Source organism: Gymnodraco acuticeps, unplaced genomic scaffold (assembly GCF_902827175.1).
Source record: "Gymnodraco acuticeps unplaced genomic scaffold, fGymAcu1.1, whole genome shotgun sequence".
NCBI classification, from domain to species: Eukaryota; Metazoa; Chordata; class Actinopteri; order Perciformes; family Bathydraconidae; genus Gymnodraco; species Gymnodraco acuticeps.
The window spans coordinates 37025-180645 of NW_022989816.1; the positions used below are offsets into that span (position 1 = coordinate 37025).

The 143621-nt window shown below is 40.9% G+C and overlaps 8 protein-coding genes across 16 annotated transcripts in view; 6 read left to right on the forward strand and 2 right to left on the reverse strand.

The window, feature by feature from the left end:
* Positions 1-7236: 7236 nt before the first annotated feature.
* On the forward strand, positions 7237-19880 carry LOC117556818 (sine oculis-binding protein homolog). Of its 4 annotated transcripts, none has more exons than XM_034232362.1 (7): positions 7237-7537; positions 10149-10278; positions 10600-10794; positions 11848-11999; positions 13159-13254; positions 13460-15370; positions 17613-19880. In XM_034232362.1, the coding sequence occupies exons 1-6, from the start codon at positions 7439-7441 to the stop codon at positions 15359-15361; spliced, it is 2574 nt and encodes an 857-aa protein (XP_034088253.1). In that variant the 5' UTR covers positions 7237-7438; the 3' UTR covers positions 15362-15370; positions 17613-19880. The 4 variants fall into 4 exon arrangements, with proteins under 4 accessions (XP_034088253.1, XP_034088270.1, XP_034088261.1 ...); XM_034232379.1 differs by having other exon boundaries at positions 13481-15370; XM_034232370.1 differs by having other exon boundaries at positions 7237-7531.
* A 1092-nt stretch (positions 19881-20972) lies between these two features.
* On the forward strand, positions 20973-56405 carry LOC117556533 (rho-associated protein kinase 2-like). 6 transcript variants are annotated; one of them, XR_004570592.1, is made up of 35 exons: positions 20973-21397; positions 27302-27383; positions 28196-28296; positions 28955-29092; positions 30787-31047; positions 32828-32972; positions 33085-33223; positions 34940-35031; positions 37114-37273; positions 38470-38566; positions 38666-38745; positions 39225-39273; positions 39362-39497; positions 39882-39973; positions 40200-40446; positions 41955-42061; positions 42297-42456; positions 42817-42977; positions 43754-43938; positions 44156-44225; positions 44401-44504; positions 45210-45396; positions 48956-49049; positions 49353-49447; positions 49737-49925; positions 50490-50658; positions 50901-51122; positions 51747-51814; positions 51937-52025; positions 52156-52234; positions 52338-52605; positions 53402-53681; positions 54608-54683; positions 54899-55006; positions 55798-56405. XR_004570592.1 is itself a non-coding variant. In XM_034231880.1 (34 exons), the coding sequence occupies exons 1-33, from the start codon at positions 21302-21304 to the stop codon at positions 54639-54641; spliced, it is 4476 nt and encodes a 1491-aa protein (XP_034087771.1). In that variant the 5' UTR covers positions 20973-21301; the 3' UTR covers positions 54642-54683; positions 55798-56405. The 6 variants fall into 6 exon arrangements, 4 of the variants coding, with proteins under 4 accessions (XP_034087771.1, XP_034087765.1, XP_034087781.1 ...); XR_004570591.1 differs by lacking the exon at positions 54608-54683 and having other exon boundaries at positions 54899-55141; XM_034231880.1 differs by lacking the exon at positions 54899-55006.
* A 1897-nt stretch (positions 56406-58302) lies between these two features.
* On the forward strand, positions 58303-59908 carry LOC117556549 (leucine-rich alpha-2-glycoprotein-like). Its single transcript, XM_034231912.1, has 2 exons — positions 58303-58601; positions 58862-59908. The coding sequence occupies exon 2, from the start codon at positions 58864-58866 to the stop codon at positions 59860-59862; it is 999 nt and encodes a 332-aa protein (XP_034087803.1). The 5' UTR covers positions 58303-58601; positions 58862-58863; the 3' UTR covers positions 59863-59908.
* Positions 59909-61210: 1302 nt separating this feature from the next.
* On the forward strand, positions 61211-62598 carry LOC117556554 (leucine-rich alpha-2-glycoprotein-like). The gene is made up of 2 exons (XM_034231924.1): positions 61211-61364; positions 61499-62598. Exon 2 carries the CDS (start codon positions 61499-61501, stop codon positions 62492-62494), a length of 996 nt encoding a protein of 331 aa, XP_034087815.1. The 5' UTR covers positions 61211-61364; the 3' UTR covers positions 62495-62598.
* Positions 62599-78421: 15823 nt separating this feature from the next.
* On the reverse strand, positions 78422-80400 carry LOC117556560 (potassium voltage-gated channel subfamily F member 1-like). The gene has a single exon (XM_034231933.1). The coding sequence runs from the start codon at positions 80197-80199 to the stop codon at positions 78700-78702; it is 1500 nt and encodes a 499-aa protein (XP_034087824.1). The 5' UTR covers positions 80200-80400; the 3' UTR covers positions 78422-78699.
* A 1994-nt stretch (positions 80401-82394) lies between these two features.
* On the forward strand, positions 82395-90522 carry pdia6 (protein disulfide isomerase family A, member 6). The gene is made up of 13 exons (XM_034231948.1): positions 82395-82588; positions 82898-83039; positions 83686-83743; positions 85172-85298; positions 85895-85998; positions 86117-86250; positions 86660-86774; positions 87412-87552; positions 87929-88013; positions 88583-88655; positions 88737-88895; positions 88981-89077; positions 89841-90522. The coding sequence occupies exons 1-13, from the start codon at positions 82570-82572 to the stop codon at positions 89916-89918; spliced, it is 1332 nt and encodes a 443-aa protein (XP_034087839.1). The 5' UTR covers positions 82395-82569; the 3' UTR covers positions 89919-90522.
* Positions 90445-101333, reverse strand: hpcal1 (hippocalcin-like 1). Its single transcript, XM_034231957.1, has 4 exons — positions 100762-101333; positions 94205-94693; positions 92532-92637; positions 90445-91103 (listed from the first exon to the last, which is right to left on the reverse strand). The coding sequence occupies exons 2-4, from the start codon at positions 94580-94582 to the stop codon at positions 91006-91008; spliced, it is 582 nt and encodes a 193-aa protein (XP_034087848.1). The 5' UTR covers positions 94583-94693; positions 100762-101333; the 3' UTR covers positions 90445-91005.
* A 27352-nt stretch (positions 101334-128685) lies between these two features.
* LOC117556581 (apolipoprotein B-100-like) overlaps positions 128686-143621 on the forward strand; it is a 16900-nt gene continuing 1964 nt past the window's right edge. The window contains exons 1-26 of the mRNA XM_034231969.1: positions 128686-128704; positions 129633-129845; positions 130692-130724; positions 130847-130959; positions 131067-131212; positions 131322-131469; positions 131598-131750; positions 131904-132028; positions 132144-132229; positions 132339-132783; positions 132915-133029; positions 133112-133258; positions 133347-133558; positions 133688-133883; positions 133977-134156; positions 134274-134477; positions 134578-134745; positions 134844-135049; positions 135300-135482; positions 135574-135704; positions 135813-136023; positions 136112-136284; positions 136550-136710; positions 136797-136906; positions 136992-137365; positions 137600-143621. The exon at positions 137600-143621 is cut by the window's right edge and continues 2 nt beyond it. Of these exons, the coding sequence (XP_034087860.1) occupies positions 129791-129845; positions 130692-130724; positions 130847-130959; positions 131067-131212; positions 131322-131469; positions 131598-131750; positions 131904-132028; positions 132144-132229; positions 132339-132783; positions 132915-133029; positions 133112-133258; positions 133347-133558; positions 133688-133883; positions 133977-134156; positions 134274-134477; positions 134578-134745; positions 134844-135049; positions 135300-135482; positions 135574-135704; positions 135813-136023; positions 136112-136284; positions 136550-136710; positions 136797-136906; positions 136992-137365; positions 137600-143621 (10097 nt within the window). The 5' untranslated portion in view covers positions 128686-128704; positions 129633-129790. The remainder of the gene's footprint in view (positions 128705-129632; positions 129846-130691; positions 130725-130846; positions 130960-131066; positions 131213-131321; positions 131470-131597; positions 131751-131903; positions 132029-132143; positions 132230-132338; positions 132784-132914; positions 133030-133111; positions 133259-133346; positions 133559-133687; positions 133884-133976; positions 134157-134273; positions 134478-134577; positions 134746-134843; positions 135050-135299; positions 135483-135573; positions 135705-135812; positions 136024-136111; positions 136285-136549; positions 136711-136796; positions 136907-136991; positions 137366-137599) is intronic.

Genomic DNA, 143621 nt, shown 5'->3' on the forward strand with positions numbered 1-143621 from the left:
TATCTGGGACTATCCAAACATCTGATAAAGCAAATTATAAGATGAATGCTTAATAATGTTGCATGGGCTTTTTGAATTGGTGATGATGAATGTTTCAGTTAGTATTCTTTTTGTCATCTCTTCTCAAACTTAAAATCAAGTAAATTATTATCATATAGAAGTGAAATACTTCCACTTTAGCAAAACTCTTCTTCAACAGCGTTTAGGAGAAGAAAAGCCTTAGTCATTTTTGAGAGCCCACGTCTATAGGGTCCCTGCAGACCAGACTGGTGGACAGTAAATGGATAGATCCGGAAAGAGGATGTTAAAAGGGAGCGGAGATGAGGGAACAGCGTTGTGCGGGTAGAGGTTAATAGTGCAGAGAGGATTGAGAGACAATAGGATGAGTTAATGAGACATGAGGCTGGCTTTACTGGTGCTGATGCATTTCCGAGCTGCACGCTACTCACTCTGCCATCACTGTGATCAGCCACACATGCATACAGTAGTGCTTTTGTAGTTTTGCTTCCCATTGGTCGGGTTTTAATACTTGCAATTGACAGCTTGCCAGAAAATAACCAAAAAAAGAAAGCATATCAATGCACCGTGAAGGTAGGAAATGGAAGAGGTTTGTCTCAAAACACTACATATTTTATTGCAGTACTGCACAATACGCATTCCTCTTTATTACTCTACCTATACAAATGTGCCTTTTTAATAACATATTCTACTTTAATGCTGGCAAATTACTATATAAAATGATTTGTTCCCAAGAGCATGACTTCCTATTAAGCTAAACTCTTTCATTTGTGTGTATTTAAAATAAATATGTACGTATTCATCTCTTTACTATTAGTTTTTGTCTATACACTGTATATATGTTTTCCTTGCTTTGAAGCTGTTAGAGAGTTGAACAAAGACAGTGTTAAGTAATAGCAACGAAGCTTTAGTTGTTCACCTCATCAAATATGTTATTGTTACCCCTCAGGGAATCTTAAGGATTCAATTTTTTCTTCCAGTTATTGAAAGATTTAAATAATGATATACTGAAATAACAGGTTCCTGCATGCTAACAGCTTACATCGCTTCTGTCTTAGAGACAGGGGAAGAATCGTTCTCTAAATGTTGTATGCAGGCTTGTTTAGACCTTGTAAATCACTAGAATACCATAGAGCCTGTACTGTTTCATATCCAGTTAGAGTCACTCTGACACTTATTCCGTGGAAATCAAAGGGGGATCAGAGAAAACCGAGTCCATCTTTGGCCTCAAGCTCAGGCAGTTGCCCATCTAGACATGCTGGCAGCTAAGAAATGATGAATACAACATCACCAAACCCTAAAGATCCAGTCAAAAGGAGAATATTGGCTTTAGTGCTGCTTTCCCTGAACAGATAAACCAATACAGATATCAAAGAAACAAGTAAAGTTGTCGTCATTTTTCATTATTTATTGTACATTGTCATTTCTTCCATTATCATATCCAAACTAATAAACAGTACAACATTTCCATGTATACAAAATATAAACTATAAGGGAGAAATATAAATCTAACATCAACCCTTCCCATATGGTTATACAGACAGTCATTTCCTGGGTCTAACCCATGGATGAAGGGGGTAAAGGTGTCAATCAAACCCTCATTGTAAAAGACCACGCATCTTTAAAAATCACAAGGCAGAACTGACACAAGTCTTGTGGCAACTTATTTGCTACATACATCTCTTTGACATTTCTAATAAAAAGACCCAAGAGCCAAATTATGAAAGAGCCCAACTAAAAATCCGACCCACCATTTTGTTTTTAATCGCCTATGTGCCAAACTTCACTAAACGAACACCTTTCTGATTGCGCGGTGGATTTAAAGCCACAGAAAGAACCTCTGTACACTCAAGTGGTCCGATTTTAATAAGACATGTGACATGACAACCACAGCCCTGAGCATCTCCATAATGTGATGGTGTGACTATGGAAACAAAAGCCAAAAGGGAAGCTGGGTGAACGGCCATTCATTTCAATTCCATGCAAGGGGCTGAGAGGGTGATGATCTCCAGGTTAAACCCCCTTTTATTGAAAGAAATGTCTTGAATTATACATAATATTATCATTACTTAAGGAGGACAAAGAAGGTTGTGGTGTGTCCATCCATGTTAGTCTTGTGGTGTCTGTGTAGTGCGGCGAAGGCGAGAAGAGGGAGGTTGGACTGGGAGGTGCAGAGGCAGAAAAGAGGGGGCTTTGGGGTTGGGGGTCCAGGGGCTTCAACAGTAGTGCTGCAGGAGAGAGGCTGCCATGGTGACGGGGATCAGAAAGGAGAAGGTGCCTGGGTGCAGCGAGATGCCTGCTCCGGTGGTGTCTGTGGTGTTGGCCAAACTGCTGTTGGTGTCTGTGGCCATGGTGGTGGCGTTAGGGTTGGAGTTGGTGGAGTTCATTGTTATTGGGTCTGTGTTGTTGTCTGCCGCCTGTTGTAATAAGAAGAAGAGGAGGGGTAGGGTTGAGGGTTTGAAACTTGACAAACTGTACTGCAACAAAGCCTCTTTTTCTGTGCTGAGCTGAGACGTCATACAATGGAATCCACTGATGATAAATATCTGATGCTTTACATAGAATGCAAATTGCCTGATACATTTGAACAGAAAGAAGACGAAAATGCTCTTATGATGAATGCTTTACATAGAATGCAAATTGCCTGATACATTTGAACAGAAAGAAGACGGAAATGCTCTTATGATGAATGCTTTACATAGATGGCAGATTCCCTGATACAGTTTACAGGAAATTAAATCCAAAAGTGTGTTCAATTAAAATGTCAATCAACCTTTACCAAGTTTCAAATTGTTTCCACAGTTGTTTTTGATTACTCATCGTACTGATAATAGGGTTTGTGCTTTACAACAAGAAAAACTAAAAAAAGGGACCTAAGTTACTGCTCGTGCGTATCAGGTTGCGTTTGGCACACACCGAAAAGAAACTTTATATTCTCACCCCGCCTTTGCACAGCAAGACAATACACTGCACCTGAATCATTAATTCACCCGAGTGTACTCTGAGGTAAAGACAGGCTAAATGTGAAAAACAGAATTATGGCAGAGAATAAAGTTTAATTAAAGACATAAACCAATTTAAAAATCGACTGATTCAGGGTCATGTTAATTTCCCAGGAGAATGTATACTGTCTAGCCTGATCACACCGACTATTAGCGTCTAAACTCCATCTAAAAACATCATTAAAGTCAAATAACCCATCGGCACACGGCCATTTCCATCCGTAAAAAATAAAGATCACATCCAAATGAATGTCAACCTTTTCCTATTAAATACAAATGTAATTGGAAGCGTATAAATACACAAAAGATATATCAGCATACCTGTGTTGATAAACATATGGCGAACACAATCACTCCAAGCTGAACGATCGTCATTTTGGACATTCTCTCGCCTTTTTTGTTTTGTTGTTGCAGTAATTTGACGAGATGGAGGAGACTGCCCACAGACGCTGCTTCTCTCTAATGTAGTCGCAGCATCAGACGGAGCTTTTTATATCAGCTACAGGTCTGTGACGTAGCCGATAGGACCCTTACACAATCCCGGACATGATTGAAGAAAGAGTTTACATTTAATATATGTAAATATATGCAAATAATAATGGTTTTGAACACAGGATTCTTAAGTGTGCACACGATGACACACGTCATGCTAATTGTATTCAGTAGTGGGATTTTATAAAACATTAAGGAAGTCAGCTGAGCGCGCATGCTCCATCCAAGCCCCAAACGGTCCTCTTTCTTTCAAAATGATAAAATGCCTTGCTCTGAGGAGAAAACCACTTTCACCAACGTAGTAGCCGGACGTACCATCTGTATTCACCTGCACACTGCTCCCACCGTTATGCTGCCATGGTGATACTGATTCAGACCGTTAGATTTCTGATGTCAATACCTATTTCCACTGATGTAACTCAGACTTATGTAACTTCTATTAAAAATAAAGGGACATAGATCCGAGGAAAAATAAAAAATCTCAAATGTAAAAGTTATCACTACCTGTTGAGCTCTCGTGCCAGGCCATAGCTATACATTCGGCCACAGCGACACCTAGTGTTCAGCACAGGGTTCAACTGTAACTTTGTAATCAGTTTGAAGTAGTCCTTGTTATTAATGTTATTTAATGTTTCTACAGAGTGCTTTAGTAGTCTATATCAGGTTGCACCGTTAAAATTGTTGAAATGTCTCTTTTTTTCTCTGTGAATGGACAGACATTCAGCATGCAAGAAAAGCAGTGGTGGCATTTACTCAAGTACTGTACTTAACAACAATTTTGAACTTTACTAAAGTATTTTCATAAAATGTTCCTTTAAACTTCTGTAAATCTACTTTTACTCCACTACATGTTTAGTTACATGTATAGCTACTTTTCAGAATGCAGCTCTAAATAATAAACTAGTGGACTTAATGTTGAAGGTAAAAAAAAGTACAATTATCCATCATACTGTTGAACAAAAAGTAAATCATGTTTTTGTATCAGAACTTATGAGTAAAATGCAACATGATACAACACTATTTAATAATGTCATATAATAATAAATCACACATGGAGGCATTTTTTTCTGCAGAATTACTGCTTTTACTTTTTATATTTTAAGTACATTTTGCTGATAGGCTAATACTTTTGTACTTTTTCTGAAGAAAGATTCTGAATGAAGGACTTTTACTTGAAATAAAGTATTTTGTCATTAATGTATTGGTACTTTAACTCAAAGTAAATAATCTGAATACTTCTTCCCTGCAAAAAAGTGAATGCCAATCAAATTTAGTGAAAAAGTAAAGCAATAACTTTAATTAAGAAAAAAGTGTATCTAAACATAATAAATTATTATAACACTCATGAAAAGTAAACAGCTTAACACCTTAATCAGGAGCTACAGAGGAACATCTTTATAAGCTGATTAACGAGCAACAACTTATTCCTTTGTATGATAAGAAGTGTGCGGGTTTGCTTATCTTTTTATCATAACAGGTAAAACAAAGTTAAATTAGTTGTAAATGCTACAGCTCAGTGTATTTTGTCGCTGATCCAGAAACACAGATGGCCTAATCAGGAATGTATTTGCATGTAATTTGATGCAGGGAAAACACCATGGCTATATTCATCTGCACAACTATTCAAAACTAGTAGGTGGACATCGCCCTCTACAGGAGGAAACACATTACTGTAAGCCAAAGTAGATCACACTATTTATCTTTATTCTGTGAAGACCAGTAGGCTATAACATTGTCAATCATCTTCTAAAATGGACAGTATAATCGTATAGTTATGTATTCATGGAAAATAATGCAAGTATTGATACTCAAAGCGACCACTTTTTATGACTCGGTCCAGATGTTGGGGAGTGTAACTTTGGACGTATAGTGTTCTCATTTGTGTGTTTCTTGAGGAACAGTGAGAAGGAACAGTGAGACGGTCTTATCCCTGCCTTCACCCCCCAGAGGAACCTAAAGGGACAGCGCTCCCTGCAGAGGCACCAGATGTGCGCTGTTATTGAGAGCCGGAGAGAGGGGCCTTTTGTAAGGCATCAGATAAGCCCTGTTCCCAAAGCTGGGCCCGGATCGGGTATCATCAGCGGGTGTACGAGGGGGCGAAAGCCAAGCCCTGCGCTGGATCGTGTTTCTGTTTACACGAGCCGTGGTCGCTCCTCCAACCAGAGAGGAGAGAGGCTCTGAAACAGGCCTCACGTCCCGCCTGTCTGTCTACCTGTCTGTCTCTCTGCATGGGGTTTAGCCACCAAGTGAAAGTTCTGCGAAGGAAAAACATTAAAGAATGCAGTACACATTGACTTTAATCAAATGTATTATGTCAACAGGCTACGCATAATTAAGTTGAACCTAATATCTTATCTAACATTAAAGTCACATTTCATTTTTTTCAGTGTGGTGTCATCATCTAAAGGCCATTTGCCTATTACTTGGCAATGTCATTACCAACTTTATGGCCTAATTCTTCATGAGTATGAAACCGATGCGAGTTCAAGTGGAGAAACTTCAATGAAAATGCAAAAAAAAAGATTATAAGATATTATTTATCTCCAACATGAAATAACATGTGGCTGAATGCAACTCGCCCCTCTCCATGTCTTCCTTACTGGACCTAGAAACACGATATTGTAAGCGTAATAAACTATCTGGCCCTAACCATTAGAATAATCATAAGCAATGTGCTCGTCCATGACTGTAAATCCAGCCTGTGGTAGTTTTCCAAAACCAAAGGTTACCCTGGAGCCAAACGTGCACATTACAGGTGGATTTTTTGTACACAAATACACAAACAATGTCATACAAGGAATCACTGATCAAACAGATCCCATTTGAGAAAATCCCCTTACATTCTGTCATGTATCGTTTAACTCACAGCGTTCTTTTCATCTCTTTATTTTAAGACGAGTTTACAGACAGTGTTTGTACTGTGTCCCCTCAGATAAAACACAGTCTTTGCATTCCTTTTGAAATGTATCTGTTGAGATTTGGGAGGGGTGGGCGCCAGGTGTTGGGTTACATCAAATCACAGGGCCCTCCCTTCCCTATCCGGAGAGGGCAGCGTCAAGTTTAACAGAGAGGGAGCAGGAGTTATACCGGAAGCTAGGTAACTTTGATTTCACAATAAAAGCCACAGATGCCTTCCGTCTAAGGATAACTTTATTAAGACAATACAAAAAACATATCTATAGCCTTTTATTTTTTAACATATATTTGCTCAAGGCAATATGTTAGACCTGATACAGAGAACAGAGACAATTAAGTCTAACATGAACAGTTTTATGGTTAACATGGTATTTTGTCAATGATTTGTTTGATTTTAATATGAGTTTGACTTGTGATGTTTAGTTTGATTAAACCAAGACGGAGAGCTTTCATTGTCAGGTTTGACTATGATTTGTGGCACACATGCTGTTAATATTCAAAATGACTTCAATTGGGATTATTATTTGAAATACAAAAGAAATGATCAGCATCAGCAACGTTTTACTTTCCTAAAGTTTATGTTTTTCATACATTTTGGTCATTAATCATTTTGGTAATTTTGAGTTTTCTTTTTATTCATACCGAGATCAACTGTTTAAAGTTAAATTATTGATCATAACCTTGGTTGTCCTTAGAAAACACATTATGTCAGGTTGAAGTTCACAATTTAGTTTGAAAGTCTCAACCGGAAGCCTTGTCTTTATTACCTGCAGGTGTTTGTCAGCGTTGCAGAAGAGAGAGTGCGGATTGTTCTGCTGCGGAGCCTCCAGCACGGAGCGCACGCATGTTCAGTCCACTCCAATGGTGTGAAGCCCAGATGAGGGACTCAGACGTCCGGGAATGACAGCCGCTGTCACCGGGAGTGACAGCTTTCACTATAAGCTTCTCCTCTGAAAACCTCCAGCTGACAACCAACACTGATCCGGTTCGGATCCTGCCAGACAAGGACTATGCCAGAGATGGAGAAAGGGAGACCACCGGAAAATAAACGCAGCAGGAAACCTGCGCACCCCGTGAAAAGGGAGATCAACCAGGAGATGAAGGTGGGAGTGAGTTTGTTTCCAACTTCTATATTTCTATCAACAGAGTCGTGTTGACCCAGCCAAAACGTTTGTACTAAGCGCAAAATCACTTTCCACTCAGAGAGGAGCATGAACGGGCAAAGCTCAATTCTGGAAAAAGTTAAACATTCTGTGTTTGTTTTCAGTGAATGCTCTCCTTGTGTCTTTTATGTAAGCATTATGAATACTTTTGTGGCACATTTAGAAAAACAACTTTAAATATGCTCCCCTTTGGAGGACAGAAACTTATTAAACTTTTCTTATAAATGTCAACTCGAAATGTGTAACACAGAGACACAGGAAGTTTTGATTATAGAGTTTCGCAGTCATTATGAGTGGACTGGTCTTGTGAGGCCATGTCAGGCCAGCTGTGGCCGGACGCGCTCACCGTAATGTCCAGCGGAGATCCAGATGTGCGTCACTTCTTCCCCGCTCTTTCAGTACGCACACTTGCTGTACCACAGAGGCTTGCCCTTGTGCTCACCAAAAGAGAGAGTGCATTTATTTCCTACAAATAGTCAATGTCATACACCGGAAAACACTTAAGCACTATAAAAAAGTTTTAAATTGTGTTAATTTCACACCAGAATAACTTGCCTATGCAGAGATCATGTTCATTGGGGCATGTCCTTTAAGAATGCCTCCTCTGTTACTTTCTTTAAAGGACAGTCACAGTTAAATCACAGTAACAGACTTTGATTCCCTCCCACCATTATGAGCCTATTACTGCATGGAAACTAATCCATGGATTGTCTGCTTTGTTTGGGTTTGGACACTGGGTATTTGAGAGTGTTGACGGTGGTTGTAAGTGATATCTGAAGCTCCTTCAAGCAAGAGCTCAGAAATAAAAAAAGACAAGCAACTCTTTTGGGGCGAAGGAAGGAGATTTTGGCCTTTTCGTGAGAGAGGAAATGTGCTCTTAATGTGTAAGTGGTTTGGATTGTAGCGTTTGATATCCAGGGGAGGTGTAGAGTTACAAATCAACTAATTTTAATCAAAACATGTGAAACGCTATCCCCTCTTGATGTGAGCCTGCTGGGCTGAATCTCAGGGTCGGCCCCAGTTTGTTGCCTTTGGCTGCAACTCTCTCTGTGGTTTGGGATATGGCTTGTCACTCTCACAAAGCAGATGTTTGTCTGAACTGCCAAAAAGAAACAAAAACAATATTGTGGGAAGTGGACTGGTGGGGGGGGGGGGGGGGGGGGGAACAAGAAAACAGAGAGACTAAATGAAACTGAGCTGTGTGAATAAAGAAGAGGATACCCAAATTAGATGTGATGGGACAAAGTAAAATCATAAAGATGTGCACCTTTTTAAAAAGAGTCAAAGGGGGAGGATAAGGGGGAGAGAAAGAGACAGACAGGAAGGCAGGCCCACTGATTTCTAGCTCAGCTGAGGTCCAGCCTTGTGTTGTCTCTGTAATACATCTGTTTCAACACCACATTCGGACCTACTCCCTCCACGTCAGACCCGAGCGCAGCACCAGACACCGGATACTTAACTTTAATCATCGTTAGGCATATTTAGCTGGATATGATACCACTGCTTGCACTCACCCACACACTCTCCCAGACACACACACACACACACACACACACACACACACACACACACACACACACACACACACACACACACACACACACACACACACACACACACACACACACACACACACACACACAGCAGAAAGTGAGCAAGCAAGGGAGAGATCCATTTCTTTGAGGCCCTAGAGCAGAGCAGAGGTCGGAGTGAGGAAAGCAGGGGAAAGAATGTGCAGTCAGTACTACAGCACGACAACACCACCACAGCAGACTGGCTGTGCTGGAAAAGGGTGAAACCTGAGAGGCAGAGCTGTGTCGGGTGTCAGGGCTGGAAGGTGCTGGAGTGGATGGTGAAGATGGGAGGTAAAGGGGGGGCAGAGGAGAGGCAAGGGGAGGGACATGGAAAGCAGAGGAATAGAGTGAGAGTGGTGGACACTGGAGAGAGGAGTGGGGCATTTCCGAGAACCGTGGGACCTCGCTGTGGTGTAGGGTGTCCCGCTCTGATTTCTGCCCGTTCCGGATCAGGTTTCTCCTCCAATCCGGTTCGCCCAAAGCCACAGAGAGAGGTGGGTGGATAAAGAGAGAGACCTTTGTGTTTTCTGTTTTTTCTTTTTCATCTGGACGTAATAAAAAAATAAAAAAGGGACCACACATCCCATCTGCGGGGAACAGTTTTCTTTTCTCCCTCTTTTTTCCAATTAAGAGAGATAAACAAAGGATGATTCATAGATTTCACACTGGTGTTAGGTTTTAAACCTTTCCGTCTCAGATTTAGCAAGAGTAAACAACTTGAATACATCATGGAAAAAGCGTCATACTGTACTCCACTGTGCCCATATTCATTTCCCCAACTGGGCTGGGGCTGAGAAAGAATCCCTTGCATTGATTCTGAGAAGGAAGGTCTGATTATGTTTAACATAGGATAAAAAGTTCCACTAACAACCCTAAGACGTACGGTCACAATTTCCCACTTGCAGGCAGACTATGGCTCAGTTACCGTATCCCTTTACATAGAGCATTAATCAGTGATTGATTTCCCTCTTTTTCTCATGCAGACGTTTGCAGAAAGCACCATGAACGAGCTCCTGGGATGGTACGGCTATGACAAGGTGGACCTCAGAGACTCGGAGGCCAACGAGATCAGAAACTACAGAGAGAGGCGTCAGCATGTGTCTGTGCTAAAAGGTGAGGGCAGGTGTCAAGAGTTCACTGTTCACTGAGTTCAAGAGTCTTCTTGAATTTACACTGACAGGTTCTGCAGGTTTCTGTGCAGACATTGAGTCACTGTTCAAATTAGCCAGACATACTCTGCTGTAGTTGCAACTTCTCAAGTTTCATTCACTCAGATGCATCTATTGTTTCTCAACACCACTGTTCTAGAAAGTCAGTGTAGGTCATTGTTATTTGCAAAGAAGACGTTACAGTTTCATGTTAGCCATACCGTGGATGTATGCTATTGTATTACATGAAAAATATACAGCTTTATATTGTGTTTTTGTCTTTCAGAGAACTCAGTGCCAAAATCCAAGAGCGTCGACACCACAGTCAGTCACTCGGTACTCGCCATGAAGAGTGGAGAGAGAGAGTCCTCCAGTGTCCCCTCCTCTTCATCCTCCTCTTCCTCAACATGCTCGTCCCTCACCACTTCCAACGAGCACAAGAGTGCCCCTGTCATTGTCCCCCTCATAAAGCCATCAGCAGGTAGTGCTACTCGACTACACATCAAGTGATGTAAATTAGCTCATGGCATGACTGTAGCTCTCAGAATTACACATGCATATACTGTATGATTGTCAATTTGAAGCAGGTCTATATTTGAAATTAAGAGTTTATGATGGGCAATGTGGATGGGGCATATATTGGTTTCAACATTTTTTCTCATGACATTCCTAAAAGATCTTCAGAGAAATTGTAATACTGTTTAATACAATATGTCCTTTTGTTCCAAGAATTTATTTTCTTCTAAAATACCCATCTGAGATCGATAGTTATTTTGCTTTTAAACTAAAAACTAGTTGCAGCTCATGAGGAATCGGCTTAGTTCATCTGAACAAGTTAAATCGGTGCAATATTATCATTTGATATGGACCTATGTGTCTGAAAAACATTACACTTTCTGATGTTTTGACAGCGTACACAAGCCTAGAGTCTAGAATTAAATAATGATAAAAATAGACATGTGTTGACTTCCAAATGCATCTGTGTTATCAGGGTGAACGGGGTCGTAATGGTAACCCAGTGATTGTCCTGCTGCTCTGTACATATCATTGAAGTTCTATAATAAGGGCTACAGTTCTTACATTGTACACTCAATGTTGAATCTTGAACCCATCATTGTTTAATTTAAAACATTTCAAACTGTGTCGGGGTTCGTACCCCTATGGACCTCATAAACTGGTGGTGCAGATATTGAGAAATAACAGGGGGTGCAGCCCTATCTCTGGCTTCCCTGAAATAATGTTTAAGTACTCCTTAAATTATTTAATTGTCGGAAATATCTCACTTGACGTTTTGGTGGTCCCCCAGCTGTGGGCCAGTGTACAATAATACTTTGACATACTGACATTAAGATAAAGACTTTTAATAGGGCCACAGTAAAAAATATCTTCAACAACAACAGTCTTACACTTGCATCCCTAACTCTGGCTTTACAACTGAAACAGAGATGAGGACTGTTTAAGCAAAGCGCAATAGTAAAACTTTTGCAAAATGCACTCATAAACTGACGTGACTTTATTTCCGTTTCCCCTGCAGTTGAAGATGTACAGAATGTGCAGATAGTGTGTGTTTGGTGCCAGAAGGAAGGAGTAAAGCGCTACTCTCTATGCATGGGTTCAGAGCTCAAAAGCTTCTGCAGTGAGAAGTGTTTTGCCGCCTGCAGGCGCGCTTACTTCAAACGCAATAAGGTCAGTAGCAAACCACAATGTATTCTTCACTAATAAGTTTCACTTTTAGGACAAGCTTCTTGTTGGTGAGATTTTGGAAATATTTGTATTTATGGCATGATTATCGGTAGATTTATGTTTAGACTTTTCAAATGATATGGTCCAAGTTTTTGCCAGCTATGTTACTCTATACACAGCAGACCCAGGTATCAAGTTTCTGGCAGGTTAAAACACCTTCCGAAACAGAAACTTCTGATCTTGTGAGGTCATTACTTTTAAAAGAGAGGATCTCTGAGAACACACTTTCTAGATGGACGACCATATAGGAATGGAGCGAGGGAGGTCAAAGTTTGTAGAGGACACTTAGTATCAGTTTCGTGTTAATGGAGGAGGGGCCAGCCATTAAGTGGCTCTGGACAGGAAAGTATGGAGAACCGCTCTGATGCACATTGCCATGATTTTTCACCTTCCATTACGACATGGATATACCCTCTTTAGAAGTGCGGTGTGACAAGCAGCTATATCGCCTTTCACCTTCACTGTTGGTTAAACTGTGATTTTTCACAGAGACAATAAGGAGGGATGAACAGACTATCTGTGAAACAAGCCCTCTAGTTTTTCGGAGGCCGGGAGGAAAACATTGCCGTTGGCTTGTCGCTGCTTGTCTAAGAGGAAGGCCAGGAGGCCTGGGGCGAGGTGTCCACTTTCAGTGCATACCTTACCTTCAGCTGCCTCATGTTTCGTAACTCAACACGACTCAATGGGTCACAGAAATGGGGGAGCACTCAGATCCACAGCAGATCAGCTTTCATGAATCAAGAGGAATTTCCTATATTAATACTGGCAAGGCCATTAATAATATGTCAATACATCACCTACATTATCTCCCTACTCATTTGTAGACTTGTATCTGTTTCACAACACAGTGGTTTCCCTTTGTTGTTTTGACCTTTAGGGTTGGGTGTCATGTATGAAGTTCAAACAGTTTTTAACCTTTTTTTCTGCATTAATGACCACAGAATGATTTCACTATAGCACTTTCAATTGAGGCAACCGCAGCTACTTCCTCATAAATTGGAGAATACATCCATCAAAAGAGGTGGTTTTTTACCTCAGGGTTGTCAAACTGCTTTACATTGGTTTATGTCATGAGTGTCATATTGTGGTTTTCCCCTGTCAGGCCAGAGATGAAGACCTCCACGGTGAAAGATCCCCTCAGCACCCCCATACAGAGGACTCGCCCAGACTGGTGTTGAAGATAAACAGCAATGTCAGAGTAAGAGGACACTATCAATGCAATCTTTTGTTTTACAATGTGAAGTGTTATTATGAGTAAATGGCTTTTTATGCTTGTATATTCCAGCTATTCTTTTCTTCTAATCTTAAGACATTGAGAGAAAGTCAGCCTACTATTACTGCGTATTTGTAAACATTTCTTAAAGTTTCCAGACTGAATTTATAACTTAATTGACCCTCCACAGTCTCTCTCCCCTGTACCGCAGGTATGCGATTGGTGCAAGCATGTTCGTCACACTAAAGAATACCTGGACTTCGGATCTGGAGAAGAACGACTCCAGTTCTGCAGCACTAAGTGTCTGAATCAGTACAAGATGGACGTTTTTTACCGAGAAGCCCGTGCAGCTCTCACCAGCTCCAGCCCAAACAGAACCAGCCAGGAGGGGAGGGCGGACACCATTGGGGCCGGGCAAAAACTACTCACTCCTGAGTCTTGGAGCAGCATCAGCAGCGCAGGGGATCCCCGTCATAGAAACCTTTCTCCCAGAGGGCCTACGACAATCCATGGATCAGCAGAATCCATGTCCCCCTCAGAAGCATCCTTTTCTAATTCAAAGATCCCTGTCTCTGGACTGAAGAACCTGGAGAGACCTATCCTGTCTGCTCCCCCTGCCGTGGATATGTCCCCCCGCCCTGCTCACCTTCATCCTGCACATCATCCTCGTCCTCCTTTGGAACACCAGCCTTTACCACAAATCCCTATGCCCTTCATCAGACCTCCTCTTCATGCCCAGGGCCTGAAAAGCCCCCTTGGCAACCCTTCCAGGCACCCAGGCCCACCTTCAAGCCCCATCTACAGACCTTCTCACTCTCCTCACATGCAGCCCCCGAACTCTTCCATGAATCCACCTATGATGCATCCCTTCCCAGGCGCCTACTTCCCTGGCTACTCCCCTCCTCTGAACATGATGCAAAGAGGTCCAGTCCCAATGCATCACATGATGAACTATGGTATTCCTTCCTTTAGCCCTCTTCTGCCCCACCCCACTATCCTGGTGCCTTATCCAATTATTGTCCCCCTACCTATCCCCATACCCATTCCTATCCCTTTTCCTTTCCCTACTAAGGCAAACGTAGAAACTCCAAGTCACAGTGGTGTTATTCAGCCTGTGCCAGACGGGGTAGACAGAGGTAAATCTAGGGCTACCAGGCCGCCATCTCCAGGGGTCCCTGAAGGGGAGAGCAGATTTGTAGCCAACAAATGGGGTGCGACTATGAGTCAAGGTCTCCCCTCACCAAGTCATCCCAACACGGATTGGGTTAAATCAGAGAGGCCATTCCCTTCTCCGACATCCACCCCTCACAGTGGAGCATCCTCCCCCCGAGCACAGTACAATGAATCCCCCTACTCAGCATCAGGGTCGGAGGGGCTGACAGACTTTAAGCAACAGCAGCAGTCGGAGCGACAGGTTATCCAAAGGGTTCTCCAAAGGACCCAGGTTAAGCCAAGTGCCAATGGAGTAGTGGACCTGTCGGGGCTGCGAGAGTCAGGAACTCTGCAGGGTCCCAGATCAGGGCTCCAAGAGGTCATCAGACCCACCCCTCCTCTTCCACAGTCCCCACCACATGACACTCTCTACCATCTCCAGGACTCCCACACACCTTTACACAACCCAACCAGCCCAACAGGGAGCGGCCATCTTTACGATGCCACATCCTCTGCTCTGAAATCTCAGGACCACAGTCCAAACGGGATGTCCTACTCATCCCCACCCGCCAGTCCAGACTCCCCCCTTCCCCTGAGAGTACCAGCACCACCCCCTGACCCTGCGCTCAGTGAGCTTGAGGCCATCAAGGAGAATAAGTGCTCTGTTATTGGCCCAGTGCGAGTTGAGGGGCCAGTCAGTCAGTCAGAAGAGCCTTTAGCAGTAGTCGGGGAGGTAGGAGATGACCCCCATGTTCCTGATGAGGACCATGCCTATGCCCTGCCCACAGCGCCAAAGACAGGTGGGACCACCACCCCTCTGCTCTTGCCCAAACTCAGGGACAAGGGTTGCCTGCGGAGCCCTGCTAATACGGCCAGTGCTGGAGACATGGAGCCAGCTCTGAAGAGGCGATGCCTACGAATCCGCGATCAGAATAAGTAGAGGATGGAGGTGAGAGAGATTCTATTACAAGGCAAAGTATAGATAGACTTGCTTTCACTTGCTGCTCCATCTAATATTACAGAGTCGTACATTGAAAAAAGGAGAACACTATTTTTCCTTGTTATCTAACTCGTACATCAACAACATAGTTGCCAAAAGCTGCCCATGAGTTGGATTCATTGCATTTCCGACATGTGATACAAGAGTATAGGAACTTGACCCTTACTGTATTTTCATACATTTCTTTAAATCCCATGGCTTTGTTGTGTGTGGCAAGACCCATCAATGTGATGTTCTAGTTTGGTTTAATTAAAAACGAGCAATTATTTATAAACGGCATTTGAAGAGGGATTGGAAAATGGGCGCATACACACATTCACACATACACAAGGCAAGCTTAATCACAGGTCTCACAGTATGCACATGATCACTAAACAGCATGGCGCCAATGAGAGAGAATCCTAGTAACCTGGCACTTGTTTAGGCTCTAAGGTTACAGCAGGGAAAGGAGGTGGAGGGCACAGGCAGAGAGAGTCACTTTGAAAGGCGATCACTTGAACACAAACTGACAGTCACAATGCTTTGTTTGCATGGCATCCTGTTTTGTAGTCTCAGTTTTGCAAAGATATGCGAGTATGTGTCTGTTTAAGAGGGAGGGAGACATTTCTCAATTTGTACCTTTTAGCTGATGCTTTTATCCGTAGTCGTTTGCAATGTATGAGAAGGTAGTAGGTGTAAGACAGATGGTTACTGATAAATCGAAACCGTGACCTTGAGGTTATGGGATGGTCTTACAAACCTGACACTGAGACAGAGGGACGGATCAAGTGAGGTTGATCAAGTGTGACCCCCAAGTCAAACTCTTGCTTCTTGCTGTATGAACGGTGAGGCACTGCAGACATGTTTCTGGGGTCACTGCAGAGACAGAGGTGATTGTCAGGCAGACTATAAGGCGCTGTGAATATGAAAGCTGGCCCTCATGTGATAAGGCTCTGGGGCTTCACTAGAAAACACAGGGGCAGAACCAGAGCGTTTCAATTACACATGTCATAATGACACCCTGTTCTGGCTTCGGCTCGTCTCTTTCCCATGTAGGAGTTAAGCACTCTCCTCTCTTCTCACATTTCAATCCCTTTCCTTCTCTTCACTCACCACCACTGTCCCCTGCCAACCAGATGTTGTTGTTAGAGTAGAGCAGCAAATTCTCCTTACTTTAAACCAATCAAAGAGCATCTTAATTTCACTCTCCTGATTGGTAAACGGCTGTAACACCACCCATCTTCCTCACCTGCTAGTATCTCAGCATAACAAGATCAGGTTACCATTTTACTCTACGTCATGAGATTAATCTGCTGATATTACAGGTTTGATTTCAACTGGCCTGGTTTTCTCTCTAAATGCCACGGGTTATATATCTGTTTTTAAAATGATGGCTGTTGATAGAGAAAGCACAACATAAACCTTTATACTTTACCCCAGATGTTTTGTGTCTAAGTTACAGGCTTCTCTTTCACTCAATGAGTTCCAACCTTTGTCATTTGTTGTGGGTCAGTGCGTCCCCTTAGTAACCAATACATATGAAATCACATCATGCTGCTTGTGTCGTGCAGACGGATTTATGGCCCTGCGTTGTGTGTAATGGGAGCTGGCTGCCGTATGCGTATTACTTTAGCTCGCCACCTCTGTGCTCTGAGTTGAACATTGCCGTCTTGTTCCATTGTCCCCACTGCTAAAAGTCTTTAAAACATCTCCCACTTTGACAGAATCTGCAGCCAAGTGAAGGATTTCACCTCAGGAAACAGCCCGTTTTTTCGTCTCAGTTTTCCCTGCCTTTATTTGGGATATTTTATAGCCCCGTGTAATCTGATCCCACCACATGGGTATTCGCTGAGCGTTTGAAACTAAAACGCAATGGGACAGAGGGAGTACAGAACCCTGGTTTGGCCCTTACATGACAGTGTGTGTGTTTACGTTTAATATGTGTGTGTTTGAATGAAGGTCTGTGTTAGTGTGTGTGAGACAGAAAGAGGCCAGATGTTCTTAGTTTGATTGTGCCCTGTGCGACAGTTATCTGAGTGTTGAAATGACTAAAAGCCTCATTCTTGGCGTTTATGTAGAATAGCTGGATTAGGAATAAGTGACCAGAGCAGAAGGGGTTGATATAAGATATCTTAGAAATTGAAATTAGAATCAGCCCAGAATCTATAACATCTAATTTCTCTTTCTCCCTCTCTCTCCATCTAATGAACAGACTCCCTGTTTAACACTGTATGGCAGTGCCAGATTCAGTGCCACGCCCTCTTGTGGACAACGCCAGTGTTCACACCCTCCAGCCTGTCCCTCAGCCTGTCAGCCCACCAGAGTGTTGCTCTGCCTGTAGACCAGCAGGGTGCCAACACAGGAAGCAGTCCAGATGGCCATATTATCACAAGTCAACGTGAGGGAAGAACACAACACAGTCACACGTTTTGTCTTGGACCAAAGAGTATTGCTGGAGTGTTATGTTGTGTTCAGTGAGCCCTTGAAATGGAGCATCTCAGATCTTCTCCCAGTCTGACATTGCCCTGAAGTGTGTCTGTGTGTGTGTTTGTGTGTGTTAGTGTGGCTGCCCAGATGCGCTCCTCCTCCTACTCCTACTCCTCTCCTTGCTCCATGCAGCAGACAGGGCTCTGATCAGCCTTGTGTGGTCTTCTCAGATGGAGCCTGAACATGATCTCTTTCCAGGGGAAACGGTTTGTTTTCCTTGCCCGGCTTGCACAAAGAGCCACATTGTTCCTCTCCCCATATCCCACGCTGACTCCCCACTCCAGGTTTTGGGTTACCTGGCCGACAGGGGCTCAGACTTCAGGAGCTTTTTTATTTTTTTGACCGACAGCCAGGAATATAGTATACCCTTTTCCCCTCCACCTCACCGCCCAACCTAAATATGGTACACAGTAACCCACTGGTTCTGAAGCTGATCCCTCACAACCGATTGTCTGTGATTACTCTGAGACCATTTCTGTTGAGATTAGGTCTTTATTGGGCAGTTTATATACTGCCGGGAGAGAGCCTGGCTCTAAAGGGAAAGGATTCTCCCTCTGCCACCTCTAAAACAAGGTGAAAACTTAATTGAACATATGAGTGGACACCTACTAGTTGAGAAGGTCTGTAAACAAAGATAACGCTGGTCCCTCAGCTTTCACATGATCTGCCAAAGATTTGATAGCAAATCAGAAATTGAGTATGTTTTAGCATCATGTCAGGCGCAAGACAGTTTACCTGATTCAGATTTGTTTGAATGTCCCTCGATCTGATCATAAAAGTCTTAAAATCAGACTGGTAGTACAAAAAAAGTAATATTACACTCAACCGTCAAATGCTGTAATACGCAGCAATCAGTATTAGTTTCCTTTGCTATACCGGATACCTGATGAGAGATGATCCTGATTAGATTACTTTGACACTTTTTCAACACTTGTCCCATTGTAAGATGTTCTTCTTGTACTCCACACAGATACTATATGATGTTATATTAATTTATGGATGATGCATCTGTAGATTTTCACAAAAAAGTGCTTTATTTCTTCCTTTGTTTTGTCTGTAATTATTGTACTTTGTGAGTGCGGAAGCTCTTAAAAGCCCCTTGTCTTTATGTTTATATACTGGATCCCCACTAGAGAGCAGTGTTTGCCTTTGTAACTTTGCACCTGCCCTTAGTTGAGAAAGCACCAGAAAGCCCATAGGCAGCCTGCTGAAACCCATATGAGTACACAGAATATAACACTGCTCTCAGTGCCAGCGGATATGCAATGCCAAGTCAATCGCTTTACGTCAACATCTCGCTGCCATTATTTTTTCCTTACATCAATTACAGCAGTGTCAAAAGGACCCAGGCTGCCCTTCAAGGCCTCTTTTTAATGAAGAGTTCATCTGCCCCTGGGATAAGTAGTCATCATTACCAACTCCTAGAATAACTCCAAATGTGACCCACCCCTGCCATCATTCCAAAACGAAATGCCTATCGGTTAATGTTTGTGTGTGTATGTGTGTGCGCGTGTGTGTGACACATCTCTCCCCACTCATTCCAGCCTACATCTTCATCACAGGTCATGCCATTATGTTAGTGTCATCCTCGGCTGGCCAGGGGACTTTGTCAGTGATGACATCACTCCATGCAAATAGCTGGGGTGTCAACAAGTAGTCCTCTGCTCTGACGCCAGAGGCCTAAAAATACATTGTTAAAGACTGCCATTGTTGGTTCTATTGCACATTTTAATCATTGCCATTTCTGACCTGATACAGTGTGTGTGTTAATCCAATGTTTGGACAAAAAAAATACTTTTGTGTCAGAAATGATATTGCTGTTGTTGCCTGAAATGCATTGGTACTTTCTGACCTCCCCTATCAAACATTTAGCCCACTGTCTGAATAGCTTATTCACAGATTGTTTGTATTTGAATATAGATTCAGTAACCAAGAGCTTTGGTGAAGACCTCTTTGTAAAGTAAAATAAATAAAAGTTATTCTAAGAGCAAAATAATGTGTTTTGTGTTCTTTAATTGTTTTCATTTATTTAAAAAAGAAACAAATGTCAATCTCAACCAATCATTGATCTTGTGTTGTGCTGTAACCTTCTACATTTAAATATTATCCTTAATAATGTATAGCCATAAAACAATTATTTTAGATGTTTAAATGTAGATAAGGACAACTAGCACACGGCAGTCCCTGTCATTTTCTATTTTTAGTGCCAGCGTGTCTGCAAGGCAGCGCATCAGCATTCCTGAAATACTGAAAGTTGGTCGAGGCCCTGTGACGGTAAAAGAGATGAATGAGATAAGAGATCAGGAATTCTCGGTGAGGGCTGGGGGGGGATCAGTGATTGGAGGCAGTTAGGGGACTGGTGGTGACCCGGCCAGGGGCAACTTTCCTGGGTAAGATATGGAGCAAAACTGCTGCACAGGAGAACTCTTATCGGTACTCACCTACACAGGGAAAGAAGAAACTGATATGGCATTCATATGTGTTTTGTTTTCAAGTAACCTACATTAAGGAAGAATAAGCCGGATACATGGGCTTGCCTTCAAAATAAAAGCATAAATCAATCTGACCAATGAGATTGTTTTATGGTAGTATTTTGTCATAATTTAATTATTTAGATTTGATGTATAAAATGCATGCATAACATGTATTCATTCAAAATACAATTGTGAGAAACAAGTTATATAAAACTTTATAATGAGTTTCATGCGGAATGGTGCTTTTTCGAAAATGTGTTTCTCAGCTGAAATCACACAAAAAGACACACGTTGAAATAATAGCTGAAAACAGACGGTAAATATGTTTAAATAAAACACATGTCTGTGCATAAACTAGCCATAATTCAGAACAGTTATATTACATTTAAATAAACATATTATTAAGGTTTTAGATGTCTTTTTAATGTGTTAATAATAATATGTACTATAAATGTTATTTATAATTCAGCCTAGCCTTATATTTACCATATTTGTTAACATTATAAACTGCAGCATTTTATTCTAAGGTGTAATGTTTAATTAGAGATTTATTTTGATAGTTCTAACCGGAAGTCATGCTGTCTGACTTCGCAGCAGTCTCTACAGGTTGGACACGTTGTGGTCGGATCAGATTTTGTTGTATCTACCTGGTAGCAGGTAGTGGAGCGCGCCTTCTCCTGGCTCTCAAATAAGTCCGCTTGGTTTACACTTTGTTGAGAGATTTTAATGAAAGAAGGAGGGTGAGCCGAACAGTGTACTTTGGCAGCGGATAAATAATTAACCTGGCAACTCAAGCAGTTTACAGAAGAGCTGACATGAGGAGCAGAGCCAAGCAGTAGCGGAGTGTGCGCCTGTGTCTCGAGACTGAAAACAGGCCTACAGGTGTTTTTGTATTTCTGCTGTTTAATGCCATTTGACCTGGATACACTGCACTGTAATCATGCTGGGAGCCGAGGGCAGACTGGAGAGCCGGCTGGAAAAGCTGGAGTCCCTCATGAGGGATCCACAGTCGGGACTAAACTTGGAAACACTACTGGTAAGTGTTATTTCTTACTACTCAAACTTATGAGACACACTCTTACACGTAGCCCACATAGCTGTGCTCCGAGTTGTTGGTCTGTCATGATCAAAGATCACCTGAAGGGAAGTGTCCCGTGTCTCAGAGGACAGCTGGAGTAAACAAATCAAAGACTAGACCAGTTACACAATCTAAAAAAACCACTTACTCATTGATGACCAAGAGTGAGTGATTACATCATATTTATATGATAACAGCTTGTGAAAAGTTTAGTTGCCATTTGTGAATCATTACTTTAGCTTTCAGTCAGGGATGCAGTAGAAGGGGAAACCCCACCTAAACTATGTGTTGCCTCCTTTTCCTGTGGTCAATACACTTTAATCCTCACTGTTACGGTTAAAAGGGAAATTAACAGGGGTTTATAATTATCCAATATTATGATACATTTCTAAAAGGGGCATTTAAGTGCATTTTTACTAACAGTGAGTGCATGCCCTGGATTCTAATTATTGTAGCCATTCATCTTACTTAGCCACTTCATCATTGTATGTTTGTGATTAGTCTCTTGGTGTGGCCTCTAATTTGACGTGCCCTCTCTCTAACCTGTCCGAAGAATGTACTGGGCCAACTTTGTTGAAACATACTGCCACTGTTCAGCTTATCTGCCTCAACTTCTGTCAACAATTATACACTTTTGAGCTGATATGGAGCAGCTTTTGTTTGCTAGGCCTCTGTCTTGACAGTATTTCCCACCAGGCCTCAGCTCAGAACTTTCTTTACTTTGTAAGTGTGCACAAAGCGCTCTGGAAGTGAAAACATGTTATAGTTTGCCTTCCAAACAATCCTGAGATACCCGAGGACATGTTTCTGACTGGATTAACATGCTTTTTTACACGATCGTCACGCTTGCTCTCAACAAATGGAATAATCAATGTAAAACATTTCTGAAAAATCACTTTACTGTGAAATGTGTTGAGCTGCTACTGGTTTTATATAGCAGGAAGCCACCAGCTGTGGTTGGCGGTCAGGTTATTCTTGGGAAATTTGGCACAAAGAAGAACACAGATTATCGTGGGATCATTATAAACACGTCAACCTATTGAATAGATGAGTCGGTTAAAGGGGATTTGATGTTGTGTATACTGGCTGTTTACACAGAACAGCCCTTCCAACTGGATATTTCCTGCTGGGGGACACCATGTCTATTCTCAGGGCTGATGAGTCACAGGTCTTGTGTAAAGCCAGAGCAATCTCATGTCATTCAACGACAACATATAACAATGTGAACTGATCCATTTTAGCCCACATCATCCCAAACTAACCAGTCATTATTCTCAGTCTTATTTCTAGTCATCTGCATGTTGTTTCAAGCAGCTTTGTAGTGGTCCTAACAATGGCTCCCCAACGCAGGGAGCTGCTACACAGGAAGCTGAGGTCACATCCTGGAATTGAGATGGAGTAAACCTTCCATGACCTCACATCACTATTTCCTGTTTGTCCACAATAATCTTTGTTGTGTTGGCACAAAATATGTTTTTTTTGGCATTTCGTTTATCTGTAGAGGAAAATGATTTGATTCTGAGTCGATTTAAGCTTTTGAGAAGATAAGCTGTCGGAACTTTTTCTGTATTGATTGTATTTCTTTTTGGATCAGCACGGCTTACAGTTCGATTTGAAGAAGCTCTCCATTGTTGCTGACTGTGCTCAGGCAGTATCAGCTCACAGAGGTGGGAGGTGTTGTCTGAGGAGGACACAACCAAACTCCAGGATCATGTTCAGATTTGTTTAGATGCCTGAAGAGAAAATCAAACCAGATAGATCTCATTATTTTATGCTCTAGCTGTTCTGAACCTAGCACTCTCGCTTAGATGACATGTGATGACTTACTTGACTTAATTGTTAATACGTAGTTGATGTTATCAGCAAATAAGTCACACCTATCACAACAAGAATAATGAATAAGATCTAATACCTCTTTTTATCAGTGTAATACATGTGTTCCTTGACATTAACCCCTTGGTATTCTGGCAATTCCTTCTTAATTATAGCAAGCTTCAGGTTATTCTTGGTCCAACATCCTTCCTCCAAGAAAAATTAGAAAGGGAACCCCCAGTCGTAGTTTGCTTAAATCACATGTGAGTTTTGATAAAAGCCCAAAGTATACAGTATGGTAAATTAAAAAAAATCCTATGTTTATCAATTGTTAAGGCTGGAACTTATAAATCAGGCTGTTTTGGGATTGTCTCACTTCGGTTAAATGGAATCCTTGCGTCCCTCACTTGCGTCGTTTCCCTGTGTTTAGTCCCTCCCACCAGGGAAGCATGGAGAGACGCAAGGAAACCACGAGAAGCAGGGAAATGAGTTTTAAGAGCAATGGGACGTCCTTTCTTCCGGAGCGTCACATGAAGCGGCGTCACATGAAGCGACGTCCGTTTGTGATGACGGCGCGCAGCTGATCGTCTGACAGCAGCCAGCTCTGTCCCCGTTATTTTCAACACCCCCGCCTCTGTTAGTAGGTTACACATTTACTGACACAAACATTTGTATCATCTGTTGTAGACCCAAATAAATAAAATAAAAGAAGAACTCGTTCTCAAAAAAGATAAATGCCATTCTTAAAATGTATGAACGAACAATAGTTTGATTAATATTGATTAGAGTGCACAATAGAAATAAAATAATTGAGAGAAGAAAAAGAGATATGTTATCTATCAAAACCCAGTTAGATTAACATTCATTGGATTGCACACTTTGTTTGTTTGTTTGGATATGTAGCAAATTAACATTTTAAATAGCACTTAATGACTGACTGAATGGAAATGACAATAAATGAAAATGTAAAACGAAAAAAGCGATCGTGAAAATGTTTCCCATAAATGAATACAATTATTTTTGACCACTTTGTTGTTCAGATCACATATTTGTAACTAAATGATCCATGAATTGAAACAAAACACAGGATAAACTGAGGAGTGAGTCCCGTATATTGTTTTTCACACATATTGCAGGGTGTAGTGCTATTGTATAGCGCACCTATGACTTGTGCATGCATGCACGGTTGTGGCACGACCACCAAAACCGAAACATATGGACATAGGCCACCATACAAAAAGTGTGCAAATGTATTTAGTATCCTATCCATGTGAACATGTTTTAGGTGGGGGTGGACCTAACCTCCTCTAGGGGGGTCCGGGGGCATGCTCCCCCGGGAAGATTATTTTTTAAATATTGAAGTTAAATGCATCAATCTGGTGCACTTTGAGAGCAACATGAAGAGATCTATGGATAGCCTACATCTCTCAGCATCCATATGAAACAGAACTGTACACAGATTTACTTTTTCTTTACTAATCACTCCCCTTTTAAACTGTATTCTTGTGTTACTGTCCTATAGTATTTCATACCCGTTTTTCCTTTATTCTCTTATTTTTTAATAACTATAATGATCATATAAAGGTATTCCTCGCAAATACTTGTTTACATGAGGTTCATGTGTTTTCTTCACTCCGCTGGGAAACTGAAGAGCCGGCTCTTTTAAGTGAACGACGGGAGCCGGCTCGCCCCCGCGAACAAGCCAAGTAATTTTTACTTTTGAATACTTCAGTACAAAGGATGTATTGAATAATTTAAGTTATATATGTGTACACATATAAATCATTAGTCAAAACAGGGCTACATTTGATTGAATTATAAAAGGTATATTTCGCAGATAAACCTATTAACCCCGCCCCCATAAAAAACAAATCTGCTCTTTTGAACGGCTCTCGCAAAGGAACGGAGCCATACGATCCGGCTCTCTTCAAAGAGCCATCATTCCCATCACTAGCTCTCATGTCAAGAAGCAACAGATCAGTGCATGCGCTGCATCGTCCAATCAGTGAGCGATACGCAGTAAGGGGGCGGGGCGAGTGCCTGAGGATTTCACCGGAGGATGGTCTGGTGATTCCTCGATTATCGCTCCTCGATCCTCGGTACTCCGGCACAAATAAGGCCACTGGGACGCTACTCAAGATGGCGCCGACAAATCAACTTCTGGTGATACCGAGGAGCGAGGAAATTAAAAATAAGACAAGTGAGATGCAGCCAGGGTTGGGTTCAGGAAGCTGGTCAAATAGGCAGATTTGATGAGCACATTTATAATATTTTTTTCATTAATAAAGAGAAATGTACAAAACTCACCTATTGAGTGTATCACTCGTAAAACATTTGCAAATCAAAATGTTGGAATTTGTAACTGTGCAATGTTAACATCCATGTTTACCTGGTAGTCTTCTTCCTGACTGCCTCTGTTCTTGCTTCGCTGCGTTCATTTTGCATCCCTGCCAACTGTTGATAGTGCAATAGTGTAAAACCGGTATCGTGTTGACGGCATCTTTGTGTGTGTGAAGGTATGTCCTTGTGACCCACTGTAGTTTCACCAGTGGAAAAAAAAAACATTTAGTTAAAAACTCCTCAGGGTTCCTTTTAGCTATCTGTCCAAACTTGTTTTAATGTGTTCGTTTGTGACAGATTTGACACGGAAGTAAAACGTTTTTGAAATTCATTATTAGATTTAATGCTGGATTTAGAGTTGGTACAGAGCTCCAGCATTGGTGGCAGACACATTTTAACTCTTTAAACATTTACATGTATACTCCTATTTTCTGTTCCAGGTGATTTAATAAAAAATGGGCGCGTTCAGCCTTAATGTTTCACAAACGGAAGCATGACAAGATGCAGCAGCCCAAAAAAAAGTAGCCCAAGGAACTCCAAAAGTTTAATTTGAATTTGCTATAATTAGGTATAATTTGCACATGTATATAGAGTTCAACATATCTCGCAGTCTGTTGAGTTCCCTTGCTACTGCAGTTACCATGGCAGTTATACACACACACACACGGTGTAAAATGATCACAGATCCTCGAGCGTTCAGCATGAATTCAGTATCATAAGCTGTTTGTCCCACAATAACTTCTGAGCCTTTTGGTCTATTTCTACCCGTCTGCAGTGGGGGAGATCTCTCCGCATCGCTGCTATTTAAAGGTGCAGAATTGTTCCACATGCCCCTGCCCACCCACCCACACGTCCCCTAACAAACAGACACCGCTGTGGCTCTACCACACACACACTGGATGTCTCTACTTGACCCTTGTTTCTGGGGAACTTAGGGTCATACCACCCCCCAATCCCACCCCCCCCACACCTGCCCTGCCAGCCTCATGCGTTTGAATCAAAGAGACATGGTGCCTCTAAGTGAAACTCTACACCGCTGATCTGAGCACTGATGACACTATTGAGGCTGCAGCTCTTAGTCTGCCGCTGCCCTGTGTTAAGCCGTCGGGAGGGGTTTGTGTGTGTTAGGATGGATCTGTGTTTGGGCAGGGGGCTGCAACAGCACCGTGTGACTAGTTATTGTTGTTCGACTTGTTATGTCTTTACAGCAAACCTCCATTGTCCTCCTTGTCCTTGTTTTGTTATTCGGCACATTAGCAGTCTCATTTTCTCTTCCCTTTTAATGTTGCATATTGGAGCATGCAGCCTATACGAATGTAATTCCTTCCTTCCTTCTTTCCTTCCTCCATTCATTCAGTTATCTTTTCATCAGCCAGCAGAAGGTCAGGATTGCCTTACAAGACTTGTCCTGACGGACTAAAGAAAGACTCGTAAAAACATATATTCCCTTCCCCAGAATAAACAAATCAGCTTGAAAACATGACTATACTTAGATGTTTCTCTTGTTGTTAGTTCAGCAAAACCCAAGCAATAATAAACTCACAACATATTGATTAAAATGGGAGGTATGAGAGTGACATTATTAGATAATGTGTTACTAGACCAAAGGTAGAGCTAGAAGTTAAATATATTTAAAAAAAATCCATACTGTGTTTCTGTTCATTTGTTTGTTTCAAGTTAACCCAATGTTTTGTCTTTTCTGTGTTTCAGGATTCCATGAACGCGCTGGCTCATGATCTGAATTATCCTGCCCTGAGGAAAAACAAAAACATAGAGGCGTTTCTGAGCCGATGTAAGAGCTACAGTGTGTTTGGTGAAGGTCAAGATTCTCGTGCTTAGCTTGAAAAATACCTATAAAGTTGGAAAGTACAAAACAGATCACTCTGGTCACGAGGAACGGAGTAGGTTTCTTGTTTGTCATTGCCCACAAACTAGTTTAAACGAGTTAAAACTTGCCACCTTGTATCAAAGTGTTGTATTTACAGTAGTTGGTGTTTCAGCTAAAGGTCACAGAAAAGATAAGAAACATGAATAAACACTTCTGTAGCATGATTTGGTATTCAAATCAACTGCTGTTCAGCCCTGATAGATTTTACAGCCAAAACATCGCTAAAAGTTAGATATGTGTCACTTTTGTACAGACTTTTTTGCTTAATCAATTTGTTGTGGAATCTGTTGCTCTTTACTCTGTTTGAACTTAAAACAAAGACATTACCATCATGGGTCAACCTGTGGCTAAAATGTGTCTTATGTAAGATAAGATAAATACATCGGCATGTCCTCCAACCCCAGTACTATTAACCTGTCTTTCTCTTCGAAAAATACTGTGGGTTTAAAGGGGCTCTATTATGCTTTTTAGGGTTTTAAAATGTAAAATAAAGCCAGTTTGGAACATTAAAGCATGTAAACTTGTCACAAAATAGGCACAAATAAAATGTGATCCTGAAAATTAGCATAATAGGGCAATTTTGACTGGTTACTTTACATTTTCACTTTGGTCAGTCGAGGAACATTTCTGTCCCTGTGCAACATTTTTACTCTGACGCTAAATTGTTGAAGCTTGACCTGTGTGTTGCCATAGTAACACATCTATCTTTCCTGCAGATGAAAAGGCAGCGAGTCAAGTCCGAGAGCTGCAGGTAAAGCTTGAAGACTTCGACAAAGTGAAGTTGATCGGAAAAGGAGCCTATGGAGAAGTGCGACTGGTGAGAAGTCTTTGTCAATAAATAAAGGGTGTTATTATTTTAATTACGCTGCAATGGTGCTGTGTGATATTAAGGGGAATTGAGCAGGAGCAGATACAGATCAATTCAGCCATTTTAGCACCAAAATACTAGAAATGTGAACCACTAGAGGGAGCAACAATCTTTCTAATCTACCAAAAATATGCAATATGTAACATCTGCAACTTGTTGTTGGTGTTCCAAGTATAATTGCCACCTTTCTCCTCATCATGGCCTTCATTATGTTTTAAAAAAAGTAATTAGGGCAAGCAGTAAGTCCTTGCAAAGCCCCAGTTTATCCAGATGTCTGTCTCTGGTGCTGGTGGAAGCTTGAATCTGGTCTCTGCTGAGCATCTTGTGGTAGAAACGAGTCTGGACAGGCTCAGTGTGTGGGAGGGGAGCGTGAAGTCTGCTGTGGGGGTTTGGAGGGGATGCTTCGTGTGTTTGTGTTTGAATTCTTGTGTAAGCATGTCTTTCTAAGGGCGTGTGCCTTCGATTATGGGTTCCCCTCTCTCCCTCTGTTCCATGTTATCTATGGTCATTAAGACACTCTTACCATCTTGTTCTGATTGTCTCGGCGCAGTTATTGCTGTTTACACGCCAACGTCCCCTCTCTTTTCTTTGTCCTCCTCGGCTGCAGGTTCGTCACAAGGCCTCTCGAAAGGTTTACGCCATGAAGCAGCTTAACAAGTTTGAGATGATAAAGCGGTCAGACTCTGCCTTCTTCTGGGAGGAGAGGCACATCATGGCCTATTCCAACAGTCCATGGGTCGTACAGGTGGGCTCCTTCACCGGCTTTTATTCTACTGAAATCACAAAGTATGAAACATAGTGTTAGGATGAAACATTTAACCATGACAGAAATAAGCCTGTGCTCTGTCACACGCCCTTCTTACAGTGAAGACCCTAAAGAGTGTTTTGATAATGGTTTGACCCCTTTGTAAATACACACAATACAATTTGTATCATGCTTAAGATTAAGGCTATTTTTATTTTATGTACAGCACTTTGGCTCGACCAAAAATCGTTTATAAATGTGCTATATAAATAAAACTTGATTTGATAAGATAGTTTACCAAATATAATTAGAATCGTTTAAATATTCAGTCTGGTCCCCCTGTCTGCTTAAGTTTTGTTATGATTTTTATTTAAAACTTCTTTATCCCCTGTCTTTACAAATGAGTTGCATAGTTCACTTCAAGAGAAAGAGAAGATTTTGCAAATATACCAAATTGGCTAAATATTAATTCTAGCCATCAAGCCATCGTGTTTTGTTTTTATTGTTATTCATTAAACCCATTCAAAGCATGTTATTGAGATAAGAATGTTTACTTTCTTACACAGTTGAAATATGTTGATTCTTCAAAGATTGGCATCAAGATTATATCTATTACATTTCCTGTTTGATTACTCTTTTTATATCATCAATATTTGCTTCATATGTCATTGGGGCAATGCAATTAGAAATCAATATATTATATTTTCCAAAAAACAAATGTTATCATTAAACATCACTATGCCTGAAATGAGTCCTTACCCCAAGTGAAGGAGTTCAAGTATCTCGTGGTCTTGTTCTCGAGTGAGGGAACAATGGAGCGTGAGATGGGCCGGAGAATCGGAGCAGCGGGAGCGGTACTGCAGTCGCTTTACCGCACCGTTGTGACGAAAAGGGAGCTGAGCCAGAAGGCAAAGCTCTCTGTCTACCGGGCCATTTTTGTTCCTACCCTCACCTATGGTCATGAAGGATGGGTCATGACCCAAAGAACGAGATCGCGGATACAAGCGGCCGAGATGGGTTTTCTCCGCAGGGTGGCTGGTGTCTCCCTTAGGGATAAGGTGAGAAGTTCGGTCATCAGGGAGGGACTCGGAGTTGAGCCGCTCCTCCTTCGCGTCGAAAGGAGCCAGTTGAGGTGGTTCGGGCACCTAGTTAGGATGCCACCTGGGCGCCTCCCTAGGGAGGTGTTCCAGGCACGTCCAGCTGGGAAGAGACCAAGGGGTAGACCTAGGACCAGGTGGAGGGATTATATCTCTTCGCTGGCCTGGGAGCGCCTTGGGATCCCCCAGTCAGAGCTGGTTGATGTCGCCAGGGAAAAGAAAGTTTGGGGCTCTCTGCTGGAACTGCTACCCCCGCGACCCGACCACGGATAAGTGGGAGAAGATGGATGGATGCCTGAAATGTGGCCATAGCAGTCTGTTAAAATAATATCATTATTATAATATATTCCTAATTTGATTTACTCTAGTAAAGTAATATACTATCTAATTATTTTTCACATGATTAATAACCTTGTGATGTGATGTTGACATCAAATTGGAGTTAGTAGTCCATAACAGTCTGTTTTATCTGAGTCACAAATCATCCAGAAATAACAAAGCCACTCCTTGTAGTGTAGTCTGTATCAAAGTAATGGCATGACATCTCAAGTTGGAATTTCAATCACATTAAGTGACTGTGTTTATCGTGCCCTGCAGCTGTTCTGCGCTTTCCAAGACGACCGCCACCTCTACATGGTGATGGAGTTCATGCCCGGAGGCGACCTGGTCACGCTCACCATGAACTACGACATACCTGAGAAGTGGGCTATCTTTTACACGGCTGAAGTAGTGCTGGCATTGGACGCTATCCACTCCATGGGCTTCATCCATCGAGATGTGAAACCTGACAACATGCTGCTCGACCAACACGGACACCTCAAACTGGCAGATTTCGGCACGTGCATGAAGATGGACTCGGTAGGTCACCGTGTTAAAGGTGTGGTGTTGTTTTCAAATGTCTGGGACCTGGATAAGGGATAAGGTTGTGGAAATATGCGCATTTTTGACTGTTTAGCTCTTTCATTTTGATGAAAACCGGGATTTGAATATAGATTGAATGTTCTTTTCTGTCTATAAATACTGGTGGCCTTTTTTTCATGCCCTAGTGCAGTGGTTCTCAAATGGGAGTACGCGGACCCCTAGGGGTACGTTGGAGTACTGCAGGGGGTACGTGAGATTTATTTTATGTCAATGAAAAAAACAACATAAGTAATGCATTTAAACAAACTACTAATAGTAGATGAACTACTTTATTCGAAAGTTTACAGCAATTCTGGATAATAAAATGGGAACAATAAACGGGGTGCTCTCTTTTCCTCTCCCTCTCCTGACAGCCCGTCAGTCTCGTGCAGCTCACTGAACCTGTAATAAGTGACCCGACAGTAAAGATAAGAATACACATATTTATAACTAGTATAGCTAGTTCCAGAGTAAATAAACTAGCTAAGTGTGTTAGGTCTAACTCTTAGTGCGGAGCTGTGATCATGCAGAGCTGCGTGTTCTCCGTCAGCAGCAGCTGATCTGATCTCTGATCTCTCTCGCGTCCGGTTATACTTCACTCGCGTTTATGTCCAAATCTATCAGATCTAGCTAGTTCTAGCTAATTATATGATTGCCTGCTTATCAAAGGACCTAAACGATAAGCGTTGCTTGGCAACGGCTTGTGGCTGCAAAGTATAGCGCAGCATTATGCATAAAATGCTCATATATTTTTTCTCTTCATTCCCCACGCCCCACAATAAATATATAAATATACCAATTTTAGGAAAAGTAACAAAGTTTGAGCAGTGTGGGTTTTACATTAACAGAGTTACACATATTTCAAAATGCAAAGTGTAATAACTACAGTTTGCCTCCCTGTCAGAATAACAAAGATCCTCAGTGAAGCACAAGCCCATGTTTCTCTACATTCTAACTACAACTTATTAAAAAGATCAGTTCAATGCAACTAATGTCGTCTTAGTGGTATTGCATGATGTTAAAATTGGTTTGCCATGAATTTAGTGATGGATTGTAAACATTTGAAATGTAGCATTTAAGTGTTTCTCAGTTACAATGTTGTTGTTTTAATAAATCAGACACTGATGGTGCAGCGCTGTACTGTACCACTTTATATAGGCTTTTTTCCTTAACAAATTGTTTTTGCGCTGATCAGGGGGTACTTGGCTGCATTTTTTTTTCAAAGGGGGTACATTATTGAAAAAAGTTTGAGAACCACTGCCCTAGTGCACCACCAAGTGTTCAGGTTGCAAAGTGAAGCTCAATCTGGCATTCTTGCATTTGGTTGTTTTAAAAAGGCCCCAGCAGTTATTGTGCGAAACATACATTCTAGAGAACAACAGATGTCCCGCCTCTGCTGTGAGTCAGGAGGTTTTGCTCCAGCTTTTTTGTTTTGACCACAGCAATTTCTATAGCAGGTTCAACAAGTGGCTGCACACATTTGAGCTCTCTGAAAGTCTTCCAGCAGGCAGACAGTGTCCCATAAACATTTGTCTCAGAATATCTGGAGCATTTGTTAAAATTTGAGATATTTTAAACCAGAAACATTTTGAGAGGTCATTAAAAAGAGTAACGTGTGTTGTGGTCATGGTTCCTGCATCATGTCTGTGGAAGTATGTTGCATTTATTCTGTCCTCTCACTGAAATCCAATTCTAGCTTTCTCCCTATAGTTAACTGTGTGTGTTTTTGTGTTTGCAGACAGGCATGGTGCACTGTGACACAGCTGTAGGCACGCCGGACTACATCTCCCCCGAGGTGCTTCAGTCTCAGGGCGGTCATGGTCACTACGGCCGTGAGTGTGACTGGTGGTCCGTAGGAATCGTTATCTATGAGTTGCTAGTCGGTAAGTGACTCGCCATATTCATCATCATCATCATTTTTATACTGTTTGGCAGTTAAAATCCTACACATTTCCATCCTAACAATCTATTTGTTGTGAACTCCTTCTCTCCCAGGTGATACTCCCTTCTATACTGAGTCCCTGATTGGAACATATGGGAAGATCATGAACCACAAGAACTCCCTCGTCTTCCCAGAGGACAAAGAGATGTCTCAAGGCGCCAGAGACCTCATCTGTGCCTTTCTTACTGACAGGTTCGCACATGGAAATCATATAAACTAACACTTTAACATCAATTCAGAGCATTTCATAACCTCAGGCTGCCTATGACTATGGAGTAATGCAGTGACATTGTTTGGACCATGGGAGTGAATATGACACTTCATCTCTGTTACCTACCACTGAATTCACACCGGGCTGTGGTCGCCCATTTGGGATGAGCAACGGCTTAAATAAACAGTGTTAGAATTGTGTTAGCTAAAACTGACAAAAATCACCTAGCACAACCCTTCGTTAGTACATGGTGTCATTAGACAGCTGGGCACTGTAGCTTTTAACACATGTGTAAAACAACAGTATGCAGTGTTCATTTTAATGAAGAGAAATGAAACCAGTGTAATGGTGTGGCTCACTGATGAATATTCTTTTAGAGGGAAATGGAGAGCTATGGTAGAGAGGAGTTACTCTAAGTCAAGATTTGATTAAACAATCAACTCTTGTTTGTAAGATTGATTCATGGTTATGTTTGTTTCTTTCCAATAGATTTGTTGACAAAACCCCCAAAATATAATATTGCCAGAAAAATACTTTAAATAAAACTAATACTAATCAGTTTGCGTAAAACCATATCAGCAACTTCAGTCTGGCTAGTGCTGATCCCAGCAACCATAGTGCCATTTTGACATGTGTCATCAAATATTATTATTAAAACGTGAGTGTGACGGTCATGTACCACTTCCTGTTTACATTAGTAGCCCCGCCCCCGAGTGGACTCAAACACAGGCCCATTCTGCTTCAATACAGAGCGTCCTTTCATTTTTCCTCACTCAGTGTATTTACCTTCTCACTCACCATTCTCTCACCACAGACAGAATCTCACATGTGAGGCTGCCCAGCAACACACACACACACACACACACACACACACACACACACACACACACACACACACACACACACACACACACACACACAGCTTGAACACTGAAACACTGACCGATACATTCACCACTTAACCAACATGCTCTGTCACTGTCCTGCTGAGTCACTCCTGTAAGCACACCTCCTTCCCTTCTTTTCCCATGTGTTTTTCATCACTCCTCATGTATAATTCTCTCTCTTCTACCTTCTCTTGGTGCCACTTTCTGTTTCTTCATCCTTGTCCTTCTCTGGCGTAGCTTTTCTCCTAAACACTCATGCAGTTTTCTGGGCATGAGACATGGCCTGTTTTTTTTGCGGAGGTTTAAAAGCATTCTCCCTCCCCGCCCCTGCCCTCTCTTCCTCTTGGCTGGGTCTGGAATGTCCCACACGTGGCAATCCCAAACTGCCGCACCCCTCCGGTCCTGTACCCAGCTCTGGAAGAGGGAGGAAAGGGGGGTGAGAAAGAGAGACTAAAAGTGTTTGTAGACTTTTACACACAGAGAGAGAGAGAGAGGAGAAGGAGGGAAGTCAGCACTAGCAGTCAGTGTTTGAGTCAGTGAGAGTTGTTGATGTTGGCTCCTGTGCTCTGATCCTGCTGTCTTCACTCCTCTCCTCTTGGATCTACATTATCTTGGGTTGGAGGAGGTTCCAGTGCCCACCAGCGGTCATACAGCAGTCCATACTGGTCAGTGTGGTCAGCGCCTAGTAGTCACTCTGCTTGCCTGTGTTTTCGGGATGACATGTTGATGGTGACGGTGGGTGGAGTGGACGAGCGAGGTGTGTTTTGTGTTCAGTCTCTGCTCACACTCCTGTCCTGTTGTTGTGTGCAGGGAGGTTCGTCTGGGTCGCACCGGAGTGGATGAGATAAAGTGCCACCCTTTCTTCAAGAACGACCAGTGGACCTTTGACAACATCCGAGAGAGTAAGTGTGTGCAAGTTTAGAATATTATGTTTTTTTGTATTCCCTACAATGCAGGTGCAGACTTTTCCATTTCTAGAAATGTACTTCCTTTTCCACCATTCATGGCCATTCCTCTATTGCTTTCTATTTTTGGTTGTACTTCTTATCATCTCTCGCCCATTCCTCTGCAGATATGCGTCTTTTCAGCCTGAGTTCATAGTTCATTTCCATCTCCTCAGCCATTAGGGCCTGCATATATGGTCTACATGCTCTCCATATCTTCATCTTTTAATGATATTGGTGAATGCTGTGCAGAGCAGCAGAAAACATGATGCACAAAACCTACAGGATAACCAGCTTCATACACTTCAGAAGAATAGCTAAGAGACAGCTGAGAGAATATCAAACCAAGCTGATTTTATTATCATTATTATTATTCTAGTACCCATATTAGCATACGCAGTGATAAAACTGAGATGCTCAATTAAAAGTCTCAAACAATGAAAAATACAGTAAATTCATTTATTTTAGATATAGAAAAACGATGAAAGACATTGACCAATCTGGGTCAATAAACAAATCACCTTAATCATTCATTATGACATCCATTGGTGGTTATGTTATTAAGCTCAAACCTTACTGTATTCTTTTAAATATTGAAGCTCATTTCCCCTTATGTAGTTGTATCAGAGTCAACATCACTGAAGAAGGAAGGAAGGAAATAAGGAAAGGGATATATATATATATTGGGAATATGAACAGGACCCTTGTGTATGTATATAATCACATACAGGCTCTTTCTCTTGCGCTTCACCTGGCTTTGATTAAGACAACAGACACAACTCCTGACTGAACTCCAGACTGGCTGGCACTGTGTAACACAAAACCACTGCTGTGCCACTGTCCAGTCACACACACACACACACACACACACACACACACACACACACACACACACACACACTCCTGCTCCCAGTCTGGCATCCCGCAGAGCTGCATTTACCTCCTAACCCTGTGTGTCTGATTTCTTTACTCCCTGCTGAGTGTGGCCATGTTTTCCATGTTTGGACTCTATTGAAGATTCCCCCAGTTGTCTTCATGTTTGTAGAGATGATTAAGCAGTGAGAGGGTGATGAAATGAAGCCGGATGGATGGATGGATGGATGGATGGATGGATGGATGGATGGATGGATGGATGGATGGATGGAGGCAGCACCCCTGTAGCGGCGGGTGGGGCAGGCAGTGTGGCCTGTGTGGACTGCTTTAATGAGAGGGGCGCCCCAGTTTGGAGTATTGCTCCCGCTCTCTCACTCTCACTGTGGCCACGGCTGCCTGTCATTAGCCGCCCGCTATCAGAGAGCATTCTGGGAAGCCGTGCCACAAGGGCCTCCATGTGTCTCTTTCTGTCTCACCACATTTTAGCATTTATTTTGTTCTGCGTCTTCTTTTTATTTACCCCTCATTTGTTTCATTCCTGTACTTGAGATCTCTCCCTGTACGTTCTCTCCACCATTTTTTAGTCACATTTGTCACCCTGAGGGTTAGGGTTAGGGTGACTTGACCTAACAGTAATGAGCTCTTTGCTCAGAGCCAGAATTGCACTGGTGTGAGGAATTTGATCCGTAATGGCAGCTTTTTTTTCTCAATAAGGAACTATTTATAGGTTAAAGGACTAGCTTAGTTTTATCTGATTGGCTCTTTTGACACATTCTTGTCTGCCTGTTGTGTTGTGCAGACTTTTGTGAGGCACGCCTGCTCTCTTCTCACCGGAGCTGGCTAGGTTTGTGAAAGGCACCGTGTGTGGGGCACAAAGCGAGCACTGTGTGGGAAAAGGAGTGGTGTCAGACTCATGCCAACCTGCAGAGAGCTTACTTTACTACAAGTAGAGCTATACATGGAATATTATTTACTCAGAAACACCTGAAAAATGTTTAGTCTGTTCAATATGTACTGTAAATTGAAATACCTGTCCCACCAGATTTTAATCTTTAAGTTTGTGTCAAAAACATTGTTATTTTAACCCCTTTTGGTTTGCACCTCCTCCTCTCCCTCTTTTCTCCATGACTCTCTCTCTCTCTTTTTCTCTCTCTTTCTGTCGTCCAGCTGTGGCTCCAGTTGTGCCTGAGCTGAGCGGCGACATCGACACCAGCAACTTTGACGAAGTAGAGGTTGATAAAAAGGATGTTGAGACCTTTCCTCCACCCAAAGCCTTTGTGGGCAACCAGCTGCCATTCATCGGCTTTACTTACTTCAAAGAGGACCAGTAAGTGTTTCAGGTTGTCGCTGTTGTTGTGCCTGGAAATTGTGTCTGGATTGCTGATATTTTTGATAGTACACTTTGGTAATTTAACAAAATCAAAATGTAGCTCTTTTTGTGTGGGAACTTTAATATGTACTAGTCTCAGAAAGCAGGTTTAAGGACAGCACTGTGCCTGTAATGCAAGAGAGAGAGAAGACAGCTTCACACCCTTACCTTTTAATACAGCCTTACAGCAGTCAGACACTGTATGCCTGTTCCTGCTCCACACTGCAGCCTTGTTCTGACAGCCCCTTTTTAAATACCTTTGCTTATGATGGAGTTTTTTAACCACTGCTCTCTTTTGGTTGCAGAAGTAGTCAAAAAAACGTAGCAGATTTATGATCCTATTGTGCTTTTTTCAGCATTTTTTTAAACCTCGAGTTATGTTTTTGTAAGGCTTTATTCATACAGCATTCAACTGATTGTGTGCAAGCAATTTATTATTTTACATGAATCTGACTAAATGGAAACGAGGGCAAACGATGACATTTAAGTCAGTAAATGACCATCAATCAAATGTATACGGCCGCTGGTAAAAATTACGAATACATTCTTAATAATACATGAATGATGAGCAAGCAATACAAAAAAAGGCTCAAGGTCAGCATTTCTTGGACGTAAGAAACATTTCTGTTGGCTGTATGTATGCATCCATTTCCATTTTTAGAATTATGAACACAGGCAAAATCTGTTGAAGCACAAATTGTCTTCTAAAGATTGTGCCAAAAAAATGGCTTTACTTTGTCATTATGAAGCCATGTGGCAGAGTCATGTAATGTTTCCCAGGGAGAGAGATAGTTGCCCACCATGACTAGTCCACCACCATGTTGGTAAACAGTTGGCAGTGTGGGTTTCTCCAAAGGTAAACTAATCCAGATGAGGAAGTTTAAAATATCCTCAGTCCTTCCTGCTTGTTCTTCACAGCACCACAGTGTTTTGCTTAATGCATGAATATAATAATGCAATACATTTGGCGAGAATATTGAGTTTCCCATGAGAGCCCAGTTGGCATAATGGTTCTGGTTTGGATCAAATGCGTCACTTGGTTGTAGAAATGTGGACATGTGGGTAGTCTTGGATGCTGTTGGGGCTGGAAAGGCTCCACAAGTGATCTCAGCTGAAGACATTAACGGTTCTCCACTTCCTTCTTTATCTGTCAGGCTGCTGAAGGTAAATAATAACTGCTCTGTGGAGGTTTCAGAGGAGAGTAAGGAAAACTCTGAGGAAAAGGATCATTGCTCGGACAGTAAGAAAGAGGTGGGCTTCTTGTCTTAATATTATGGTAAAAGAGGATAAAAACAAACATGGAAATTACTCTTATCTAATACCATTTTTATTTTCTATCTGTCTGAGCAGCTGCTGAAAAAGCTTCATGAGCTTGAGGAGCAGGTCTACCATGAGATGCAGGCCAAAGATGAGCTGGAGCACAAGTGCAAGTAAGACCGGACAAATAACAATACTGAACCCTTTTTTTTATGTAATACTTATTCCGAACTTATAAACTTGTTAATACAAGAGGAAATAATTTGCAAATGTTTCAAACCTTTTGCACTTAGCGGATATGATTTTTATAAATAATGACATAACCATCTAATTTAAACCAACATTTTAAAGTTTGTGCAGGTATAATTAAAGTGATCAATTCTAAATGTACATTTTATTATATAGTATAATTACTCAATTTGATTTCATGTTGTGTGCTATCCAGTGTTGAAAGCAGAAAATGTTCTTGAATGCTTAGTGACATCCCACAGAGATAGAGTTTTGAGACTTTCTCATAATGGACAATGTTGAAAGAAACAGAAAATAAAATCACTTTTAACCATAATTAAACAAATAGTACCATTGTTATAGTGCTCTTTATTGAATGATTCATGGGAAGAAGTCTGTAATAAAACTGTTATTTCTTTACCAGAAATGCCAACAACCGTTTAGACAAGCTTGTGGAAGAGTTAGACAAGGAGGTAAGGATGGATTGATCCTATTTAATCCATATACATGTGATAAAGTAGGTACTTCATTCCACTGACGCTCTGTGATTTCCCCCATTAGATGAGTAGCAGGCAGAAAGTGGAGGCCTCGCTGAGGCAGCTTGAGCGAGAGCAAGCGCTGCTGCAGCACCAGAGCGCTGAAAACCTGCGCAAGGTGGATATGGAAGCGGACAGGAAACGCAGCCTGGAGAACGAATGTGAGCACCTGGGGAATATTAAATCTGAACATTGAGGCATGAAACTCCCCAAAAGGATTAATAAATGCATTTCTTATTCTTAAATGCAATGGTATTTTATCATACGCAGAAATTATTGCTGTCAGAATCCATGTAGGTCTTAATTTGTTCTAATTTTCATATATTTAACTTGCAAAATAGGTCTCACATAGCAGTCTGACTCCTACAGTTGATCATTAAACATTTTAATTAACCACAAGGATATATGGGAGCTCCACATACCAGTGTTCCTTTCACAGTATATATGGTTTTATGTGCTGGCTATTAGTCGGTGGTGTATTCCGTATCTTCTGAATGTGTTATATCACATACTGCATTAACTCTTTTATGTGTCGGTATCTTCAGTGAACCTTCTGAGGGACCAGCTAGAGGATCTTAGGAAGAAGAACCAGAATTCCCAGATCTTCAATGAGAAGAACATCGAGCTGCAGAGACAAGTGAGGGGGAGCCTTTAACTCCAGCTAACTGTTTTAAATTGCTTCACTGTAGGATACATATTAATGTAAATCAAATATTCTAATGTTATAATCCGTGTTAAAGCAAGAAACGGTTTGCTTTATTCCTCTGCTTTTCCCTCATTTAAATCCCTTTTAATTTTGCTGCTGCGCTGACCCAGTTTAGCCTGCAGGGAAACGTTTCACCCTTCCTGTTTCTGGTCTGTAGCTCGAGGAGGCCAACGCCGTGCTGCTGGCTGAGCAGGAGGCGGCAGCGCGGCTGAAGAAGAGTCAGGCAGAGGCGCAGAAACAGGCTCAGTGCCTGGAGCTCAGCCTCAGGGAGATGCAGGAAAAGTGCAGACAGCTCGAAAACAGCAAGCAGGAGCTGGAGAAGCAGCTGAGGGGGCTGCAGGCCGAGCTGGAGGAGGAGAGGAGGGGCCGCAGCATCGGGACCGAAACTATTACTGACCTGCAGGGTGAGACTTGGCTTTTAAACTTCACCTAGGCTTAACGTTTAAGCTAACTACTAAACATTAAAATATATCTGTCTTTTGTTGCTACATTGACTGCTTTGTAACAAAAGTAACATTGTCTAAGTTAAATAGTCCATTGGAACTAGGACTGCCCAAAGTGGGGCCCATGGTCCAAAGTTGGCACACAGGTGGTTTGCCCTTTCCTGTAGTGAGTTATCTAGGTTTTTGTGCATGCCTCAAAGGCTGAAATCCCCTCCCAGTTTGAGTTTATATCACACACCCCCATTCCTTCATTGGACTACTTTGTTTACTTCGTTTACATTATGACATCACTATGTAACACCTGCGGTTCTATTGGCTAGCACTCCAATACATTGTATGGGTAAAGCTTAGGGTCGGGACATCCCTAGGCGGTTGACCAATCACAACAGAGCAGGACAGCTAACCAATCAGAGCAAACTGAGCTCTGGTTTCAGACAGAAGGTGACAAATCTAAAATAGGGGCCATTTATGAATATTTTTAAAATGTGTCGGGTTGCCAAATGATCTTGATATTTTTCATGATCTGAGCTTGGGGGGCAAAGGAAGTCAAAGGCATGAGGAAGACAATGGTGAGACAGTGGCACAGAGACAAATATATTACAATTAACTTTGGATCTAGGAAACATAGCATCCATTTTTATTTTAACAATGCAATAGAGTACAATAGTTATGTGCTTTTTGGCCTGTGGCCCACTATTAAGCTCCAGTTTTGGACCCCCCCTGACACCTCCACAAGGTCTGCCCACAGTCTTTATTTAGATGAGCAAATCAAAAACACTGTTGAAATGTGGTTACATTTGTCTTTAATAGTCATCCCCGAAGCATCCAGCCAACCATTACTTCCAAACTCTAATGCATTAATTAAAATGTTATGATGTTGGCAATATTAGTCAGAAAGGTTCATTCACTGCGATAACTGCAGGTAATCAAATTGTGATCTTTATTCAGTAAACATCTCCACAGTAGCAGGACAATTGGCGTTACACAACTTGGAGCTGGAGGCTTGGTATTATTAATCATTTTTGGACCGGGCCTTGGGAAATATCAGATCATAGGTGGAAACATCTAGTCAAAAGGCCGAGAGAGAAGCAAGAGGCTGTGAAAGCCAAACACGGAGCAGAGCCAGCACCTCTTGTGAGACGATGTTTGGAAACGTACACGTGCACACGTACAGAGAGTCCAGTCGATGAGGTTAGAGGGGACACAGTCAAACAAAAGTGTTGCCTGTTTGCTGCGATGCCTCATGCTTTTTTCCTCGTAACACTCTCCATGTGGGTGGAGTTAGTTGAAGGAAAATAAACATTAAGTGTTTTTGTTTTTCACACTTTGGAGGTGCTGGAGTATATCATATCTTACCTAGAATCATTTTTGTTTGAAACTGAGCAGTTCAGGTGCGTTTTCTTGTAGTGTTAACTCTCACTGGAATACATTTATTCCTTATTTAATTTCCTTATTTCAATCAACCTCAGGACGCATCTCTGGCCTTGAAGAAGAAGTAAAAGAGGTGAAGTCCTCTGTTTCTAAGGTCCAGACTGAAAAGAAGCAGCTACACGACAAGCTCAACGATCTTGAGAAGGTTGGTTGTTATTTCTTATTTCTAATTTCCAATTCCAGAATAGAGAATTAAGGTTAATCAAATAAATGTTCTCCTTGCAATCTTCATTTTGACGTTTCTATATAGCATTGACATTGTTGTCCAACTTTTTAAAAGTGTACCATTGCCTGTTCCCATGCAAGTTATTACAGCACAAATAAATCCTATGTATCGATAGCCATTAAAAGACTGTATAATAACCCATTGGAATCCATAGGAGAAGAGCAACCAAGAGATCGACCTGACGTTCAATCTGAAGTCGCTCCAGCAGAGTTTGGAGCAGGAGGAGGCCGAACACAAAGCCACCAAATCCAAGCTCGCAGATAAAGACAACATCTACGAGTCCATCGACGAGGCAAAGTCTGAGGCCTTAAAAGGTGAGCTAGTAGGAGGGGAAATAAGTGAAAAATGATGCATCAGCATGTGTTCAGGAGATTGTGTTTTACTTATCGTATGATAGATGAAAAGTGGCTGTAAAAGAAACAATACATCACATATAAAAGATTAATGAGTGATTGATTAAGTAAGTAAACATTGAGAAACTGCCTTTCCTAACAGAAACTAAAACATCCTGGCTTTCCAATACAATACACTGCCCTCTGATTGTCCTCCTGAACATTTATTTGGTGCTCCAAGCTGTTTTAAACAAAGACAAAAACAAATTGTTTTGTCAATACCGTGGTATTGAGTGCAGGGTGGATTATCCCCTGATGGATTTCATGGTTGTTTTGTTTCAGAGATGGAGTGCACTCTGCAGGAGGAGAGGAGCCTGAAGCTGCAGGTGGAGGCGAAGCTGCTGCAACAAGAGAAGGCCCACTCCATGCTGGACTGCGACTACAAGCAGGCGCAGCAGAAACTCAACGAGATGCAGGCGCAGAAGGATAAACTTTCTCAAGAGGTTAGTCCCAGTATTAATGAATTAATCACTTTATAGAAGGTACAACTTTTTTATTTTTTTTTTATATATTTATTGAATTTTCACAGGGTAACACAATCAAGATAAGAAGGTGCATGATACCAATATGTACCCCCTTTTTTCCACTTATCCCAAACACTGAACACATTCTCCACACATGCAATACAATAATAAAAAGTATAAATAAATAAATGCCGTCAAAGAGAAAAGAGAATTTTTTTTTAATAATAAATAAGTAAAGAAATCCCAAAAATAAACACATTACGGTATATAAAGAAAATTACAAAGACAGTACAACAGTAGAAGGAATATACAGATGTGTACACTGAGGGTGATAAGACACAACAATGACATAAAGTCTTGTTAGACATTGTAAACTATATGGAAATAAGCCTTGAAATCTCCTTCCATGCTATTGTAGTCCAGAAAAAAGTTCCATGAAAGAAGTTAAAGGGTTTGTGTAAAACCATTTTTGAATACTTAATTTCATAATTCTTATACAATAAACACGTTACTTTGTGGATAGTTGCAGCTTTCCCTAGCACATTTCTCCAAGTCCATTCAGATTATTGAACTAATGTTATGACATTTTGTACTCTTTTGCAATGGGCATTTATCCTTATTTTGAAACTTTTTTTAGACTAAGAATTTGATTATTACACAACTAATATAAACATTACTTGCAGCATCTGTTCTCCACATTTATCACATAACTGTCATTTAGTGCCAAAACTGAAAATGCTTGTGTGTGTGTGCAGGTGAAGAGTCTGAGCCTGCGTCTGGAGGAGGAGATCCACAAGCGCAGCATGACCCAGAGCGATCTGAAGATGCAGAACCAGCAGGTGTCGGTGCTCAGCTCCTCCGAAAAACAGCTCAAACAGGAGCTCAACCACCTGCTGGAAATGAAGCAAATCATGGAGAAACAGATCCAGGAGCTACGCAGGTCAAACACGCATACTGAGCATAATGCACATTGAGCACACACACACACACACACACACACACACACACACACACACACACACACACACACACACACAGAGCAGCTCAATGTGTTGTTGACAAATTGCTGTGGAGAATCTTATTCATCGTATCTGGTTTGAGGCAAATGTTTTTGGCTCTGGTGGATAGTGATTGACAGACTGTTGGTCCTCTTCTAGGGAGAGGCAGGAGGCCGGCGGCCAGCTGAAGGAGCTGAAGGACCAACTGGAGAGTGAGCAGTATTTCACAGTAAGTCTCACCATCAATTTGTCTTTTGTGCACATTTTCTACAAAGATATACTGCCAGAACTGCAAAAGAAGTTTCAATCGATCATCAATAGGGGATTGAATAGAAAGATATGCGACTTCATCCCAAATATGTCATGAGAAATACATTTAATCTCCAACTGTTTTCCCTCCGAAGACTCTTTACAAGACGCAGATTCGTGAGCTGAAGGACGAGTGTTCTGAGAGGAGTAAACTGTACAAAGAGTCGCAGCTACAACTGGGACAATATCAGGAGGAGAGGTAAGCAGTCACACTGTAACACCTGGTATTTCTATTATGGTCTACCAGCATACAATTGTACATTTATATGGGTTTAGTTTGTGAATATCCAACACCCTACACACATTTATTCTAAGGCTCATCTTATCTTTTCCAAAATATCAACTAAAACTAAGATTAAACATACAAACTAAAATACATATTTAATCCAAGCTAAACCATGCACATGCAAAAACAAACAATATGTTAATGTGGAGCAAAGTATAAAGTATATAACACAAACAAGGTGTTGTAAAAGGAATTAATGCATGATAAAAATAAAAATAAATTATTTAGGTTTAAGAGGTGAATGTTAGTGGTAGCAACGCATCCATAGGACAACAATACCAAGATAAGATGGATCTGTTTTTTAAATAATGTACCACACTTTCCAGATTAGTGTTATTTGCCCTGTGAATTCATCTCACAGCCAAAATGGGGGAGTTGATCTTTAGCAGAATGAGTGAATCAGATTAGCAGCCCCCGATGCCCTGCAGCCAAAGATAACTGTGGACAAGAAGTTCAAAATATGATCCAGTGTAGCGCTCGCTTGGCAAATCGTGCTTTGTGCAAAAAGGTCATTCAAAGAATAATGTTTGTCCAAACTATAGGCAGCCTGCTTCTGACTGTGATAATAACAGCTTCATAATATGGCAATAACATTTTGTCCCACTCTTTCCTCCACAGGAGCTCCATGTCAGCACAGCTGGAGTCCAGTCTGACAAAGGCGGACTCAGAGCAGCTGGCTCGCTCCTTCGCTGAGGAGCAGTACTCGGATCTGGAAAAGGAGAAGATCATGAAGGAGCTGGAGATCAAAGATATGATGGCGAGAAACAAACTGGACCTCGGAGACAAGGAGGCCACAATCAGCTCGGTAAGATCAATACATGTTTTTGTTAGATCCAGAACGTTTTAAACCACTTTCAAATATTTTTTTGTTTTATTATAAGATTCCAGCTAATGATCCTGTACTAGACATTTCTAAAGTATTTAACAAACCTGTATTGTTGATATATATATATGGCACATTTCTGACATCCTTGGCATATTTGCACTACAAACTGCTTTACTGGTGTACAGAAACTCCAAAGGGTGACATGAATAAGATCAGAGTTTTACTAACTGGGAGGCAGGCTCCCCCCGGGGGGGCTCCAAACTCCTTCAGAAGAAGTTCAGTGAGTAGAAATGGAAAAATATAACATAAGTTATCGAATGAAGATCACATAGAATAGCTTATTATGTGTGATATACACTGAACAAAAATATAAATGCAACACTTTTGTTTTTGCTCCCATTTTTCATGAGATGAACTCAAAGATCTAAAACATTTTCTATATACACAAAATAACCATTTCTCTCTGTGATAGTGAGCACTTCTCCTTTGCCGAGATAATCCATCCCACCTCACAGGTGTGGCATATCAAGATGCTGATTAGACAGCATGATTATTGCACAGGTGTGCCTTAGGCTGGCCACAATAAAAGGCCACTCTCTAAATGTTCAGTTTTATCACACAGCACAATGTCACAGATGTTGCAAGTTTTGAGGGCATGCTGACAGCAGGAATGTCCACCAGAGCTGTTGCCCGTGAATTGAATGTTAATTTCTCTACCATAAGCCGTCTCAGAGAATTTGGCAGTACATCCAACCGGCCTCACAACCGCAGACCACGTGTAACCACACCGGCCCAGGACCTCCACATCCAGCATGTTCACCTCCAAGATCGTCTGAGACCAGCCACTCGGACAGCTGCTGCAACAATCGGTTTGCATAACCAAAGAATTTCTGCACAAACTGTCAGAAACCGTCTCAGGGAAGCTCATCTGCATGCTCGTCGTCCTCATCGGGGTCTCGACCTGACTCCGGTTCGTCGTCGTAACCGATTTGAGTGGGCAAATGCTCACATTCGATGGCGTCTGGCACGTTGGAGAGGTGTTCTCTTCACGGATGAATCCCGGTTTTCACTGTTCAGGGCAGATGGCAGACAGCGTGTGCGGTGTCGTGTGGGTGAGCGGTTTTCTGATGTCAATGTTGTGAATCGAGTGGCCCATGGTGGTGGTGGGGTTATGGTATGGGCAGGCGTATGTTATGGACGACGAACACAGGTGCATTTTATTGATGGCATTGTGAATGCACAGAGATAACGTGACGAGATCCTGAGGCCCATTGTTGTGCCATTCATCCACGACCATCACCTCATGTTGCAGCATGATAATGCACGGCCCCATGTTGCAAGGATCTGTACACAATTCCTGGAGGCTGAAAACATCCCAGTTCTTGCATGGCCAGCATACTCACCGGACATGTCACCCATTGAGCATGTTTGGGATGCTCTGGATCGGCGTATACGACAGCGTGTTCCAGTTCCTGCCAATATCCAGCAACTTGGCACAGCCATTGAAGAGGAGTGGACCAACATTCCACAGGCCACAATCAACAACCTGATCCACTCTATGCGAAGGAGATGTGTTGCACTGCGTGAGGCAAATGGTGGTCACACCCAGGGTTGGGTTGTAACGGAATACATGTAACGGCGTTACGTAATCAGAATACAAAAATCAAGTAACTGTATTCAGCTCGCGTTACATTTGAAAAACGAGTAATCTGATTACAGTTACTTTCGTAAACCTGAAGTGAATACATTTTGGATTACTTATTGGAATTATTGATGGAAATATTTCCTCACAACATTTAATATTCATTATTAAAGGTAGGCTACAGCCGAATCATCACAGCGCACAAACACTTTTACCGCCGCAGATGGACCAAAAAAGGGAGCGAAAAAAAGGGGCGGGGCCGCTCAGTGAAACAATAACAACGAAACATGGAGGAACAAAAGTCTGCGTTTAAGTCGTGTGTGTGTAGAGGTGTGTGTGGTTAAAACACATCAGCCTGCGGTCGCTCTTTAGCCTTATGATTCTGAAGGTAAACACAGCGAAGGCGGTGCGTGAAAGGCACTGCACGCTCGTCTTCTGAGTTAACCCTCCCGCTGCCTCCTGGTGCTGCAGAGATTTCATGAAGTGAAGGAGGTGTTCCTTCTATAAAACAGCTGTGGGCAGCAGATGGGCTACTGTGAGTGTCACGGACATGAATTCATAGATCAAGGCAGACTGGTGCACTGTGCACAGAGTCTCCTGTTTTGCCGATCCGGTGCTTAAACAAATATAGCTCTACACCCCTGGCCGACATGTCCTTAAAATGAAGTCCGAGTTCGACATTTTAATTCATGTCCTGCCAACACTTGCAGGACAGAATGCGACACGCCCGTTCTAAGCCGTGTCCCTTACTCCTCACATCCCAAGCTGCATCCCCAAAAAGTGTATTAGCATATGTTGTTGCATCGTTTCAGATGTTATGTTTCAGTTGTTCTCTTGATAAGCCATTAAAACAGTAAAAACACGTTCAGTTTCCTTTTGCTTTTTGTGTCTCCTGTTCACCAAAACATACCCATCTGTTATGGAAAAAGAAAGTAATCCAAAAGTAATCTAAAAGTAATCTGATTACGTTACTTTTTTAAGACACGTAACTGTATTCGGATTACTTTCAGAGCCATGTATTCAGTAATCAGTAACTGATTACATTTACAAAGTAACCCTCCCAACCCTGGTCACACCAGATACTGACTGGTTTTCGGACCCCCCCCAGACCCCCCCAATAAAGCAAAACTGCACGTTTCAGAGTGGCCTTTTATTGTGGCCAGCCTAAGGCACACCTGTGCAATAATCATGCTGTCTAATCAGCATCTTGATATGCCACACCTGTGAGGTGGGATGGATTATCTCGGCAAAGGAGAAGTGCTCACTATCACAGATTTTTTCAGATTTGTGAACAATATTTGAGAGAAATGGTTATTTTGTGTATATAGAAAATGTTTTAGATCTTTGAGTTCATCTCATGAACAATGGGAGCAAAAACAAAAGTGTTGCATTTATATTTTTGTTCAGTGTAGTTAAAGGAGACAGTTCAGAGGTACATAAGTGAGTTTTTCTAACTTTCCCAGACTCAAAATTGAATAATGCCTCAAGACAAACATTCTTTATGTATTTGATGTAGTCATAAAATATGACAAACGGCAATATTAGTCTATCTTGGCTGAATTGTTGAGTGTCTGATGTGATCAAATAAACTAATAATGAGCTCACAGGCATCCAGAAATACAGCAAAATGTCAGGACAACTAAGAGAGGGTGAGGGGGCGTCATTTTCAGACCTTTGGCCCTGGAGGTACCCACTGTTTAAATAAGCTGATTATCAATAAGTGAACTGTCTCTAGCTAGTGGCCCAGATGTCAAATCAACCCTGGACGGATGGATTAGATTCGAACATTGACAACCACAAGAGTTGACATGATACAGTAAAACAAAAAATGGTATTGTTTTTAAATGTGCTATATCAATTAATTTATCTTGTTTGCCCCCCTGTCACCCCCTGTAGCTGGAAGAGTCCAATCGCACTCTGACGGTGGATGTGGCCAACCTGGCCAGCGAGAAAGAGGAGCTCAACAACCAGCTGAAAGACATGCAGCAACGTGAGTGTCATGTGAAGTTAATGAGAACCACATATAGAGAACAAATTTACAGGAATGACATTTCCCTCAGTACTGGAAAACGTGTTCAAAATCTGTCTTACCTATCCAGATGATTTATGGTGATAGGGTTGTTAAAATGTCATGAAAGAAGTCATTCATCTATTCAATCAGGAATCCTCTGTAGAACTGCTGTATATTGGTCTTCAAAGTTGCAGTATCATTTATTTATCTTATCTAAAAGTGATGTTAAGTGAGTAAAGTATATAAGCCCGGATTTAATATTCTTCTCTGCTGTTTATACAGAGCTCCAGAAAGCAATGGAGGAGGAGAAGCAGATGAACTCGCACAAACTGTCCTTTGAAAAGCTGCTGCAGAATGAAAGGACGCTCAAAATTCAGGTGTGTGTCTGGGTGCCTACGCAGGTCTGGAAAGCCTGGGATATTTCCATACATTTCTACTTTTACTGTCAGACTTTTTACAACTGTTATGTCACATCAATTGTTGTTAATAATACTGTTCAGCTGCAGGGCTAGTGTTGAACTCTGGGCAAAATCACTGAGATCTGAAACTAGTTTTAAAAAATCTATATCTCAGCCAGGATATCCCTGCAGGCTGCCCTGAGTATATACTGAATTCATATTAATCACATATGGATCCCTGAGAAGCTGCTGTGTTTTTTGCTCCCAGGCTATCAACAAGCTGACCGAGGTGATGAACAGGAGGGAGTCGGGGCGAGGAGGCCAGCGCACGATCGACACTGAGGTGCACAGGAAGGAGAAACTGAACAGGAAGCTGCAGCAGGAGCTGAGGACGGAGAAGGAGAAGCTCAACAGCACCATCATCAAGTACCAGAGAGAGATGACAGATATGCAGGCGGTCAGTATGCAGAAGCTACACTCCAGCACACCGACAAATCGCATGAATATATACTAAGGCTGCACAATTAACCAACATTGTATTGTTGGGCTGCCTACAAATAGACTTAACAAAACATATGTTTGGTACAGATTCTCTTAAAAAATGAAACCATGTCAATTTTGATATGTTTTTCAATGATAATGAGATTAATGTGGCAATTAAAAAAGAAAGATTCAACGGTTTTATTGTCATATGCACATACACAAGCTACATTGTAGAAATGGCAATGAAATTATTCTGACCTGAGCTCCTCTAACAATGCAACATATATAAAAAAATAAAAAATCGATATACATGTAAATAGAATATGATATGTACAAGAACAGAATATGGAATTAAATAATGTACATTAAGACAAAAAGGATCTATCCTAGTCGCAATATCAGTCAATAAAATCACAATTAATTATTTTTTCCAAATTGTCCAGCCCTAATATATATATACATTAATGTGTATTATAACAGCAAACAATAGGAAATACAATGAACTCCAATTAAACAATAGTTTGTGTCTTTTTCTCAGCTGATAGCAGAAGAGAACCAGGTGCGTCTGGAGCTTCAGATGACGTTGGACAGCAAAGACAGCGACATCGAGCAGCTCCGGTGTCAGATCACTTCCCTCAGCATTCACTCTCTGGACACCACCAGCATCAGCAGTGGCAACGACCTGGACATGGGTGACGGATACCCAGGTAGACAAAGTACACTTTACGCTCATCCTTCTTTAATTTGGCCTAGTCAAATTCTCAAAGCCTGCATGCACTTCCTTCCTTCCTCTTCCTGCAGTCTCTCTTCCTGAGTTCTCACTGTTTCCTTTGTTTTCACTTTGAGTCTCTTCCAGGCCCAATTGTTTTCTGACCTTTTCCTCTTTATGCTTTTTCCTTGTTCCCCGTCCTCACTTCACCTCAAATTCTCCTTTCCTGGTCCGGCACAGTGCGCATTTCTCACTCACAAACCTCAGAATCAATGTCCTTCACCTACCAGCGCACACACAAATCTGTCTGCATCGACACCCGGCCAAACCTTCGCTCTGCTCACAATCTCTTCGACTCTGACTCTGACTCTGAGGATGAGGAAGAATATGGCAGGAGGGCGGAGCAGGGCCCCCGTCCCCTGGCCCTCACCTACGAACAGCCCCCTGAGGCTGAACCTGCAGGTGACGCTGCATGGCAGTTCAAACCTGGGATGGGGATGCAATAACACTTTTAAAATTGACCTAATATCATTATTTATCCATTAAAATGTCCATGTTTTCAAATTGGACGTTAATAAAGATTTAAATTGAGAAAGAAATACTGCACCCTCAACCCTGGTTCAACCTTGCAAATGTTCTGCTAATCCATTTACTCTTGACTTGTCACTGTCTCTGCTGTGCTTTAATCCTTTTTAATGCTCACTGCACACGTACATTAAATACTCACAGCGTGATGCTGGCCCGTTTTGGTCTAATTTATTCCTCTGAAAAAAATGGAAGTTGGTGAAGTGTGTTGAGTGTGTTGAAACCTGCTCATTTTAGTTTGTTTTTCCTCACCAGACACCTGCCACGTTGTGTGCTGGAGAATTTCGTTTTTTTAATTAGAGATTTTATATTCCTTGGAGCTTTCTGCCACTTGCCCTTACGTTTTAGTGAGGAATCATTCCTTCTTTAAGTGATGAGGGTCTGTTTGAAGGAAATGCCACCATTTCAAAATGTCAAGGTGTTTTTTTTAAAGTGGTTCACATGATTAAAAGGCTGTTCTCTTTGTGTTAACATCTTCCTGTTTTGTTCTCCTCGAACTAGACTCCAGGTTGCAGGGCTGGATTTCCCTTCCTACCAAGAACACAAAGCGTTTTGGCTGGGACAAAAAAGTAACGTATCCTCCACCACTATATCTCATACCTACAGATTTGTTTTCCTAGTAATCACCATTTCCAATAGAGCAATTTCCCTGTCTAACCTTTTGACCCTTGTTTTTCCTTTTCCTTCAAAGTATGTAGTTGTGAGCAGCAAGAAGATCCTGTTCTACAACAGCGAACTGGATCGAGAGCAGGCTAATCCTTTCATGACCCTGGACATCGAGTGAGTTATATAAAGCATGGTTTGAACATGTAATACTAGAATACTTGATGCTGCTACACATTTATGTATTCCTATTGATTACACGTATTATCCTGGGTCCATATCAAGTGAATCTCTCTTCCTGCTATAGAAAACTTTTTCACGTCCGACCTGTCACTCATACGGATGTGTACCGTGCGGATGCCAAAGAAATTCCAATGATATTCCAGGTGAAAAGCTCCGACATACCCGTCTCTTTCCTTTCCCTCTGTTCAGACTCAATATAAATCCGTTGTTCTCAATTCAACTTTCTCCTTTCCTTTCTTTCCCCAGATCCTGTATGCCAATGAAGGCGAGATTAAACGTGATCAGGAGGTGGCAGTGGATCCGGGGACGTTTGTGGATCGCCCCTCCTTCATCCCTCACAAGGGCCATGAGTTCATACTCACTCTCTACCACTTCCCGTCCAGCTGTGAGGTCTGCACCCGGCCCCTGTGGAATGTTTTTAAACCCCCGCCGGCCCTCGAGTGCCGTCGCTGCCACACCAAGTGCCACAAAGATCACCTGGACAAGAAGGAGGAAGTTATTGTGCCTTGCAAGGGTCAGTATGCTCAATCATATAGAAGCGTTTCTCCAACATTAAAGGGGACCTATCATGCAAAATGCACTTTGTGATGTCTTTTATACATAAATGTGTCCCCGGTGCGTCGGGGAACTCACGCAGCATCAGAAAATAAAACCCTCTCTCTTTTCCTCCGTACCCAAATCTTTTAAAAAACGGGTGTACAACGAGCGGATACATATTTCCATCCGAACTGACGTGTCCATCCGAGGTGACGTCGGCGGACCCACAGAAAGTTGCTATCAGAAACAATGCCTGACGTGTTTTGGACGTAATCTCGTCTTTGTTTACATTAGCAAGCCTCGCTAACACTCAGAGCTAACCTGTACTGTAGAGCACATGTGTTTTAAAAAGCAGGAAATAAAAAAGGAACTCACCTTGTGATAAACCCGCAAGAGAAAAAGCATTTGAGCTCCATACTGTATCAGAAATAATCCTTGATGTGGTTTAGAACAGGATGGCGTTTTATCACAACCGAATGTAACTTTATCTCCGGTAGAATTCTGACCAGGCATTAGCTCCGCCTCCTCTTCTTCTTTTTTTTCAAGCTAAGGACCCAGTATCTGCGTTTCTCTAACAGGGCTTCAAAAGAGGGGTTTGAGCAGTATGAGCCATGGCTACAATAGGTGAACTGTTTGGTATTTTGAAAAAAAAACTTGTTTTGTATGTAGGTTTTTTTCAAATATAGCATGATAGGTCCACTTTAAGTGAACATCACAACCATTGTGCTTGTTTCCCGGAGATCATCTAACAAATATGTTTTTTTCTTCTGCAGTTAACTATGACATCTCCACTGCCAAAGAGCTGCTTCTGCTGACCAGCTCTCAGGAGGAGCAGCAGCGCTGGGTCGCCCACCTCCTCAAACGCATCCCGAGGAAACACCCGACCATTAGTCCTCCTGCCGCAACACAAAACAACCACCCTGACGCACCGCCACGCCTGTCTCCTCGAAACTCCCCGAGACCCTCACCCAAGGCCTCGCCTCGTCTGTCGGCCCATCGCGGAGCCATTAAGATCCAGCCCAGCAGACAGCAGCCGTCCTCAGGGAAGCCCAGGTGAGGACAAGGAACATTTTACTGCGTACAGATGTACTTATATTAAAACTCAGTTTGTTTTCAGTGTTAACATGGCTTGAATTACTGTTTTCCCACGATATGGTCATGTTAAACTCAATATGGAGGAAATGTAGCACTTGTTATTTTCAGGTTTAATAATTCTACCATTTTTTGAAATTCATTTTGCATTATTATAGCAGGTATGTTGGCAACAAGGGAAAAGCTATATAAAGAAAAAAGCCACCTACACAGTGAGATGTTCCCCAAAAACAGTTTTTATTAGGAGTCGCTTTGTCGTTTAATTCATGTGAAGACAAATTGGTGAAATACCGTAGCTGTACCCAATACAACCTTAAGTCATTTTTGTGATAGTAAAACTCCAGGAATTATTTTATTATTATTTTCTATGTTTTGATTGTTAAATGTCAGATACCAAAACATTAAATGTCATTATAAAGTTACCATTTACAATGCATTTACCTTTGGACAACTAATCTGCTAATCTCCTAATTTCCTTTTAATGTCACAAAATGCCTTTATTTATGGTCCTTTTGCATAGACAAACATTTCTTGTGTGTCCAAATATCAGGGTGAAAAGCTTTATATCTTTGCTTATTTTACAAAATATAATTGTATTTTTCTGAAAAAGCTGAATCAACAATCTTAACAAAAACCCTAATCTTGTTTTCTCTTTTGATGATTCTAAATCCTGTGCACTTTAAAGGGGCCTAAATCTGTGGCTCACCAATGTGTTGCTTTAAGATTCCTGATCCATTTACATAACGATGTAGCAGCTCAAACATGGCCTCTCACAACGTCAGTAACAACCTAATAGTAGTAGGAAACCATTTTAAGCGTTGCTAACTGCCACCATCTTGTAAAAGTTTGCTTTCTCCTCCACAACCTAACTGGCTCTCATCCCTCAGCGCTGGCCCCATGCTCCGTATCATCCTCCACTGACCTCTGACCCCACCTTTCTAACGTCTCTCATGCTGGGAGACTGTAAGTAACAGAGCTTGTCACGCCTGTCCGTCTCCATAACGATGTGCTGCCGTGGCCATTAACACTCACCCCGGTATAACAAGTCGACTCAATCAGTCGGTTAACTCCTCGCAGCTCTACACTGCCCCCTGCTGAACCGGGCATGTATTACCCTGGCAGTTTATGAAGCTCGATAGGCTTTTGACCCTTCGGTAAACCTCATACTTACTTTTCAGATTGCTTGAGTTCGGCCTCAGAGACTGGAGTTGGCCATTGGATGATGACGATGATGATGATGATGATGATATGTTCTTCTGAATGAAGTGAAAGAGGGGGGTCAGAGGGTAACTGGACCTCTGCATGTGTTTGCCGTGTGCAGGCAGCCTTACTGGAGACAGAGACATGCTTTGTTGTGATTTCTAAATTGACAGCTGAGTGGAAACATGAACTCTATGAATGGCATCATGTCTACAACAAAAGTAACAATTATTTCTGCACTAAGCTGACATTTTTGAGAATAATGATTTGAGGATTGGTCTGCATGTTTGAAGGAAGTCAAATATTAAAGAAATAGTTGGTAATTTGGGGAAATACACTTCACTTTCCTGCAAAAAGGTAAGTGATGGTACCAGACACATATATGTACATTCAATAAGAAGCTGCAGACAGTTAGCTTAACTTAGCATGAAGACTGTAAACAGCTTGTCTGGCCCGTCCACAGGTTACACATTTTGCCTACCAGCACTCTATCTCACTCAAGCAAAAAGTTATTTAAGAATAAAATAAGCCAGGCTAGTTGTTTCCAGTCTTTTTACTAAGCTATATGTCTGCTGGTTGTATCTTTACTTTACTACTGTGAGTGGTATCAATCTTCTCATTAAACTGTGAGCAAAAATCAATACGCATATATCACAAAATGCTTTAATATTTAACATCTTTCTAACATGCAGACTGAAGATGAATCCGTCTGCTCTTTTTGCATTTTACTCATGCATTGTGTTGCTACTGGAAAGCTTCCTGGTTTAATATGTGTGGATCTTGTGTGGGTGTGCCTTTTGAAGTCCAGCCATTCTGTTGGTAGCATCACCAGGTGTTCACATCATTTTCTTTCTCTCCATTTTCTCTCTCTTCACAGTTAACCCTGGCTCATCAAAGATGTGTATTTTCATCTTTATGGATAAACACCCGCAGTCTGGACTCAGTGCCTTCATGTGTTATTTCATCAGGGCAGTAGACTGAAAAGAACCCTGCTAATCATGGACAGAAACATTCACAGAGACTGGCTGTCGTCATGAGAACTGAGGCTGCCTTTGTCATTTTAACAAGATGAAAATGAGCAGTCATATTAGAGTGAGACTACATCCAAAGAAAAAGTTTTTAAAAAACGGATTAAAAGTGCTTTATTTATAACCATCATGAATTAACATGGGCGTTTTATTCTGTCAGATGCAGTGGATGACATGGATTTATGTTTGTTAGGCATGTGTGTGAACATTTGTATATAGGATCAAGAGGTCTGTGTATTGTAACACAGAAAGCGTAGCTCATAGAATATGATTATTTTTATGGATGTCAGTCAGCAGCACATTATACAGTATGCTTGCCTTATAAATGAATAAGGTTTTCATTACACAAAGTAGACTTGTATAACATACGACAGAATAATGTGAATTGAATAGAAACCATGTGTTCGTTTCTCGCCATTCATGACAATGACATTTAAATAAAGTTCTGTAACCCTAATAATGAGTAATTCATTTGTATGTATTGTTTGAAATCCAATGTAGAGGTTTGAGAGATTTGTCTTGATATAACAAAGCATGACTATGACCCTAAAGATGTAATCGGTGTATTCATGTCTTGTTTGAAACCTTTCAAGGTTTAATACAAAAACTCCTCCCTGCACTATAATCACATCAAAAGCAGCGGGAGTAAATGAAATGGCTACTGAATGAGTTTGTCTTGGGGTTTTTGACAGGAAGATTAAGGGAAAACCTTTTCCCCTGCTTCTCTGTATAGTAAGGTAGTGTCAGTTAATTCAGTTTCAGTTGTTTTCATTGTTCAAATAATAGTTTGACATATTGGGGAATACATTTATTCGCTTCATACCACTCAGCCGGTTAGCTTAGCAAGAATACTTGATATGTGAAACTTGTGACCAACAAGCCCCTTTAAAGCTCCCTAAACATATCATGATTGTTTAATATGCTAATTTCCAGGTTCATATTTGTATTTTGTGCCTTTATTGTGACATGCTTTAATGTTCAAAATGTGCTTTACTTTTCTCATGCAGCACCTCTTTTCCCCCACTGTCTGAAACCAGAGTCCATTCAACTTTGATTTGTTAGCTCTTTTATGATTGGTTAACCGAGGTTTCACCCCTTAGCCAACCCCGTATAATGTGTTGGATCGCTAGCCAAAATAAGAGTGAGTGTTATTTAGTGATGTCACTATGTCACAGAAGTAAACAAAGGAGTCAAATGGAGGCGTTTCAGGCAGGGGGGGGAGAGAAACTCCCTCTGGAGTGAACTTTGGGATTGTAGACTTTGCAAACCAGCGTGCAAAAAAACCTATAAAAACACACTACAGGAAATGGAAAGCCCAAAAAAGCATAATTCCTTTAACTCAATACATTCTACCTAAATTATTTGTGATGTATCAGTGAGATCTTGGTCATCTAAAGATATACTCATTAAAAACTAATCTGTATTTTAGACTGTACAATACTGAATGTTCAGGTCATAAAATGAAGAATACCAAAAAAGACAATGACATTATAAACACAGAATGTTATAGAAACACTGCGGTGATCCTTGGCAGGTGTTAGATCGGACTACTGTGTATTTTAGGAAACTATTTGAACTATACCAGAATAGGTCTGTCTATCTCGCAAGTGCACGTGGAGTGAGTGGGCTCGGCTGAAATAAATCTTTCAGAACAGCCTAAAGCCAACTGGCACTCATCATACATAATGTAATGGTTCGTCATGTTGCCCATCTGCTGAAATCATATTTCATACTGCAAGTCTGATCCATTCTGTCTATCAGCCGTGTGACTCTATGCTCTGCTTCAATACCCTGAAACCTGCTGTACCGACAGCGGTGACCTCATGTGGCACGCAGCCTTCACTCATCACTTTCTATATAGATTTGTATTTACATTTCGGAAAATAAAATGTATTTCTTTCAGGAGTGTCAAAACTGTTTTCAAGTATTAATTTGAGGTCAATTTCATGCTGCTACTCTACTTTATCTGGGAGGGAAATATTGTATGTTTTATTCTACTTCAGTAGTTTTACTTATTTACTCTTAACCTATGATTTTATATCCAACACATGAAGATAATACAAAATGATTCATTATAAATTAAGGAAACAATGAGCTAATTAAAACAGGATTTACTTCAATAGTACAATTATATTCTATTAAGGGGCTATTTTTCTGCCTTGTGTTTTCTGCATTATTAAAATGATAATTGCTGTATCTGAATACTACTAACATTTTGAGCAAATTAAATCGAATTGATCTCATTTTACATGGATGATTTTTACCTATGCCCTATTTCCTCCTTCCCATATAAAAATCCAAAGTGCAAAATAATGTAAACATGTATTTCACTCCGTGGCAAACTATTATAATCATAAACTTCATATGCTCACATTAAAGCACACACTTAAACATCATAGGCTACTTGACAATTATCAGAAATGTAAAATGTTATTCAATAAACCAACATAAACTAAGTGTCCAGGTTTTGTACTTTCCCTGCAGGTCTCACAATCTGTTGCAACTGCCTGTCCTTGACAAATGACTGTTTTGAGCGCGTCCTTGTTTACTTAATAAGTAATGATTACATCGGGAGATTCTTCTCCTCAAATGACTCAATCATTCGCAAGTGACTGCTGCTGAATCTGATATAAGGAGCGGTTGGAAAACCACAGTAAGTTTTATTTTGTTACTTAGGGAATCAAAATCTTGTATATGGACAAAACTTCTATTATTATTAACACAAGTCTTATTTTGTTACTCGTGTACATACATTTTACTCTAATGTACATACGTTTTATTTTTGTTGTTTATGTGCATTAACATCATACACTGGAAATAATTTGTATGTTTTGCAGTGCTGAAATACATCGAGATATTTGATCCATTTATGTTATTTTTCTTGATCATTAACTCTGTGTCCTCTTCTCCTAGAAATGAAGTCCTGGTGTGCCCTCGCTTTCCTCTGCTTTGCATATTCCTTCCATGGCGCTCTCTCCTGTCCGCCACTTTGCAAATGCTACCACAGAAGAGCTGAGGTGGTCTGTAATGCAGTTCCCCTGACAGAGTACCCCTCAGAGGGATTACCGAAGAACACCACCATTCTGACCATCCAGTTTACAAACATCACCTCGATCTCCGAGCAGCACCTAAACGCCACGCCTCGGCTGCGAGGGCTGCACCTGTACAGTAACCACCTGCAGAGCCTCACCCCTCATCTCCTCAGAGGCGTTCCTCTCCTCGACACGTTGGATCTTACAGGAAACAGACTGAGCGACCTGCCTGCAGGCGTCTTTAACCCCGCCCCGCTCAAGAACTTGGTGCTGAAGAATAATCGTATTGAGATGGCGGTGGCCGAGTGGCTCCCTGATAACTGCAGCATCACCTGGTTGGACTTATCTGGGAACAGTCTAACGAAGGTCCCGACTGCTCTGCTTCAGAAGCTGCCCCACCTGGAGACACTGGACATCGCCAACAACCGTCTGGAGAAGATTTTTGCAGATTCTCTGGTCCCACTGACCAAACTAGAGAGGCTGAACCTGCAAAACAACAAGCTCGAAACCCTGGATCCATCCGTACTCCATAGCACCCGTAACCTCATATATCTGTTCCTCTCTCGAAATAAACTCAACAAACTCCCCCAAAACGTATTTCAAGAGCTCACTCAGCTCAGACACCTGAGCCTGGATGACAACCAGCTGAGCCACATCCCTGCAGGTTTGCTGGAGCCCCTGAGTTCTCTGGACGAGGAGGGGCTGGACCTGACCAACAACCCCTGGCACTGTGACGGGAAGGTGGAGTACCTCTGGAGGTGGCTTCAGAAGAACAAGAAGAAGGTCTTCCTGCCAGAGACCATCACATGTTCCCGCCCACAGCCTCTGGCGGGGCGCTCACTAATGTTGCTGACATTAAGTGAACTAAATCTGTGGTCTTAAATGTTTCCATATGCTGGTTAAAATCTATTAAATGATATACTCAGTTCAGCTGTCTTATTTTACAATCACTGAAACATGTTCTTTTGTCAATATCCCTAAATGAATTATTGAATATGGTGCGAGTAAAGAAAGCTTCTAAGAATTGCTGTCGATCTGTTAATTGCGCTCAAAATGGGTTAAGCCAAATATGACGCAACAGCCACAAGACATTTCGCTTAGCTTAGCATTAATGCTGGAAACAGAGGGAAACTTGGCTATATTTGACGAATTCCCTTACAAACACCATGAGACTTCATCAAATCATCACCATTTTGTATGAGGTTAGCAAACCAGATATGTGTGAAGGGAATACTTTGCATACAATTTAAACCACTGTTGACTCGCACTGACAAGAAACGAGAAGTGTGAGACTGTTAAAGCCAGTGGCGTAACTATCGATGGTGCAGCCGGTGCAACGCACCGGGGCCCAGAGCCGGCAAGGGGCCCATGCAACAACAACAAAATTCCTTTTTTTTAAACTTTTTTTTTTTTTATATTCTTTTTTTATATATATATTTGTGGGGCCCCAATGGCATTGACCGGTTCACGCAGTCTTCAAAGTAACCAAGCAACCTAAATTAATTTGTAATTTTTCTGTCCAATGACCTTGCTCCCTTTCATGTCATGTCACCGTTTAATCAACCTGAACTGTACTGTAGCTAGCAGCAGCAAGTTCGGTAGCAGCAGGAAAAAAAGAAAATGTTCTTCCAAAAGTTCAAGAAAACATAGGGCGAGCAATTGTTATCCAAATGATCATTTTGTGGTTCAAGTATACCTTAAATAAATAAGCTTAAGAGGTGCTGGTATGCTTATTTCTGACAGAGCTGTTTCCCCTTGTTTCCAGTATTTAAGATAGGCAAGGCAAGTTTATTTATATAACACCTTTCAACACAAGGCAATTCAAAGTGCTTTACAAAAAACGAAAGACATTAAGAAAATTGCATTTAAAATCAGTCATTAGGATTAAGATAAGCTAATTAGCTAATGTCTGAAGCCTCACGATGAATTGACAGATTAGTTTAATTGATCTTCCCTATAACTCTCAGCAAGTAAGAAAATGGTCTAGTAATGTCGGCCTGTTAGTTGTGTATGCTCTTTAAAAGTGAAATGTAAACACCAACATTGTGTGATTATTAAAAAAGGATTGAAGGGTCAAATCAAATACCTCATTCATTCTGTTATTTTGCCCGCATCAAAGACACGCAATACTATATACTGTACTGCTGCATACAAATCAGGCAGGAGTGGGAAAAGAAAATATTGATTTGTGTGTGTGGTAACATCTTTACTTTTGGAAATAACAGAAAAAGTAACCACTCACTGGTTGATGAGCTGGTTTGTTTGCTTGGTTTTGTTTGCCTCTTGCAACATTTTGTTCTGACTCATTTCTGGGAACAAATTCACTCGGCTATAAAAACCCAGTCTGTGATCAACAATCGAAGGAATTCTCCCGTGCCCTTAAGGTAAGATTATGCATTTATGATTTGTTTTACAATGCAGTGATATTACTTGTGAGTCGTGACCCTTTGAGAATAATGTTTGCGTGATCCTGTGTGAATCTGCTTCTCACACTGAATGTTTACTCTGTGTTTTAAAGATGAACCTGTGGATGTTCCTTACCTTCTCTGCACTGGCTGGATGCGCCCACTCCTGCCCCGATCTCTGCTCCTGTTCCTTTCCACCTTCAGGTGCAGAGGTGCTATGCAGCCAGAGCTCCCTTATGAATTTCCCTGTAGCCGGTTTACCCTCCAACACCAGTCGAATATCAATCCAATCAACCAAACTCAGCAGTATCACAGCCAGCCATTTGAGCGCTGTGCCCCTTTTAAACAACCTCCAGCTGTATCACAACAACCTGACAAGCCTTCCTTCCGATCTACTGAAGAACGTTCCTCACTTGAACGAGTTGGATCTGACAGGAAATCAGCTGGTTAATCTTCCTCCAAATGTCTTCAGCCACGCTTCACTTCGGAGTCTTGTGCTGAAGAATAACCTGATTGAGGTTGCTGACGCTGAGTGGGTTTTTGGCAATAGTAGCCTGACCTGGCTGGACTTGTCTGGAAATCTTTTAACAAGTGTACCCGTCGCTCTGCTTCAGAAACTGGCCAACCTGAAGAATCTAGACCTGAGTGACAACAATCTGCAAGACCTACAACCTGGCGTCCTGAAGAACCTGCACCGCCTGGAGACACTGAACCTCGCTGGTAACAAATTAAGATCCTTGAAACCTACAACGTTCTCCCACAACGCCAAACTATCACAACTGTTCTTACAGGAGAATCGTCTCCAAGAGCTGCCGGAGACACTTCTCCACGGTCTTCAGCATCTTCAGCTTCTATTGCTCAATCGGAATCAGCTGCAGTATTTACCCCCGGGGCTGCTGGACAGAAACTCGTCTTTCCAGGTCATCCTAAGCGGAAACCCCTGGGTGTGCGATGAGAAGATGGAGTATCTGTGGAAGTGGCTCACTGTCTATCCTCAGAATGTCGTCTTTTTGGAAGAGGTGACATGTGCAGGACCTGAAGCTCTTAAAGACCGGAAAGTGGTCTCTTTAACTCGCAATGAGCTAGGACTACAAATTATTCAAAATTAGTGATGAAAAAGAATCAAAATTAATTCTGTTTACATTTTAATGAAAACTTATTTCAAATGATTTCTTTTTATGTTTGTATGTCAGAAATAAAACTTTGCAAATCATTATGTTATTCAGCATTATTTTTTTATATTTATTATACTTAATCTCTCCATTGGTGGGATATTGTCAGCCCACAGGGTGGCGTGAGACTCAACAACAAATAAATAAAAAAGTTGAATTAACTATTTAAGAAACAATTTACCTAAACGATCCCAGCAAAACAAATCTATCAAGTCAAACGATGATCGTTAATATATTCTGGTTATATTGATTTGTGATGCACATCATCTCAATGACTATAATTCAAACTATGGACAAACTAGGTTGTTAATCATACTTTCTTAATGGAAAGCATGGTCCAAAAAAAGCTGTGATCAAGACATGAAATGGGCATCAGTAGTGTTTAAGAATCGCAACAAATCAAAGCGTTCGGTTTTTTAGTTTCTTCCATTGAGTTCTTAATCCAACGAATGCGTCTCACTTGGAGTTGGTTGCATCACAGATTGCTGCATTGTTTCAGTCGTGCCCATTTGTTTTTAATGATGTTGTTCAGCACGTGGGAGTGTGTGGGCAGTGCAATCAATGATTCTTCTAGCTTACCTCTGCTGGGTGTGTTTAAATCTAAGTTTCTCTTTCTTTAAGTCTTTCTCTCATTCTGTGTTTGAATATACACACACACACACACACACACACACACACACACACACACACACACACACACACACACACACACACACACACACACACACACGTCCCCAAGCCTTGATCACAGTGAGTGCAACCTAAATGTAATTTATTACTGTAATAAAATATAACACATTGCCCTGTCTAGAGGCTGTTACTTGTGAAAATGAAATCGTGTTTATAAAAGCTCCCAAAATAGTGAAGGGTAAACTCATAGAGGTGTGATGTATGTCTTTAATTTCACCTCTCTGAATTGTATCCTGGAGGTTAAAGGGTTAGGAAGTGTGAGTAAGATAATTCCTTCTGGTTGGAAACATCTGCTTTGGGGAAAGTGAACCAGCAATAACTATTGCTGTTCTTTAGGGAGAGACATGTAATCTCCATCTTAGTTATGTGATGTGTTTTAAGTGTGTAATGGCACACAGGTTGTTCCTTGGATAAATGAGAATGATTAGTTTGGAATAATGGAGCCGCTCTGGCTCAGTACTGTCAGCTAATGATGACTGACTGACACTGAAATCTAAAAGGTCAGGCTAACACTTGGAAATGACTGTGGCCTTTCTGACTTGGTGTTATAATAATTGAGACATTATCCTCTTTGAGTGCTGCTCATTAGCACATCATATCAGTGCAATCATTTTTTGACAAATACGTTTGAAATACACCAAATTTTATTATATTCATTTTCTTCCCTTATCTCTCTGGACATCTACAACAAATGATTTCCATTTGACTTATGCTCTATTATATTTCATATGGATATGCTTGATTTTACATTAACAGCTTTAAATAGAAAGTCACTCTGACGGTGGGCTGCTGAGACAGGCTCTTGATATAAAAGTGAATATGAAATAGCAAGTAAGCCCGCAACCTATGAGCCCTTTTGATATGAGTTGAATTAGACATAAATGTGTTCCTAGTCTTTTTTTTGCATGCAACCTTTCCTGTCTGGAGGAAAAGGGTTGTTGACTCACTGCCAGCTCACAGGGAGCGAGCAAATCCTCAATATCCGCTCCTCAGGAGGATACCCTCTGTCCACTCAGACAGCACGGTCTTCGGTGTAAATGTCCGGGGTTGTCAGGTGTTGATATTGTTCGTGGTAGGAGACTGACGCCGTTTGTCTATCAAAATGTCTTGTTTCCTGCGCCTTCCTCGGAGCAGGATGCAGCTCTCAAAGTTAACCCAGGTGTTTCACACAGGTGTCACTAATGATGGCTAATGACCGAGTCAGCCAACGCCCCCCAACATCTTTTTCATGTATTTTCCATGTTAAGAAATTATAATATTTAATATATTTTGATAACAAACAGGAATATAATAGTTGTTGATCAAAATAATGTTAAATAATCATTTCAATTTCAATAACTATTATACAAATATAATATTTATAATCATAAAGTCATAATTCGTATTTATAATCATATTTTTTGTTTTCATTTATTTAAAATAGTAGCACTCACAAAAGGGCCATTGTGCAGTATACTACCTTTGGTCAAATCCACTTTTGCTAAGCTAACCGAATGCTGAGTTTAGCTTTATAAAGTAGCATTTTCCATGATTGGTATCATATTGTCATCTAATGGCGCGTTTCCACTGCAGCGGGTAGCCCCGTTTAAGCGTCCTTAACCGTCCTCAAGCGGCCAGGCCGGTTTTTGGTGGCGTTTCCATATAGCCTAGTACCGGCCAGCGGGTACTTTTTCCCTCTTTTTCCGGCCTCATAAAATCGTGGTTCCCTCAGACCAGGGCCAGGGCCAGGGCTGAACTAGTGACGTCAACACTCTCGACTGCTGATTGGTCAGAGAGAATCGTCACAAGATTGCGCGCGAGTTCATCCCTAGCGTCGCATATATATCTAGAAGCATGCTTGCAGCATTTTTATAAACAGCATTTTGTAAACGGATGAGCTACAAAAATGGCTACGTCTAATAAGAAAAGCACACCGTGGTCGACCGAGGAGGTGACGACGTTCCTACATCTCATTGGGGATGATCAAATCCAGCGGGAGCTCGACGGAACAACTCGAAATGTGAACAAAAACAAAGCCGATCGCCCCGCCTACACTGCGTTGCTACCCCAGGTCCTAAACTGTAATGGAAATGCGCCACGGCCTGGGCCGGCCAGCGAGGCAGCCCGAGGCCAGAGCGAGGACGCTTAGGGACGCTTAAACGGGGCTATCCCGCTGCAGTGGAAACGCGCCATAAGAACCATAGAACCACGATTTTATGGGGCCGGAAAAAGAGGGAAAAAGTACCCGCTAGCCGGTACTAGGCTATATGGAAAGGCCACCAAAAACTGGCCTGGCCGCTTGAGGACGGTTAAGGACGCTTAAACGGGGCTACCCGCTGCAGTGGAAATGCGCCATAACTCTCCACTAGTAAAGCAACTTGGTGAATTTACCTGAATGTCAAACTTTCCCTTTACAAGATGGATAATAGTTTTGTTCCTTTGGCTTGAGGATATGAATGTTTCTTTAGCTATTAGAAATGAGTCAGCCATCCAACATAACTCATCCGTTTTATGAAGAAGTGTCTCTACAGGGCAGTCGAGGTAACTTCAGTGGACTGAGGTAAAATTAATCACAGAGAAATAAATTCCAAAGGCAAAGTTTCCCCTCTAACGAGACACGTGTTCATTAACTTGTTCACTGCAGCGGTGCATCTCTGTTCTTACACCTTGAAACTTTGAAGCTCACCTTCTGATGTTATATGTGTTTATACTCGGGCTGATCTAAGAAAGAGGTTGCAGTCTCATTAAAAGCTTACCTGGAGGTGGGTGAGAGGAGTCACACTGTTGCTGCCTTCAGAAGCTTGAGGTCATTACCATGCAAGCACTTAACAGCAGTAAAACACTCCCACTGCCCTTTATACACCTCCACACGTTTTTTTACTTAGCATTGACAGCATTTTGTGTATGCCTACAAACTAACATCCCTCATCTAGCTTGTTTAATCAATGTTGCCATTAAGCGGCTGAAGGTAGCGAGTGTGGCAAAGTAGCAAGATCACATGCATCTTCATTTATCACAATACTAGATGCATTGTATTCATCCTGATCTGCTCATAAATAAACCCTGCACTTGACTACAAAAACACAGGGAAAGAAATGTGCTGTTATCTTGGTGCATTATCTCATTATTTGGGAAGAGAGGTGAGGAGATTGGTTGTTGTAAATGGCTGCACGCTCTCCAGGGAAATGGGAAATGGGCCATTAGAAAGCTCTTTCTAGATGGATGTTGCGTTGCGTTGCCACAAATCCAGCCGGCTTTATAGCGGGAACAAATGTGTTGATGGGGGGCCCTCTCTATATCCCCACACAGCAACCACACGGAGAACACATTAACCCTAAAAGAGATGTAGCAGCTGCTTATCCATCAATATCGGAGCTGGGAGAAAGTGTGAAGTACAAACCAAAAATATCCGCATGACAACAACACAACATTAATGGAGACACAAACAGCAGTGATGACGCATGTTAGGAGAGATGAAACAGCAATGTTATGGATGTTTTCTCAAGGGGCCTTTCACCAAAATATTCATATTTTCCCACTTAGTGTTTATCTGCATCCAGCCGTGCTGTTTATTATTTTTATTTTACCTACTCAATCTTAAGCAATTAAAGTAAAAGGAAATTGTTTTTGAATCAGACATAATTTAAAAGTTCCAATCAGAGAATTCATCAGCACCGTGTTTTTCCAAAAATAAAAGCCGGGGGCGGTTTTCTAAAGAAAATAGTCATGTTTATTCAAAAGCTGCACTTAATTATAATGTTTTTTACTTCAACTAGTGCATTTAACTTGAAAACTTTGCATTTTTTACTAGACTATTTTGTCATTGTAGTTGCAGATGAATAATACAATATTTAATCCAAAATGTAAAAGATGGCATTATTAAAGATTGAGATAAAAGTTAATAGAACCTTGGAAGAAATTCACAGGCTACACAGCTGCATAATTTAAGTATACAGTATTTTTGTTCATTAAGGGAAGTACACATTTTAAACCAAGTCTTTTGTTGGTAGCACTTTGACTGCAGTTTATATCTAAATTATGTCAGTGAACTGATTTATAGCAATATCTATCTACAGTATGCTCGCCTACAGCATGACAAATTACAATGACATTGCATGCTGTAGGCAATACGATGTTTTTTCGCTTGTACGAGGAAGAGTGTGTCATTTCTTGAAGATCTCCTTACAGATATGGAGGACCCCTTCTCTTTTTTGTCATTAGCCCACCCCAGGAAACACAACAGCTTTGATCTCATTGACATGCTCATAGCCTCTTCAAAAGAAAATCACTGACATCTCTTACTCCTCCCCGAACTTCAACCATTCTCATCTGACTGAACACCTCCACTCTCTCTAATTACTACGTAAATATTCCTCCGCAGTGATGCTCTGTGTACGGGCCTGCAGCTTTGATCCGAGGCTGCTGTGAGAGGTAAAATCTTTCGAGCTACTTTCGCCAGCACTATTCCTTTTGTGTCCTACTCTGTAATTTGTCTTCCTGGGGACAGCAGATTGATCCCCACACTGCAATCCATTGTAATCTCCCACAGTGACCCACGCATGGGACAATAGGGGGCGAGGGAGTTTAATTACCTCAGGGCCCAAAAGACAAGGACATGATATTCCTTCACTGTTTGATGTCTAAATCTCCTCGATGACTCCCCATATACTTTGCTATAAATCTTCTCACTGACATTATTTCCCACTGAGCTCATGGATTATCTTCAGGCTCCCTTTGTCCTATGCTCTTTCTGCAGTGCCAATATCAGACCTTTCACCTGTTGTTGGGGGGGTTGGCGTGGAGCATCGTAGAGCCTGCAGCTATCAAAACGTGTTCACAGCATGTAAAAACAAGTGCATGACTGTGAGTGAGAGTATGGGTCAATGATGAAGATCGAGAGGAGGTCAGGTCAACAGTGCGTGAGGGCAGGCTAGCATAAAGGTTTTTATTGAATAACTTATTGATTTGAGCATTTAAGAAGCTTCTGCAAACATTTCTGTTTCAGTAATCCATTTTTCAGGCTTGGCTTTGCATTGATTAAGGAGCTGGGAGCCAATTAGCCAAGCTTAGCACAAAGACTGGAAGCAGTGGGAAACAGCTAGCCTTGCTTATTGTGTTCAAACATATATTGAGCCTTCAACCAGCTCTAAGTCTTACTTAGTTACATATTGTACCCCATTTGTTTAAGCCACACACAAACGGAAATGTAAAAATTATTGTTTTAAGGTGAGTTACATGCTGTAATTATATTAATAAATATAATTTTTAGGCAAACAGTTTAACGGGCCCTATTAAGCTTTGCTTGTGCTTTTGCCTTTTTGAACATTAAAGCATGGAAACATGGCACAGTATAGAGGCAAACAATACTATTATGAAACCTGAAAATTTGATTAATAGGACCCCTTTAAGTATTGTTGCTTTTGATTTTATTTTTTGATTTTATTAATCTGTGTGAATCTTTGCTGTCCGGTTTTTCACACTTACCCTGTTGCTGCTTGTACAACTGAATTTCCCCACGGGGATTAATAAAGATCCATCTTATCTTATCTATGCTAAGTCCCTCACAGTTAGGAGTAAAAGTATACTTCTTGCTATTTAAAGTGGACCTATCATGCTATATTTGAAAAATATATTGTAGTGCCATACCTATATAAAACATGTCTGTGAAGTTTTTTTTTCAAAATACCAAACAGATCATGCATTTTAGCCATGCCTCATTTCGCTCTATTTTCTCTTTTCCAGCCCTGTTTTTTGCAAGGGCTGATTTTGTGACCTAGCTCTAATGCAAATGAGCTGCAGCTGACCACGCCCCCCTGCAGGAGAGGGGAGCGTGCTCTGATCAGCTGCTGGGCTCTCAGAAGAGGGGGAGGAAAAGAGAGGCTCCGTCCTCCGTGTTTTATTCTTATATTATTTATTATATAGAGTCGTTATTCACTTGTTTTAAAGCTCAATAAATAACAAAGAAGACCTTTGACCGGCACTTTTCTAATTTTGTCCAGAAGATTTAAACTTTAACGGACATGTTGACCGGCGGAAAAAAATCTAGTTCCTAAACATGTCCGTGGTAAAATATTTAGAACACACAGGCAGAAATCTGCCGGAGTCTTCTGCCACAGATTCTTGTCTTTTTCCAGGGATGGCATTGCATGCAGTCCTTTGTCCCGATTATTGCAGCCAACAACAGCACAACGTTTAACTCCCTTAGACATCCTGGCAAGAGCAGGCAAAAACACAGATGTGACTGGGGGAGATTTAGCTTTCCGACAGCCTATATGCGAATGAGAGGTTGGGCAATGGCCGTGGCCCAACCTCTCATCCCCCTGATAGGTGGAGAGTTGCCCATATAGGCGGAGCACCCCTTTTCTGACGTCAGAGAAATTCAAATCTGTATCAGCTCCGTTGCAGCCCCGTTTTTAGAGATTTGGGTATGGAGGAAAAGAGAGAGGGTTGTGTTTTCTGACACTTGGTGAGTTCCCTGACACACCGGGGACACATATCCATGTATAAAAGACGTACAAAAGTGCATTTTGCATGATAGGTCCCCTTTAACTAACTTTAAAAAACATGCATTTGACACGTTTCTCTTAATATCTCTGTAAATAGTTAAATGGAATACCTCGTATTGAAATTAGAAGCTCAGTTTAAAAAAGTATGTTTCTTGTACCTATATTAAAGTAGACATAAACACATCTGTTATGTTGCTGTTTTGAAAGCCAAAGCCTTGATATAGATCTCATTTCTCCAAAGGGAATTTCACTTTCATTGCAACGATCCATCTTTGAGCCTTGATCTTACATTTTTCATTAGAGAGATGTTTCATTTTTCCTCTGAAATGTCACTAGGAGTGTCACTTTAGCCCGAGGCAGGTACCCAAGGCTTAAATTACAATAATACAAGGCTGTCACAATTCGACATGTGTGAGTAATGTTGTGATAGAGACAAGTCATATGTCCCAGAGGAGCTATAACTCTAATGACACCCTCCTAAAAAATATAGTTTTTAGGACCCCACATCCCTGAATTAATTGCAATCATTGTCGCAAGCAACTGCGGGACAAGGATGTTCCACTCTATAAAACATCATTGTCTCGGGATGAGATAATCAGCAGGGGCAAGTGTATCAAGAGCTGGTCAGATCAATCACTACGGCAACAGTCCCTCGAGGCCAATTTCCTTAAATAGATGTCCATACATTTATCAGCAGAAAAGACACAGGGCCACTAAAACATGGCTGATGCAGTGAAATGTGCCCTTTGTGAGAAATTTTTAAGTGAGGACTAACAGCAAAGGATATAAACTAAGTGACCGAGTGGGAAAGGAATAACAACTTGGAGCAGACAGTAAGCAGACCCAGTTTTAGCTCTTTATTATGCAGGTCGTTGTACACAGGAGAGCCAGAGTTTATTTATTGTATGTGTTGTTGTTTATAACCTTCTAATTAGATTCAAATGCAACAGGTGGATTGATTTTGAATAAACTTAGGCAGCTTTAACAGGCTTTGAACAAATTATTTGAAGCAGTCTTTGGACCTCAAAGCCCAAGTTCATGTGGGGACTGGCAGAAATGTGAAGTGTGTTATTTCAGACAGTTCAAAGCAGTCAGTCAACACAACAGTAATCAAGAAGCAACACAAAACACACCGCAACTAAATAACAATTCAAACATCACAACATAATACATTACAGGGTAACAACATGAATAAATACATCAGGATTTCTGACTTTTAATTTAAATATTCATAATTGAGTGTTTACACAGGGGGACTCGCGGGGGGACAGTCGAGTGTAAAGAAGGGATTTCACATTATTTTCAGCCCTCTGTGAAGTTGGTTTAAACAAAGCCTGAGGGAAATAGTGCTGCATCACTCGTGTGACCTTCACTGCTGAATATCAATGATATTTTGAATTGAACCTTTAGAGGAATATTTGATCAGAAGATCATTGAAACGCTTTGGCTTTCAAATCAAAGCTGGAATGATGTGGTGAAAAACATAGCTTAGCGTAAAGACTGTCAGCAGGGGGAAACAGCTAGCTGTACTGATATTTTTACATTTCTCGATGTGCGAGTGGGCATCTATTTTGGACATTATTTAGATGAAGTGTTTCTTTTGTATCGATTCAATGTGAGACAACAGACCCACGCTGCAGGCTAAACAGTAATTCATTCCTGTTTTGTAGGCTTTTGAAACAATAACAAACAAAACCAATGGAATATAATCAGAATCAGAATCAGAAACAGAAACAGGTTTATTGCCAGGTAGGTTCACACATACTATGAATTTGACTTGATGTCATGGTGCATACATAAAATATAAAAAACAAGAAATCTAATATAAAACACAAAATCTTTTACACCGTAATAAAATACAGTTAAATAGCTGTATTATGAATATAATGAGAGAATGTAATGGATTCGACCAATATAACAAGTTCATTTACAGTTTGATTGCTTTCCTTGGTTTACTGTTCAATCTATAATTATAATCAGGTATTTTCCACGAGGCAGGATCTGATGTTGGATAACTTTCCCTGAGTTTTTATTCACAGAAACGTGGCTTCTTCTTGGGGCAGCAGTGGGCTGGTAGATGTTATGGAGATATTAAGTAGAAGCCACCACACTTTTGTTTAGTGATTAAAGGCCACATCACCTCCTTGAGGCTCAGCATTTAACTGTGATGGCCTGGAGCCACCGGGTTTTTATTTCACATAAAAGGCACAGCAGTACTCGCCTCGGGTAACAACCTGAAAAAAGATATAACTTGCCTGCCGAATCTTAAGAGTTTCGGCACACTGAATATTATGTCTACTGAGTCTACACTATCTATCACACATTTGCACACACTATATTATCATCCAAAGGTAATACAAGACGAATGTTATCCATTAGGATACTCACGGCTGGTTTAAAATAAATAGGGGATTCACTCACAGTATCAGTACACCCTCAGCTATCACTCAGTGTTCTCCTGCCGCTGTCTTTGAGCAGAACTTTAGTGTTTGCAAAAACCCTCATTCAATTCTCTGCAGGAGCTTTGATTCAGATCACATCTTTATTAGTCAGTCTTACGAAAAAGAAACCGGCTCACCAGTGAAATCTCTTTTTATAGGCAGACCTCTCTACTCATATTCCACTTCCTCTTACATTTTCCCTTTGTATAAGTCCAGGGTTATGTACCAGCAAACAGCAGATGGCTGCACTCACTGGTCAGTCTCTGGGTGCAGAGCCACAGTCATAGATGTGAATGAGTCCTATTTTTATTGGCACAACTGAATTGGCTTTAATGTTTAACACTTTACATTGACATCTTGAAAGAGTATGGCATAGTCAGCTGCAAGACTATTTAGTAATGCATCTGAAACAATATACTGTCAGGGCATAAGCTACTCAAAATTGTATTATTTTCTGCAGGGGCTATGAAAGTGCAGACGTGATGATTTTGCAAGAGTCGAGCAGGACAGGTGGGAGAAGTGATAAGGTTAGTAGAAAGAGAAGATGTGGAAAACAAATTCTGCAGATTTTTAGAAGGTTTTTTACTTTTATAGAATACGGACAAACAGCTAATTTGCACACAAAAGTCACTTTAAGATTGGATGTTTCTGCATACATGGACATAGAGATAACAATTAACTCATGAAAACATTGTTGTAAAAAAAGTCCCTATAATTGTAACTTGGCAGTCATGTCTTTCATCAAGTCAACGTGGCTTTTAAGCTGTCAATCTGTTTAGATACTTCTTTAGTTTCAGAAATTCATTATTTCAGGGGAATAATTGAGTCGTTTTACGTGTAAGACCAAAGAGATGGATACAGAGACAAATGGAAAGGCCATTGACGCCATTATCATGACTTCTTATTTGCTGTTTTGACCTTGTACTCTTGCTTTCTGCAATTTCTTTACCTTTCAAATGCCATGTAGAATGGAGGGACAGAGATAATATGAATAGAAGGACATATTTAATTGTATGTAATTGTCATGCAATTGTATCCCGCTCTCTGCCTGAATCGAAGTGCTTCAGGGTACACCTACGCAGCGTTTTATACCTAAACTGTTGAAAGAATGAAACTCATTTGCTCCTAAAGCATGTTTTTTCTGTTCCTTTCCAATCTGACATAATTGATATTGCCTTTTCCTTCTCCTGCAGCTGAAAATATCTTTCAAACAGAGATAGTGCACGGAGGGGATGGGCTGTTAAGCCATATCATTATGCAAACATATTCTTATTCAAATGAATGTGTTCGACCATCTACTGCAGGATATAAATCCATAAAAGATATCCCATTTCTACCATTTGAGGGGAGAAATAATCTGCTTTTAGTGTGGCCTTGAGAGCAATCTCTTCCGGATGTGTTTTGAATGCCTAATATTCTTCTTTTCTATTTGTTGGTCTTATTTTCTTTCCTCATATTGGAAATCTTAGTCTTTGAACATTTCACTTTATTAGATTTGTCAGTCTAGAACGCAATCATAATACTTAATTTTATGACTGAAACTCTCAGATATAGTGGAAATTGAAATTAGAAATGTGAAAGGACAATGTTCTTCTCTAGTTACTTTTTAACAGTTGTAAAACAATCATTAAAAAGCAATAAAGATCCTAACACCAAAGGACTCTTTAGGAACGTGCTTGCAAAACCAATTTAACTCAAGTTTGTAATGAACCTCCATTTGTATGTACCATTTGTTTCCTACAGGGATTCCCCTATTTTTAGATGTGTGGAGAAGAAGATCCCCGCCCTAAAGGTCAACAGAGAGGGGAGCAGGGAGAGGCAAGAAAGGTCTCTGTGTGTCCGTGCTGTCATTAAAATGGTTGGGTTAACAATAACTCAATACAGTATGTCACCAGAAAACAATCGGCACCAGTCAGCTGGAATGGACACGTGAGTTTCAGGAAACATTTTGATCGCCTTAAACACTTTAGATGGCACCTAAGTATGTCTAATGTGATAATGCTTGTTGGTGTATAAAGTGTTTGAGGGTTGAGGCAGAATGTCATATCCTGTTTATTCACAGCATCCTCCGAGCCGGATACATAATTTAACACTAGATATAATGACATTTTAAAGTGTGATATGGAAACAAACATAGCATGCTATAGACTTTGCCTTGTTAATTATTCTTCCTAGATAAAAGCAAGATGTAAATACCAGTACACATAAAATAGGGAAGTAATATAATTGCCAGAACTTTCCTCGCACACACGCACACAGAAAGGCATCTTTTTAGACTTTTCTGTGTTGCCTATAGACAGGCATCGGACATATTTTAATTCAAAGGCACAAGAGACAAGTACAAATGTTGTCCACCATTTCTTCAAAATGGTCTAAAAAACTAAAAGTAAAGCCTATGTCTCAAAATAAATTGCCTATAACAACCAACATTCTCACAATGACTCTGACTATTCTTGTGAAGGGATAATGAGCGCAGTTTTGAGTAAAGGCCCAGGAATACCTCTCATCTTACACACCCACTGAATGCTGCAGATGACCAACATGTGGGTGTACAAATTGGTGATTAGGCAGCGTATTGCGGCAGTTCACTGCATCACACATGGCTGTGGGTATATGGGTAAGGAAGTGTGTGTGTATGCAATTATTTGTGTGCACTTGAAGGTAGGCGGTGGAGAGGAGAGGGGATGTTTGTACACTGCTGTGTGTTTGTATATCTAAATTTGAACCTGAAGTCGTATGTGTTTTTACATGCATCTGCTGGAGGAACATTGTTCTGTTACACAATACACGCCTTTGACATTCCAGCTCCGCCTGTCAGCGGTCACAAAGGCCTTTCTCCCGGGCTTTGACATGTGTGAATCTGCTGCTGGCCTGCAGAGATAGCAGAGTGCTGTTAAGGACATGAGTGGGTGGACAGGCTGTGGAGATCTGCCGGACCTCCATCATGATCTGTCTTTCAAGCGGCACTACTTAAATTGTTGCTCATTCAAAAACATCAGCAAAGAGCTAATACTGAATGAGTGTCCTCCAAACAATCTGACGTCCTGTCCCAGTGATTGATGCAAGGAGCAGGCACTCTGTCAGTGAGGCAGCAGTAAGATGTATCACTCCTCTTCATTCGATTAAAATGTGTGGGTTGTTGTAGTAATCACACTTTAAATGTTACTTTCAGGTACCAATTTAGGCAAAAAAGCTATTGTTTAATCTTTCACAAAACAACATAAAGACATTCCCTCGTTACGATAAAAAGTAATTACAAGATAAATACTTCCCATTTTCTAAAAACGTTCTTTTAAAATATATATATGGTTAAAATATGTATTAAAAGTAATGGACAAATTGTTAAAATAATACACTTAAAGTCAAAGAAAAGTAAAACAAATGGTTAGCTGAAAGTAAAGGATATATATTTAAAATGTCGACTTTACTCCAAAAGGTAAAAGTAGGCCTAAGAATGCATACTTCAACAAATTGTCAACAAATAAAATAATATTTGAACAATATCCACTTCTATAAAATTAATCAAACATAATGACTGGTGTTGCTTTAGTTGAGTTAATGTGGACTGTAGAGGAATATCAGATAAAGATTAGGAAACACTGGGATACAGTTTGGCTTAAATGAGGGGAAGGAGTCCATTGTTAGGCAGGCTGTGTAAATATGTTTATGTGACGTACATGCAAGCTGAAAGATGATCCCACATATCTCCATACATCCACCGCCCAAACCATCACGGCTACCTGCTGATAATATCCTCATATTTCCATCTTTTTATAGGTCCCATATTTGGTGGGAAAACTGGATGCACAAAGCATGTTTTTACATTCAAGACATTTCATAAAATGTCACACAAAGAGACTGGGAACAGGAACACAGTCTTGATAGAAATCATACATTTACAGAATCTAACCACTGACATTTGACACATGACATCTGAATTAAATGTGTCAAACTTTAATTATATCTCCCCTACCGTGCCAACTAATGTAATTTCTAAAGATTGTTCTTTTGGTGCAGAACGTTTCATGTCACTTAGAGTAATGGTGTAGGAGTTGAGACCTTTCAAACTGTGAAACTCTAACCTTTAAGTATAGTGCCCATCAAGCCAATTTAGAGATCATTTTTAAACATGGGGCACAGTGTGAATGCAAATCATCCTTTCAAGTTTCATCCAACTAAGAGCAGTAATGCATTAAAGGGGACCTATCATGCAAAATGCACTTTTTGATGTCTTTTATACATAAATATGTGTCCCCGGTGTGTCAGGGAACTCACGCAGCGTCAGAAAATAAAACCCTCTCTCTTTTCCTCCGTACCCACATCTCTAAAAACGGGGCTACAACGGAGCTGATCCAGATTTGCGTCCGATATGACGTAATATCGGAAATGTAGGCTGGCTTTACACCCACGGCCCTATCAGAAACGTTGCTATCAGAAACAATGCCCGACTGTTTTGGACGTAATGTGGTCGGTGCATGTTTACATTAGCATCGCTAACACTCAGAGCTAACCTGTACTGGAGAGCATGTGTGTGAAGAAGCAGGATATAAAAAGGAACTCACCTTGTGGTATAACCGGCAAGAGAGAAATCCTTTGAGCTCCATAATGTTTCAGAAATAATCCTTGATAATCCATGATATGGCGTTTCATCACCGCAGTATCTGCTGGTAGAATCTCCCACATGAGCTCAGCCCCCTCCTTTTTTTTTATTTAAAGCTTTATACATAAAATCAGCACTTTTGAAACAGGAAGTGAAATAGAGGGATATGGCTAGAATGGGTGATCTGTTTGGTATTTTGAGCGAAACATGTTTTTTTTATATATTTTTTATATATCTGAGACCTATGCTATTGCCTAAAAATAGCATGATAGGTGACCTTTAAGACACATGTTACACACTGACACTGCCTATTGATACTCTCACACCTTCTATTTGAGATGATAAGCTGCTGATAATGTTTATTTTCATGATTCATGAATGATATTTTTTATTTATATTCTCATCTTTTCCAGGTTAGCTAGCCTGCACTCTGAAAAAAAGTTTAATAATTTAACCATTGGGATATTTTTTTCTCTAACCTCTAGCCTGTTGCTTCTTCCCCTCGCCCATATCTTGGGGATCCAGTTATTCCACGAGACCTCCGGGGATGATTAGAGTTGTGACGGCTGCTAAAAAATGTAATGTTCATATCCTGGAGTCATGAGAGCTTCTGACACAGACACTGCTTTTATCATGCCTGCACAGCAGATGGGTTTTATATCTGATATAACCTCATACTAATGCAGTGTCGGTTACATAAATTACATGTATCACCCGCTGAAACAGAAACAAACTGTCGATGATACTTTATTATTCTTTACCCGTATCTTGTTTACCATTAATGTATCTTTATGGCTCTATAAGTCTCTATACCAACAGGTTTTTCTTCAGTTTTGTTGTCACGCCAGTACACCCTCCTTATAAACATACCAAGAGTATTTCTCTTTTCTCCTGATGGAGCTAAGAATCTTTATTATAAAAAAACATCCATTTTGATACACAATATAGTATATATCTGTACAAAGGAATAGGCTACAATGCATTATACAGTATGAGTGTGAGGATTGGGAATGGGGTTGTAATATAAGGAGCCTACATGGGGGAATTGGTGTCTACTGGCAGTTCAAACAAAATTCCTCAACCCTCACTGCACAAAGGCACAGCTCATAAAGTCAATATCTCACAAATATGTCCCTTTAATAGGCGCAATTGCTCAAATGCATTAACGATCCTTTAGAGCAGTGGTTCTCAACTGGTCAGGCCTCGGGACCCACTTTTTACTTTGTCTGTGTAACATAAAAAGGCACACATGCTGAAAACCAAACCCCAGAAGGGGGGTCTGGGGGGATTGTACCCCAGGAGATTTTTAGAAATAATTACATATAAACTACGCATTCTGGTACACTCTGAGAAGAAAATAAATACATCTATTACTACCCGACATATTAATAATATGTTATGCCATTGTTTGTTTTTCACTTAGTTCTGACAGCTTGCTGCTCCTCACAGAGAGAGGAGCAAAGAGGAGAAGTCTGTGTGAATTACTTTAAATTGTGGGTAAAGGGTCGACATCAGCAAAGATGTTTTATTGAGAAGATGATCACTACAACAGAAGTTTTCTAAACTGTTTATGGTCTCCGGTATTTCCAGTATGTACAGCGTTAGAAAATCGGGCCTTCAAAATAAAAGTTTGACTTTTTCCCCAAAAAATAAAAAAAAGAAGTTTCAATTGTCTTTTTTCAACAAAAAAAACTTCACTCACATATCCGCGACCCAATCGAAACGGGTCCGCGACCCACCAGTTGAGAACCACTGCTTTAGAGAGCACACTGCAGCCCTATAATTTAACGAGGCTATTTACAATCCAGTCATCGTGGTACCATTAACCCTGAAATGTGCGGGTTAAGTTTGAATAGGTCAAATATTAATGATTCATTCGATGTTTTGTTGTTGTTTTGCTGAGTGTTTTCTTGGAGTCTTTAGTGTTTATGAGATGAAATACTCAGAGGCCGCGGCTGTGCTTTCAAAGCTTGTGTCCATGCTGGGGGTCTGGAACCCCGCCCCTCCTCTGGGATCCTTCAGTAAGGGGATGTATGTGTCGCTGTGACAGGAGCGCATGGCGTGGTCCCACACTCCGGCTCCGCAGACATGTTTATGGGCAGCGGGAGCCGCCTCCAGCTCACCCTCGCCCGAGCGCAGAGCCATCAGTTCAATCTCATGCTTGGCAGCGGTCTCCAGCACCTGTTGTTTGTTGTAGAACAAAACGAAATTGTTGATGATGGGGTGTATAGGCAGCGCTATGGCTATCACCCCGCACAGAAAGCTGAGGGCAGCATTGCACCGACCTAAAGTAGTCTTGGGGTAGACGTCTCCATATCCCACCGTGGTCATAGTGATCACAGCCCACCAGAAGGACTGTGGGATGCTGGTGAACAAGGTCTCCGGGTGGCTCTGCTCCATTGTGTAGCCCAGTGCGGAGAAAAGGAAGACCCCCACGCCCATGTACATGAGGAGAAGCCCGAGCTCTTTGAAGCTGCTCTTCAGAGCAGATGTGAGGGTCTGGAGTCCGGAGGAATGTCGTGCCAGCTTGAAAATGCGCGCAATGCGCATTATGCGTAAAGCCTGCACCGCCTGCTGCACGTTGGTCAGCTCCATCACTCCTGTGCCGAAAGAGGTCAGAATGAGAACCACGAAGAAAGGCATGATTGCCATGAAGTCTATGATGTTCATGAAAGCCAGGACAAATTTCATTTTGTTTGGTGCGGAGATCAGGCGCAAGATGTACTCGATAGTGAACCAGCCGATGCACAACGTCTCGATGACCTCCAGAGTTGGGTTCTCCGTGAGGTTACCCTCCGAGTCCTCCACCTGCAGGTCGGGGATGGTCCCAACACACATCACCACGGAGGAGACGAGGACGAAGATGAAAGAAACTATGGTGATTATGTGTGCAGGCAGCGAGGACTCCGGCTTCTCCATCAGCCTCCAGAGGCACATCTGGAAGCGCTGCCAGCCAGCTGCAGACGGATCTCCCTCTCTGTCCACCAGGATAGTCCTCACTTTCTCTGCGATCTCTGCAAGTTCATCCTCTACCTCATTCAGGTGGCATTTACAACAGTCGTCCAGAAAATCAGGGTCGATCTTCCAGAACTCCATCTCCTTCATAAAACAAATTGGACAAATGCCTCGTTTTATGTGAATCTCTCCATAATAATACAGTTCAATTATACACTTAAAAGCTTTGGGGTCTCTGTCAAAATAAAATTCCCTTGTGTCCGGGTCGTAGTCGTCACATAGTGAGGATATTTCTTCAGGGGACTTAAGTGAACAGTCCACCAGTTCTGCCAGCCGCGTGTCCGGGTAGCGATTCAACACGTCCCCAAACAACACCTGTTTCACACCGCCGATGTTGACAACAATCTCATTCTCTTCACTGGCTTCAGATCCGTTGCAGTCTGCATACCGCGTCCTCTGGATACCCCACATTTTGTTGACAACAAGTCCACCAAATAACAGCCCAGGTGATCGCGATGCACTGTCAAAGTGAAACACAAGTCACCAGAAACCCTGGTGCTGTGCGAAAAACATCCAAAACCCTCCAATCTGCGAGTAAATGATATGTTTGCTCAGAGGTGACTGCAGCGTGAAGTGTTCTTAGCGCCACACAGCCGCGTCTGACAGAGAACAGTACGCCTGTGCGCTCTGAAAAGTTGGCATTGAAGTGCGCGTAATGTGAAGTCAGACATAATCAAACCACTAGACTTCCGGTGAAAAACTTTCCAATAAAAAGCCTATCTGCCTAAGTTCTTTTTTGCTACACCTCCAAACATTCCTTAATGTAATTTGAATTGTTCCATCTATCAGTTCACCTATCTTAATACTTAACAGATGTCTCAAAAAACGCTTCCCATTATCAAACCTTTATTTTTGATTTCATCTAGTTTGCTGCATGTGTACAAGCTCACTCACATCACTTACCTAACTTCAAATAACAGACCTTCAGCACAGCCATAACAACATTGAGTTATCTGGCCTTTACTGTTATCAACAGGCTTTGATTGCAACAAAACAGACCATGCTTTTATTTTTAAGTCTATCCATCTGTTCCGGTTGATATGTCTCTGTGTGGTTGTATTGATGCAGCGCAGTGAAGCCAGGCGCAGCACATTATAAATGTATGCTGCATGCATGTACAGTAATGAATTGTGAAGTAGCAAACAGGAAAATCACAGACACGCACTCCGCTGGGCATCCATGCCAGCCAGCTCGACTTACAACTATAAGTTTATCGATTGATAGGAAACACAACCAGAAACATAAAGCGTCTTTTTTTCACAACGAAATACTAAAACTTGTTTGTTTTTGTTCATACCCGCATTATCTATCATCGATTTTGAATGTATTGTAGGCTATCACCAAATAAATCATACAATTCAAAATACACAGAGGCTTAGTGAGAATATGGGCTCTGTAAATATAGTGCATCAATAACAATAATAAGAATACATATTATTATGGTTGTTGGGTTATTATTATTATGGCTATTATTTTTTGTATTATTGGTTTTTTTAGCATTATCTTGCAATAATTCATTAGATTTTATGAGGCTACTCTCCATTATAACTGCATACATTGATTTGTAACAACTTGAACTCTGAGTTATCTGACCAGTTCTGCGTGTGCATTCAATGAATTATGAATGTTCAGTCAGACAGACCATGACATACTTTGCTGGGTTGTCTGTCTCCACCTAGTGGCAGAACCTCCACAATACAGTATCCTTAATACTTCTGTTGTTCTGCTTTCAAAGTATGGTGCAAACTACTGATGATAGGAATCCTTTAACAAGTGATTAAAACAAAAGCTAAAAAAAAGTAGGATGTGTATGTGTTATAAAATACTGTCACTTCTTAAAGCCAAAAACGACCAAAGTAAAACCTGCAATGCAGTGGAGTCAAGTCAGTGTCTCTATAGTGTTTTAACCTTCTGACAAGAGTACAAAAACATCAAGTTAAGCTTTCATTTTTGGATTAAGATTAGTAAATCAACTGTGTATTACCGTGAATCTATCAAATTTGAGGAGAGAAGTAGTCATTAAATATTGTAATGCTGTAGAGTTCACATTTGAGGTACTTGTACTTACGTGAGGGTTTCCATTGTATACTTGTATACTACTCTACACGTATACTGCAATTATACAACTGCTGAAGTAACTTTGCAGAACATGAGTTTGTAAAATGTTATGCATTGCTTAAAAACACACATCCAAAAACATATCCAAAAGTATTTAAAGGCATAAATTAGCTTCTCTCTACAAAATTAAATAATGGCTACACAATGTTGCATCAGTAATACAAATTCCAGTCCACACTGACAAGGGCTGTTTGTGAGTACTTTTACATCTGATACTCAACCAATATATTTGATCATACTGGCAATACTTTATGTCTGTATTTGTATTTGTGGTTCCATTACTGCCAATCATAATAATGAAAACACAACAGTAGCTTTTAATAGCCTTTTTTAATGTTGAATTTACTTTAAAATACACATCACTTTACTTTCTATTCTGTATAAACATGATGTACTCTTGCGTAACACAATAAGAGGTACATCCTTGTTTTGTTTGCATCTTCACGGATGCAATTTACATGCTCCCTTCTTTATCCTCCACTTGTCTTCAGCGTACCGGTTCCCCTTAAACTACACGGCGTTCGCTGATTGGCTGAGGCGCAGCGTCGCCGCCTGTGGACCAATCAGCGTGGGCCACGGTGAGCTTTTCCGATGTACTTTTTCTGAGGGAAGCAGCGGCAGCAGTTTCTAACACAGAAGCCTTGCAGAGAGCAGCTATTAACCATGAAATCGTTTATACTTGGTGAGTGAAATAATTCATGTAACTTATTTCCTGTAATTAAAGTAGTTTTGTTAATGTTTTAACGTGAGGTGTGCTGGGGTGTTTAGGCTTCTGTGGTTAGCTCGAATAGCTAAGTGCACAGAACAGTGCCAGGCCTGCGTTATCGTTGAATCAATTGATAAATATATGCCAATTTCACTTGCTGTTACATCATTCTGCATATAAGATGTGTATAATAGCCTTACAATGTCATTTCAGTGCCAAGACCATTCCTTGGACACGTTTGAGCATGCATTGTTAAGTAAACCGTGTTGTCTCCCTTGTCCTCAGGAGTGCTGGGCTGCTCCCTAGTCCTCTCTGCCCAAGCCTTTTACTCAGCCAGTGATGATGTTGTTGAGCTCAACCCCTCCAACTTCAACAAGGAGGTGCTCCAGAGTGACAGTCTGTGGCTGATTGAGTTTTACGCTCCCTGGTGAGTCCATGTAACTTTGGTGGCCAATATTCAGTAGCAACAAGTGTCCTCAGATCAACCTGGTAGTGGCACAGGGGCCATAGTTTTCACTTATTGTAGTTGCTCCTCCTCATAGAAACATTAACCATATGATCTGTGGAGACTGGTAGTTCCTCATTTGGTCAGATTGCATTTACATCTAAGTTTCTTTTCAGGTAATTCAAAGTGCAGGATATAATGGCACAGCATATAAACAATATTCAATGGGTTATACAATAGGTAGAAGTAGACAACATGCTTACACACACTGAAGAAAATGACTTTCTTCTGAAAAGTGTCCCTTTTTGATTTAATTTGGATAACATGGCTGTCATGGGAAGAATCTGCCAGGTCAATAACATGAACAATTATGTTGCATATTTATTCAGTGGCAATAAAAGGGACCATAAAATACTTTATATACCAAGAGCGAAGTCAATTGTGAAGTGAACAAGTATCCAAGTATCCAGGAGATTTACATTCCTAAGCATGTTAACAGAAAGTGAAATGTGTTCTATAAATACAGGGTGTGTTGATATTCAGTCATTTATTTTGGTATTTCTATTGTAATTAATCACTAACCATCAATGTTATTCAACCCCCTTTCTTCTCTTGTTCATCACCACAGGTGTGGTCACTGTCAGAGTCTGACTGCTGACTGGAAGAAGGCTGCCACTACCCTCAAGGTGAACAAAACGCCTCAGGCCATCTGACATTTACCAGTCAAATAAAATATCAGTACGTTTTGTTTACCGCAATTAGCTATATGACTCATACGGGTTAGACCAGTGGTTCCCAACCTGGTCAGCGCGCCCCCCTTGGTAAGATCGCAGGGGGTGAGCCAGGCCTCAGATGATTTGAGGCCAAATATCATATTTAGACTTTTTTTTTAAAAAAATTCTTACATGTAATTGTAACGCAATACATAATTGTCGCTAAAAGCCTTGTCTCTACATTACAATATTTAAAAAAATTGATTAATTAATTTTAATAAAAATTCAAGTTAGTACTGTAGCTAATAAAAGCATAAAAAGACAGAAATGTATAATTTTTTATTTAATAGAAATGTTTCTTCTGCCCGTAAAGTATCCAAACCAGGCTTGTCTGGATAAGCGCATTTTTAAAACATAGTCATTGTCCACGCCGGTTTCAGATTATTTGTCACAGTTGCTCCGATCAGATCGGTCTCCTCCATTTTGTAGATTATTTACGACTTTTGAATCCACATAAACACATCGGCAAAATCCGGTTTACTTTGAGCATGTATTTTAAACCGTTTAGTCCCTTTGTGAATTTTTTCCACTTGCGCCGTCCTTTTAATTTCTTCATACAGCGGGAATCCAAATTAATTAATCCTGAGTCCAATAACCATCAAAGTCACCCCAATAGTGCTCCTTAATTACGCTTTCATTGTCCTTTAACAAAATACTTCACATTCATCCAGTTGGTGACAGTAGTTGTAGCATTTTTGAGACTTTTCAACTTTAATTACCGCTGTTGCGGGGGGGAGGGTGGCTCAACTTCCAACAGGAGTCATTTGGGGGGGCTCTTGGGAGAAAAGGTTGGGAACCCCTGGGTTAGACGATGTACTTTCCATAGATAATTGCAGACATGAAAAACTAATTGAATAAGGAAGATATAATGGGATCAGATAAGCTAGAGGTATTGTTTATTTCACTCACGGCAAAGACAACATTGAAGATGCATCCCGATTGCGAGGTTCACAGCTCTGTTCCCCCTACGAGTGTTTTAGAAGTTTGTAGCTCAGCAGTGAGAATAACAGCAAACAGGCGTGGGCAGATATGGGACTGTAGTCAAATATTAGTGAGTCTTTGTTCTTATTTGAAAGTTAATATTATTCATTCTTTATTTCATGGAATGTGCTTTTCCGCACATAGTTATCACCTCGGATTTTATCTATCCAAACAATATTGTATGCGTGGACAGATCCTGCATACATAAGTGATTGTGGCACTTGTTACTGTTTATCGATGCGTCACTTCCAGAGTTTGTGAATCAGCACACCAATGTTCTGTGAGGAAATGAATAACAAGCTTGCTGTAATTAAAAGTTGAGACTGCACTCTCCAACGTGTCTGTTCTGAAATCCTTCAGGGTATCGTGAAGGTTGGGGCCGTGGATGCAGACCAGCACAAGTCACTGGGGAGCCAGTTTGGCGTCAAAGGTTTCCCCACCATCAAGGTCTTCGGAGCCAATAAGAACAAGCCAGAGGACTACCAAGGTACACTCGACACCTCTGCACCATCTTCGAATCTAGAGTAACCTTATCAGGCGCTGCTAAAAGCTGTTTCCTCTTACGAAATGAGTCGAAAAACGTAATTGCCTTTTTAGGGTATTTTCTAAATGTTGGAGTTATCAGAATCCGGTTTATTACCAAGTAGGTTTACACATACAAGGAATTTGCTTCGGTGTAAATTGTGCATACAAAGACACAGGCAAAATATGGTGCCATTATAAACATTTTTTTACGACTATTGTAACAAATAAAAATAAAGAACATTTTCACACAAAATATACAAGAAACTGAATACCGTACACATACTATATTCAAAGTGGAGAACTTTGCAGATTTAAAAAGAGGTATTGTGGAGCAGAACTGTGCAGATGTTCAAGGGGGTTGTGCAGGATTTACAGTATTATAAAGAACAAGATATTGTTTGCATGATGTGCATTTAATTTAATGTTTGTATGGGGTGGATAGTAGTCACTGCCAGGGGGGTCCCAGGCCTTGTTAATGTTTATTGTAACAAAGTCTTTAAGTTTCTATAATACATTTTTGGTTGGATTAACTGAGCTCTGCATCTCTTTGCTCTGCAGGGGGTCGCACTAGCCAAGCCATCGTGGACGGAGCGATGAAGTCTCTGAACAGTCTAGTGAAGGACCGGCTGAGCGGAAAGTCCGGCGGCTCCGGGTACAAACAGGTGAGCTCCAGCAGGGATCCTGGGGAGGACATTTCTGACGCAGACTCATTATTTAAAATGAATAAGATCAAACACTTCTGACAGCATTGATGAGTGACTCTCCACTGCCTCCCAACAGAGCGGTGGGGGTGGTGCTGGCAGCAAGCAGGATGTGGTCGAGCTCACTGATGACAACTTTGACAAGATGGTGCTGCAGGGTGAGGAAGTGTGGCTGGTGGAGTTCTTCGCCCCCTGGTGTGGACACTGCAAAAAGTGAGTATGGTGTCCAAATACTGCAGAGCTAATCACGGTTTGTTTGTGCTTCTCGAAGAACTAAAATGCGTTGTTCGATAGACTAAGCAATGTTTCTTTCTGGATAAAATGGCCCAGTACATCTGGATATTCCACGGACCAGATTGACAACACTGTTGGAAGTATTATTCAGTAGACTATTATCTTCATTAAAACTGTTTCTGAGATCTGAGCTGTTTTTATTTCTTTTAATGTGACACCACTCTGGAACTTTTTCTACGTTGGAGGGCAGCATTTCAGAAGCAGATGTTTAAGAAAGAAAACGTCTTATTTATAATAAAAAATTCTTTACTGCTGAATTATTCCTTTCAGTATATCATAGTGTGTGTGTGCGTGTGTTTTAAGCATTGCTCTCTTGTGTGGTCTGCAGCCTGGAGCCTGAGTGGACAGCTGCAGCCTCAGCAGTGATGGAGCAGACCAAGGGCAAAGTTCGCCTCGGAGCGATGGACGCTACCGTCCACCAGGCGGTGTCCGGCCGCTACGGGGTGAGTGAGGAGTCACTGTGGGGCAAAGTTCTGACAACAACTACTGTAATGAAAGTCAAAGAAAAGTTAGAACGTCCTCCTTTTTCATGATACATGTTGGCCACAGTTGCGAATTATGCTTTTAACCTTGGTTTAGGTTAAACAAAAATTAAATAGCCAAATTAGTCTGAACTTGTCACCGAGCTGTTACACAAGCTGTCAGATCTGTTTGCATGAGTGGGTTTGACATTTAATCATCCCTGATGGTCTAATCTGAAATCTTGTTACTAAATAGTTAAATGAGTGTTGTTGTTTTTTTATATAAACTCAAACATAGACTTTAAGAACAATAAATCTGTTACTGAGAGAACAAAGCGATTTAAACCAGGTGTGCAGTAAGTCAGAACATGTATTTTCAATCAGGCATGAGGAAATCTAACTTGTTAATGATTTTTTTTTTCTGTACTTTTTTATTTCTTGCTCAATGTCATGTTGTTCCAGCTACTGATAACATTTTAGTTTAAGCAATCATTGCAACATCAACATAAATGAAAGGGTATTTTACCAATGCTGAATCTCTAGTTTATTATTAATGAGCAACTGAATCAATGGCATTTATTTGCAGCACTGGAAAAATATATGTGTCTTGTATTTGTAGATCCGTGGATTCCCCACCATCAAGATCTTCCGTAAAGGGGAGGAGCCCGAAGACTTCCAGGGAGGTCGCACCCGAGGAGACATCATCGCCAGGGCTTTGGAGCTGTTCTCCGACCACGCTCCTCCTCCTGAGCTGCTGGAGGTCAGTGCACTCGCGTTCTTGCGTCATACATTGGTGGATGAAAGTTTATAGTGCTGAGATTAGACTATATTCAGAAAAGTGGTCTAGAAAGGCAAAAGTAAATCATCTCGAGGTGATATTTTTTGCTTTTTTTAATGCTTTTTAAAATATATTGTGCTACTTAGTTGATTAAACTAAAGTTCATTCTACCAGCAATTAAACATTCCAGTCAAACAAAAATAAATATTATATATCTGTGAAGTGTTGCACGATAACACACTAAAGACAGAGACATCAAAGGGGGAAACAATCTCATGGTTCGACCCTTTGATGTCTGTCTGTCTATACATGAATCAGTTAAACTAAATCAGTTTATAATGTTAATGTTTTTTCTCAGATCCTCAGTGAAGACACATTGAAGAAGACCTGTGTGGACAGTCAGCTGTGTGTAATCGGTGTCCTGCCCCACATCCTGGACACAGGTGAGACCAGACACAACTCTCACCCTCAACATGTTGTACCGTTCAGAAAATAACCTTAAGTACTGATCTCTAGAATTTCACCTAAAGAAATATCTGTTAAGTCACTCTTGTAGAAAGAGGTAAATGTTGCTAATTGAGGCTACGGCCCGCTGACGAAAGCTCTTGTATTTGCAGTATTACGTACTAGATGTCTGTGATGATATTCCAGGAAAAAACACACAACTCCCGCTTTCTTTTCAGTATCTGCTAGAGTTGCAAGTGAAAGAGACGACAGACAATCAAACTTAAATAACTATTAAAAGTGAGATCTAAAAATAAACCTTAAATCAACACGTATCACCATAGATGGCGCTAAAGCGAACGCAACCGAGATCTTTGAGATTTTGACACTGAATAAAAACAAAGCATTTCATAACTTTAAGATGATTAATTACCTTGTGTTTTTTCAGCTCAAACTTGTTTAATTGTTATACTGTGTTATTCAATAGCTAATCCAATAACTGCTGAGATCTATTGCAAACAATTCTTGACTCAATCGCTCACCATCCTCTGTGTTTGTATCTCACCAGGTGCAGCAGGTAGAAACGGATACCTGGAGGTGATGACGAAGATGGCAGAGAAGTACAAGAAGAAGAGTTGGGGGTAAGAATGATAGATCAGTCACAGGTTTTTATACAAATGACCTCTTATGACTGTGGCTAATAGTCTCTGTCTCTCTATCAGCTGGCTGTGGACGGAGGCGGGCACTCAGATGGATCTGGAGGCCGCTCTGGGGATCGGAGGCTTTGGTTACCCGGCCATGGCCGCCATCAACTCTCGCAAGATGAAGTTCGCTCTGCTCAGAGGCTCCTTCAGTGAGACGGGCATTCATGAGTTCCTCAGGTACATTTTCTTTTTTTAGCATTACAAAAATATCAAAATAAAATGACGCCTCAAAGCTGAATGATGTTGCTCATGTTCTCTTCAGGGAGCTTTCTGTGGGCCGTGGCTCCACTGCCACTCTGGGAAATGGGTCCATGCCCAAAGTTCACACTGTTGCACCATGGGATGGCAAAGATGGACAGGTGAGTGGGATCAGACCAGAAATCACATGATGGGCAAAGATGGAAAACTAATGACAAAAGGGTTACAGCTGTTTGACAGAAAGCTTGAAGCTGGGCAGATACTGTATGTTTTCTTTATTATACATTAGTTTTACTATACCTTTCTGCAAAGCAAAAAAATGCCAGCTCTTGTTATATTAATCAGACGACCGGGTCTTGAGCACTCCACTAAAGATTATTCAGACAAGATAACCTCAACAATGTTGAGTAAACTCATGGTAGGCTATGGTATGTCATAAAAATACCATACAATAAATATAAAGTATGCCAAAAAAATCTAAATATAGTAGGGTAGGTCATCAAAAGTCATAGTATTGTATGTTATTAAAGAAAAGTCGTCAGTGTAGTTAAATGCCAGTCAGTGTATAGTCCTGACCTGCGGCAAAGTCAAGAAAGCTGACGAAAATGAGTGTCATGCCTGAAAGACATCAGAGGGGGGATTTAATACGCACTGCTTCAGCCTTAGCTACCTCTACCTGCTCCTTGCTGCATTCATGCACACAGAAGAACAAATCAGGATATCAATAAATCATGATTATGTAATATGGTAGTTGGGAGTTCTCTACATTTTGTTTCTTTTTGAAAAGTCCATGTGTGGTCATTTGTCTCAGTTTAAGAGTTATTTTCTCTTTTTTAAAGATCTGCTAATTTGGATTTGTTTTTATTAGAAGTGAAATTCCAATCCCACGCTTTGCTAACAGTTGTCTTTGATTATATTCTGCAGCTTCCCGAGGAGGACGACTACGACCTCAGTGACGTCGACCTGGATGATGATGACTTTTTGTCTAAAATTGAGTTATGAGCCCAAACGGTGCGGGACCTGATCCAGGCCGGCAGGTGGAATCTGGTCTGATCCGGTCCTGTGCGACCCGCCTCCTCTCTCCTGTGGACGAATGGGAGGCCCGGTCGCCCAGTTACTGAAATTTTCCAGAAAAGACACGAGACACCTGCCGTTTCTCACATCTGTCAATCACACAGGACCAGGAGGGAGGGGGGGCGCTGTGTCGTCTCCCTGGAGTGACCCCTGCCTCACATACCTGCTGAACATCGCTGATTTAAACGGCCGCCCCCAGCTGAGGAGAGGAGGGAGGAGGTTCTGAATGTGGCATTTCAGTCGTTCATTCAAGTCTTTTTCAAACACTGTTCCCCTCTCCCCTCCTCAGCCCCCCTTAACATTTTAAAATGTGGACTTGTCAAAGTAACACTTCAATAATCAACCCTAATGTGACTTATATCTTTTTGTTCTCTTTTTTCAACCCGTAAGTGAGTCTTGTTGGGTTTTACATCATGTCTTTCCAGGACAAGGGGATATCGTGGGACTTCTTGTGTAGATTTTTCTTACACGACTTTATTTCATTGTGTGAAAACAACATTTTTGTTACAAAAATAAAAACAGCTAAAAACAATCACAGCCTCCTTATTTACGTAAACTGTTACAAAATCAGAAATCTCATCACAGAGCGCATGCAATACCAAATGTAGAAGTTGTCCAGAAGAGCAACGTGACATCCTGAACAACAACGAGCCGTTTATCAACACAGGTAAAGTTGAAATTATAAGGAGTGATAATTAGTTTCCTCTTGGTGTAACATAATGGGATTGATAATACTTGCAAGCATATTATCAAGTCAGTATAAATATATGATATGGCACTTCACTTAAGGAGAACAGGTCAAAGCCATTTCAAGGCAAGGGAGCTTTGGAAAAAGCGATATAGAAAAATACCTCCACTGAAGCACGTCAGTCCACAGAGAGGGGGCCACATTGACAAAAGAGAAGTATTCATTCATGTAAACAATAAGACAAGGAGTGTTTGAAAAAGGAAAGGATTGTCTGGTGAGGGGGTCGGATTGTGTTTCAGAGTGTGTGTGTTATTGTCTCTTTCCTCCTCAGAACTGACGAGAGGCTCCCTGATCCGACTGCAGCAGTCTGACAATAGACGGGTCGCTCTTGGCGCCTTTAATGAACTCCTCCAAAGACAGTCTACCTGTGAAGCAGAGACCCAGAATAAAGGATTCAGTCGCAGGCAGTGGAGCGTGTGATGGACGGATGAGTCACGCAGAAAAAAGCCTCCGACACCTAGCAGGAAAACCTCTGATGGTTATTTCAGGCGTTGGTGCCTTCAACATATTCTCTGCTGCCCCAGATAACAGCAAAGACAAAGTGTGCTACACTTAGAAAATAAATAACAATGAACTTGCAGTGACATGTTATGACTGAATAATTGAGTCATGTATAGCTGACAAATCAACCTGCAGCTGAGTCTTATAATTCAGGGTATGTTAGGGTGCACTGATTATCAGCACTGACTTGAGAACAATCTGTATTTTATTTTATATATCAATATTACTGGTTCCAACTCTGTTTGTAAGATCATGACATATATTTCAAATTATTTGTATCAAATTATAGCAGAAGAATTCCAATAGAAATAAAAACTATAATATTGAAATCATATTATTAATTAGAAATATCATATGGATTTTTAGATTAGATTATAAACAGGGGGTAACTAAATATTCTTTGGAAGCAACACAAATAAAGATAGAAATGAAATAAAAACTACAAAAGCCCGGCATAGTTACTCGGTATGGTTTAATAGTAACACTTTTCAATATATCTTGTATATTGGTAGTGTGTTCCACCGACCAATAGTCAGCATATTGCAATATTGCATCATTTGTTTGAGTGTTCGACCACAAAGATAAAATGCAACAGTTGACCGTGATTAGTTTAAAAATAAATACCGCTCTCCGTCACACAGCATCTGTGTAAATGCATTAGGAAGGCGTGTCGGCTACAGCTGTGCCCCCAGGCCTGGTCTGCTGATCTTATTAAACTTCAGACACACAGTTTGACCTCCAGACTTCCTGAACCTCCTGCTTCAACACACACTGCCCAATGTCAGAGGAGTGGCTCTAAATATCTTACAGCTTGTGAAAGGGTTAAGTCCACGGCATCACCTTTTCACACGAAATATCAAGCCTCTGACATGGAGCTGGCTCAGCAGGCAGAGATGCAAAAGGCTGTTAATTATCTGCTGAGTCATGTTATGTCACATGACGTCCTATTCTCTGTCAGTGTCTCTCTGTCCTCCATCTTCCAAATGTCCTGTTGTTTTGAAACCTGCTCTGTGGTGGTAATTGTTTAATGTCAAAGATCATTCCATTTAAGAAAATTGAAAAGTTGATGTTGTATTTTAATTTAAACAACAATACAGAATGGACGTGAGATGGGTGATCGAAGAGGAAGGCACTAAGACAGGCTACATGTCATGATGGGTTGTTTTGCCTGTTTACACTGGGGTAAAAAGTATGAATATTTATGTCCAACTTTAAAGGGTCGGTTTGGGTAAGTATTCACTTCTTACTACTTATTTTTACGAAAAAATATAATCAACTTCTCCTATTCTTACCATCATTGTCAATGTCCATCTGTCTGAAGATCTTGTCCGTCCTTTTCTCCGGGGTCGATTCATCCTCGGGCATCTTCATCACTGATGACACCATCTTGTAAATTGCCTACAGAGAGGAGTGGAAATGATTGCTGTTATGTGCATCTTTATTGTGTCGTCTGGTGAAGCTTTTAGGAACAGAAGATACAAAAGAAGTGTTCCCACCTGACTCGCTTGTTACATCTGTCTGTCTGAAAGCTTTGACCTGCTTTCTGTTGCTACCTGGTAATGATGCTGCTTTGGCAACTGAAGCTCATCCTGCTGTGAACATTTCTCAGATGCATCTATTTGTATCTTTTACAGCTAAACACTTTTTCAGAATCATGTTAAGGTCTGGGATGTGAGAGGTGTTGTGGAAAAACAGAAAGCATTCACTGATAACACAAGCTCTGGTGAGTTTTTTGCACATTCATTTGTATCCACAAACAACGTACTGAGCCAATATTGATTTGGGGCTGCAGGCTGCTCGGCTCACCATATTGGGAGAGTAAATATAGCCATAGAGATAAGAAAGAAAACAGAGGGGGCAGCCTGCATCCATGATGTGAGGAGAACATATCAGAAAATGACCTCTAAAACAGTCTCAACACAGAAAGCTCTGAGACCAGTAGTGGATGAATCCATATTTGGAAACTGCTCTTCTGATAATTGATTAATTATTTCAGTCATTTAGCAGCAAATGTATTAAGAAGTCCTCAGCAGCTGAGATGTGAGGGTTGGCTTTTTGTATGTATGTTAGGGCTGCTCAATTCATCGTATTTGAATCGCAATCACGATTTTGGCTTGCAACGATTATGAAAACAACATAATCGAAATAAAACGATTATTATTATTTGTTATGTATTGGTTTTCCAGTTGAATTATACTTAAAGTTCAGGGTAATCAACAGTTTTTTCCAATAAATGGATGTTTTCAAAGTATATGGATAATCGTTTTTAATAATCCTGATATCGATTATTGACCCAAATAATCGAGATTATGATTTTTGCCATAATCGAGCAGCCCTAATGTATGTTTTAGTAAACTGAATATGATCAATGAATATATTTTGAGATACCATTTACTATGTTGTTTTGTTTGCCGATACAAACAACATAGTACCCAACATATGTCGTTTGTTTGACTATATTCGACATGCTGTATTATGTTTTATTTTTTTATTTCTTAGACATACTATACTATGTTTTTGTTTTTTTCTATTATTAAATACTAGACTTTATCGTTTTCTTTGCATATTTTTGACATACTATACTATTAAATCAGACAATAGACATCTATCAGATTCATAGATTAAAGTTATAGTTAGTTGCAGCTTTATTTGGAATTAAAATCTGTAGAAAGTAACCTCTTCGTGTAGCCTTAAGTCTGGAATGAATAGAAATGATTATGGATATACTGTATATTTGTTTGAAAATGTACTGATAAGACCCATCATAAGTGGAAATAATAATTTGCTAACTAGTCAAAACATTTATATTGTAATTTGTAGCATCTGAGTAATCACTGTGTAATATCAGCAACATTTGAAGTACTAATAGAGCCTCATCAGGTTGCATTTATATCGCAGAAGATGCAGAATATTGACCCAAACTAGACAACAGATTGATATATAAATGAATACAGTTTATCCTCACCTGAACTATCTCCAGCATCTCGGCCCGGCTGATGTATCCGTTCCCGTCCAGGTCGTACATGCTGAAGGCCCAGCGCAGCTTCTGCTCCAGCCCGCCGCGGGACGTGACGCTCAGGGCGATGATGAACTCTCTGAAGTCGATGGTGGCGTCCCCGTTGGTGTCAAACGTGCGGAAGACGTGCTCTGCGAACTTCGAGGCGTCTCCGTAGGGGAAAAAGTTGGCATAGATCTTCTTGAACTCCTCCACGGTCAGGTGTCCGGTGGGACAGTCCTTGAGGAAGCCGCGGTACCACTCCTGCAGCTCGTGGTCCGTGAACTCAGTGTTTTCCCGGAGGTCGTTCAGGACCTCGGGCCGCAGCTTGCTGTTCTGTTTCCCCATGACTCAGCGCTCTCAGGACGGCAGGCGGGTAGCTGGTGTGTGGACCTTCTCCTCACACTTCTCCTCTGTGCTTCTACTCTCCTCGTGTCCTCTGCTCTGCCTCCTCTGCTCCTGCAGGTGACCAACAATGCTCATTAATATCCCTGTGTGAGTATCATAAATCATTCATTGGTTCAATAATTTCTCTCAGCTTGCAGCGGTGTTGTATCGTAAAAAGTGTGCTGATGAACTGCCAGGCTGGGGGAGGAATCTGGAGCAAGATGTAAGGAGGTGGTTACAATATGTGTGTCTACAGTATGTGTGCGTCTCAGTGAATACACTATTAATTCTCCTGCAGGGTGATCATCTATTGACCCTTAACTGCATGGTGGAGGTGGTGCAAGTGTCCTGGGTCATTGTAATTCTCAATTAATCCACTTTAATAAAGGTCAGACTGATACTGACTGTTGTTACTGAAATGTTCAGACATCCTAGTAGACCCCCTCACACAAAACAACACCGACTATAACACATCTTGTTGTTAAATGGATCGCATCAAGCACCGAACCTGGGGGGACAGAGCCTTCTCCGTGTCTACCCCCTCCCTCTGGAACTCACTCCCACAACCCATCAGAGACTGCACTGACCTCACCACCTTCAAAAAAATCACAAAAACTCACCTTTTCAATCTGGCTTTTAATGTGTGATTGTTGTTGTATTGCTTGATTTTAATGTGACTTTAACTTTATTTGTTCTTTTCTGTTCACTATCTCTGTGAAGCGACTTTGAGCACCTGTAAAAGCGCTTATCAAAAAAAAAATGTTGTTGACAAACTGGAAAAAAAAAAAAAAAAAAAAAACGCTTACCAAAATAAAAAATCTATTATTAAATACCAACTATGTGCAATATATATGCCGTTAAAAACTATACAATATATACCTGGCTGCTAAATCCTCAGAACTGTTACAGGGTGTGTATTTTTGTAAAATGTGTAACTTTCCTATTATAATTTCCTTTTTTTATCTTTAGTACTTTTTCTATGCATACTTAGGTGACATTACGCTGTCTTTGGCTCTTTTCTGCTGTAACAATGTACATGTCCCCTCTGTGGGACTAATACAGGTATTCTGATTCAGCTCAACAATAACCTGTAAAGGTGGAGTTCAGACACTGATTGAAGATGGAAAGACAAATGATGGATACAAAAAATACCAATGTAAACAGGGAGAATGAAGCATTTGACCACCTGGGCCTATTCACCTCTGGCTTCTGTCTAAATCCGTTACCATGGTTATATTCTGCAAAATGGGTTTATTCATGTGTGCAGGGGTACGGATGATTGAGGTTATGAGGATGCATAAACACAACACATCCAGGGTAAAGCCATAACAGCATAATAAGGATTAGATGGGACACTGTGTGCATGCAGCCCACTGATGATGCACATCGTTAGTAAGCAAGGTTAGGACACTTTGTGCTGCTTTGCTTTTTAAGTTTACAAACAGTGTGGTGGGGGCAGATGTTGTTTCTCGAATAAGAAGAAAGCATTTTGGTTTCTTAGTAAGAGTTGAAGAATTGAAAAAAAGTATCCCTTGTCAGCTTATCCTTTTTTTGAAAATCAAAGGAAGACATTTTGCAAAACCTGAGCAAATCTTTTACAACACGACTCTGGTTAAGTGTGTGGGAGGGACAGAAAGAGAGATGTGAGGGGGCAGGGAGGAAGAAAGAATGGAAAAAGTATGACACATAGAAAGAAAAACTATTTCCAGCTAATACCAGCGGTTCAATTACATAATCATTCTTCTGAATAACACCTCCACTCTTCTGTGTTACGTATAATGACTTTACGGGAGAGAGAGATGTATTATCCCCATGCTGCTCTCTTACGTTCAGTTATTGAAATCCCATTACTCCTGTGTTATTGGCAACAGCACGATTTTATCGGGGCGTGGAATAAATGAGCGCAGTGTGAATTTGGAGGAGGTTTTCTTTTTTACACACGGACGCCCTCATTACTCATAATTGTCACACGGGGGTGTCATTTCCTGCAATTTAATGAATCGTAGTCACAGAGTAGCGTGAGAGGCAGATCTGAGGAGCAGCCAGTGACACAAAGTCTTAACAATGTCACTGGGGCTTAAGGATGGAAAATAAATCAATGGAACCAGATGCACTTTAAATACAGCTCTCCTCCACAGTTCCCTTATTCGTGCATATTCAATTATAAAATCAGCAATTCAGCGAAGGGCAAAAGGTTTAATAAATGTTGGAATTGCTACAAAAACAAGATATCATAAATGAATGAGGCTAAACACCAACCGATGCAGTGTGAAAGGTTGTGATTTAATTTCCATAACGACAATCTCGCACTAATGTACATTCTCGAAAAATATTGAAATTACTTTTGTATATATTGATTGTTGTGTTTTTATTTAGGTCTTAATGTGTGCACATGTCAAAATGTGTCTTTGACTGTGTATATGTATATATATATATACATATTTGCACACATATTTGTATATACATTGTTTTTATGTTCGGGATTGTGAGAAACGGTATTTCGATCTCTGTCTGTACAAACAAACTGGAAGATTGACAATAAAGTTGACTTTGACTTGACTTTGATAATATCACATTTACAAGTGTTTCAAGATTTAAATTCTACAAGCTCTGTAAGATTGTTTTTCTTTGAGCTAAATGTTCAGATTTGGCCAAACCAAGCCCATAACGCTTGGGGGGGAAAACAACGGAATCCCTACAAAAATATAATATATGATGTGATATTGGTTTAAATCAGAGCAAAGGCCTTCTATTGCATTAAAATATCATACGATTGTGTGGGGCCTTATCCAACTCTGTGGCAACCTTTATGGCTTAACATTGCAGGATTGACCAAGCCCAATAAAAGGGCCGCTCACGTTCACAGTCTTATATCACTATCTGCTATTTAAACAGGGTAGTGGGATAAACTCCACACTGCCCTGCAGGCCGCCGTCCTTCCGCTCTAACATAACACAGGATGAGGAAGCAGCAGCATCTCCTCCGCTCTGGGTCACATGGCCTCTTCCAGGACAGCTCAGTGCTGAGTCGGAGCAGACACAAATATGGGCGTTGCTATTTCTTCCCTCACACTCGCAAAACCACATGAAACCCGGAAGATTCCAGGCTGGCAGACTGAAACGTGCTGCCATGATATTTCAAGGCCCTCTGCTGCTAAATTAAGAGTTGGCTTGTAAGAGGAGACAGTTATAGTTTGGGGAGTAAACAGCAAAATAGAGTATTCTCTGGTGAAAGGAATGTTGGTTTAAAACAAACTCGCAAAACAGTTTTAGAGATTCTCCTGGCGTCTGAAATATGCTCTTTAAAGCTAAACAAAAATGTCCACAAACAAATCATGGGTTACAATTAGAGCGTATTACATAGGACTTGAGTTACTCATATCCTAGAATAAAAATGAGAGAAAGCAGGACAAAAAAAGTAGCCTTCCAATCGAAAACGGGGGACAAGCGATGTTGTTTTTTCCATTCGTGCTTGTAAAATCTTATTCCTAGGTATTCACAGGCCTGCATTTGAGACGTCACAGGATGTTTTAGATGTTTTCACAGCTGGGAACTGGGACAGTCATTTTTTTTATAAGGTTGCTACTTGTGTCCAGTGGAAAATATTTTGAAATGTGGTCAGAAATAACTGCTAAATATTGTTGTGACATCTACATGACAGAGAGAATCACGCTCTCACTGCAACAGATGCAGAATAAGTTGTCTTAGAAGCTGTCTGTGAGTGTTGTTTGATACGCAGCAGCCCCTCGAAATCCAGATTTGGTGTTTGAAATGACCCTCAAATACACAGCAACTCGCCCCTTGTCCCCAACCCCCATAGTCAGTCCTGCTCTGACTGTATGGGCCACTTTTTCCAGCGGGTTCCCTTCCTAATGAGACTGGTTCACATTTGGCTCCATTGCAGCAAGTATCCCCCTCCCCAGATCTTGTAAACCCCCAAACAGGCCAGTTTCACTGCCGTTTGCCATTCTTAGGAACACCTCATTTCCTGGGTAAGGGCTTGTCAAAACAAAGAAGGCCTCCACTGTTTTCCTAGATGCTCATTACTTCTTGTATTAGCGAAGAAGACATTTCAAAGGAAGGAAACAAGGGAGAGGTGAAGGGTGTGTGTTTGGATACATGCTGATTGAGCTCATTATTAGCTTCTGACTGTTCAAGGAAACAAGCTGTTTGGCAACACAACAATTGATAGATATAGCCAATAGACAGAATTAAGTGGTAGCTCTTTTGATTATCAGTGAACTGAGAAAATCATTTTGTAAGGTTCCTTCTTCTAATTTATAAATAGTTCCTGGTTGTCTATAATAAAACAATTATATGTGTGGTTTGGACTGTTTGTTAAAACTACACATAAATCACATAAAGCTTTTTGAGACTGTTTGTTGAACTAAACAAGACAATTAAAGACCACCATAACCTTTTACCATAGGAAATTATGATTTGTTTTCATTATTTGCAGTCCTAGATTTGACAGAAGATGTATTATTAATTAACTCTGCAAACACATGACAGAGAAAACACTGATATAGCTTGGTGCACAGAAAGAAAGCATCATTTGTAGTGGTGTGTGTGGTGTGCTTGCTGTGCAGTGGAAAGGCAGAGCAGCACTGCAGCCTGAAGTTGTGTGTACTGCTCTGTGCTGCTAACACTGCATCAGGTGGGTGAGGCATTAGTCCAGTGTTAGAGGAAGAAAGAGTACAATTCGTTTTCCAAAATCTCACACGTACAGCACTGCTTCGTGGCAGTCTCATTGCACTAGCGTCAGAAAAAAACATGCAGTAGTTCAGGATTAAGTCCCCTGACACACCAGTCGTCAAGGCAACAGGATAGTAGTGCTAAGGCTTAAGAAAGGGAGACGGTGTAACTATCAATCAGGTCAGGATATGAATCTGAAAATCGGTGTGATTGCATTTCAAATGTGTGACGTTGGTTTCAAAAATGGTTTAATCTAATAGAAACCAGACCATCAACTAAAATGATTTAATGCATCATTAATAGTCGTTGCTCAAGTGATCATTACTGGAAAATCAGCACAGTTATTTTTATTTGACCAGTGAGGTTGAAAGGATGTTTCTTTTTGGATGGACTCTTCACATGTTGGCATTGGTGTTGAATTAAAAAAGTGGGAGATGAAAAAGTGGGAAATATGAGTTGAAATGAGTTGCCTGGCAAGCATGCAGAGTTTTAAGGGATGTATAATTCCAGATTTTACAATGTAGTATTGCTACTTTCACTTAAGTAAATACTCTGAGTACTCCTTCTTCTTCTGCCTACCAGTAAAGGAACATTTAAATACGTTTTTTGATAATGATTTCAAACTTGCCCAGCCTTACTCTGACTTCAATTAAATGAATGCATGAATATCAACTATGTCATTTGTATTGGTTTACATTATGTTTCAAGCTAGGTAAAAAGCTTGCCTTAAATACAATATCATTTTGCTGGATAACACTTTAAAACTGTTTTAGTTGAAGTGAGATGTAGGCTAGGCAGTGGTGGAAAGTAACTAAGTAAATGTACTGAAGTATGGTACTTACTTGAGTACACTTTTGAGATACTTGTACTTTACTTGTGTATTTAAATTGATTGCTACTTTGTACTTCTGTCCGACTCCAATTAAGACTTTTACTCTACTACATTTACGTTTGAACCTTTAGTTTGCAGATATGGATTAATGATGTCTATAAGCAACACTTAAATTGGACTTTAGTTACACATGGAGTAAAATTCACAAGCTACCCTGCAGTATACAAATTAAAAGTATCTGAATCTTTACCAGCTTTGATTCACTTTAATGCATCGATTTAATTAAAATCATCTGGAATGGGACAATTATTAACTTTTAGTAGGCTACTTTAAGTATATTTTGATGCTAATACTTTTGTACTTTTACTTAAGTAACATTTTGATTGCAGGGCTTTTACTTGTAACAGAGTATTCCTACACTCTGGTGTACTTTTACTTAAGTACAATATTTGAGTACTTCTACCACCTCTGAGGTTTGGAGGGTGTAGCCCTTATCCTATAAACAGCCTCCTCCGTTATGGACACATTGCCACAGCAGACCAGAATATGGAAGCACCGGAGATGACTGGACATAGCTTTAAGCAGTATTTTATATATAAAGTGATGTAAACTTACCTAATAACGGAGTTGAAAAGTCCTCTTCGGTTAAGCCCACTCACGCCAACTTTAAGTAGCGAACCTCCTACTGATAAAACTCTTAACAAAAAAACAACACGGGAGTAATTAAAGATGCTCGAGTCGCTGTAACTACGGTGTGTCACTTTCAGACAGAAACAAGATGATGTTAACAGGCTAAATGTTATTTTTGTTTCTTATTTGTCGATTCTTCCTCCAGTCCCCTGTGTAGCGGCTTTATGGTTTAGTGGAAGATGTGGCACAGAGCTCGGTTTTCTTCCGACTTCCCCACTTTACAACTAAAGGGTTTTATTTTCCCTTCGAAGGCAATTTAACATTCCTGGTCTGAATGCTGGAAATAACTGCATCATTTGGAATAAAAGGAATGAGAACACGTGTCAAAAGTAAATGTAGTCATTAGCTAAAATGTATTTTATGACGGTTTAACAACTTCTTTTGCTAAAAGGAAACCCCCCACCGAAGACAGAATGGATCCGTCCACACTCACTGCTTCCATCGTAGAAACAGTCGCAGCAGCGTCCTGTGGAAAATTATCACTGGAGACTATTATTAGCACAATATCTCAAATAAACGGTTCACATTTATGGGAAAATCTTGATAGTGTGACATGTACTGATTAACTTCACCAAATATACACAATACAATGCAGAACCCCATGTAAAACAGTAAGTATACAAATGGATTATAAGGAATTCTGGGATAAACTACAGTAGCCTAGGACATCATATACTGATGTAATACCCCTATGATTGCGTACAAAGAGAACGTACACAACAGAGAGAATAAACAGAACGTGTTATAGTAGCAAATGTGTTCATATTATGCCTTATTGGTGGAATTAATTACAACCTACAAACACCATCATCTTGTGTTGGGATGAAAAACCCTGTATTTATTACATCAAAGGTATAAGGTATAACCTAATTAAATTGTTCCCCTGTATGATTTATCTCTCAGGTCCTCTGAAGATGTACATTTTTCCATCAGTAGCTACCTATGACAGTAACCTCAGGCTAAAGTGACACTGCAGGCAGGGCGGTGTGTATGTCAGCATTTCAGTAAGTGGATAAATAATTAACTGTGTGTGTATATATATATGTGTGTGTGTGTGTGTGTGTGTGTGTGTGTGTGTGTGTGTGTGTGTGTGTGTGTGTGTGTGTGTGTGTGTGTGTGTGTGTGTGTGTGTGTGTGTGTGTGTGTGTGTGTGTGTGTGTGTGTGTGTGTGTGTGTGTGTGTGTGTGTGTGTGTGTGTGTGTGTGTGTGTGTGTGTGTGTGTGTCTTCCTGAAGCCTGACACCTATTTCTAGCACATGGAGTGTTTATCTCTACCTAAGAGTGAGTACAATACAGACTAGGTGGGGGGTTTGAAGCAGTGCTTTTGTTGCTATTGCCAACTTGTAACTCAACACTGTCACAAGCCTGTCGCTGCTGGAGTAAAGCGGATGAAAAGCATTGTTTCAACATCCTTCAAAAAGAAGGATCTCTCTCTAATACATTGAGTGTCAATTTGCCAAATAAAAATATAACAAATAGCTTAGCATGCAGCCACTACATCACAAACCATTTAAAAGGTTACCCAACAGCCACATTAAGGCCAATATAAGGTAATTAGCCTACAATATAAAATAAAAACTTGACTTATGGTCCATGAAAACTAGCTTGTAAGTGTTGTTCTTAAGAATGACAATAGAGTTGAAATCTCTGTAAAATCTAATAGATGGACTAAAATGTTAATTAACAATGAATATTACAACCAGTGGCATCCATTAACCATCATGTTAAACATTGAATACTAGTACGCATTTGATAATTGAACATACTAAGTATCGACAAAAATCATCTCACTGCTGAACAAACTCTCATGACGGTTTAAACTTTAAACTAATAAGTGGACCTTGAGTAAATTGTTTTTTCATTTTTTAAAAACCTTTTTTAGACTATTCAAAAAGAGACACCGTTGTCAAATTTATTTTCTCCTTTACTTATTAAAAAGCTCACCACGAGAGTGCTGGAATAACGGATAGTTGACCAATAAAACATAACGTATGTTAAATCAAATAGTAATTCTTATTTTTTACAAATAGACTGAATTCTAGGACTTTTGACATCACATACATTTGCAAGTTGATGATATAATCCAGGAAAAAGGCTAACATTGAGTGAGGATTTCATTTAAGTCTTTCTCAAGGACAATAAAGCAGGAAATAATGACTGCTCCGATTGAAAATGGGCACGTGTAGTTATGTAGGATTCATTTATGGAGGGGGAACATTGATGTGCTGTTCTGCAGAAACATAATGATCCACTAGAGGCCACTGACAGCCCCCACTCTGCTGTAGAGTTGTTGATAGGTCTGTTGTAAAGCTTGAGCTTAGCTGATGGGGAAACTTTGTTGGACACACAGGTCTGCTACTTAGGGGTGTTCACAGGCACAGTCCCTTTTAGCCAATTACTAACGAGTATTCTGTGTTTGGATGTAGTGGTGTCATGTTGTGTAATTTCTACTTGCAGTTTGTTTTAATGGGACAATATCTTCCCACAAGTAGTATCACTTTTGTATTCACACATGTTTTACGCTAACTAAAACACATAAACACGAGTACAACAACATACACACAAATACAAATACAATACTAAAAATGATATTTTTGTTGTGCAAACTAAAAGATTATAAATGATAATCATTAATCAATTCAAAAACATGGCATGAATATGTTTAATGCTGCTAATTTATTTACCACACAGAGTAAATAAAAGAGACAAAGTTCTTATTACTGTGAAGTAAAACAAAATAAAAAACTTAGAATCACATTTTGGCCTGATCACAATTAGTTTTATTACTTAAATCTATAATTGAATTTGGGCGATTATAATTATATAATTATTTTACAATGAGAAAGATTGGAACACAGCCTAACCCCTTTTATGAGTACAGGAATTACATTTTGTAACCACATTTTTCACTGGCATGTGAAAGCACTTAAGAAAAATAATTGTAACTTGGCAACCTATTATCCTTTAGTCTAAGTTTATCTTACCTTACAGTGAGCAGGTCAATGTCCATACTGTGTTTCCACAAGACAATTACAATAACTTCAGAGACAAATCCTACTCAATGTACTATTTTTCTAGTTACTTGACTATGTACAGTGGCATCTGACTGATGTATTGGATGACAGGGTTTCAACTGTGCTGATGTAAATAAAGATTAGATACCTAGATTCAAGTCTAGACATGTTGCCAAATAGAGTATAAGTTCTTCATAGAAAACATGTTGACCCTCGGTCCATCCTCCATCTCACATACAGTTTTCACATGATTGGGTGACATGCAATAACAGCAGCTGTAAAAGCCCCACGTACTCCTCAAATATTGATCTAACCGTCTTTACATTAAACACAGAGAGGGGCAATGCTCCCCTCTATGGTTCTCTGTCAATATTTAGGGAACATGTGATACTGAATTCAAGGTTTAACTTGATTGCAGCATTAACCCTCCGGTATCATTCGATTGGACTACGCAAATTAGTCATTCGAGACAAAAATGTCCACTGCAAAATACTTTGATAAAAACATTATATTAAAAGGTTTTTTTCACAACTTTTTTGGGTTCAATCTTTAAAGCAACTTCCGCCCTAATAGAAAATACCAAAAATGTAATCATTTTCAGGATTTTAACCCTTTAAATGCCATTTTGAATACATGAAACCGCTGGTTTTTTTCATGATGAAAAAAGAGAAAATTAGTTATTTCCCAAAAAATACATATCTTGGGACTGGCTCTTTTTTTTTTATAACAGTCTTGGATATGTCAAAGATTAGCAACAAAATTGATTTTTTTGCATTATTAGTTTTTGCACAAAATCAGATTGAACAAAAAAGTTACAAATTAGTCATTCGGGACAAAAATGTCCACTTCCAAAAACTCCTCTAAAATGACAACAGATTAATATTTTAAAAACTTTTTGGGGTTAAATCTTTCAATCAACTTCAGTCCTGATCAAAAATACCAAATGTTAAATTATGTTCAGGATTTTAACCCTTGAACTGCCAGTTTGAAAACATGAATTTGCGTTTTCTATGAAAAACATGCACAAAAAGGCAGTTATTTTCCATATAATAAATGTTGGGGGGGTCGGCTTTTTTTTATCACAGTCTTGGATATGTCAAAGATTAGCAACAACATTGATTTTGGTGGATAATTATTTTTTTCACAGAATCAGATTAAACAAAAAAGTCACACATTAGCCACTCACGGACAAAAATGTCCCATCTAGTGATGGGAATTCCGGCTCTTCTTGGTGAGCCGGATCATTTGGCTCGGCTCACCAAGAAGAGCCGGCTCTTTCGGCTCCCAAACGGCTCTTCAGTTTACCACATATTATACCTTTTAATTAAATCAAATGTAGCCCTGTTTTGACTAATTAATGATGTATATATGTACACATATATCACTTAAATTATTCAATACATCCTTTGTACTGAAGTATTCAAAAGTGAAAATTACATGTTTAATTTAAATGATTTGCTGTGGCCAAATGTTTTCATTGCATTTACAGACCCTTGTAACTCTCTGATACCACCCAATGAATGCACTGACTTGCTTGTAGAACCACGCTACACAAAACAGATAGCAACACCTATAAAAACTAGGCTATTTAAAAAAAGGGGCTACTGTATCGACATTTTAAAATTATATTTAAAGAAAAGGCCCTGACAAAACAGCAGGGCTCTATTTCAGTAACTATTAGCTATAGAAACCACGCCCCCCTGCAGGAGAGGGGAGCGTGCTCTGAGATCAGCTGACGGGCTGTCAGAAGAGGGGGAGAAAAAGAGATCTCCCTCCTCCGTGTTTTATTCTTATAGAAGTAAGAAGAGAAGTAACGGGGCAGAAACCCTCCTTTTTACGCAGCGGTCCAGACATAGACATCAAACGGCGACACATATTCAGTTGCCAGTTACTTTGGCATTAGGGCAGGGATATCTAGATACTTTCCAAGGTTTGACATAATGAATTGTGCTACTTTTAAAGCAAGCAACGATGTTTTCAAATCTGTAATCAAAAAGCTCCTCAAAAACACTATCGAAGCAGTTCCTGCCGTTGCTACGTTAGTTCAAACAGTAACAACGGACTATTTTTCCTAGCGGATGCATGTCAATTTAAATAAATACAACTATTTTTTAAATCAATAAAATCATTTTCTAAATCCATAAAAGCATTTCAATTAATATTGGGAGTCATGTCGTTACTTTATTGAGAATGTGGCAATGTAATAAGCGGGATAATGTGCACATTGCATAATGTGCCTTCATGCCGATTTAGATCCCTCCGCAAAAAAAAAAACGGCTCGTTCGCGGGCGAGAGCCGGCTCCCGTCGTTCACTTAAAAGAGCCGGCTCTTTGAGCCGGCTCGTTCGCGACCGACACATCACTAGTCCCATCCACTCCCATTATAACCACATCTTTTAATCTCTCCGCCATACCAGTATAAAATCATGCATTTTCTAATGTCAGGGTTTTATATTGGAGGAAAATAGTTCAATTTGTCCTTTTTACTGTAAAAACCAGATGTGACATTTTACCATTGAATTACATGCTTGTAATTTCTTGGTTTCTTTGCCCTGACAGCCATTGGAATACATGTATGCAACTAATATGATGTAGGTGTGTTGGTATGGATGTGGAAGAGTGGTATCAGCTGAGAAATGTGTGTGTGTGTGTGTGTGTGTGTGTGTGTGTGTGTGGTGTGTGTGTGTGTGTGTGTGTGTGTGTGTGTGTGTGTGTGTGTGTGTGTGTGTGTGTGTGTGTGTGTGTGTGTGTGTGTGTCTGGATGTACAGTGTGTGTGTACAGAGACAACAATATACAGTAGATTTGGTTTACAGTAAGTCGCAGTTTTCACCTCATATCTTTCTTTCTTTCTCTCTCTCTCTCTCTCTTTCTCTCACTCCCTCATTCCCAAACTCATACACACTCTTACATATTAAACCTCCTTATACCTTGTATGTGTGTGAGTGATTGTGTGTGAGAATGAGACAGGAGTAAGTGTGCTCTCATGGCGTTTTGTTTTTCATTTGTGCTGTTTCATGTGTCTTTGAGGTAAACAGATGTAGAATAATAATAATAATAATAATAATAATAATAATAATTAAAGCTGCAAGCAGCATTGAGCGGGTCTTCGACGCTCCGCAGGCTGTTGTCCGCACATCGACGTGTGTCTAGGTGTCTCGAGGACTCGGCCGTTGGCAAACGTGGGAAGTTTCAGGCCGATAGGACAATGTCTTTGAGTTACAGCAGTAATACAAACATTGTGTTTGATGGCGGGTGATCTGTCGCCATGGCAACGGTATTTGATGACACCCCATAATACGCCTAGATGTGTTGAGGGCTGCATCGTTATCAAACCTGTGAAGTTTTGGGCCGTTTGGAGCATGTTAACTGGAGTTATGAGAAAACCGTGTTTGACGGCGACCATTTTGTTACCATAGCAACGAAATTTGGCGAAATTTCAAAACTGACACATATATGTCTCGAAGGGTTAACGGTTAGAACTCAGGTAAAGTTTGAACAGTTTTTGACCATTTACACAGCAGTTATAGCAATATTGTGCTTAACGGCGAGGAATGTGTTGCCATGGCAACAGCTTTTGAGGAAAACTCACTATTGTCACATGGAGGTGTTGAGGGCAAGACCATTAACTGTAATCTGAAGTCTGGTGCCATTTAGACGATTTTCCATCGAGTTATGACAACACTGTGTTTCATGGCGAGGGATCTGTCGCCATGGCAACGGCATATGATGACATCCCATAATTGGCGTAGAGCTGTTGAGGGCCGGACCATTAGCCATCATATGAAGTCTGGTGCCGTTTGGACGATTTCCCATTGAATTACAACAACACCAGGTTTTTTGGCGAGGAGAAGCGTTGCCATGGAAACGGCATATGATGACATCCCATAATTGACATAGTGCTGTTGAGGGCCGGACTAGGAGCCATCATATGAAGTCTGGTGGCGTTTGGAAGATTTTCCATTGAATTACAACAACACCAGGTTTTTTGGCGAGGGATCTGTCGCCATGGCAACGGCATAGAATTACAAAGTAACGCGTTACTGTAATAATATTACTTTTGTCGGTAACGGAGTAGTGTAACGCGCTACTTTTATAATTCAGTAATCACACTACAGTTACTAACATTGCCCCGACACGCGTTACTTCGTTACTTACTAAAATCAGTCATAATCAAACCTCAACAAACACCTGCAAAGAACACATGCTAAGGTGAAGCTAACGCACAGCTATTTGTTGTTTGTTTATATCACGTAGTCTGTTCTTCTTCTCTGTTTTCCGGTTGTTGCCTGTTTTGAATGACGAATACACACTACCGCCGCCTGCTGGTAAGGAGAGTTATTGCCACTCACGCATGCGCAGTTCGTATGTGCTCGGCTGAAGTCTTTGCGGTGTCTGGTTCCAGTGCAACACATGGCCAACACGCAGGAGAACACGCCGACGCAACAGCATGAGCAGAGATAGACTGCGCAAAATATACAGATAGCAGGAGACAGAGGACAGCCACGGTCAGATAGGAAAACATTCAGGATCTGGATCAGTCTTATGCGACAATGGAAACTGAACTAAAGAGAACATTTGAAACTTTAGCAGTCTGCGTGATCTGCCTGCAGGGAGGGGCGGGCCGGCCCTGCGAGTAAAGTAACGAGTAAAGTAACGAGTAAAGTAACGAGTTACTTTATGTAGAGAGTAACGAAGTAGTGTAATATATTACTTTTTTAAAAAGTAATATGTAATATATTACTTTTTTTTAGTAACGACCCCATCTCTGGGCATATGATGACACCCCATAATTGACATAGAGCTGTTGAGGGCCGGACCATTAATGATAGTCTGAAGTCTGGTGCTGTTTGGACCATTTTCCATTGAATTACAACAATGTGGTATTATTTGGCGAGGGATGCGTTGCCATGGAAATGGCATATGGTGACATCCCATAATTGACATAGAGCTGTTGAGGGCCGGACCATTAATGATAGTGTGAAGTCTGGTGGCGTTTGGACGATTTTCCATTGAATTACAACAACACCCTGTTTCATGGCGAGGGATCTGTCGCCATGGCAACGACATATGTGACCTGCTCTATCGAAATCAGTCGCATTGAGCCGAAGACACATTTTGAGTTGTATACACTTTTGGAAAGAGGATATTCCTAGCTTTCTAATGATATCAGGATTATATAATGACTGTCACAGAGTCATCATTTTGAGAGAAAGGCCTTCAAAGTTTCCTCTTCTCTGGAATCCATTGATCTGATTGATTATTAGCGGAGCAAATGATCAAAATACTACGGAGGGAAGATATTTTCGTTTGGATTACTGGTCTGGGGGAAGCTCGGGAGTGTGTGTGTGTATACGTGTGTGTGTGTGTGTTTGTGTAATTTTGCGTTTGTGTGTATTGTGTTTGTTTCCCGGGGAAAACCCTCAGGAGAAAAAACCCCGGCTGTTGTTATGCCTGCTGTGACGTTAAGTTACTCCGTTCTCCGCTTGTAATTATGCCGTTACAAGCTTCAAAGTTGTATTTATCATCTGAATTTGCCGAAACAAGTTTAATATTCTGAAAGCCAAGACTTTATTTAATTGAAATCAGATGAAAACAAACTGTAACGGACCCTGCGGTGTTATTTATGATTACTATACTCTTACATTCATAATGTCAGCCGGAGGGAGGGGGGGCGGCGCTGCGGAAGAGCAGATTGCGAATGAGAGGTGCTTGTCATCTTCCCTTTACAAGCTTCAAACATGTATTTATCGTGTGATTTTGGAAATAAAAGTTTCATATTCTGAAAGCCAAGACTTTGTTTATTTAAAAAAAATTGTTTTTTACGCAAATCCACGTTTATTTTTTAAATGAGCCGTTGCGACTGATTTCGATAGAGCGGGTCACATATGATGACATGATCTTTGCATCTCTGTGTAATGTGCTCATGAGAATGACATTTCTGCCCTTTTTTGGTACCCATTCAGTCGCAATTTCTACAGGCTCGCACTACCTGTTAGCTTCTGGCATCTGTTAGCATCTAGCTCTCATGCTTACAAACTTTTAGCCATCCCTGCTTATACAATGTAGTAGTTTTAGTTGTCTGCGATCTGCGGAGGCCTACTCCCACCTGTCGAGTACGGCTGTACTGAGGTGTTTTTCCTCCGGAGACGTCGCGAAGAGACGGAGTGGCTCCACCTGTTGCTGCATGCGATCTGCGATTTACGGAGGCCTGCTCGTCGCGAAGAGACGGAGCAGCTCCACCTATTGCTGCCTGCGATCTGCGATCTACGGAGGCCTGCTCCCACCTGTAGAATACGGCTGTACTGGAGAGGTTTTTACCCCGGAGTCGTCACGGAGAGACGGAGTGGATCCACGCTTCGGGCTTGGCCTGCTTCCACCGGGCGTGTGCTGCTGTGCGGAGGAGGATTTTACCACCGCTGGGGCCTGCTTTCCACCTGTCCTGGTTCTGCTGTTGCAGAGGCCTGCTTTCACCCCGGGGATACCACGGAGGGACCGGAGCGCTTCCACGCTGCTGTTTTCGCCTGTCCTTTGCTGCTGTGCTGATTTTGCTCCAGGAACATCGCGGATACTGTGTGCTGGTCTGGGAAAATGGCCCATATCGGGATTCTGCTGTGCCTGTTAACTGTTTTGGACTATGAGAAGATCTCTAGTCATTCTGAAAAGTCTATTGGATTCAGGTCTGTTCTGCCACCCGCAGTGGGCATCCCCTGCAAAGGTTTGGATGTGTTGCTCAAACAATTACCAGTTGCCTTGTCACAGACAATCTGCTCGACAAAATATGTTTGTCTTTTTTGTTTTCCTGCGATGATGGTTCTTCAGGACTGCTTCTTAAGCTCAAATCACACTCTCGCAGACTTTTCCGGTGTTTCTAAAGTAGATGACAATGTATGTGTGTCGTTTAAGAGGAAAAGATGCCTGGTTTTTTTGTAGTTATTACTGTCAGGAAATGTACAACCTAACCCTGGTCCGTCCTGTAGTAGTAGTAGTCAGATCGCTACTCCTGCTGATTTTAAAGCTAGGTCTGGGTTGGGTTTCATCCACTTGAATGTGCGCAGTCTGTTAGGTAAACTAGATTTTGTCCGTATCTGGGCGAGCTTGACTGACGCTGACGTCATTGTTTTATCAGAAACATGGCTAAACAAATCTATTTTGACCTCTGACATTGCCTTAAATGGTTTTAATGTGAATCGTACTGACCGGCCTAATAAAGGTGGTGGCGTTGCCATTTATGTTAAGAATAAGTTCAGTGTAACCACATTAGTTTCCAAATCGATCAGTAAGCAATTTAAATGTTTAGTCATAAATATAGAAGTGGCAAAGGGTCAACAGGTCATGGTAGTGAGTTGTTACAGACCCCCCTCAGCTGTCAAAGACTCCTTGTCTTCACTAGCAAATCTTTTATCACAACTAGACTACAAGGAAATAGTGCTACTTGGAGATTTTAACTGGGACTGGTTAACTGCAGTGTCAGAGGATTTTAAAAACCTTTGTATCTCTTTAAATGTTACTCAGATTGTTGACAGTCCTACTCGCCCTAACATTAAGTCCCCTAATAAATCCTCCCTAATTGATCTCATTTTAACTAATGTTCCACATAAATATTCATCTGTGGGAGTATTTGCAAATGATCTGAGTGATCACTGTGTTGTAGCCACAATTAGGGACACTAAGGTCCAAAAGGTTAAACCTCGCATTATCATTAAGAGAGACAAAAAACATTTTGTGGAGCAGGGTTTTGTGCATGATCTGTTTGATTTTGATTGGGGTAAAATCGATCTGTGTGCTGATGTAGAAACCGCATGGTCTTATTTTTATCTTGGTTTTATGGAGATCATTGATAGACATGCACCCCTGCGTAAATTTAGAGTAAAGGGACGAGACAATCCTTGGTTTTCTGCTAATCTGTCCAGTCTCCTTCATGAGAGAAACAAGGCCTGGGCAAAGGCTAGGAAATCAGGCTCAGAGGTAGAATGGCTGCATTTTAGGCAGCTAAGAAATAGCTTCACTTCACATATCAAAAGTGCTAAATCAAAGTACTATCTGTCAGTAACCACAAAGAATCTGAATAATCCTGGAAAATGTTGGAAAGCCATTAAATCGTTATCCACCGGCGATATCCGTAATGAGCTACCTCCGTGCATTACCACAGCATCTGGCACTATATCGGACAGGGCTACTATGCTAAATTGCTTTAATGAGCATTTTGTGTCCTGTGGTTCTCTATTTGATTCTGTCACTAACTCTGCTTTTGTGATTATTATAGTATTTGACTCTGAAAAACGTGTGTTGGAAAACCCTTTTAGTTTTACCCCTTTTACTGTTGATGTTGTTCGTGAAGCTTTAACCAAGTTAGATCCTAAGAAACCGGCTGGCCCGGACAACGTAGAACCTTTCTTTTTAAAGATAGCTGCAGATTTGATTGCTCCACCTCTCACTACTCTTTTGAACCTCTCCCTCAGCACAAATGCAATTCCAAAATAGTGGAAGTCAGCGTATGTCCTGCCTTTGCTAAAAGGAAGGGAGGCCACCTTATTAAATAACTATAGGCCAATCTCTAAGTTGTCAGTTCTGGCTAAGGTTCTTGAACGCTTAGTGAGTGAACAGGTAAAGGTGTTTTTATGTACAAATGACATCCTGTCTAAACATCAGTCAGGCTTCAGAAAGCAACACAGCACCATCACTGCCACAATGAAAGTGGTGAATGATGTGGCGAGTATTTTAGATAATAAGCAGAGTTGTGCAGCTCTATTTATTGACCTTTCAAAAGCGTTTGACACCGTCGATTATCACATTTTAAAGCAGAGGCTAGCCAGTATAGGCATGTCCAGCCATGCAGTAGGGTGGTTTGTAAACTACCTCTCTGAAAGGTCCCAATGTGTTCATTTTGATGGGCAGTCTTCTGAGTGGTTGAACATTGCAAATGGTGTTCCCCAAGGTTCTGTTTGAGGTCCACTTTTATTCTCCATCTACATCAACAGTTTAGGTGAAAATGTGGATGAAGCTACTTTACATTTTTATGCGGATGATACCGTGATGTACTGTGCAGGACCCTCCATTAAGGAGGCTGGTGTTAAATTACAGGCTGTTTTTAACATTATTCAGACTCAGCTCTCTGATCTAAAGCTTCTTTTAAATGTTGAGAAAACCAAGGTAATGCTCTTTTCTAAAGCTAAAAAGACACCAGAGCCTGTTTTAGATATTGTAACTACGCAAGGAATAAAACTTGAGGTGGTTACCTGTTACAAATACCTTGGTATCTGGCTTGATGATTGTCTCACTTTTAAACTTCATGTCAATAACCTGCTTAAAAAGCTGAGGGTTAGGCTAGGTTTTTTCTACAGGAACAAGTCCTGTTTCTCGCTTGAGGCCAGGAAAAGGCTAGTCACTGTGACCTTTTTACCTGTGCTGGACTATGGTGATTTGATGTATATGAATGCACCTGCCAATTGCCTGGTCAAGTTAGATGCTTGTGACAAACTGTAAAGCATTACCCCATCACTGTACCCTGTATGCAAGGGCTTGTTTGCTTTCACTAACGGCCCGTCCACACAGCGGCGTGCGTTGAAGCTTACAACGCTTCTGCCCATTCACTTTGAATGGGGTGACGTCACTTTTAGCCGAACTGCATTTTGGGAAGCGACGTGGAGCGTTGCTGGCGTTGGTCGCTTCAAAAGTTGAGCAATGTTCAACTTTTGGCGCCTCGGCAGAAGCGTCAGCCAATGAAGTCCCGTTTATGCAAATCTGCCAGTACAAGCGCTAGCCAATCAAACCGCGTGTATGCTGGGAGAGACTACGCAGGTCATTTCCTCATATTCCCAAAAATTGAGGGAAAATTCATTATAGCGGTAGTGAATCACCCGGTGGTGTATGATCAGTCTCTGTTCATCTACCGGGATACAAACCGGAGGAGCGAGGCATGGAGGGAGGTGGCAGAGACAGTGGGTGAAACTGGTAGGTTTTCGCCTGTTTGGGGATTTTATATCCAGTTGACTTCGTTTTAACATTGCTATTGCTTTGTATGTCGGGGGCGGGAGATTCATGTGATTGGTTGTTGGTCGCGTTGCTCGCAAAAAATCCCCAAGCTTCAGACACGCCCACCGCCAAGCGTCAACACACGCTGCTGTGTGGACGCTCCGTAACTGTACGGAGGCTCAGTCACTGGTACATTTTTATATACAAAGCCATGTTAGGGAAACTTCCATCTTATATCTGCTCCCTGATCTCACGGAAAATTGTAAGTGGCTACTGCCTGAGATCGAATGCTGTGGTTTTATTAAATGTGCCAACTGCTAGGACTGTCTTAGGGAAGACAGCTTTTAGATGCGCAGCTCCTCTGTCTTGGAATAGTCTGCAAATTAAATGGAAACTGAACAATCTGGTGCCACTAAATGTTTTTAAAGCTTGGTTGGATGCTAGTCAATCGGAAGCTATTGGTACCTGTTTATGTGGATAATTATGTAAATGATGCTGTATGATGTCCTTTTGTTGTTCTATTTATGTTGTGTTTCATGTGGAACTACTTGAGCAGGTGTCCCTTGAAAAAGAGATCAATGATCTCAATGGGATTTATCTGTATAAATAAAGGTTTGAAATGAAATGTAGGATACCAGGGCAGTGTTGTCTGTGAACACAAAGTCGGAGGAATGAACTGGCCTTTTCTTCACCGTTAGAAGATGAGGGGGAAGCGCTGTCTTTTCGTACTGTTCCAATCATTGTGACTTTTCTTCTGAGAAGTTCTTGTCCCAGGCTGTGCGATGTGAAAAAATTATCGCAGGTGACATTGTGGCTACTGAGGCCCTGCACCATGTCAAGCACCACTCTTGCCCCCTGGTTTTTCTCCGGCACGCCTCCCTCTGGCTTCCCTGTAACATTTGCATATTCCATGCATAGGATGATACAGCATCCCAGGCAGCCCAGATTTTTATTCCATACCTTGCTGGCTTGGAGGGAATGTACTGCCTGAAAGGGCAGCGGCCTCTAAACCCCACAAGCCGTTCATCCACAGTAACATTTTGCCCAGGGTTGTAGAGAGATGGAAGCCGCTGCACCCACTTGTCCCACACTGTGCGGATTGCTGCCAACTTGTCCCTCCGTCGTCTAGCAGGTCTGGTCTCCCTGTCATCAAACCTGACGATCCTTGAAAAAATATGAAAAGTCTCAAGAGACATTGTTGCCCTGAAAATGGCTCTCCCTGTTTCAGCATCCCACAGACTCTCAGTGGACTCCCCTCTTGACCTATACACACCTGCAAGAATAAGGATGCCAAAGTATGCATGCACATGTGTAATATCCAACTCTTTCCATTCCTTCCCAAAAACCTGTCTCCCCTCAAGATTGGTCATGTCCAATATGATGTTTTGTATTGAGTCTGGCATCAAAAGCTCGAATGATGACTTGATGTTATGAACATGCGTCACTGCCATTCGTGTCGGCCCGGGTACCATCCTTATTATATTTGCAGACAAGCGAGTGGGCTCACTTATTGGGGATGAACACCATTCAATCCTGCCGTTCTTTGACATGTATGTCTTCACCTCTTCTCCTACTGTGGCTGGCTGTGGGGGTCCTTCAGCGGCTGGCTGTGGGGGTCTTCTTGCGGCTGGCTGTGAGGGTCCTTCAGCGGCTGGCTGTGGGGGTCTTCCAGCGGCTGGCTGTGGGGGTCTTCTTGCGGCTGGCTGTGGGGGTCCTTCAGCGGCTGGCTGTGGGGGTCTTCCAGCAGCTGGCTCTGAGTCAAGTTCATCTTCCAATTCGCTGTCAAATTCTGAGTTTACCTCCACATTATCCTCATCTTCAGAAATGTCTTCCTGTTCCACTTCACCGTGTGCTTCTAATGCATTCCACTCACTCTCATCCATTATTAGCTCCAAGGCTCACTGAGCAGAATATATTTTGGCCATTTTGCTGGTAGATAATTGTAGTTCTGCACTACACTGTAATGTGAGGTTATGTCTCTGTTTAGTCCCTCCTCCGGCGTGCAGGTGCGAGGGGGACAGTGCGAGAAAATGTAAAATGTTTATAAATTTCTGGAAGATCTAAAATGTTTATAATGTTCTAGGATAGTTTTGTGTACATTACATTACATTGCATTTAGCTGACACACACTACAAAGGGTAAAGATCAAGGGAAAACAGGATCAAACAGCTTCTCTATGCATATTATTTTGTGTGTGTGTGTGTGTGCGCGCATGTGTGTGTGTGTGTGTGTGTGTGTGTGTGTGTGTGTGTGTGTGTGTGTGTGTGTGTGTGTGTGTGTGTGTGTGTGTGTGTGTGTGTGTGTGTGTGTGTGTGTGTGTGTGTGTGTGTGTGTGTGTGTGTTTCTGTGTGTTTTTCTCTGTCTGTCTGTCCTGGTATCCTCAGATTGACCCGAACCTCTTATGAAGGACATAAATGCGGGGGCATTTTTTCACAAGTGGAAAACAAATAAAAACAATTCCACATGTCCTTCACAATAAATAAGCTCCGGCCATTGAGTTTCAGGTTGAACGAAAATATCCTTATATATTTTTTCATTGAAAATGGAAATCGGGTCAATTTGACCAAAACACCACACAAGGGTTAAGGTTTGTGGCACAAGCAAACAACCAGTTTGTCAAACAGTATTCAATGTGGGATAGAATCATACAGTGGAGGTATGACTTAGCAGCATTGACAGTTAAGAAGGGTCTAATTTGTTTAAAATGTTGCAAGTTGAATTTAATAGTATTTGATACTTTCTTAATATGTTTCTTAAAAGTCAAGTCATTTAAATTAATATGTAAATTAAAATGAATCCAACTCTATTCCTGCAGCTACATCTCAAAAGCCTTTATTTTAAACTTCTATACATATGCAGGTTTTTTGGACGTGCTACAAAGCAGAGGACATGATAAAGACTGCAGACATGCTGATATACTGATAAGCTAAATGTGCTGTAAACCTGTAGCTTGCTTATCGTATTTGCCCTACTTTTTATTGAGCTGTGTTGATAGTGACATGCTGAGTAGACTTTCTTAGAAGTAGATGTAGACATAACTGAACGACTGCATGACTTGAACACACTGACATTATAAAGGGAATTGTTCTTGTATGGAAATATTGGAATATAGCTATCACGAAGATGCCCCTTCACTATAATGCATGTTTTATAGGCTGTATTTAAGCGTAATAACAACTAGCAAGCCAATAATCAATGCAGGCCCATGGAAAATGATCATTAGCAAGTATAAGCATTCTTGCACAAACCAAGATTAACCTTTTATCTGCCGGATTTGACCTTTTAGCATGTTCGTATTATTATTTAGTGGTTAGAGGATGTATGAAACCCCATGTCTGTGAGGTTTCATTTTTTGTTGTTGCAGTGATAGTTTACTCTTCCTGAACAAGCTATAGGTTTTGTGTGTAGAAAGGCCAGTGTTTGTGTCTATCTGTGTTACACAAGCATTACTAAAACGTAATACCATACCAAACAATTACACCCATAAATCTGCCTGATGTACTGTACAGTATATTCCATCAGCAATGCTTTTATCCTTTCATATGTACATACATGACATGGTTACTGTGGCAGCATACAATCAGTCAGATTTGTACATGTAGATCAAAGGTTAAATCCAACAAAAAAATTCCAATCAAAGTTCAATGACAATGTGCAGGTCTGTGTGTGTTTACGTCTATTGGAATGGAGCCAAATATGTATATGATGTTCTCTTTAGGCAGTATACGGCATGTTCTGTACTCGTGAAGTAATGCGCGTGTCCCACATATGATAGGGAAGGGACTTTCAACCAGGATAATAATAATAAGTGTGTAGGAAGGAGGGTTACTTAATTAGCCCACTGCTAAAGTGCCTAGATGACATAAAGGCCTGGATGGCGTGCAATTTCCTTAAACTCAATGAAGGAAAAACAGAAGTAATGGTTTTTGGTAGCACCACTGACACCACTTCTGTAGACCTGGGTTCCTTGCATCAGTACACCAAGCCCACCGTTACGAACCTTGGTATTAAAATTGACCGTGAACTCAAACTTGAGAGTCAGATTAAGTCGGTGGTAAAAACGAGCTTTTATCACCTGAGGCAGCTAGCCAAAGTAAAACCTTTTCTCTCCAGACAGCAGTTTGAGACAGTAATCCATGCCTTTGTTACCACCCGGCTGGACTACTGTAACTCTCTCTACATGGGGGTCAGTGGGTCCTCCCTCGCACGACTGCAGCGGGTGCAAAATGCTGCAGCAAGGCTCTTAACTGGCACACGGAAGTATGACCACATTTCCCCTGTTTTAGCTTCTCTCCACTGGCTGCCAATTTATTTTAGGATCCATTTTAAAATTATTTTATTTACTTTTAAATCCCTAAATGGCATGACCCCACCATACCTTACTGAGCTGCTACAGCATTACACGCCGAACCACCCTCTCAGGTCAGCGGACCAACTGCTGCCTAAAACCAGGTCAAAGCTCAGAGGGGACCGTTGCTTCTCTGTAGCGGCTCCCAAACTGTGTAACGCTCTGCCCCTGGAGATCAGACAGGCCTCCACACTGCCTGCTTTTAAATCGCTTCTTAAAACCCACCTCTTCTCCTTAGCGTTTTAACATTTGGCGTTTCAATATCTTTCAGAGTGTTGCTTTTTTGCATTTAAATTGTTTTTTGTTTTTACTTGTACTTGTTTTATGGTGTGTGAGCTGAGCTGTGTTACTTTTTTGTATGCTTTGTTTTATCTATTTGCCTGTACAGCACTTTGGTCTGGAGGTTGAAAGTGTTTTATAAATAAAGTGTTTGTGTTATGTTTTGGACTATGAGAAGATCTCTAGTCATTCTGAAAAGTCTACTGGATTCAGGTCTGTTCTGCCACCCGCAGTGGGCATCCCCTGCAAAGGTTCGGATGTGTTGCTCAAACAATTACCGGTTGCCTTGTCACAGACAATCTGCTCGACAAAATATGTTTGTCTTTTTTGTTTTCCTGCGATGATGGTTCTTCAGGACTGCTTCTTAAGCTCTAATCACACTCTCGCAGACTTTTCCGGTGTTTCTAAAGTAGATGACAATGTATGTGTGTTGTTTAAGAGGAAAAGATGCCTGGTTTTTGTTGTTGTTATTACTGTCAGGAAATGTACAACCTAACCCTGGTCCGCCCAGTAGTAGTAGTCAGATCGCTACTCCTGCTGATTTTAAAGCTAGGTCTGGGTTGGGTTTCATCCACTTGAATGTGCGCAGTCTGTTAGGTAAACTAGATTTTGTCCGTATCTGGGCGAGCTTGACTGACGCTGACGTCATTGTTTTATCAGAAACATGGCTAAACAAATCTATTTTGACCTCTGACATTGCCTTAAATGGTTTTAATGTGAATCGTACTGACCGGCCTAATAAAGGTGGTGGCGTTGCCATTTATGTTAAGAATAAGTTCAGTGTAACCACATTAGTTTCCAAATCGATCAGTAAGCAATTTGAATTTTCAGCCATAAATATAGAAGTGGCAAAGGGTCAACAGGTCATGGTAGTGAGTTGTTACAGACCCCCCTCAGCTGTCAAAGACTCCTTGTCTTCGCTAGCAAATCTTTTATCACAACTGGACTACAAGGAAATAGTGCTACTTGGAGATTTTAACTGGGACTGGTTAACTGCAGTGTCAGAGGATTTTAAAAACCTTTGTATTTCTTTAAATGTTACTCAGATTGTTGACAGTCCTACTCACCCTAACATTAAGTCCCCTAATAAATCCTCCCTAATTGATCTCATTTGAACTAATGTTCCACATAAATATTCATCTGTGGGAGTATTTGCAAATGATCTGAGTGATCACTGTGTTATAGCCACAATTAGGGACACTAAGGTCCAAAAGGTTAAACCTCGCATTATCATTAAGAGAGACAAAAAACATTTTGTGGAGCAGGGTTTTGTGCATGATCTGTTTGATTTTGATTGGGGTAAAATCGATCTGTGTGCTGATGTAGAAACCGCATGGCCTTATTTTTATCTTGGTTTTATGGAGATCATTGATAGACATGCACCCCTGCGTAAATTTAGAGTAAAGGGACGAGACAATCCTTGGTTTTCTGCTAATCTGTCCAGTCTCCTTCATGAGAGAAACAAGGCCTGGGCAAAGGCTAGGAAATCAGGCTCAGAGGTAGAATGGCTGCATTTTAGGCAGCTAAGAAATAGCTTCACTTCACATATCAAAAGTGCTAAATCAAAGTACTATCTGTCAGTAACCACAAAGAATCTGAATAATCCTGGAAAATGTTGGAAAGCCATTAAATCGTTATCCACCGGCGATACCCGTAATGAGCTACCTCCGTGCATTACCACAGCATCTGGCACTATATCGGACAGGGCTACTATGCTAAATTGCTTTAATGAGCATTTTGTGTCCTGTGGTTCTCTATTTGATTCTGTCACTAACTCTGCTTTTGTGATTATTATAGTATTTGACTCTGAAAAACGTGTGTTGGAAAACCCTTTTAGTTTTACCCCTTTTACTGTTGATGTTGTTCGTGAAGCTTTAACCAAGTTAGATCCTAAGAAACCGGCTGGCCCGGACAACGTAGAACCTTTCTTTTTAAAGATAGCTGCAGATTTGATTGCTCCACCTCTCACTACTCTTTTTAACCTCTCCCTCAGCTCAAACACAATTCCAAAATTGTGGAAGTCAGCATATGTCCTGCCTTTGCTAAAAGGAGGGGAGGCCACCTTATTAAATAACTATAGGCCAATCTCTAAGTTGTCAGTTCTGGCTAAGGTTCTTGAACGCTTAGTGAGTGAACAGGTAAAGGTGTTTTTAATGTACAAATGACATCCTGTCTAAACATCAGTCAGGCTTCAGAAAGCAACACAGCACCATCACTGCCACAATGAAAGTGGTGAATGATGTGGCGAGTATTTGAGATAATAAGCAGAGTTGTGCAGCTCTATTTATTGACCTTTCAAAAGCGTTTGACACCGTCGATTATCACATTTTAAAGCAGAGGCTAGCCAGTATAGGCATGTCCAGCCATGCAGTGGGGTGGTTTGTAAACTACCTCTCTGAAAGGTCCCAATGTGTTCATTTTGATGGGCAGTCTTCTGAGTGGTTGAACATTGCAAATGGTGTTCCTCAAGGTTCTGTTTTAGGTCCACTTTTATTCTCCATCTACATCAACAGTTTAGGTGAAAATGTGGATGAAGCTACTTTACATTTTTATGCGGATGATACCGTGATGTACTGTGCAGGTCCCTCCATTAAGGAGGCTGGTGTTCAATTACAGGCTGTTTTTAACATTATTCAGACTCAGCTCTCTGAACTAAAGCTTCTTTTAAATGTTGAGAAAACCAAGGTAATGCTCTTTTCTAAAGCTAAAAAGACACCAGAGCCTGTTTTAGATATTGTAACTACGCAAGGAATAAAACTTGAAGTGGTCACCTGTTACAAATACCTTGGTATCTGGCTTGATGATTGTCTCACTTTTAAACTTCATGTCAATAACCTGCTTAAAAAGCTGAGGGTTAGGCTAGGTTTCTTTTACAGAAATAAGTCCTGTTTCTCGCTTGAGGCCAGGAAAAGGCTAGTCACTGTGACCTTTTTACCTGTGCTGGATTATGGTGATTTGATGTATATGAATGCACCTGCCAATTGCCTGATCAAGTTAGATGCTGCGTATCACAGTGCACTAAGATTTGTGACAAACTGTAAAGTATCACTGTACCCTGTATGCAAGGGCTGGTTTGCTTTCACTAACTGTACGGAGGCTCAGTCACTGGTACATTTTTATATACAAAGCCATGTTAGGGAAACTTCCATCTTATATCTGCTCCCTGATCTCACGGAAAATTGTAAGTGGCTACTGCCTGAGATCGAATGCTGTGGTTTTATTAAATGTGCCAACTGCTAGGACTGTCTTAGGGAAGACAGCTTTTAGATGCGCAGCTCCTCTGTCTTGGAATAGTCTGCAAATTAAATGGAAACTGAACAATCTGGTGCCACTAAATGTTTTTAAAGCTTGGTTGGATGCTAGTCAATCGGAAGCTATTGGTACCTGTTTATGTGGATAATTATGTAAATGATGCTGTATGATGTCCTTTTGTTGTTCTATTTATGTTGTGTTTCATGTGGAACTACTTGAGCAGGTGTCCCTTGAAAAAGAGATCAATGATCTCAATGGGATTTATCTGTATAAATAAAGGTTTGAAATGAAATGAAAAGTTGTATTGTATTGTATTGTATTTATGTGTGTAATCCTGTGTCTATGCTCACATAGTTAGATTCTGTGTTTGCAAGAAACACTTCTAAGTTCTTCTGAAAAAAGAATTGTATCTCAGTGCTTTGTATTTTGATTACCTTACAGATATCATTTTCAATACAAGGGATGAAGTGAATGACATGGGCAGCACAAATAACTCTTATGCACTAACTCTCCAAATAATACTCCTGCTCCAAAAATGACTGAGGGTTGCATCTCAAAATACTTTTAACAAAGATGGAGGGGTTCAATGTCAATCAAATTGGAAAAGATAAAGCATTCTTTCTCTGATTCTTTGGTCCTGAGACTCTTATAATAAATAGATGTTATACAAATAATGCAAAGCTTTAGGGATTTATGCACATGTGACTCTGTCCTGTATGTGTGCATGCATGTATTCTATATGCTGATTGTTATGTGATAAACTTTGATCTCTCTTCATATCATGTTTCTATCAGTGAAGTTTGATCAGGTTTGGTCTAACATGCTATCTCTCAGCTCCAGATAAAGCTGAAGAACAATGTCACTTTGAGCAAGCATGGTGGTTTATGACACAGCGATACCCTGTGCATGACTTCATTGTGTCTGGACTTTCAGCCACTGTTAAATGTACTTAGTTACATTCCACTAACTAATGGATGGATTACCATGAAACACAAATTCAAGGTCCTCAGAGGATGTACCCTTCAGACTGTAGTGAATGTTTGTCTATCCTCTTTACTTTTTCAGTGAAATATTTAAACTAGGGCCGGGACTCGATTAAAAAAATTAATCTAATTAATTAGAGGCTTTGTAATTAATTAATCGAAATTAATCGCATTTTTAATCGCATATAAATATTTGACCTGAGAACAGTGAGAAGCAATTTTTTTCACATGGATTTTAGTATACCATTAGGCGCATTCACACCGCAGTACTTTTCCCACAAAGGTTCATGAGAACAAATGAAGCCGCTGACGTCACTTCTTCTTCTTCTGCTTTGGGTTTACTGGCAAACCACTTCACGGCGTATACTGCCGCCCAAAGTCCCCGGCCGGAAGTCCCCGGAGTTGGGGACTGGCTTCAGTAGAAGCTGCTGGGAGTCCCAGCAGCTTCTACTGAAGCCTTCCGAGCAGGGGCGTCACCTGGACCTGGAAACATTCGGGGCTTAGCCCACAGTGGCGGCGCTACAGTCAAATTTTCTACACGCACATACACAATTGCGCCATCTGGTGTCACAAACGTGTGCCTGCATTAGCTTTGTTACGGCAATGGATTGTGGGAGATTCTCATAACACGTTAGGATCTCTTGAGGGTAAGGTGCCTGTATTATCTCGGTGGACAAAATGTATGTTTTTATTTTATAAGGACAATAACGTACTGTTGTGTTTGTTTAGTTTAATGTTAATTGTTTAATGCTCACAGTCACAGCAACATGTTTTTAGTGTGATTGGCTATTTGTTTTATGATTTATCAACGTGATCATCAATAGCTAATCTGAGCACCAGAACCCAGCTCACGAGTCCTTTTATGCTGTCCATTGAAATGCAGGTATGTGAGTTTTGTACACCAGTGTATTTATGTTTAATGTTTCACATTGCTCCACATGATGCCTCGACTACAAAGTCTTCCATGTTTCTACGCTTCTTCCTCTGTGTCACAGTTTCGGGAATATCAAGATCATTGCACAGGGCCTTGGTCTTGTCATAGACCTCATGTGCTTTCTCGTTACTTCGGTAACTTTTCAGTGTGTTCTCAACTGCTGTTTTGTAATCTACTGCCTGCACCAAGTCAAGTGTTTCTTTCTGCAGGTATTTGTGCAGGCCCTGAGTGGTTGAGAGCAGTGTCTGGAACATGACAGCATGTAGATGGTACTGAATTTTCAAAGCTTGCTTTCCAGTCCCTTTGCTAGAGGGGCTGAAAGGCTCCCTAAAGTCTTGATCAAAGCAGGGAGGTTTTTGACATGCCCAGCGAACAAGTTGTTTGTCCCCTACCTCTAGCTGTTTCTGAAATGTTTGCAATCTCTGATGGTGGAAAGAGATGTGGAGAAGAAAGAGTAGAGACACTCCAGGAGACCAACGCAGGTATGTGAGTTTTGTACACCAGTTTGTATAAGTTTAATGTTTCACATTGCTTGTGAAAAATATACTACCACTATACGATCACTGATGTTTTGTTGTTGACTGGACACTTATTTTGTAAAAGAGATAGCATGTGAGGATCTCTTAAGCAATGCAGCTCACGTGTCCTTTTTATATGCTGTCCATTGAAATGCAGGAAAGTAATCAGCTCTGAGTGATCTGTTGACGAGGGGACACTACACCGGAGTTACATAAGCAGAGATAAAGTGCTATTTTGGGGGGAACTCACCTCCTCTGGGGTCCCCCAGGAAGACTTTTTTTAAATATTGAAGTTAAAAGCATCAATCTTGTGCACTTTGAGAGCAACATTAAGAGATATGGATACATCTCTCAACACCCATCAAAAAGAAATCAAAGAATCAGAATCAGAAACGGGTTTATTATTTAAAAACACTTCATTTTCTAATTAAATCATAAACTATGTCAAATGATTAGAAGTAGTTAGTAATCAGATTAAACAGAAAAAAGGGATGGAAGGAGGAAATAATAATCCCTCATCTCTTGCTGTTTGCGGTTGAAATGATCTCTTTTGCTGGCCAAACATGCTGGATGGAAAGCAGTGGTGTCTCACTTGCCTTGGCCCTGTATCTGCAGTCCCTAAATCAGTCATGTTACCCATTGACTCTTGTCTGTTCTGGTGTTCCTGTTCATTGTTGTCTCCATTGTCGTTCTTGTCTGTTGTTTCTCCTTCTTGTGTGTCCCTTTCTCCTGTTCTCCTTTCTTCATCCTCTGTTTGGCTCATCTGTGATGACTGTGGGTAAACACAAACAAGTATGTATCAGTTTCCAGCTCTGTCAAATAAATGAATTTTCAAGATACACACATTTGTCTTCATTAAAATGAGTGTCACCACACTGTCACAAAATGTAATACTAACCAATTGAAAATAGTTAAATTTACATCTCTTGTCACTGTTAGAGTAGTTATCTGCCAATAGGACAGAATCATTCCTATACAAATGCAGTTTGAGTAATTCACTTAATATATTTACTTACAACTTTAATATAGTCATTTTCACTTGATACTCTAATATAGTCATCTTTCTGCATTCAACACTAAGGAAAGCTGTACAATTTGACATGATAATGAGGAAAAAAGGCCTCCGACAATGCAGATCATTTTTTGATCATATCAATTTTAAGATGCGGGTCAAGGCTTAATATTTGGGAGCATAGTGTCCCTTGCCCCCTTTCAGGAGCCCCACTGGATTGGCTTTGATCTGAAATATTTGTATAAAAAGCTTGTTAGCTGGCTGTCCATCTCATAATGTTCACATAGAAACTAGCTGTCAATAGGAAATATAAATCAGAAGAATTATATTTTCATGCAAAATCTGTCACAAAAAGAGGTTGCACATTTAAATGCAGGTGTTATGGCAACGTCAGTGGCCAAACAGCCACATTTACTGCTGCAAATACGTTCAAACATGCTGTCGACACGTAAAGCAGTGGCAACTATGCCACCATTTCAGATTACTTTTTCTCAGAAATACTGTCACATAACATCCATATTTCAGTGCTAGGTTGATGCTTAGTTAAGCTGACTATGAAACACTTTAACTGACAGGACTCAGGAATCAGGATCAACGGTGTACTACTTACTGTAAGGTAGCTTCTAGCTTCATGTCGAACACAGACAGTAAGTCAACATTTCCCAGAGAGCTTTCTTTGAAATCACCAAGTAACGCTAAAAAACACAACATTTAGATTGTATGACAAAGTGTTTATTTAATATATCTGGCTAGCTATAGCTACTTGCTAACGGTTTAGCTTACCCGCGCGATTCAAAGTAACGTCAACGTAGCTATAATGTATGCTTTGCTTACATGTTCGCATAACTTGTAAGTTTACTGACAGGTACATACCTTGTTCACCTGAATCAGGTGGTGGCTCTGGGGTTGTTGTGTGAGCCACCACCTGAGAATTGCCGTCTTTTTTATTAAAGAAATGTCTAATGTCCATCTTCAGAATCTCCGCGTCCGGGGCTGAAAGTTTAAAGTTCAAACACTGTCACAGAGGAGAGGTACGTACCTGTCAGCCAATAAAACACGTTTATTTCCATGCAACTCTCTGATTGGTCTGGTGGCGTCGTCTTGCCTCTGTGTTGCATTCACTGAACATGGGAAATTACAATTCTACCGTCCGTCCTATAGGTAAAGTAGGTTAATGTATTATATTATTGAGGGAGAATTTGTCCGGGGCTAAAGAAAAAACATCCGGAGCTAAAGCCCCGGATGCCTACCCCAGGCGACGCCCCTGCTTCCGAGTAAATCGCCAGAACGTCGACACCTCCTCATCTCCACCGCTCCCATGTTTTATTTTGTGTTGCCATAAGTTAGTCTCTCTGCGTTTCTGCGCTGGGCTAATGCTAATAATGCTAATGCGAGGATAATAAAATGGCGGCTTCACCAAACTTTTTGGGAGTTTTACGGGGCGTGGTTTGCAATCCGCCCAGCCAATCAGAAATATAGCTCTTTTCTCACAAGAGAGCCGTACGAAAGTCCCTGCTCTCTAGCAGCTCTCTGCTCTCTAGCAGGGACTTTCGTGGGGGTAAAAAGGTTCTCATGAACTAATTTTAGTACCGGCTCTTTTTGGTGTGAACCATAGACTGTATGGTGTGAACGCGATAAAAAAGGCTAACGTCCACGCTAGCTTCCACGCTAGCTGCTATATGTTTTGCATTGAGGTGATACTTGAGGCTTGATGTGCTGTGGTGATATGCGAATTCCTTTTTGCATAATTTGCACACAACCGTGCTCTTATCAACGCTTCCATCCGTCCGTTTTTTAAAACAACATTTCCCACTGTTGTTCACTGTGGTTTGTTGTTGTCTGAAGTCATGAACGTTAGTTGGTGCTCCAGTATAATCGGTACGCCTGAAACTCATCCAGTGAGAAACGTTCCGCGGTGCAAAAATAAGTGCGATTAAAATGCGTTAATTTTTTTAACGCGTTAATTTTTGTGTAATTAATTAATCTTAATTAACGCGTTAAAGTCCCGGCCCTAATTTAAACACATACCTCATGGATTACCTGTTTACATCATTGTCACCATGGCGATGGTTCCTCCCATACATTTTGCAACATTTTACTATTTTTAAGTTTGCAAAATTAAGTAGTGAATGTGTGACCTTTTGCTGACCTGAATCATTTTTACGATCTTGTTTTTAAAATAATTGGTACTCAATGCCTATGTGATGAAAAATATGGTGTTTGCAGATTTTGCGTTTTACTCAGCACAGCGATCGGTTGGGAAATGTGATTAAGAAGACTATAGCTAACCACTGATAACACAAAGCAAAGCATATAGCTGATCATATCTGCATTGCTGTGTCTCTTTCAAATTGTCATGTTTTGAAGTTATACTGATAATTTATCATCAGGAAGCTATCTGGACCTTTTCAGCCGAAATGGGAACTAAATAAATGATAAAGTCGGACATAGCTTAGAACATATAATCAGGCGATCAAACAGTCGACCTTTATGCCCAACGATTGATTAGGTAAGAGTGCCTACAGTTGCCATGCTGGGGGACAGAACATTTCTGTCTCCTGTGACAAGGGTTGCAGAGTTTATAATTACTTCCATGGGCCTCATCAGGAGGACAACAGGGTTATGTGCCAATTTTTCACTTTTCTTAAAAACATTTTTTTCATCTGCAGCCATTGTCTGACTTAATAGGTTGATGGCTGCAAAAGGTTGCACAATATATCCTTTTCTTTGTAAAACCTAACATTGCACGCTTAGTGAACTTAGGTTGTAAGGGATGAACACTGATTTTATAATAAAATATTTCACACATCATAACTTTTTTTATACAGCATGTGTTTTATGATTCAAATACAAGTGTATATTTATAGTTTTAGCCTTTCCTCAAACTGTCCTCTAACATTAGACTCTCTGAGATCTCGGAGACGTGTAACTCAACTGAGGTGAGGTGGCATTCATTTCAAACTTCTGAAATTGTCTTTCAGAAGAATAAAATGTTTTAAAATATAATATAAATGTACATTAATACCATAATCTGTCATGATGAATTAAAGCGTCAGCAAAGTGTCTAAAGAGGCTAAGGCCCCTTTGGACTCTATCTGTGTACATGTCTACCAGTGCAAACAGTGTCAGTATCTGACTAACTTTAAAAAGCTCCTGATGGGGATGTATTGCAACAGACCCTTGCACAACATTCATGTGCAGTTATATAATTGATGTACAAAAGTAAAATAAATATATATAAACTACATTATCACTTTTGCATATGAACACACAAGAATGACAAATACTTACATTTAAATAACACAAATAAAAGACTTTAGCAAACCCAAGGTTATTGCTGTTTTTTAATTTACTGCACGTGCTTTACCTGCCATGAACTAGACTGCAGTGCCTCGTAAACAACAAATAAAACTCTGCACAAACCTTTGAATATTTGTAGATCAAAGTTCATTATCTTACCTGTATTAGTGGGCCAAATGTTTTCACTGTTTTCATTTTGGCTTGTGGCAGTGGAAGCAGAACAACAAGCATCTAACTCTTTTACAAGGTATATTACTGTAAGTATGTGATCATTATCATTATATTTAAATGTAAAGTTTAGCCACAATCTAATTTAAAACATTAAGTATAGTCCTAAAGTGTAGTATTTTATAAAAATGCAGCATAACTCTGGTGCATAAACAATAAAGTGTATTATTGTGCACTGTTTAATAAACCAGTAAATACAATAATAAAACCAACATTAAAGGAGTTATTGAACATTTGCATAAAATGCAGATTTAAGGTAATATATTTGACTAATATCATCAATTCAACTGACAAGTTAATCCTCTCTTCCAGATCAAGTGGGACTTTGTTTTTTGCAGCACACCATGATCACTCAGTGCTCACCAATAACTGTTTATCAGTGATCTAATTAACACTGGAGGTGCTAGTGCCTTTGTATTTGTGCAGCAGAAGTGCAAGAATATCAACTTCGGCCTGATGAGAAATCTTTGAAACCTAAATTCTAACTACAAAATACAAAAATATTTGACCTAGATTTTAAAGTTAAGACACAATCCTTAAATCTAACCCTTTGCCATTATAATCTGCACAATGGATAACAGTACATAATACAATTAAAATAATGTGTATATAATAACTAAACCTACTGCAAGTCTTGCTTTTATCGACAAGTGGACAAGGAAATGGGCCTAGAGGTGACTGAAAACTGTAATCATTGTGACACAACTCATTTTCATGGATAGCTAATTTACATTTCATATAGTGAAGTTTTTTTTAAATTCATTAGTATTTTTTTTAAGGCTACGCTTAATGTGCTTTATCAATACAAATATTTAATCTAGTCCTTTGCGCATTTTAATATATCTGAAAAATGCATTTTTAATGCTCTTACAAGAGCAATTTTTTTAAGATTAAACTAAATTGAGTGCTTTGAGCTATGGGTATCTTTTCAACTTTTGCCTTTGTCCCTCCACACAGGAGGGTTGGGTGGACTTTGAGCGTTCAAAGCACTATCTGTGCCTCCCAGTCTCCTGACAGACCCCAGCTGAGGTATAAAAGTCCCAAGCTCTAGCAGAAGAATCAGTCTCGACCGAGTACTCGCTCTAACTAAGGGAGAGAGCTTCACCGAACCCATCATGGGGGATACAAAGCTCTGCCTATTGCTGATCCTCAGCACAGCTGCCTTGGCTTGTAAGTACTTCTTGGAAAATTACTTAGTATAAGTGCATGTGGATAATAATCCTAACAGAAATAATTGAGACAGCACTGTTAAAACCATGTCAAAATACAGCTTTCGATAGATACAAAAGCTGCATGCTCAAAAGTAGAATGCCTTTAAGCACACAAAAATGTGATAACTTCACTTCAGTTATCTCTGGTGAATAATGGTAATACATTTTTGTAAACACATTTTCTATGAAATTGGTCAAAAATCTTAATAGATTATTGCAAACTGAAAAAATGGAAATGGAGATTAGTAGTAAATCACGGGCAAATAAAGCAGTACATTTTAGAGAAAAATCACTGTAGAGAATCTTGTAGCTTTTAACTGTCATTCAATTGTGCTTGTATATGCTAATCAGTATAAATATCCAACAGTATACATGGTAAATGTTAAATGCTTTGGTTTTGGAATAGACTTCTGAAAGTGTCTTTTACTAAAAACATATTGTTGGTGGGCGAGTTAGAGAATTAGGTCTACTGTTTTACTCTCTTGTAAAGGGGGTTACTTTTAGGAAAATTACCTCTACCTCTGACCTCTGCCAATCTTGGGAGAGGAGGAAGAATATTTTATTTCAGTCTGACTGGAACTTGTAATGTGTAATGTGATTAATTATTTCACCACTGGGATCGTTTAAAGCACGTTATAATACACTTTTAAAATGATTATCTTAAAATGAACACTGTTATAAGTATGGAAGACTAACTATGGATTTATGTAGTTTCTGTAATGTTTTTTATGTTCAAATCAATCTGATTATTTGTAATTGCATTTGAATTTCTAAAGTATAAACAATGTGACTTTTTTCTGAATAGTTGCCCAAGAAGAAGACCAACCTACCTGCCTATGTAAGTTACACCAGACGTTTCCTTGACTCTAATACATCAAGTCTACAAATTAATAGTAGTTTTATGGTAATAAGATGGCTTTTGCTTACAAAATCAATTCTTAATATTGTCTTCTCTTGTAGTGGACCAAAGGTACAAGACCCTCCACACGTATGAATACCGATATGAAGCTGAATCTTTGAATGCCATCAACGGAGCCTCACAGCTCAGGAATGGACCTAAGGGCTCATGCACGGTACGAGAAACATCTTTTAACAATCATCTGTTTAGTCATCCGATTATTTTCTTTCCATACATTTCTCAGAGGGTGAGATAAAAATAAACATATACAATTTTTCACAGGTTTCAGTTGAAGTACCCCAGTCTTGCAGTTACATCGTCCGCACCACTGGCTGTAGCCTGAGTGAGGTGGTCGATATGGACACAGAGGGCAACCCTGTGTTCGCTCCTGCAGCCACTTCTGATGCCTTTGCTGCTGAAATGGAGAAGTATGTCACTTCATGAAAATCCCTATCAAAGATTATTTTCTTTCAAACATTAATCACAATTCAGCTTATTCATGGGTTATTAATCTTAATATCGTGTATTTTGTTTTAGATATCCTCTGAAGGTTGTGGTTGAGGGAGTTTACGATGTCAAACTGTACCCCGAGGAAGGGGAGACAATTACCATCCTGAACATCAAAAGGGGAATCATTTCTGCCCTGGCTGTGCCTCTGCTGGAAGAAGACAAGAACAAGAACATGGTACATTCATTAGAGAATGCTTTGAATTTTGCATATTTTAGTATACTTCAAAAGTATATCATGTTTGTATTTACTATAAAAAAAACTGCCTGTAGTACATACAACAATTCTCTAATCATCTATTTCAGCCCACCATTCATGGCAAGTGCAAGACCCAATCCACAGTCAACGCAAGAGAGGACATCGCAACTGACATCAGCCTCAACAGGGACCTGTCCAGATGTGACAAATTTGTCCCACTGAGAGACCACACCAGCCCACTGGCACTTATCTCTGGCATGGTAAGATATCCAATTAGCTGAGGTAGCAACATGAACCTTTCAGATAATCAATTAAATTCATGAATTAAATATATTTAATTGAAGTGGTATGTGGGAGGATACTATTCAACTTAACTTTGATTAATTCACTGCATTCATATGATCTTTTTTCAGCACTATCCTCTTGCCCAGCTGGTCAGAAGCTCACAGGCCTGCAACTACAAGTTTGACAATGCGGACAAACACATGACCTCTGGCTCATGCATTGAAAACCACATCCTCATTCCCTTCTCTCACAAGTAAGTTTAACCTCATACCAGACTCTTAAAAGTGTTTTGTCATATAAGTGACATACTGATATGTCTTGTACAAGAGGTCAACAGTATTGTTAAGCATGTGATTTTCTTTCACCAGTGGAGAACATGGAATTACCAACGTTGGAAAGCAAGAATTGACTCTGGTGCAGGTCTCTCCTAGCAATGAAAGAGTCTTTGACCACAGTAAGTCCTTTGTTTAATGTGTATTCTTTCAAAATAAATTTGATTGATTCAGAAAAGCTTTCAAAGAAGCTAACGGTGACATTATAACTATGTTGGTATTGTTTCACAGGTGGTATTGTGAAGGGTCTTCACATGGACGCTGTTGAGGACAAGAGTGCTATCCAGGATAAAGATGCAGGTCTGAACCTCCTGAGAGAACTGGCCTCTCTGCCCGAGACTGAAGGTGAAAAGAGGGCCCACCTCTTCCACGTGCTTGTCAGTATGGTCCGTGGAATGAAGACCGAGACCCTGAGTCCTGCCATTCCAGAGGCTCTTGAAGTGTCGAGTGCCCTGACCTACCAGGTTTTGACCCAGTGTGGAACCCCTGAGTGCAGCAGTGCCATCATGCAGATCTTCAGGACCTTTGACACTTCCTCACTCGAGGTTGATGCCGGTGTTTTTGCTATGGGACTGGTGTCCAATCCCTCTGCCCTCCTGATCAATGACATGCTCGAGATGGCCAAATACAAGCCCAGCAAGCCCATCATGTATGCCCTGAGCAATGTTGTAAAGAGGTGAGTGAAGTTAACCCCCCTTTATTCTGTATTCAATCACTGAATAATGTTTCAGCAAACATTTTCTCTCTTTTGATTATTAGGAGAAGCAAGCTTTGAATTATAATATTATGTATTTTGTTTCTGACCAGGTTTTACAAAGCTGAAGGCAAACTAATCCCTGAGATTTTCGCTGTTGCTGAGTTCATGGGTTCCCAGTTGGGTGACTGTTCTGGTGACAAGGACAACACTTTCATGACATTGAGAGTGGGTAACTTTAGCTACGGATCAAAAGTAAAATAACACAAAACACCAATGAGCACAAAACGAATATGTCCTTTGATTACAGGTTATTGGAAACATGGCAGCAGCTATGGGAGCTGCTGGTCCTGCACTCAGATCTGCTGTGATCCAGTGTGTGAACCAACCTGCTGCTTCCATCGCTGTGCAGCAGGCTGCCATCCAGGCCTTCAGACTGACTCCCGTCCCAGAGGAGGCAAGTCAAATTCATTCAAAGGTTTGACAAAACGTCTAAATAATTATTTCTACCTTTTACTAATTATATTGATGTCTATCTTTTACAGGGCAGAGAGATTCTCATGCAAGTGCTTTTGGACGGCGCAAGCCCAATGCAAAAGCGTGTTGCTGCATATCTGGTACTCATGAAAGACCCCCAGCCCACTGAACTGGCCCAGCTGGCTGATGCCCTGCCCATTGAGCAGGACCAACAAGTCAAGAGCTTTGTGATCTCCCACATTACCAACATTTTGTCCTCAACTGAGCCAGCAACCCAAGAGTAAGTGAAAAGCAGTTTCAGATTTATATTCAAATGTCACACATTTGTTGTTGTACAATATGGTTAGTATAGTTCCCCATTTTATCATTATCAGATATTTAACTGTAATATTTGTTTTCTGTCCTTCAGACTGAGACAGAAGATCCTTGATGCACTTCAGGGCAATGAGGTTGGGGCATCTATGGACCCCACCAAGTTCTCTCGCAACTACAAGATTGGATCTGTGGAAGGCAACATGTTCTTTGAGGGTAGCAGCTACTTGCCCAAGGAGGTCATGCTTGAAATGACTCTGAAGGCATTCGGCTATGACATCGACATGATGGAGGTAAACCTTTTGAGCTGTGTTTTCCATAAACTAGGAACAAAATGTTCTGAGGTCTGTAAGTGTGTCATGTCATAATGTTCTTCACCCTAACAGGTTGGTATGGAGGGCAATGGCTTTGAGCCAACTGTGGAAGCCCTGTTTGGAAAGAATGGATTCTTCCCCGACACTGCCCTGGAGACAATGTACTTTGTCTCTGAAAACATGCCACTCAGAATCAATGAGATCTTGCAGAACATGCTCCCTGCTCTGAAGAAGGACAGGAAGAAGAGACAGGTATTTAGAAAAATAGTTTTTATATCAAAAGTATAAATGATGTTATTAGTAATAATTTCTTTGGATTTATACCAACTGCAATGAATTAAGTAATATAGTATGGACTTTTCTGTTTAGGCATCACAGAACCTGATGAGGGAGATTGGACGCAACCTCAACAAACTCGTAAATGAAATGAAGACAGCACAGTCTCCCGAGGCGATGGTTTACCTGAGGCTGTTGGGTAATGAGCTGGGATATCTGAAGACCAATGAAATGGAGGAGCTGGCCTACTCTGCTGCCATGATGGTTGACAGCATGTTCAAAATGTTCCCAACTGATGTAAGGACATTTCTTTAAAGAGCATAGTAGAAACAATGCATTCATTGTAAGTTCGTTGTCAATTATTAAAATGTCTAATGTGTATTTGTATTTGCCACAGATCATGAAGGCACTGATGACCAAGGCTGATAACACAATCTTTGCCCACTACATCTTCATGGATAATGTATTCTTCCTGCCGACTGCCACTGGTGTGCCCCTGAGGATTACAATGTCTGGAACTTTCACGCCTGGCATCAAGGGTGGTCTTCAGATGGCCCGTGACATGGTAATTATTCATAAATGTGTTATAATGACACAAGTATATATTTCTATGATAAACCTGATCACCAAAGGTCTTATCCTTTCTCCTATTTGCCCACACAGAGCGAAGTGACCTTTATGCCCTCTGCCGGCATTGAGTTTGTATCAGAGATTGGCTCCCACATCCCTGAATATATCAACTCTGGTTTAGAGATGCATACCAACATTTTCCACGAAAGTGGGCTTAGTGCAAAGATCTCCATGGAAAGTGACAATGTGAAGCTGACCATCCCTGCTCCAACACGTCCTACAAAGCTCATCAAAATGACGTAAGAAACAGGAAAAAAATGCCTTGCAACTCTGCTTGGAAAGCAGCAACAATATGTATACCTGTATGTACAACATTTTAAAGGGGACAATATTGTTTAACAAGATGGAAAACAGCTGTATTTGTAGCTTAAGTGCAACTCTTTTTTTGTGTCTGTAATAATGGCTTTATTAGAATAATGAGAGGGATCTTCAATCTTCAATTTATTGTTTTCTAAGTTTTATTCTAACTTATCTACCCTTAACATATAGAAACACCTTGGTGGCAGTGACTGGATCAGAGGTGAAGACCATCCCCCCTATGGTGATGGACAAGGTTGATGTTAGCGAGTGCTCTCCCTTCTTTGCTGGAATGAAATACTGCACTGATCTTCAGTACACCGATGCTTTCTCTCACGAGACAGCCCCCTTCTTCCCCATCACAGGAGACAGCAAGTAAGCAAGACTTTCTAAACCACCGGCACATAATTCTCTTTTGTTTAAGTTACCTAACAATATTGATTAATTAACTGAATTATCTAAACAGATTTGCTGTGGAGCTCCACCCCACTGGTGAAGTCACTGAGTACACAGCCACCATTGCCTACGAGCTTCTGAGAGAGGGAGAAGAGGGACGGCAGAAGGTTGACTCTGTGAAGTTTGTTCTGAGGGCTGAAGGTAGGGGCAAATATTGAAGGATCTTTAGGGCTTATCAATACCTCAATTTGAAAAAACCCACATTAAGTGCAGTTAAGATATATTAACCTTTTGGTTTTTCAACATCAGGTGCAGAGCACACTGAAGCCAGAGCGATCATGAAATATAACAGGAGAAAGAATGTCATCACAGCTGACATCCAGATCCCAGACTACGATGTGGAGGCTGGACTCAGGCTGGGTGTTGTCGATGGAAACACCAAGGGCAAAGGAACTCACTCCATTTCTCTTGACCTCATAAACAAGCACATCCCTCAGCTCTCTCTGGTTGGCCGTGCCAAGTAAGAAAAACAACATAAATGCTCATAAAATAACATATATTTCACCCTCATCCTTGAGATTAAGCTAACTCTGTGTCCTTTCTTTCAGTTTGAAAGAGATGAAGGAGGCTATGCTGCAAGTCCAACTTCTTGTCCCCTCAATCAATGCTGATGCCACTTTCACAGCTAACATGAAACGTGATGAGGAATTGGAGTTGGAACTTAAAAGTGAAATCAAGGTTATGGCTGCCACATCTGAGCAGAATATCGCAATGAAATATGGTAATGTTACTTTCAAAGGGCCCTTTTTTCAGACTATGACATAAGACATGTTGACAAGTGATTTACTTCTTAGACAGTAGCATATAAACCAGTTTTGCATCCTAAATGTAGCTACATCTGACAGTGTCAGAATGGTTGGTAAACGTGAATAAAGTGTTGGTTTGTTTGCTAGCATACTTTTACTCCCAGAATGATTCAAATGTTAGGATTAGAGAAATATTTCCTAATTTCTCTGGATGTAATATATTGTTCTCTATTTTTACAGATGCCAGCAAGTTTGAGGTTGAGTTCAAGTCCGATGTGAACACTGAGACAACCAGCTTGCCAATTGCTGATATGGTAGATATGTATGGCAACCAACTTCTTGACATACAGGTGGGGCAGACAGAAATGAAAGTCCGTCAGATCTTCAATAAATTTGCAGAGGTATGAATCTCAGATTTAACACTTATTTACATTGTTATTTGTTAAATGGTTGGTCATGAATAAAACACTGATTGTCACTTTTTTAGGAAACAAACAACTACATGGAAAAGCATGGTGATGAATTCCATTACATTAAGGACTTCAGAGTGCCTGATATGCCTGAGATTTCCCTGCCAGAGACACTGTTCCTCAAGACGTAAGTGTGAAAAACTACAAGGTAAATGTTTAAATTATCGTTTTTTCCCAAAACATTTATGCACTTTACGTTTTTTTTATAACAGCGAGGGAAAGGCTGTCTACCACTTCAACAATGAGCACTTCAGCATTGCTATCCCTCTCCCTCTTGGAGGAAAGTCAACAGAAGAACTTCACTTCCCACCAGCCTTGACCACACCGAGCGTGTCACTACCCCAGTTTGGACTGGAGATTGTCTCCATGGAAATTCCCATCCCAGAGCTTGTTGTTCCTGAGAGCCTTACTCTGTCCATTCCTCTTTTTGGCAAAGCTGAGATTTCAACTTTGATGAAAAGCAACCTATATGAAATGGAGGCCTCAATGGCTGCAGGCAAAGATATTGTTGATACACCAAGCTACTCTGCTAAGTTTGATGTGAGAGGAACCTCCCCAGTTGACATCCTCTCATTTACGATGACAGGTAATTAAAAGTGAATGTCATTCATGATTTTTTTATTTGATATATGGCTATCATTAACTCGACATTACAATTAAGTGCTGTTTACTCATGCTTGAGGAGTGTTCAGTTGGTCTTCAACTTCCAATGATGTATACAAAGAAAAAAGTTCTAGATTTTAGTTGTAATGTTCCCTAATGAAATAATCAATAGCTATTCATCTTTAAATCATCATTTTTCCTTTTGTGTTTTATTTAGGCTCTGGAGTGTTGGCCACTACTGATTCCATCAAGGCCCATTTGGAAAGCTCTTTGGCTCATAAATTCCTTGAAGCCACTGTTGTTATCACTGAAGAAGCAACCTTCACAGACAAACTTAACCTGAAATCAAGCAGCAAGATTGAAGCCAAAAGCCCACTTGGTGTTCATTTCATCCTAGGCCACGATGGCACAACAGAAATGAACGCTGAAGAAATCTCTGCCCATAGCGACTTTAAGGGAGACTTCACTGCTGGACCAATGTATGGCAAGACCATTTCAACCCAGTCATTTGCCATCTTCCCATTCAGGCATGAAGCAAAGATCGATTCTACGGTTCAGCTTGACTCCACACTTGTCAAGGCCCAGAATACAATTGCAGCAACGCTTGCCAATGGTGAACTCTCAGTTGTGTCTAACACCAATGCCTTTGAAGACCACTTGACCCATGTTGCTGAGCTTTCCTTCAAAGACAGCAAGCTGTCACTGAAATGTGATGCAAATGCTGTTGTTCTTGGCATGAAGATCCACAACCAAGCTGAAGCCTCTGCTGGTGCTGGTGAAGTTATAATGAGAATGGAGACAAATGGTGACCACACTGAAAACCGTGTTTACTCCCTGCTGACTGCCTCCCTTGATGTCAATGGTCTGGCTGTGAATAGCGATGCCACCATAAAGCTCCTTGAGAATGAGGCTACCCATAAGGCTACTCTTAAAATGAACAAGGATGGTTTGACCACAAGTGGAACAAATACCCTCCAGAGCCCCCTGTCCCTGGAAAACACCTTCAATGCTGGGCTTGATGCTTCAACGGCTACTCTATCCATCGCCAACAAGGCTGCCATACGTGACATCAAGGTTGATAATGCCAACACTTTGACCATTACTCTTTCTAGCCTTGACTTCAACTCAATGGCTGAAGCTACTAGCATTGAGTATGCATCTTACACTCATGATATCACCATCAACCTGAAACCATATACTGCCTCAGCAAATGTTAATAACAACCTGAACGTTCTGGCTGCCAACTTCATTAATGAGGCCCAGCTGCAGGCAGAGCTTTACAAGATGGATCTGACTGGAAACCTGAAAGCCATCTATGGTGAGGAAGAGATCAAGCACACCTATCAGGTAAACTATGCTGATATGACAGCTGATGCAAAGTGCAGCACCATTGTAACACTTTTTGGAACTCACATGAGCCACAACACCGAGCTTGAGGTTGTCGGTCTTGCTGCAAGGATTACCAACGATGCTCGCTTCAACTCACAGCCATTCCGCTTTGATCACACCATCCGTTGCAGCATTGTTCCTTTTGATTTCAATCTTGATGCAATCTTCAATGCTAATGGAGACATGACCATGTATGGAAAGCATAGTGCCCAGCTCTATGGCAAGTTCCTCCTTAAAGCACAACCCCTGGCTTTTGCTAGCTCACATGAATGCAGAGCATCAGTAAACCACCAGCTAGATAACGGTTTTGCTCTTGAGACCACATTAGACAACAAGATGGATACCGTTCTGTCACCCCAAGAGCAGAAGACCAGTTTTAGAATGAAGTCTAAATTGAATGAACACGCTTTTAACCAAGACATGAGTGTTTACAACACTGCTGAGAGAACTGGAATTGAAGTTTCTGGCACTTTCCTTTCAAACATGTTCAATGCAGAGTCCACAGAGAACCAGGAATTCACCATCTCTTCCTTCCTCAAGTATGACAAGATCACAGAATGTCAAATAATTCAGTTTCCTTTCATTGAAACTCTCCCTGCATTCTTGGAAAGTGTCAAGGTTGTTGTTGTGCGTGTGGCAGAGGCACTGCAAGGCTACATCAACAATGAGGAGATAAAGGCTAAACTTGAGGCTCTTCCCCAGTATGTAAGTGACTTTGTTTCTCAACTAAATGTAGAAGGCAAGGTCACTCAGATGAAGCAGTATTTTGATGATTTAACCCAAGAATATGTCATCTCCATGGAGGACGTGGAAGCCTCTTTGACAAACCTGAAGGTTACTGTTGAGAATCTTCTGGCTGATCTGTCAGTTTACATCCACCACTTTGCTGGTATGTTGAAAGACATTATTGTTAGTGGCAATCTGCCCGAGACCCTCATCCAGAAGATCCAGGAACAGCTGCATGCCATTAATGAGGAGTATGACATACAGGCAATGGTTTTGCATGTGATTGATACCATGAGGGAGCTGATCCAGCAGATCGACTTGGAAAAACTCACGGGCAGTAGCATCTCATTCCTGCAGGATTTGGATTCCAAATATGAAGTCAAGGCTAAACTACAGACAATGATGAGTGATGTGAAACAAATGATTGAGACCTTCGACATGCAAAAATGTGTTGTTGAGCTGAAGGATTACATTTCATCAATCGAATTTAAAGCTTACATTGATGCACTTGTGAGTCGGATTCCTACTGAGATTTTCAATGAAATTGTATTTTCCGTTAAGGAAATTATTCAGGATCTTGACATCCTAGGAAAGATCAACAATTTCTATGCCAAGGTGAGGGAGCTGATTGTAAAGTTTGAGGTTGACAAAAAGGTCCAGGCTGTCTTGGAAAAGGCTGTTGAGTTCATCCATCAGTTGAAAATTGAGGAAACAATCAGTGCTGTAGTCAACAAGGTGAAGGACGCAGACATTCCTGCCAAACTTGTGCAAGTCTTCCAGGATGCCATCAACTACTTGAAAACAACTCAGGTTGAGGATATCATTCAACAGCTGAATATGCATATTGAAACTATTGTGCAAAAGCTCAGGTCATTGGAGTATAATGACTTTGTCGATCATGCCAATGAAGTTATTGCTGAGTATACTGTTTACATCAATGAGCTGATCGGGGCTCTTGAAATCCCCCAGAAACTTGAAGCAACAAGAGACTTTGTCAACCTTGTCCTTTCATCATTCAGAGGATTTATGGAAAGCCTGAGAGAGATCAAAGTTGCAGACATGATTACATCCGTTAAAGATGTAATTGATAAGTTTGTGCTGGACATCGTTAAGCCCTTGGCTGAGTTCATTAAAGAAGAAATTACAAATCTGAATGTCAATGCTGCGATTACCACTTATCTGGACTTTGTGAGCAAATACTACACTAGGGCCATCACCAAGGTCACTGAGGTGTTAACCAGTATGGTTGAGATGATTAAGAACATGGCACCTGAACAAAAAATCATCAATGAGATTCAGCAGATCGTTGAGGGCCTTATTGTTGAACTTAAGAAAGCTGAGTTGAATATTCCAACCTTCACCCTTCCTCTCACTGATCTTGTTGTGCCCTCTGTAATGCTCAGCATGGATAAACTTGGACAGTTTGAAATCCCAACACAGCTTGACATCCCGGAATTCACTATCTTGGGACTTTATACCGTACAAGCAACCACTATTTCCTTTGAGGACATCAAGCAGAGAATCATTGAACTTATTGAATTCATTGGACACTTTGAGATCAAAATGATTGATGTGGATGCTTTCTTTGGAGACCTAACCATGAACTACCTTCCTTCCATGCCTGAGATGTCCTTCCCAGAAATCAGCCTTCCTGAGATCTCATTCCCTACCATTCCACAGGTTCCTGTAGAAAAGCTTGTTAAGTCTCTCCAGGTTCCTGAGTTCACATTGCCAACCATTCCAACTCAGATTATGGTCCCATGCTTCGGTAAACTCTATGGTGAGATCAAATTCCAAACTCCCATCTACACCGTCAAGACTTCTGCTGAGTTCCAGAACTCCACTGAGAGTGAAATGACACCTCAATTCACTGGATTCCTTACTTCCCTTGCCACATCTCCAAGTTTTGAGATTCTTAATTACAAACTAGACTCCACTGCTCGTTTGGCACTCCCAAAAATGAGTCGTGTTGTCCTTGCAGAGACACTTAAGTTCAGCCATGTTAATCTTGGAGTTGAACATCAGGCATCTGTAACTCTCTATGGCCAATCAGCCCAGGCCCAGGGTAAAACTACAATTAAGGTTATCACTACACCTTACACAGCTGACTTTATGAACACAGCCTTTATTGCTATGGAAGAAGGAATGTCTGCATCTCTCGATACAACTTACAATCATGTTGTGGACCTCCCAATTGTCAGGGTCAGGAGTGAAGCAACAGTTACCCAGAAAGCAGTTGCCCGCCAAGATGGCTACATCCTCACTCTAACAGTGGACAATTCAGGAACTGGTAAAATCAATGCTGATGAGGGCACCCACAAGAGCAACTTGCAACTGACAATCAATCCCAGCACTGTCACTCTAACTTTCTCCGGTGACACAGACTCTACCATCTTAAAAATGAAACAGCAAATTACTGCTGAATCTGGCACCCTTTCCTACTTCAAGTTTAATGTCCGCAATGAGGCAGAGGCACCAATCATCAAGAACAGTCTGATGGTGGCATCTGGACATGTAAACCTTTATGATTTGAAGGCTGAGCTGAAAGTAAACCATGACACAGAACTGTATGGCGAAATCAGTGGAGTCCTGTCCAATGGAATCAACATTGAAGTCCGTCCTATTGAGCTCATCTTTGATTTCCAAAACAAAGGAAATGCCAAGGTCAACATTTTTGAAAGTCTGATTGCTAAGATAGATCTGCAGAATGATTACTCAGCCACCTTAAAACCTAACAACCAAAAGATTAACACAGTAGCTCTGGCTCGTCTTAATCAGTACAAAATATCCTACAACTACACTATTGACAATAATCCACATGATGCTGGGATTTTTGTTGCCATGGAAAGTGAGGCCAATCTTGAATTCCTATCATCCCCCATCAGCATTCCTGAGTTTGACCTGCCATTCGTTGACTTCCGTACACCAGAAATCACTGATCTGAATGTGTATGAGCAGACTGGATTGAACAACATTTTGACTACAACTGAGCAAACTGTGGATGTGGATGCCAAGATTGTTTACCATAAAAGCGAGGCTGCCCCCCTTGTTGATATGATGGGTCTGATCCAGATTCCCTCTGTTGGTAACCTGATCACAGAGCTGTCCGTCAAGTCTGCCATTGTAAATCTGAATGTTAATGCTGGACTTTATGCTGAAGAAGATCTTGTGTTCCGTCTGGGAGCTACCACAGCCTCTGTGTTTGAGGGTCTTAAAGCCAAACTCGATGGAACCACCAGTCTAACTACCAGGAGAGGAATCAAGTTGGCCAATTCCCTGTCCCTTGAAAATGCTCACATTGAAGGCACCCATGACAGCACCATCAGCATGAGTACTGAGACTTCTGAAACAGCTGTCTCTGTGTCTACTGTTGTAAAGATTACCCTGCCAATACTCAACCTTGAGGCAAACCAACATTTGGTTGCAGACACCAAAACCAATGCTGTCTCCACCTTCAGGATGAAAGGTGATTTCAACCTCCCTCTGATCAAGGCTGTTGGAAAGGTAGAGGTAGACCATAGTCTGAAGCTGGAGGGAAGCTTTTTGGAGGTTTCCATGGAGTCAACAAACAAGGCCAACATGGATGGCACAGTGCTTGAGAACTATCTCCTTTTGGGAGTCTTGGATAATGACTTCAATTTGTATCTGAATAATGATGGTTTACGCTCCACCTCCAAGATTATTGCTGATGCCAAGCTCAACCAAGGTACCAACAAAGTCATTGAAATGGATGTAAATGAGAATCTTGCTGTTGAAGCCTCCCTGAGTCGTGTATATGCAGTGCTGAAGTATACTGGCAACAATGAGGCAAACTTGCTCAGTTTTAGCACCAATGGGAAGCATGTGGTCCAGGCTACCATTGATCTTGCCCCAGCTTCTTCTTTGACTGCTGATATTGAGATTGATATGTCTCAGCCAAACACCCTGGGGGACCTCACCATCTTTGGAAAAACTGTTGCTGAGGTGACAGCCGCCAAGCAGAAGATCTCTACCAATGGCAAATTTGTGATCCCACTGTACACCACAAACGTGGCAGCTGAAGTAGAGGGTGATGGTCATGTCTTCAAAGTCACCCTAAAGTCCTCTGCTACCTCTGTCATTGTGCTGTTGGACTATGACATGGA

Excerpts from the sequence above, each read along its gene's own strand:
- pdia6 (XM_034231948.1), top strand. Across the intron at positions 86,251-86,659 it reads TGGTGTGGACACTGCAAAAA|CCTGGAGCCTGAGTGGACAG; the intron begins GTGAGTATGGTG and ends TGTGGTCTGCAG. Across the intron at positions 87,553-87,928 it reads CTCCTCCTGAGCTGCTGGAG|ATCCTCAGTGAAGACACATT; the intron begins GTCAGTGCACTC and ends GTTTTTTCTCAG.
- LOC117556533 (XM_034231874.1), top strand. The coding sequence starts at position 21,302 with ATGCTGGGAGCCGAGGGCAGACTGGAGAGCCGGCTGGAAAAGCTGGAG. Across the intron at positions 28,297-28,954 it reads CCTATGGAGAAGTGCGACTG|GTTCGTCACAAGGCCTCTCG; the intron begins GTGAGAAGTCTT and ends CCTCGGCTGCAG. Across the intron at positions 33,224-34,939 it reads TGTGCCTTTCTTACTGACAG|GGAGGTTCGTCTGGGTCGCA; the intron begins GTTCGCACATGG and ends TGTTGTGTGCAG.
- hpcal1 (XM_034231957.1), bottom strand. The coding sequence starts at position 94,582 with ATGGGGAAACAGAACAGCAAGCTGCGGCCCGAGGTCCTGAACGACCTC. Across the intron at positions 92,638-94,204 it reads AGATGCTGGAGATAGTTCAG|GCAATTTACAAGATGGTGTC; the intron begins GTGAGGATAAAC and ends TCCTCTCTGTAG. Across the intron at positions 91,104-92,531 it reads GATGGACATTGACAATGATG|GTAGACTGTCTTTGGAGGAG; the intron begins GTAAGAATAGGA and ends TCTGCTTCACAG.
- LOC117556818 (XM_034232362.1), top strand. The coding sequence starts at position 7,439 with ATGCCAGAGATGGAGAAAGGGAGACCACCGGAAAATAAACGCAGCAGG. Across the intron at positions 10,279-10,599 it reads GCATGTGTCTGTGCTAAAAG|AGAACTCAGTGCCAAAATCC; the intron begins GTGAGGGCAGGT and ends TTTGTCTTTCAG. Across the intron at positions 12,000-13,158 it reads CTTACTTCAAACGCAATAAG|GCCAGAGATGAAGACCTCCA; the intron begins GTCAGTAGCAAA and ends TTCCCCTGTCAG.
- LOC117556549 (XM_034231912.1), top strand. The coding sequence starts at position 58,864 with ATGAAGTCCTGGTGTGCCCTCGCTTTCCTCTGCTTTGCATATTCCTTC.
- LOC117556560 (XM_034231933.1), bottom strand. The coding sequence starts at position 80,199 with ATGTGGGGTATCCAGAGGACGCGGTATGCAGACTGCAACGGATCTGAA.
- LOC117556554 (XM_034231924.1), top strand. The coding sequence starts at position 61,499 with ATGAACCTGTGGATGTTCCTTACCTTCTCTGCACTGGCTGGATGCGCC.